This window comes from Notamacropus eugenii, chromosome 1 (genome assembly GCF_028372415.1).
Source record: "Notamacropus eugenii isolate mMacEug1 chromosome 1, mMacEug1.pri_v2, whole genome shotgun sequence".
NCBI lineage: Eukaryota > Metazoa > Chordata > Mammalia > Diprotodontia > Macropodidae > Notamacropus > Notamacropus eugenii.
In genome coordinates, this window is record NC_092872.1 from 671,570,560 (window position 1) to 671,714,738 (window position 144,179).

The window sequence follows — 144,179 nt, forward strand, 5'->3', positions numbered from 1 at the left end:
CTAGGCACAGAGGTAGCTGATGGCATTGTCAGTAGAGTTCAGGGCCTGAAATCAGGTAGACCTGAGTCCAAATCTGACCTCAGACACTTATTAGCTTTGTGACCCTGAGCAAGTCACTCAGATCTCTCTATGCCTCAGTTTCCCTGGCTGTAAAATGGAGATAATAATTGTATCTCTCTTGCAGGTTGTTGTAAGGATTGAATAAGGTAATATTTGTAAAAATTGCCAGGCATATATTAAGTATTTGTTTAATAAATGCACATTCCTTCTCCCCAAACTCCCAGTACTCCCTCTATCTGTCTACAGACATGGCCTACATTCTGTTCTGATCATACCTTAATGTTGGAAAATAAAGAAACAATAGAGCAGCAGCTCTAATCCAAGAGAATAAGGGTTCCGTTTTTTACAATAGAACCCTGCTCTTTTTACTGCATTTGATATATTTATCTGCAGGACTGTGCTTGCTTTCATCCTGTCCCATCACCAGTCTCTTAATTATCCCTCATTACTACCTTCTAATAATAACAGTGCACCTTTACATAGCACCTTTGAGGTTTTCTCACAACAGTCCTCTATAGTCAGTAGTACAGTTATCCCTTCCACATCCAACTTTCCCCATTGTAGTTTCTATGTATCACGGATCAGCAAAAGAAATCAAATGGGAATTTAGGGGGAGTTTTGTGTCATGAGAAGGCCAACAGATGACACAGAAAAAGTTGAGAAACACAGAAATGCCTGTATATGTATAGGATTATATAATATCAAACCAAATTTTGCAATAAGATACTGTAAACACCCCATAAAAGAAAAAGAAGAAGCTCAAGACTTCTCTAATGCTTCTTTTGTGAGGGCCAAAAAATTTTACCTGTATTTTTCAGATCACAGGTGCACCTCCCTCACCCCCACAATGTGGGAGGCATAACTGTATAAACATTAGTACCCCTATGTTAGAGATAAGCAAGCTGAGGCTCACAGAAGTCAAATGATGAACAGGGTGACACTGAGTATCAGGCGAGGGACTTCACAATCGAACCTCTTTTTGTTTCCCTATCCAGCTGACAGTCTAGATGCTCACATGTCATCCCATGCTTAGCCTGATGAGCACACTTTGAAAGATTTCATTTTCCGTTCTTTCTTTGTTATGTTGTGTACAAGTCTTCAGGCATGTAATTATCCAGCACAGAACCAGCTGCTCAATCGTTACTGGTACGAGCTTGACATTTTCTTTGACACCTGCTTTGGTTCTGTAGGCGTTCCACAGACCCACACTGGGGATGATGGTTATTAGTTATATGCAGGATTTTTCAAAAAAAATACCAAAAAAATGTACTAGATGTAAAATGAAAGCTTTGGCCTCCCCCCAGCAGGGTTTTTGGTTTTCTTTAGCAGGAAATAGAAAAAGAGGAACAGACAAAGGGCATTAACTGTTCACTTCCAGGCCATATGGCCTAATCCACTGACCTAGCTCCCCAGGTTAACCCCCTACTTGTCCTGTGCTTCCCTTTTCTTCGTCTATTTTTCTTCCGAAGGATTCTAGTTTCTCTGAGCTTTGTCCCTCTTAATATCCTGACTCTCTCTGGAATGTTCTTTATTTAAAATCTACCTGGTCCATTACATTCATATCACATTAATCACATTATTATCTGCCCTCGATTATCTTTCACAGTTGGATAATTTCAATTCTTTAGTCTTTTTTTATTGGAGTAACCTGTTGGCATGATAGTAATTTACTGGAAGCTTATGGGTAGCATATAAAAAGGTGATTGATATTCCATAAATGTGCTTGCAAGAGCATGAGGGGCTCGCAGGGACAGCCTTGGTCTATAAAGTCCACACACCCTGGCTAAGGAACTAGACAGCTTGGATTACATTCCCTGATAATGGCTCATTTTGTAATCTCAGGTAAATGCTAAATGACCTCAGTTTCCTCACTTTAAAAATAAATTTATCAACTGGCCAAGAACGTGTGGTGTTAGAACAGAAAAAAAAATCCACTGGATTCAAAGTCCCAAAGTCCCATCTCTGACACTGGGTGACCCTAGGCCAGTCATTTGACATCCCTGAGTCTTTGTTTCTCATCTTCAAAATGGAAATATACATATTGGTAATTGGAAGAATATCCAGAACAAGAATTCATAATTATTTTTGTGCCCTTGACCTCACTGGAAGTCTGGTGAAGCCTGTGACTCCTGAGAATAATGTTCTTAAGTGTATAAAACAAAATTCATGGGATTACAAAGGAAACCAGTTATATAATGAGAGAAATGAGTATTTCTCTATTGTACTGAATAACTACTTATTAAATTGGGACCAAGATTTTTCCCTTTTTCTCCTTCCTCATCCAGAAATCTACCAGTGTGGGAAATCTTGCTCGAAGACTTTCCCTGCCAGGAAAGCTATGATCTAATCAAAGACAGGAAAGATATTCTAAGTTTAAGCGAATGGGTGGCTCTTACTCACTGGGTCTACTCAGACGGGTCTGGGGAAATGTGGATTCTTCCTTCGGTCAGACAGGTGATATGGAAATTGACAAATCTCTTTGACCAAGATTTGGGTGCTCAATGTCACATACCTCAAGACCCTCAATGGAATAAGTCCATCTCTCATGATAGTATTCATTCTCTCATCAATTGTTAGCCAATCAGAGTTGACTGCCACCCTTAGGAACATCTGTTCTTCCAAGGGCATATAAACTGTGAGCCCAATACCATGATTCATCTTTGGTCATGTGTTACCGACCCATTTTGTAGTGATATGCTAGCATTATTTATAAAATGATTACCCAGAAACTACGTCTGCTGACCTTTCTAGACATCACAGTAAAAATATAGTTATCAAAATATTTTTGTGAGTATTCATGGGCCCCAGGTTAAGAACCTCTGAAAGGCAACCAGGCTGGTGAAGAGCCTTAAATTTGTGTCTCAAGTATCTGTTAGAGGAACTGTGGGCACAGTATGGAGAAGAGAAGATTTAGGAGGAATATGATAACTGTCTTCAAATAATTGAAGATGTATCACCTGGAAGAAGGGACAGACTTTATCTTTTTTAGCTCCAGGAGGCTGAACTTGAAGTGGGAGGAGAAACTTGTGTCAATCCTGACCAAAGGACCAAAAAGTTACAACAGGCCTGTAACCTCTGTTAACTAAAAAACCAGAGAGCTCACACAGGTTTATCAAAACCACAGTTAACTCTAGCAATAAAATAAAATAAAACCCAAGAGCTCACAGTGATTATAAGCAAAACACTTTCTTTATTCCATTGGAGGAGGTAAACTAGACACCCATGCACTGGCCAGACCCCCTATAGGACATCCAATTTAGTCTGGACAAATCTCAGTGCTTATACCAATGACTACTCTGAGCTGTAGCCCTGATTATAAGAGGTAACAGCAACAGTGAGACACACTGAATTCATAGCAGGACTTCATGACAGGAACACAGGAATTACAGGTGCTTGTCAGGGCTCAGAGATCACCTGATGCTGGTGTGAAACAGTCTTGGGATTTTTCTGTGGCTGAGATCATTCAGAGAGATTGTTGTGATGCCAAGCTCAGGGCACAGCTTGCTTGCTGGGCCTTAGCTCTGGGAAACAAGATGTCTCTTAATAGTAAAAAGAGGAGTAAAAAGGGAGGGGTGATCTTGGCATAGGGATCCTGACACTTGCATAGAGGACTTCCTAATATTTAGAATTGGAAGTAGGCAGCCTCAAGAGGAAGAGAGGCCTCCCTCACCAAAGGTCTTCAAAGCAAGGCTGGGCTGATCAGGTAGAGACAGACAATGAAGGAGGGAAGGGAAATGGGGGAAAGGGAAAGAAAGAAGAAACAGAGCTAGAGAAGAAGACGGGGGGAAAGGGAAAGAAAGAAGAAAACAGAGACAGAGAAGGAAGCAGGAACAGTCACACACACACACACACACACACACACACACACACACACACACACACGGGAAGGCCAAGAGGAAGAGAGAGAGACAGAGACAGAGAGAGAGACAGAGAGAGAGGAATATTGTGCAAATCAAGTTGTATAGGTTGTTAAACATTTGCCAGTACACCACTGCGTGTAGCCCACACTGATAATTTTTTTTTTGATGGGGAGAAGGTCCTCGATTATTTTCTGAAGCATCCAGAGACCAAATACTTTGGGAACTGCTACTCCAAACAAATGAAACTTTCTCAGAGAAAGGGATTCCCTAATCCCAAAGATTATGATTCTGATTTTTCCAGAGACTTGGAAAGTATCCTTTTATTGCTCCAACATCAGATGGCTTTGTTTTATTGTTTATGTCTTATTATTGTGCATTTTGAAAAATGCCTTGCTTTAAAATCACTGCGAATGGAGCGAGTAAAAGGCTGCACAGGTGTTCCAAGTGCTTGATGTATCCCCTAGTCTTGAAGATGCTGAGGAGTCTGGAGGGCTCCCACCCCACCCCAAGGGATGCCCTTCAGAACAGATAAGCCACTTGCAGAGTCACTGCATGTCCATCCAGACTGAAGTTCAAAAGTTCTGAGTTCCTGATCCTGAACTCTAACCACAAGACCTCCTTTTACAACTGTAATTGCAAATTAAGAAAAGTCATCAGGATGAAGCATGCCTCCTGGCTCTGAATGGAGAGATAATAGACCAGACTCTTGTCACTGGAGGCACAGAATGAGACATACATTTTCAGACAAAGTGTTGATTTTTTTCCCCCGCTTCTCCAAACTTATTTCTTACAAGGTCTTCTATTTTTGGGGGGTGAGTAGGGGAAGAAGGGGTGAGCTAGTGGGAAGTGAGAGAGATAAAAAAGAAACCAAAAGAATATACACAGAAAACAAAAAAAGGAGGCACCAACAAGGAAATGTTTTTATTACTTTTTTAATTGAATACTTAAGAGAAGTTTGTAGTTTCATGTGCAATCTTCTTTTTTTCTTTGAATATTAGACTGTTTATACTTATTGATGATGAAGTTCAAAGTAAAAAAAAAGGTTTTTTAAAAAAAAATAAAGAAAAGTAATCTGGAGTACTTTTCTGTGATGCTCAATACAAAACAGAGTAAAGAAGGAAGAAGTCCTATTGAATAATAATCTTTATCTCATCTTAGAAGCTGTATGGCACAGTGGATAGAGCACTGTCCTCAGAGCCCAGAAAATCTAGGTCTGAGTCCTGTCTCTGAGCCATATCGACTATGAGACCCTGGGCAAGTCATTGAATCCCTTATTGTTCTAGGCAGCTCTGCCAGTTTCAGAATTACAAAGGTTGTGCAAAACTGCTTTGATAGAAGGAGATTCCTCATCCAGGAGTTCCCTGTATCAACAAAATCCTAGGTCTATCCATCCTAGTCCTAGTGACTTATTCCTGAGTAAGGAATCTTCTTTGGAAAACCAAAGACCATTTTTAAAATGACTGGCACACCCTTGGGCTATTTTTGAGGTGTTCTTAAAAGTTGGGCGTGCCAACATCTCTTTTTCTAAGTCAAATCCAATCAATTTCAACCTCTCTGGCATCCATCCCTTTCTCAAAAGTCCCACTTTTACCACCCTAGTACAGACCCATATCACCAATCCAACTCTAATATTGCAACAACTCTCTACTAGGTGTTCCAGTCTCTAATCTCTCTCCATCCTTTTAGAATAATCTTCCTCATACGTAGCTTGGGTCATGTCATGACTACTCAAGTCTTCAATGGTCTTTCATAGCCAGTAAATGAATGAGTCCAGATTTGAACTCAGGAAGGTAAGTCTTCCTGACTTCTGGCCCAGCACTCTATGCACTATAGTGCCTAGCTATAGAATCTGTGCCTAGCTATACTCCATCCTAATCCAACCCACATCATTTTATACATTAGGAAACTGTCTTCCTTAAGGTCACACAGGTGATGCTCAATATCAGAGTTGGAATTCAAATGCAGGGTCTCTAACTCCCAATCAAGTAATCTTTCCACTGCACATTACCTGGAGGTGTTCCACCAGAGGTTAGATAATCATGTGGGGTTATTATAAAGACCTGCTCATAGGCTGATTGGCCTAGATGGCATCTGAAATAATTTCTGATTTTAAATTAATGATTCCATATTTTTTTACACCTGCTTGTTACAGTTTTTCCTTTTGCTGTTTTACCATGACAGGATCTTGGCTCATCCAGGGCTTTGGTTTGAAGCGTGAATCGACACTAATAATCCCCCATGGACCAGAGACTCTAACTTTACTAAAGTCTTTGGTTTGACTCAAACATCCTGAGCTTTACCAACTTAAGCAGTGAAAGGAAATTTTATATTTATTAAAGAGCAGGAAATGAGTTTAACTTCTACTAAACACACTAACAAATAATAAAAACAATGCCATCTTTTCTGTAACAAGCCTCCTCCTCAGTATCATCCCCACCCTCTCTTTTGTATCTCAAGTATCACCTATCTAGGTATTGAAAGGCTATTTTATGGAGAATTCACACGGGGCAGGCAATCACATAGTGATCAGAAAAAGTCATACAAAGACACTCTCAAGGTCTCTCTCAAGAACTTTGAATTTGACTGTGTAATATGGGAGACACTGGCACAGGACCACTCAGCATGGCATGCCCACATCAAAAAGGGTGCTGTGCTCTTTGAGCAAAGCAGAATTGAGACAACACAAAGTAAACATAGGATGTGCAGATTTGGAGTATCTGCCCCAAATATTCACATGGACTATCTATGCCCAATCTGTGGTAGAACATTCCAAGCTCATATTAGTCTTATCAGTCACAATTGGACACACTGAAACTTCACTTTATCATGGTGATGTCATTTTGGTCTTCTTTGAAAACGAAGGACAACAACCAAACCATACCATATCATACCATACCATACCATACCATACCATACCATACCATACCATACCATACCAACCAGCTAACTAGGCTTCACACCATCCCAATGTGACAAAGGTAGAAAAGAATTTGTTTTGCCCTTTAGGCAAGTGTTCTGTGGCAGAGGTCTGACTGAGACTGTAGTCTATCATAAACACCTTTCCCAAGGTCTGACACACCGTCATTCAGCCCATAGGGGAACTTTTTGTCAGGGTTAATAAAGATATTGAATCCTCAGACAAACTGGAGTTTCCTTATTGTATAATCTTCACTATTCATGCCTAGAGACCCTATCCTGTGATCTTTCTGCAGCTAAGACTTTGGGTTGGGAAGTATAAGATGATTTTACAAAACCAATTCTGTGCCTACTTCTGGGGAAACTGTGGGTGAGTCACTTCTGTTGCCTAAGCCTCAGCTGCCTCATTTGTAAAATGAGAGAGCTGTACTGGATGACTTCTGAGGGTCCTTCCAGCTACAAATCCTATGATGTTGCGGCTGCTTTCTGAGGTTCCATGTTATTAAATATTTGCACATTAAGCAAAACTCTCCTAGGTCACATGCATGGCCTAAAATTATTGTCTGGGAAATCAGACAAACTGGATCTCAGATTCTGATGTGATTCACTGTATAATCTTAAAGCAAAGACTTGAAGATGGGTTAGCCAGTCAGTTCATCTCTGCCTTGACAATCCATAGGGGAAGTCGATGACCATGCAGATCATCAGGTCGTAATCCATATCTATTGTCCATATCTAATGTCAAAGAGCTTGATGCAAACAGATACTCTATTCAGTGGTCTGTGAATTTCATGTACAAGTTTTCCTAAGAGGGACATCTTGAAGACTCCAGTGAAGGACTTCCAGGAGCTGTGAATTACTGTCATCCCCTATTCCTGTATGTACTGTATGTGCTTGAGGGAAAGCATATACAGAATGCTTCTACCAATTGTTTCTTATTCTACCACCTCAGTAAATACCCTTTCTGAAAACCAATTCAGGCTACCTTTTCTGAGCCTGTTTGCCCCTCATCAAAGTCGGGGCTAATAACAGCACAGAGTAATTAGGAGAATTACTTGAGTTATTGTATGTAAAATCTTTACAGCGTTTAAGATGACATCTATTATGATGATACTGATGAGCTACTACTAAAAGGCATGATTTTGAGTTTCTAATGTAGAATTATCAGAAGGTTTTCAAAAAATGGAATTGGATTTCTGTGATTCCAAGAGACATAAAATGAAAGACAGTATCATAGGGCCCCTCTTAATTCCCCCAACTTTTAGTGCTTAGGGAGACTTCTTAATAGCTTTATTTTTTTAATGTATTTTGTACATATGGTTTATGTAGGGGTTGCCTCAATAGGATGTAAGGGACTGTAGAACGTAAGAGTCAGGGACTCTTTCTTTCTTTGTTTCTTCCTTGCTTTTTTCCTTCCTTCCTTCCTTCCTTCCTTCTCTCTCTCTCTCTCTCTCTCTCTCTCTTTCTCTCTCTCTCTCTCTCTCTCTCTCTCTTTCTCTCTCTCTCTCTCTTCCTTCCTCTCTTTCCTTCTCTCTCTTTCTTTCTCTTTCTTTCTTTCTTTCTTTTTCTCTTTCTTTCTCTCATCTCCAGCATTTAGCAAAGAATCTAGCACATAGAAGATAATCAATATTATTGTTTGCTTGATTCATGAGAAAGACAAAGTTTAACAAAGAAAAGATCTTTTTTTCTACTACCCATACAGTTAACTTTCTTTTACACTTTCATTCTTGACAGATCCTTATAAGTAAAATGTATAGTTAATGTATAGGTATACTTTGAAGTCAGACTTGAGAAGTCTCTGAAATTTGGGTCACAGCATTAAAGACACAGGGTCAAACATCTATATTCCCAGCATATAGTGGAATCAAGCAGTTGCCTTGAGCTCAGACCTTTGTGAATGCAGCAAGGAAGGAAATAACAGGCTACTTCCTTTCAGAGAATAGGGCCCCTGGAGAAACACGTATGCAAAAGGACTTTGCAGGCTTTCTGTTAGCTGAAACAAGTGCCTGCAAGAAAGAGATTTCCAAACCATTACTTTCCCAGTCCTCATCAGAGACCTTAAAAAACACATAAAAGGTAGGGATGCAAATTGTGATGCAGAACCATATGGGGGCTAGCACTGTTTAGGATGGAAAATAAATTTCTCAAGTCTTTAGTTCACAGGGCATTACCAGTTATTTCTGGGTTAATTTGAGTTAATGGTCCTTCTAATTATCCTGATGGGGTCAGCTCACAGCATTAATACCCTCTTTCTATTTAATTTTATCACATAATGGTACCTTCCTGTGTGTTTCAGGGAAATCAGTGCTCTCTATTCTGGGCAGTTCCATTGTCCAGTGGAGTTTAGAAGGTCTCCAGATGTTTCCTTATATTCCCTAGTGGCTTCCTTATGTTTTGTAGGCAATGTAAACAGCAGGGAAGGCTCGTAGAAGAGACCTACGTGGTTAGATGGCAATGAGTGACATAGGATTCCCTCTGCAGAAGAAGGTCTTAACCTTTTTTGTTATAGACCTTTTGGGCAGACTCTAGAGAAGCCAATGGACTCCTTCTCAGAATATGTTTTTGAATGCATAAAATAAATCAATTGTGTTGAAATATAGTAATCAAAATATTTTACAAACAAGTTCACAGCCCCCAGGTTAAGATCTGCTGCTCTACAGCATCTCCAGTGTGATAATCTGACAGGCTGTGCTTGAAGACTTCTAGTAAGGAAACCTACTGCTTCCTAAGGCTGCTCATTTCCCTTATAATACTAATTGTTCAGAAGTTCTTCCTGTTATCAAGCCTGAATTTACCTCCTTCTACATCCCAACAAGTGTTCCTAGGTCTGCCCTGTGGGGTCAAGTAGAACAAGTGCAACTCCCATTCTATCCCCTTACAGGGGGCAACAGGGCAGACCTAGAATCAGGAAGACTCATCTTCCCAAGTTCAAATCTAGCCTCAGATACCTATAGCAGTGTGACCCTGGGCAAGTCACTTAACCTTATTTACTTCATCTGTAAAATAAGCTGGAAGGAGTAGAAATAGGGACCTGCTAGAGCTCTACCCACAAACCTCACAAAAAAACCTGTAAAAATGACTCTAAACAAATTCTAGAGTAGAAGAAGCCACAAAATGACAGACTGAAGCAAATTTCCAACCCAAGATAATCTGGAAGATTGACAGGAAGGGTCTATAAGGCTGGGAGCAGAGCACAATTTAGGGTACGCCATGGACAAAGCTGGAGCAGGCTTAGAGGAACAAATTGCTGGTGGCTTCTGCAGTTTCCAGACTTCTCAACCCGCAAATGTTAAAGACAACTTCAAAGGTCAGTATGAAGGGTCTCTCACCTGACTCAGAGGGGAGCATAGTCTGGCCTCAGCCCCACCCCCAGGGTGGTAGCAGCCACTGCTGAAGCAGAAGCTGCTTCTGGAGTCCTCCAATTATCAAAGTTCAAAAGTCAAATAATTGGCTAGGAAAATGAGCAAATGGGGGAAAAGAAACAGACTATAGATTCTTATTTTCTCAGTGAAAAGGTATTTCCTTACATCACTAATGATGAGGAAGATCAAAACACACAATCAGAAGACAACAAAGCCAAAGTTCCTGCATCCAAAGCCTCTAAAAAAATATGAATTGTTCTCAGGCCATGGAAGAGCTCAAAAGGGATTTAGAAAATCAAGAGAATACAAAGGGAAGAGAGATGAAAGTGATATAAGAAAATCATGAAAAACAAGTTAATAGTTTGCTCAAGGAAACCAAAAAAAAATGCTGAAGCAAATAACACCTTTAAAATTAGACTAACCCAAATGGCAAAAGAGGTCCAAAAAGCCAATGAGGAGAAGAATGCCTTAAAAAGCAGAATGGGCCAAATGGAAAAAGGGGTCCAAAAGCTCAATGAAGAAAATAATTCCTTCAAAATTAGAATGGAACAAATGAAGTTAATGATTTTATGAGAAATCAAGAAATCATAAAACAAAACCAAAAGAATGAAAAAATAAAAGGCAATGTAAAATATCTCATTGGAAAAGCCACTGATGGGGAAATGGACCCAGGAGAGATAATTTTAAAAATTATTGAACTACCTGAAAGCCATGATCAAAAAAAAGAACCTGGACATCATTTTTCAAGAAATTTTCAAGAAAAACTGCCCTGATATTCTAGAATCAGAGGATAAAATAGAAATGCAAAGAATTCACTGATCACCTCCTAAGATCCCAAAAAGAAAATGAGTTGGAGAAAGAAATGGAAAATCATTCCAGTATTTCTGCCAAGAAAACCTCAAACAGGGTCACAAAGAGTAGGGCAGAACTGAAATGAATCAATATCAACCACAAAAAAAGAAGGAAATTAAATAGTTGGGGATAACACAGAGAATCCTGTTTAGGAGTCCTTAACTGCATCCCATCTAGCTTCTTCTTACTGTACTTTGATTAGCCATAGTTGCTGTGCCTCCCTCAAGGATACAGTGTCTTAGATACTCTACATTCCCCTATCCTTGCATTTATTTATGAATGGTAAAGAAATAGAAGGGAGTAGTACTTCCTATGGAGTACTCCCTAAACTTGCATTTATTTATAAATGGTAAAGAAATAAAAGGGAGTAGTACTTCCTATGGAGTATTTTTGGCTGCTGAATAGAAAATGAGATTGACAGCTCTAATCTGTTGTCAGTTTTGACATTGAAAATTGAAAGAAAAAGAAAAACAAGACCCTTGTGCAATTCAGGGAGAAAAAATAAAACGTTGAAGGCGAGAGTGAGAGATGATTCTTGCCAAAAAGTTTTACCCAGAAAATGTTGACTATAATGCTGTGTGATCCTTTTAATCTTCATTCATAATGGAACCAATAACATAAATCTTCCTAAGAGGGATGTAAGTTCTCTCATGTCCTCTTGACCAGCTGTCTGGTTTTGGCATGCATCTGGATCATGTTTCTATGACAGCAGATGGAAAGCAGGTGACCTTGAGGGGATGGCTATTCATTTCACAACTCACTTTGGCTGGGAAAGCTATTATGACTTGGACTTTGCCAGTAATCACTTCAGTTCTGAGTGTATGACCTTGGCATTTGTGTGTGTCTTTCTTAGTGCATGAACCTCTGAACCTTCTGCTCTCTCACTTGCTGAAGGCAGCCATCACAAAGGGCTACCTGACCCTGACTCAAATGACTCCAGAGTTGGACCAAGTTTAAACCAGTTGGAGCCAGTCCTGTGATACCTCTGGAAATTCCCTTTTTCCCCCTGGAACCCCTTCTTCTGACCAGATGTCACTACACTCAGAATTTCCCCAGACATCTCTGTGGATTTTTGATTGCTATGCAAAACTATTTATGTAACAGCTTTGAAAGATTGTTCCTTCCATGAGATTTGCTCCCTGTTGAAGCATACTTAGACCCTACTCCCTCTGCCTCTTCCAGGGCACTCCAGTATTTATGTGATGCGTGGTGTCCCAAACTGTAATTCCCTTGTCTCAATTAAAGGCTCTCATTATTGTATAGTTCTCTTTATTTTAGGTTGGGTTTTTTTTTTTTTTGTCATTACATCCTCAAACTATCTGAACAGTGGGTATCATGTAAACATCAGACATTAGGCAGTATCACAGGGCTTCTTTTTCAACAGATCCTCCAGGATTGCTGTAGGTGATTCAACAATACTCTATGCCATTTTGTACAGCTAACCAAGCCTTGGCAACAAGGTGGCATAATGGTGGGCCTGGAGCTAAGAAGACTTGAGTTCAAATCCATCCTCAAGCTAGTTGTGTGACCCTGGACACTTCACCTCTGCTTGCTTCAACTTCCTCAACTGCGAAGACCTAAGGAAATAATAATTGTAAAGTACTCAGCCCAATGCCTGGCATATATAAATGTCAGCTATAATAATAATAGTTATCATATAGTCCTTTAAGGTTTGCAAAGTACTTTACAAATATTATATCATTTGATCCTCACAACAATCCTAGGAGGTAGGTGCTGTTATCACCCCTGTTTTACAGAGGCAGACAGAGACTTGTCCAAGATCATACAGCTAGGAGGTATCTAAGGCAACATTTGAACTCTGGTCTTCCTGACTCCAGAGCCAATGCTCTACCCATTGCATCACCAAGCTGCAAAGAAGCAGAATAAGGAACTGTCCTTGGATTGAGGGAGGTCTGAATTCAAATCCTTCCTCTGACACACATACTAGCTATGGACAGATCATCTAGATTTTCAGAACTCTGGGCAACTCTCCTAAGACTGTGAGTTGCAGGAAGAGTGTTCTTCTTCATTGATAAGAGGAATTTACTCACCCTAAAGTTTCCCAATTAAATCCAAGATCCAGTCCCTATCCTAGTTCCTGCTCCTAAAAGGGTATTATATATAAGCGCAGAGTGTTGGACTTAAAAGAGTCAGGGAGACTCAAATTCAAATCCAGCCGCAAACACTAGCTGAGTGATCATGGGACAGTCTCTTAACCTCACTTTCCCTATCAGTCAAATGGGGATAAAAATATCTGCATTACCTACCTCATGGAGTTATTGCTATGTGTAAATCCTATGTACAATATGTCTAAATCATATTGAAAATTTTAAAGCACCATGTAAACATTAATAATAAATAATTATTATGTCCTGCAAATTTCAAGAGTCCTTTCCCCTGAGAGGTTTGGTTCTGTTGTTGTTTTGAGAGAGAAGATATAGTAAGGATCAGCTACCATAGTAGAAAGAACACTGGAGGTAGAATTAAAGTTGGAGGACCTGGCTAGAGAGCCTGGGCTTCTGGACTGTTTGGGGAACAATTTGGATGGGTTTGGTGGCTTGGTGTTTATTTGTAATAGAAGACATATGTGTAATTTTTAAAAGGGTAAATGGGAAGTATGACTGCTGTCAGTAACTGGCATGAAGTTTTCTGTGAAGGATGTACATGATTATCCTATTTTAATTAAACAACCTTGACTATGCCCGTTAAAATGAAGCTTGTGAAGGTTTTGCTGATACATCTACATTTGTATCCATTATATAGTTGGGATGCTGTATCACACTATATATAGGAGGCTATCTATAGAAAAATACACACAGACTAACAAGAGGGGAGTCATTTAATACTGAAATCCAGTTAACATAAAGAGACTGAAATTGCATGGCAAGACATGACTTCAAACAATACTGCATAGAGTCACTTACTATCTCTTACATCGTCAATTTTTTTTTTCATACATCATTTTGGGTCCAGTAAAAAGACATAGAAGGGACTTCAATAAAAGCCAACCGAGCAAGAATCTTCCCTAGACAAAGAATATCCACAAAGAATACATAGATATTTGGTGATGACACAAGACACCATCAGGACAGTCAGCTTTGATTTCGGGAGATGCTGCATTAAAACTTAGCAAGCATACAGTAAATGATTGCAAAGCAGGTTTGCTTTGCTAAGAATCATTTTCAAATAGAAATCACTCCCTTGGGCAATGGCTATGTACAAACTTTCTGAAACAAACGCAAATCATTCGCTTTTTCTCCCCCCAAGAGGTTTTCCCCCCTTTATTGGCCCAAGGAATGTTCCACGGGTGCTGTCCCCATGAGACACATCCAAATGTTACAGAAAACTGCATACATGATTCTTTAAAGCACTTGATTCCACAGTATTCATGTCCTTAGAATAACTGTGGGCTTTCTCTTTGATGCCAGTCACCCAGGCAGGCCAGTAGCATCTCTCTCTTGCCTCCCTCTTGGCTGGCAGAAGACATGCTGGAATGTAAAGGATCCTTTGTGCTTGGATTCCATACTTGAGCTTCAACTTAACTCCCTTCAGAAGTCCTCCGAGCCAAAAACAGGCTGGTGACCGTGGAATTTGCATGGAAACAGTCAGACCGTGGAGTCCCTGGAAGACTTTAGGTGTGCAATCTTGGTCCGGCTAACAAATGGGTAGGCAGTGCAAAGACCTCCAGCTGCCACAATAAAGCCCAAACTGCACCAAGCACAAAACATAGACCAGCTATAGCCATGGTCCACATCATCAGGCAAGCTATAAATTAATTTCGGGAGCCGGTTCAAATCATAGGAGATACTGGCAGCATAAGTACACAGAGAAATAGTGCAAAATATCCCTAAAAAAAACCCAAACAGAACACAGAGTTAAAGTCTCATCTGCTGGCAGGTCAATCTGGATTTGGTTGCATTCATGTCAACCATGACTCACGTGGTTTGGGGAAAATCACAACTGGCCAGGCCTCATCTCTAAAGATAAGAGACTAGATTGTCACAGTGGAAAGAGAGCTAGATTTGGAGTCCAGAAGATTTGGGGTCCCAGTCCTCTCTCTGACACTAGTTGTGTGATGTTGGGCACTTCATTTCAACTCACTTTGCCTCAGTTTCCTCATCTGTAAAATGGAGATGCAAGTGCTACTTATGGTACTTACCTCCTCCCAAAATTGTTGTGACTTATATGAGATAATGTATATAAAATCCTTGACCAAGTCTAAACCGATACATAAACTCCAGTTCTTATTATTACTAGTAATAATTAGATAAAATTTAAGGTGGCTTCTTGCTCCAGAGTTTTAGGATTTTGTGATAACAGGGTAACAATTGTAACTTTAGTGGAAGAGACATGATATCTTTCTTAGGAGGCAACAGGAGTGAGCCTTCAAATCCTGCTTTAGATACTTATAAGTTGTGTGACCTTGAACAAAAACACTTACCACTCTTGACTTCAGTTGCTTCACTGAGATAATACTAACACCCATTTCCCAGGGTTGTTAGAAGATCAAATGAAACAATACATGCAAAGCGCTTTCCATACCTTAAAGTGACATATAAACACTAATAATTGCTACTGTATTATTTTTAAGTAGCATTCAAACTATATTATGGGTACCCTTAATGGTTCTTACTTATCTAGATAACATTCTGCTTCCTGTAGCTCAAGTTTCAAAAGAATTTCCATAGCTATTTGCATCATTGAATAATTATTTTAATCCGTTCATTTTTCCCAGGGACTTGGAGGAGTTGAAAGATGGCTGCAATAAGAGATTATATTTTTGAACCCATTCAGAATGCCAACAAATTAAGAGGCATAATCAGAATGGCCACAGTCCAAATTAAACCCATTGGCTTTTAGCATCCATTTTCTACCAACACATACATTTGTAATTATCTCAAACAGCCTGGCCATTAAAAATCAGGTCTGGGATAAAATGGTGAGCCCCAATGCTCAGAGGCTAAACAACTAGCTGAGAGCTAAAGATTTGAGCAACTGTAACTATGCCCCAGTGACGTGAATGTTTCCATTACATAGCAATGACCTTCTGAGGATTCTCACTTTTGATTGGCATAGGATGACAATGAGGCCCAGGTGCTTAACTAAAAAAGAAAGTGCCAGAGGGAGGAAGGAGGTCAAGGAAACCCAACATGGCCCATTAGACTGCACATCAGAATTCCCGGATTCCATTCCTTGTTTTTCCACTGACTATAGGACTCTCAGAAAGCCAGGCCTCCTCACGATTGCATTTTGTTGGTTTGTTGTTGTTTTGTTTAATGCAGGTGTGTGATAAAGGTGTCATCCCTTGGAGAATTGCTTTGGGCTCCTTAAGGATATACCATTACTAAAAAAGATAGCGAGAAGGACTTGGAAACTGGGAGGAGAAGGTGTAAGGTGAAGGAGTCTCATTATTTGAGAGGGTCAGGGATCAGAGCAATCTTCAGAAGAGCTCAGAGAAGCTAGCAATTTTAAGGGAATTTTCAAAAAAATCATTAAAGATGATCTGTTAAGTGCTGACTCATATTCCCCATCAAACTAAGTTATCACACATTCCTAGGGCACCTTTTCCCCCAACGCACATGTAGAAAAATATAAGATCTAAAATGTTTAAAAGCAGTGCTGAGATCCTTTGATATTTTCTGTCCTTTTTGGGGGTGGAAGGCAGAGGAAGACAGTTACCAAAGCATTAGTTTCCTCCTTCTTATCCTAGACTATAAAAATAAACATGTTACTTTGAGCAACTCAGGGAAGGGAAAAATCAGGATTGAAATATTTTTCTTAAGGAAATATCTTCAAAAAGGAATTTTCCTTTTCTTTCTTTTAAACACTGTGAAAAGCATTCTTATTCCTATATGACCATTTAAACTAAGCCAAAACACAGCACTGTATGTTTACAAGGACCTTTTAATGAATGCTGGTAATGGAACAATACAGTAGTTTGAAAAATTGATCTCCAGGGTATTAACAAGTAGGATACAATAAAGCTATGACCTGTTCAAGGAAAAGAACTGTTCTTTGTAGTCAATTATATGCAGAAGAATAAACAAAAACATTTCACAATCACAAAAATATAATATTTTCAAAGCTTATATTAGACCTTTAAGCTTCTTCTGGAAACCGAGGCTTGGGAAAGGACATTTCTCAAAATTTAGCATGTGTTTTTTCAGCTAAATTAGAAATGTTATATTGTATTTCAGAGACAATGGAACACTGTGGTTCCATTTCTTTAAAATATAATAATAGTTAGCATTTAAATAACGCTTTAAGATTTGCAAAATCATTTACATGCATTTTCTCACTTGGATGTCATAGAACTACTTTATATAAATTGTTTTGGAGGCAAGTAGGTGGCTCAGTAAATAGAGTGCTGGGCCTGGAGTCAGGAAGATCTGAGTCCAAATCTGATCTGACACTTATTAGCTGCATGACCTTGGGCAAGTCACTTTATATCTATTTGCTTTAATCCACAGAAGTAAATGACAAACCCCTCCTGTATCTTTGCCAAGAAAAGACCAGACAGGGTTACAAAAAGTCAGACATGACTAAACAACAAACTGTTTTAGAGTTCAATCACGTCATTTATCTATTTATATGTCTTGCCTCCTAGATGCCTTTTCCTTCCTTATTCCTCCCATTAAAATGTAAGCTCTTGAGGGCAGGGACTGACTTTCCTTCTGCTTGGATTTGTATTTTTAAAGCTTAGCACAGTGTCTGGAACACAAAAAACACTTAATAAATGCTTGTTGATTTGGTTTGCCATCAAGTAGAGGCCAACAGCGCCCATCTACAAACAGAGCCCTTCCCCTGCATCCCCTTCCTTCTAACAATACAAATTCTACTCATATTTTGTGATCCAGCTCAAATTCATCCTCATTAAAGGAGGAAGAAAAAGAGGTAGCATTTACATGATGATTTAGGTTTTGCAAAACACATTACAAATATTATCTCACTTTATCCTCACAACATCTCTGAGGTAGGTGCTATTATTATCCCCATCTTACAGAAGAGGAAACTGACATTAACAGAGGTTTATGTATTGCCCAAGGTCGTATAAGAGGGAACTGAGGTCAGATTTGAACTCTGTTCATCCTGATGTAGGTCCTCTTCATTACACCGTGTAGCTTGGTACATTGCAAAGGAAATCCTGTATCTGGTATGTGCTGGCCACCAGGGTCTCTTTCAACTTCTAAATTCAATGATTCTGTGAAATGTTCAGTATTTAGTATAGCTATCATATTAATTTCAGATGGGTCTAATTTATGATACAGTCACATTTACATTTTTGCATTGTACTTTTATGAACACTTTATAACACTCTCAGGGGCCCCAGAATAATTCACTGTTTACAGTAAATTTCTGACTATTTTATAAGACCTAAATTTATTTTATTATTTAACTACTATAAAATCTGTGCTGTTTCTTTCTTTTATGATATACTGTGGGTTATAGCTTTGATTTCACAGAATCACTGCATCATTTATTTGACACTGAGTCACAGGTCAGAAACATAACCCTCAGTAATAACATTTTGTGTATGGGGAAGGATGACCCACTCCTAGAAATACCTTATGGCAAAGAGGGAGGACTGCCTGTCCTCACCTGTGTCCCCATACAGTTCCTTGCCTAATCTTTCTTCTTTTGCTCCAGTCTCTGACAAGCAGATAGCCTTTCTCTTTGTCAACATGAATCTCTCTAGTTGTGCCCTTTCTTCTGTATTATTCACCAATTTACCCTCCCTTGCTCACTTCCCCCCACCCCTTTGTTGCTCATCTTCAGTCTTTCCCTATCCAGAGGCTCCTTTCCTGCTGCCTATAAACATGTCCAGGTTTTCCCTGTCCTTAAAAAAAACACCCTTCATCTGACCATAGTTTGACCTCAAGTTACCATCCTCTATCTCTCCTCTGTTTCACAGCCAAATCCTTGGAAAAAGCCAGCCATTTATGCTTATGGTCTCCATTTCCTTTCTTCTCATTGTTTTCAACCTGCTCTAATGTGCCATGAACCCCATCACTCAACTGCAACTGCTCTCTCCAAGGTTACTAATGATCTCTTAATTGCTCCATCTGATGGTCTTTTCTCAGACTTCATCCTTCTTGACCTCTCTACAGCTCTGGACACAACTGACCACCTCCCTCCTCTGGATGCCCTTTCCTCCCTGGGTCTTTGTGACACCACTCCCTCCTGGCTGTTCTCCTATCTGTCTGACTGCTCTTTTGCTGGAAATTTGTCTGTAGGACAAATTTTTCTCTAGAATTTACATTGCTTCCCTTTTTTTGTTTTGATTTCTTGCACCCAGCATGGTGCCTGACAGATAGCAGATACTTAATAAAAGCTTGTTGATTGATTGATGGGTATATCCCAAGGTTCTGCACAGGGTCGCCTTTTCTTCTCTCTCTGAATTCCCCTGGAGTGATCTCAATAGAGCCCATGGGTTCAAAGATCATTTTGATACATGACTCCCAACTCTACATATTCAGAGTTCATCTCTGTCCTGAGCATTTGTCCCACATCACCAGCTTCTTAATTGGATAGCTTCATCTAGCTATCTTAGAGGTATCCCAAGTGCGACCATATCCAACACAGAAATAATGATCTTCCCCTCCAGATCTACGTGTCTTCCTTCCTTCCCTCTTTCCATCAAGGACACCACCCTCTTGCAACCTGAATCATCACAGCTCTTCCACCTCATTCAGTGGCCAAGTCCTATTGATTCAAGCCACATTACCTCTTATATCCTTTCCCTCTCCACTCAAATTGCCCCCAGCCTAATTTAGGATCTTCTCACCTCTCACCTGGTCTTTTGCCATGACCTCCTAACATTCTCCTTACATTCTACCTCTCCCACCTTGATTGTGTCCTTCCCACAGCTGCCAGTGTAAATATTGCAAGGGCAGTGACCAGCTCACTCTTCTGCCCAAGAAAATTCAGTAAAACTGCAAAAAATGCAAATTCTTATTGTTGACATTTAAAACCATTCACAGTCAAACCCCAGTCTTTTTTTCAGACTGATTTCTAGTCTTCCTCCCCCTCTAGGTTATGATCAAACTGGCATGTTTGCTCTTCCTGGTGTACTACATTTCATCTTCTGCCTCTGAGGTTCTGTAGAGGAAGTACCCCCCAGGCCTGAATGGCCCTGCCCTCCCTTCTCCCACTTCATGGAATCTCTAAAGCCCTTTTAACCTGAGCTGGCATCTGCTGCCAGAGACCTTTTCTGATGTTGCTAATGGCTAATGCCCTTCTGGCACAATGAATAGAATGCCAGGTCATGAGTCAGAAAAACTCGAGTTCAAATGTGGCCCCAGACACTTCCTAGCTATGTGACTCTGGGCAAATCACATAATCACTGCCTGCCTCAGTTTCCTCAACTGCAAAATGAGGATAATAATAGAACCTATCTCCTAGGGTGGTTGTGAGGATCAAATGAGATGATATTTGTAAGGCATTTTATATAGTGTCTAGCAGAAGGAAGGAAGGAAGGAAGGAAGGAAGGAAGGAAGGAAGGAAGGAAGGAAGGAAGGGAGGGAGGGAGGATGGAAGAAAAATTTAAATTGCTTCTCTATTCTCTTCACCCCCCAAAAAAATTGTGTATATTTGTTATAATTTATATGTGTATGTGTTATTTTCCCCAGTAAGTTCCTTGTGAGTAGGGATGAAATTTCCTTTGTACCTCTGGAATCTATCACAGTAACATGCATTAGGAGCTAAATAAGCACTTGGTTAATGTATGCATGCATACATGAACGAATGCATTAGACTAGGGCATGTTTTTATACTAATGACTTACTGTCATAATAATTTCCTAGCAAGATGTTACAGGTGATATTTTTAAATACTATAGATTCTGCTACCTGCAGATAGATGGGAGAGAGGAATTCTATCAGATATTAATTAGTTTCCCTCCCTTTCCCCTCTCTTGGTCTCTCTGACCATTACTGGCCAGGGTCTTAGTAGCCCAGCTGAGTTTCCTCACTGTACCCCTCCAAAGTGGCCACGAAAGTTTGGACATCCTGCTAGGAAGGGAAAAGGAATCTAAGTCTGGTCAATGGGAATCCTCACTGGGTGTGAAATGGGCAGGAAGAGGACAGCCTGGGGAATGTTCCCAAGTGTACACAGACACTCTGCAGACTCCACATGTGAATAATTAAGAGCTGTCTGTAAAAAATAAGATAGAAGAATAAAAATCTGACACATAAAAAAAACCTTTCCATTTTAACATAGCATACTGACAGAACACTGATGTTCTTCCACTGAAGACTCTGCTAATAAACAGATACAGGATGAAAATCGAGACCCTCTATCTAAAAGCAGCTAAGTTTAGCATTCATGATTTGTGGGTGTCAGGCTGACTTGGGCTGCTGGTGACATTCCTTTACTTAACTTTTCTGCTTGAGGCAAGTGGATCTCCCTATCCCCTCCCCCCACTTCTCTCATATTTTCCATTACTAAATGTGTATAGAAAACATTAAATACATACCCTAAATGTATTGGATGTATATATTATTTTCTCCCATGGGAGGAATTATCTCAGTAAGTCAAGTTTTGAAAGTGGGTCTTAGGGATCAGATTCTGAGAAGGAAAGGATCCAGCCAGGCAGTAGAAAATCTCACCTGGGGTAAAGTGGGTGACCACAGAAGAGGAGGGCTCAACATGTGGAAGAACAATAACCCATATCTATTGGGTTTGTCAAACTATGTATGGAAATGAATGAATGAATGAACATTTTATTAAGTTCTTGCTGTATGCCAGGCACTGTTCTAAATGCCTAGAATACAAACACAAGCAAGCTAGACATTCCCTGCCTTCAAGGCATTTACATATTTTGGTGGGGAGGAGGGTAGAGAAAACTATAAAGGGGTACCAGAAGAAGGGGTACCATTTGGGTAATGTATTGCATCATGACTCGAAAATGCCTGGGAGGGAGTGTGCTAGCCTGGGTTCAAATATAATAAATTCAGAGCCTAGGGTCCATGGGGGGCAAACTGAGATCCAATGGGAGGGGGTTGAGGAAGATGTATAGAGTGCAGGAGGATTAATTTGCAAATGAGCAGCAAGTTTGAAAAGGACTGGAAAACCGTAGTGGGCTGGTTCCTGGGAAAATAAAACGAAAACTCACCAATCAGAGCCCAAGGACCCCAAGTGCAAAGTCTAAGTTCTGATGAGAGGGAAAGAGAATTGTCAAAATGAAAATTACATCCTCTCAAAAAAAAAGGGTTCCTGGACCTCTTTTGCTGCTAGTCGCAATCTTAAGAAATTAGAATTAAAAGCAGAGGAGGAAAGTGAAGGATACTGACCTGGCCCATCCTAACACTCAACTACACATCTGGTTTCTGAGTTTTGCTGTTTCCAACCAACTTTTATTTAAAACTAAATCAATATGCCCTACTTTCTCCTGAGATACTCAGAACTCCTGGTTTCTATGGTGTTTTAGATGATTTTACTGTTGCCAAAGGTTTTAGATTATCCATTCATTAGCCACATTAAAAGATATATTTTAAATGTACTATCGTGGGTGGTGATTGCCAGCACCCTAATTTCTCTGATTCTTGTCTGTCCACTTCCTGACAAACATATGTAGTGGCTTCATCCAGTAAGATTTCAGATTCTCTCTCTCTTTTTTGAGTTAACGTAGAGAGGATGGTCCATGAAATAGGGAAAAGGACTAGCTTTAGTTAGAAGTCCTGGGTTCAAAATCTTGCCCCTGAAATGGCTTCTGTGATTTTTCTTCAAGTCACATCTTCCTAGGAAGTCGGTTTTCTCATCTTTAAAATAAGAGGACTTGGTTAGATGAGTTAAATAATCCTTTCTAGATCTATATCTATAATCCTACCTAAGAGGAAAATTGGATATAATAATAGCTAGTATTTATACAGTACTTTAAGATGTGCAAAGCATTCACATAAGCTATCTAAATTGCTCCTCACAACAACCCGAGATGTAGGTACTATTATAATTCCCATTTTACAGATGCGAAAATTGATGCTTTCCTTTTTCATTGCATTTAAGAACAACAGGAGCACAGAATTCCTTTGGATCTGGGTTACTGAAGTTTCCAATTCCTCCTAAACAATGGATTTGAAGTGAATATCCTGAGAAGTAGCCTGCTTGACAGATTCCATATTCTCCCCCCCAGCCCAACCCTGGAAGCTAGAACGCTAGCTTCCTTATACTTCCCCCTTTGTTATCAATGTATTTCAGCACCGATCTGGGGAACAAAACAAAGCTGGAACCCCCTATTTTGAGCTCATGATACCATTAGGTTTAGCTTTCTTCCTTATTCTTCATTCCAACTTACCTGCTCTGCATTCCAACCCCATTATCTGGCAATTTAGAAAATACTTTCATTTTACTGGTCCTGTAGATAACAGACAATCTCCCATTGGTATCATATTGGCTCTTTGTTTCAAATGGCATATAAAGTTGAAGCCCTGAGGGTCTAGGGGGTCTTTTGATGAGATGGTAGGTATTGTCCCTTCACCCTGAGTGCTACCTATTGTAGCTACTCACCGAAACTATCCCTATTAACAGCTGTTTTCCTCCTTTCCTTGTGAAGTTGGTTCAAGCTATTTCTGCGTTGGGTGACACTTTTCATGTGAACTCCCTGGTGCTTCAGAGAGCCTGCCTACTGTAGTACCATTCTAGATGGTTATGAAGGTTTACTAAATACTACTTTGGATGCAGCACCAGTCCAATGACAGAAGAGCCACTTCTGTGTTAGCCATGGCTACTGTCAGACCTCAAGATCTGAAACAGCGCAGGGACAGATTAGCTCCTGGCCTGGGGCAGCCAAGGGTGACCAAGCAGCTTGTAGCTAGGAAAGCATCTGGGTTACTCCTTAACTAAAGGCTTGTTATTAAATATCCTAGGGGTTCTATAGCACACTACAAACCACGTGAGAAATTCCATTCCCTGGTTTTGTTTGGTGGAAAATATGCACACATGTACACACACTCATATACACACACAGACACACACGAACTCTCTCACACACACACGTGCACATACACTATAGTAGGAGCAGCTTAAATAATGGAACTCTAGAGAAGTTGAAATAAGCTTATTCTAAATGATTACATGTCTGTGGCAAATGTAATTAAGTTCTGATGTTGGGTATATTTTATGGAACTATTAATTGACCTAACTACTAAAAGTGCTTCATTAATGAATCAATAATTACATAAAAGGCTGTAAAGGAAAGCGTAATATCCCTCACTAACGTCAGGCCAGAACATTTTGGTCACCTAGCAAAGGTAGGAGCCGACGCAGATGACAATGATTTTTATTTTCATGTGGCCTGTACAAGTGGGGAGGAGTCTGGAGTAGAGAAGCAGTTGAGCTAGCCAAAGCCTTCTCCTTTCATGCCAAACTGCCTTCCTTACATTTGCCAAAGAAGATGAATTTCTCCTCCCTGTAATATAAGACAAGGAACTAGAAAGAGGTCGTCTAAAATCCAGAGGGATCCAGATAGATGTGAGAATTCCCTGGATTCTACAGCAATTAACTCCATGTTCTCTGCCTTTATGACAATCTGATTTAATCTCAAAACTCATATACTGCTGTATCAGTGGGGAAAACATGCCCAAGGAGAATCTGTCGTTTGATATTATTCATTCTAATGCCTCTGTACAAAATGCAGATAACTGAGGGTTAATTCTACATCTCAATAGTATTCTCTGTATTCAAGTATAAGAATAATTGTGTCCTATGATAAAAGACAGTAAACATAAAGGGTACTATGGACAGAGCTTAAAATTGGAAGAACTGGGTTCAAGCTCAGACTTGGCCAATTACTAAGTAAGTCATTTAAGATTAATTAATTAAGATTCATTTAATCTTGTCAAGTTTTTGTTCCCTCCCCTAAGGATGAAACCTTCCTTATCTAATGCATAGAACTATGGTAAGGATCAGGTTGAATAAATTATGTGAAATCCCTTAAATTACTGAAAAGTGTCAGACAAAAGTAAAATATTAGTAAGTATTTTAACTCCAAAATGCATTATTGTGTATACAGAATGATGATGATAATAACTCACACACAGTAGGACATGGACTTTGAATGCATTTTCCACCAATGAGTGTGACCTGTGCAGCTCTGGCTAGTCTCTGCCTTAGTGACCCTTTATGACCAAAGGCACATATTTGTAAAAGTTCAGGATAGGGCTAGGGTATCATCTGTGGGAATGGATCAGAACAATCCAAACACCTTACATTCACAGCTTGATTAGCAGCATCTTTTAACCATCCAGTCAAACTAAGCACTCTGGTCATAAAGAAAAAGAATAGGGTTTATTTTTCTGGTCTTTTGTTTTTCTTTGCTTGATGGCAGACATCTCTTACTAATTTTTAATTCAACAGCCATATTTGGAAAACCCCAAAACAAAGTTGTTACTTAGACAGTGACTGCTGGAGGAGTCAAGAGGAATCTATGGTTTACCTTTCACAGGTTGGGGAGAGAGGACATTTTCACCATACCTGTCATAAGGAAGAGCAGTCCTGCAACATGCTGGGTAAGACTTTCCTCCCAAAAGAAACTGACAGTGGCCACGATGCAGCCACAGAGGAGCACAGCTGCAGCCATTCCCAGGAAACCTGCTGTGATCCTTCGTAAGTCTGGTGCCAGAAGCGAAAGAGAACAGAGTTGTTAATGCAACTGTGGAACTACAGGAACAAAATAAGAAAGAGCTTAATATGAATATTGAAGGTGGTTATATCACTGACTCCCTAGGGAATGATTTTGGGATTTGTAGGCCCTGGGGCAAGGGAAAGTTGGGAAGCCCCTGTTCTGAGTACTTCAAAAGAATGGAAGAAGGGAAATAGACCAGCATACAGATGAGAGTAGATGGTGGAGGTGTGCCCACCAGCTCTCCTGACTACACACACCATTTTGATGTCATTTTTCATCCTTCCTTCTCGAAGAGGACCAATGACTTCGGGGAAGGTGATGTCTTGACTTGCAAGTGAATTGTATTTAAGTAAGCCAAGGGTGTGCAAAGTTACCACCTTTGTTCTCTCTTATGGAGCCATATCGGTTTAGTGGCAAGACAGAGATCCAGACAACTAGAGATGGCTCTGGATGCATAGGTCAAGACAGAAAAGGACTCATCCCAAGGAAAGCTGGGCTTGTAGGAAGAGTGGGTTAATCTGCAAAGTTCTTCAATCCAAACTTGTGATTTATTGGAACAGGAACTCCCAGTGAGTAAATTCTAGCAACGTAGACTGGCAAGTATTTTGCACTTTATAACCTTAGAGAGTTGCCTACCAGAATAGCAAATATAGACAGAGTGAATGCATTTCAGCAATTTTCTACACTAAAAGGTTAACTGACTTACCCAAAGCCACAAAGTCAATAGAAATCAGAGGGAGGTGTCTTGAACCCAGGTCCTTCAGACTCAAGGGTTGACTCCTCTATCTATACTAGGCCATGCTACCTCTCACATCAGGGCTACTAATACAAAAACAGCAATTTATGCTGTAAAGTTGGTCAGCCCTTTCCCAGGTAGCATCCTTTAAGAAGAGAGATTCATTCTTTAAGGAAAGAGCTTTTCTAAAACCTTTTTTCAATAGGAAAAATGTTCTCAATTTACGTGGTTACAGGAAAATACTCTAAGAATGTATACAGCTAAGTGGTCTGATGGATAGAGCTCTGGGCTCTGCACCTGGAGTCAGGATGACCTACCAGGAAGTCAAATCACACACTAGCTGTCTGACCCTGGGCAAATCATGTAAACCTGTTTGCCTCAGTTTCCTCACTTGTAAAATGAGCTGGAAAAAGAAATGGCAAACCACTCCAGTGTCTTTGCCAAGGAAACCCGCCTGTAGGGTCAGATATGACCAAAGAACTGACCAAAAACAGCAACTCCAAGAATGTCACACTGGGCTAAAGGGAAAGATCTCTGAATTAGTAGGTAACTTCCTCATCAGGACCCTGTCTCAGTCTAGCTCTTGCAGAATCATACTTGGTGTCTGCATGATTCAGTGGTAAAATTATCAAGGTAATTCATAAATCTACTCCTAAAGAATTAAGACATGAGAACAACTTAGATAAGTATTCACTTTGGATTTGCTGAGAAAAAATGATTCAAAGTCAGCCATCACAAGGAATTTTCAAGAAGTCTTACTATTAAGAAATAGACCACATTTTATTCTTATTCTGATGACTCCAAATTCTTAATGACTATAGCTTTTAGATACAATATGCATGAATGTAATATTCTGATTTAATCAATTTAACTTAATTTAATCAATATTCTGATTCAAGCTTTGGTTCAGCCCACTGGAGTGGGATGGAAAGAAAACACAAAGCTATTCCTTAGCGCTGTTCTGATGCAGGATTTCCATTTGATTTTTTTTTTATGCAATAACTTTTTCTTTTTTGTATCCTCAGGGTTTAGCACGGTGCATGGCATATAGAGTTTAATAAATGTTTACTAACAAAAACACCAAACCAGACTTGTCCCTGTAGTTGTGTTCATTAGTAAACTGTGGAAGTCTTGTGTTTACTTTAAATATTTTCTTAAAAAGTCATCTAATCTGCTACTGCTACCTGATAGCTGTCATCATGGAGGATTTTCTACCTCATTCAGCTAACTAAGTGTGATGGGATTATTTCTGGTGTTCTAATGTGTTTTCCTGATGAGGAAAAAAGATAATTGCTGCCTTAGAGACATGCAGGTACCTATGCCTCCTCCCCAGAAAATTACTGACATACATTCACAGGGACATTTGAGCAGATGTACAAAGACCTGAGAGAGAGCAGAGATGGGAGGAAAATTGTATAAGCAAAATAAAGAGCATGAGTAACTACTAGGTTAGACTTGGATGACTATTTCTTTTCACTCAATGCCTAAACTTTGGTTTATAGAAACAAAACACCAGCAATGGAATTAGACAGTACCTTATTCTTGGGGACAAGAGTGTTGCTTGCGCTCTCTCTCTCTCTCAACTATTTCCTCTGTCTCCCCTTTCTCTCTCACTCCATTTCTCCCCCCTTACTCACTTTCCTCTCTGTCTCTGTCTCTCTCCTTCTCTCTGTCTATCTATCTATACATATACGTATACATATACATATACATATATATATATATATATATATATATATATATATATATATATACACACACACACACACACACACACACACACACACACACACACACACACACACACATATGCACAGGCTCAACTGGTAAACACTGAATTAGCTTCATCAGCTCCTTACTAGGTGTGATTGAGTCCCAATGACAGACACACTGTACACTATCTCTTAATGCCAACACCTCCTCTGGTGTTGTTTCTAGATGAAATCCAGCTTAGGCTCTGGTAAGAACAAAATCTCACGTAGGAAGTGTCTGCTTCCTCTTGGACACATTCCTTGCTGTAGATACTTACGGAGCAGGTGCCATTCATCTTGTTGGATGGTCTTAGTTAAATTAAAGGGAATGTTTCGCAAACGGATTGGCTGAGAAAAGTGATACTTGATAGCTGTGCATCTCTGGGCAATACCTTGAAGAGAATAAAGTTTATTTTAATAGGCAATTTACTAAAGAAGTAGTGTGAGAAGGAATGACAGATTCAAAAAAGCTGCTGAAGGGAAAAAAAGATTCATTAGTCATCTGTTGGCTATCCTCATTAACAGAGGGATCCCTTTGCTCAGATAATTGAAATAGCAAATAATTTTCTTTAAATCACCATCTACTTCCCTCCCTTCTCCATGTTTCTGTACATAGATATTAAACTGAATTTCCATCAATATCTGAGTACTACATGGAGGAAATGGGCCAAGAGAATACTGTATGGCTGTATAAAGTCAACCCGAAATTTAAAATTTTCCTCAAGCAATCTACAAGAGTATAATTGAGAATAGACTAGCTAAGGCTAGCAATAAAGAATCCAATGCCAATGTGAAATAAATATAAATAAATTTGCATCTGACTTGGAATATCTTGTTTTTAGATAGCATATTTTCAATTTCTAATTTCATTAAATCCTCATAATTTTGGAAGGTAGACTGGACCCATTTCATGAAGAAGGAAATTGAGACTCCCAAAGAGATAAGTGATTTCACCACAGCTAAATCACAAATTACCTCAGTGAAGAAAATTAGGAACAACTTATGTCCAACCCTACTTGAGAGAGATCCATGTGAACCAAGGAACTTGGATCCTAGTTTTCCTAAAGGTTTTCTATAGGGATATACATTCCACACTGAGTTGTGACATTCTGTACTCTAACTCCTTTAATTATTTCCATTTTAAGTTTCCTCATCACTTTAGAGAATTTTTAAATGAATTTTATATGACCATTCTGTTGAAAGGACCATAATAATTTCTAAAAAGAGATAGAACTGGAGATATATCCACTGGATTTAAGACTGGGGCAGGAAAACTGCCTGAGTTCACATCCTGTTTTATTTTAATCCATTTCAACAAGCCATTATTAAGCACCAACTAAATACCAGGTACTGTTGTACTAGGCACTGGGGATACAGAGAGAGAAAGGAAACAGCCCTGCCCTCAGATGATTAAGTTCTACTGAAATAGAGGAGGACTACTTGTAAATACAAAATATGGACAAAGTAATAAGGCTGGGGGGAGGTAGAATGATTGGGAAAATCAGAAAAGGACTGGTAAATCAGAGGCAGCCTGAGCTGAGCCTAGAAATCAGTTCCAAGTTTCAAGAGGTAAAGATAATTAAAGCATTCCAGGCATAGGGAACAACCTGGGCAAAGGCATGGAGGTCAGAGAATTTTCTTTCTTTCTCCCTTTCTTCCTTTTTCTTTTTTTCTTTCTCCTTCCCTCCCTCCCTTTCTCTCTCTCTCTTTCTTCCTTCCTTCCTTTCTCTCTCTCTCTCCCTCCCTCCATTCTTTTTCCTTTCTCACTTTCTTTCTCTCCCTATCTTGCCCAGGCTGGAAATGCAGTGACTACTCATGGATCTACTCCCACTTCTGATTGCCAGAGGAGCTTTTCTCTATTCCATTTCCCACCTGGGCCAGTTTGCCTCTTATTCAACAACCCCCTCTTCCCTCATTCACCCACTTCTGGGGGCTTTCCCTATTAGTGGCAGACTTAGTCTAGACACCAAATTAGCTTTAGCCTCCCACAGCTCAGAATTCCCAAACTCAAGCTCTCTGCTCGTCTCAGCCTCTCTGGTAGCTGGGATTACAGGCGTGCGCCACCATTGCTGGCAGTGGATGCTCTTTCACATCATCCTGCCTCTTTCAATCCTTTCATTACCGCTGGTACAGAAAGAAGACAGACATCTTCTCCAAGGGCCTGGGACTTCATCCGTGTGAGGACTCCACAGACAAAGGTCCGGAGGCACCTTAAATGTGCCCAAAGATTTGATTGCTGGTGTTGCTGTACTATGTCTTCATACACAGAGATTACTCCTTTGACATTAACAGAGCATAGCAGTTCAGTGTAGATGTTGCATATAACCATTTGTAAGAGGAGGAAAGAAGAGAGAGAAAGGGAGACAAGGGGAGGATCAGGACTGTGCCTTTACTTAAAGGTACTTTCTCTGCATCATTTAGAACAATAAATGCTTCTTACTTTGAATTTGGACACACTGCACAGTTGACTGAGCCATGTTACTCTCCTGTTCAAAAATTATTAATGTTTTTTTATTGCCTCTAGGATCAATCAATTTGCAAGAATTTATTAGGCATATATCATATGCCAGACACTGTGTTAAGTGCTGGGAATATCAATACAATAAATGAACCAATCCCTGCTGGCAAGGGGCTTATTCTCTAATGGCAGTTATAACAAGTACATATATGTGTAAGGGTGGGGATTGATAGAGCTATCCTCACTCATTTTAAGGTCAAGATGTAAAGCCCTGATAGCTTAACATGGTGAGAATACTTCTCTATGGAATAAATCAATCACAGGCTTTAGACTACGCAATGTTAATGTAAGGCTAATGGGGGGGGGGGAGGGCGGGGAGCAGAGTTAAAGATCTTCCCCGCTCATTAATAGGCCTCAGACACCTTTTGTTAATTTCTAATGAGGTCCTGGGTCTCTAGGGTCGCGTTCTCTGGCCCTGAAAAGATTATATATACTCCGAGATGAGGTTTTGCTTTGGGGTTTATTTTTTGGAAGAAGATTCGTGTGCCAGATGAGATTCTGGGTAGCTGCTAAGGAGCCCCCCGGCTTTGAAAACTCAGAATTTGCTGCTTCTCTCTCTGGTAATGATGTATGTATTGTCTATGGTCAGACAGTCAGAAGCCCTGTCTGTTGGTCTTTCTGTTTGTAATTTCTTCTTGTACTGTCTGTAGTTTCTATGAAGCTCAGGGTGCTGACATTTTCCCCTGAACTAAGTGAATGATATATGTGCTTGATTAAAGTAGATTGATGACCCCTCAAAAGTTGCTTTCCTTTTAGAAAAGCAGATCTAAGAACATGTACAGCAGGGCCTCCTGTGTATGCCAGGGTCCTTACTGTTACACACTAACAATACAAAAAGTCCCTGATCAACTGGAATTGATCAACTGAATAAACAAGGAGTGTATTCAGATTGACTGAGGAGATTGGTCACCTCCTAAGGGTCTATAGAATATCAAGGAAGTTTTGGGTTCAGAGATTCAAGTCAATGGTGAGGAAAGAACATTCTAGCTAAACTCCTGAGAAAGAAGGGCCCCAGATCTCCTCCCCTACAACCACCTTGACAAGAGGAATTCTTTGAACTTCCACAAATAAACCATCAGAAAAGTTATGCCACATCTATGGAGATCATCCTGAGGGCTCCAACAAAAGAATTCCCAAGCACTGTAAGTGACCTTTGTGATACATGTGTTTTCTAAGCTTGAGCACAATTTTTCTCTGAACTTTATATGTACCTATGGGAGACTGTCACAAATTTTTTTTTTGGTGGGGTAGGGGGAATTGGGGGCATGTTTTATGCTAACTACTCTTCATTAGTATTTGAAATTTGAAAATTCCCTTTTCTAAAACCCATTTGAGTTGAGCTGGCTAGATGATATCAACTGATAATTATAATAGGCAGCACATCTATGGGAGGCTCATGAGCTATAGCATTGGAAACCCACTCCTGCAACTCCTTACTAATATTCTTAAAGCCCTGAGGTGACTCCTGAATCTGACCGATCTGTGTGAATAGGATTTGGAACAGTCCATGCTTGGAATATATACTCCCTTCTCATCTCTTCCTCTCAGAAGCCTTCTTTTCTTTCACAACTCATCTAAGGTACAATGTCTTCTGTGAATCTTTTACTTCTACTCTTAGTTGTTAGTGTTCTCTTCCTACTGATATTTCCTTGTTTGTTAAAATACACACACACACACACACACACACACACACACACACACATATGTAATCCCCAAATAGAATGTGCAGTCCTTGACAGGAAGGACCAGTCCATTCTGTCTTTGTATCCCCAAAGTTAAGCACAATGCTTTATAAATGTAATGCAGCTTTCTATAGCTACCATATATATACATTAAAGGTAATAATAAGAAAAGGACTTATCTCTTGAGTTTATTTTTGTTTGGTGTATTTTCTCCCTCTCATCCATTTGTGTGAAATAACAAGAAATGGGATTTAAAAACTGAGTAGCAAAAAGTCAATCTTTTAAGTTTGTTGCAAGGGTAGCTTCCAAACTGGTATTGCTTGGGTATAGTTTAGGAACTAGAAATTAAACATAAATCCAGAAAGAATGTCTAACCCTAAGTCAAAATGAGCAGAGCTGTGCCTGAAAGAACCCTGATTCTAATGTAACAATATTAAACGGCAGCCACCCAAGAGCAATAGAGAGTAGCATCCAGCAGAGACTACTTATCCCAGCCATATGCCAAGCAGATACCAAGAATTATGCAGAGATTGTTCACCAGACAAGATCAGTGCAATATACTGACAATTATTGGTGAGTATGCAGTATTGGGGACAGCTAGGTGTCACATTAGATAGAATGCCAGACCAGAGGTCAAGAAGATTCATCTTCCTGAGTTCAAATCTGGCCTCAGATACTTTGTAAAAGTAAATGCATCAGTGGAATTCCTATAAGCTATGGTTTTGAGCAGATATGGTTCTACAGAGCATGATGAACCTTGGGTAGCCTTGTCTGGGGAAGACACATATAAGTTATACGGTACCTTGGGAACTCTCTGCAAAGTTGTCACTTAATAAATAATTGTTGAGTTCTAGAGTAGAGATGATAAACATAACTACAACAGCTAAAATGAGGAATAATTTTCTCTGTCTAGGAAATTATGGTCACTTTCATATAATCTTAATCATCCTCTGTTCCTCTCTCATTTCCCTCCCTCACCTCTCCCTTCTACAGAATGGTGTCATCGTGACAAGCAAGGGAAAGAGCAGGGGATAGTTAGGCAGGTAGTGAGCTTTCCTGTGAATACTTCCTGAATCCACAGGGGAGAATGATGTGTGCCAGTGATGAGGTAGGCAATAGGCAGATAACCGAATTGCCTTCCCTTTCTTATCAGGCTGATGATCTAAGTGTCAACAGCTAAGAATACGAAAATAAGAGAGTCATATATTTAGAAAAAGACACCCAGAAGTGCCACACACTTCATCTGGCAATATTCATTTCCTTACCCTACGATGCTCAAGGATTGCAGGGATCTGAGATCCAATGGAGATCTGGCTGCCCATAGGGAGATATCTCACTGAAATGCCTCCAGGCACCAATGTGTTCTGCTCCCACAGAAGATTAGGGTCTCAAGACTGAATTAGTTGGTGAGATAGGAGGGGAGGCAAGAGAAATGCTAGAGTCAGAGCATTACCTTTGGCTCTTTTATTTCCTTATTCTTGAACAGTTGTTTTAGTACCATAACATAATTTCAACAGGAATGAGAGAGGAAAGACTATTAAGTTTGAGTTTCCTACAGTCTATCAATAGGACTGAGAAAAGCAAACGAGACAAAAATATAGACAGGAAAAGAACCAGCTGTTGGTAGAGGTTTACTTAGATCCCTTTACTTGGGGGGAAAGAGAATTTTTAAAAAAGAGAAAAACTAAGAGGTCAATTGAGGAAAGAAATGGCATATCAGGCTGTAGTTATGCTGAAACAATCCACAAGGAGGCATTAGATTCAAATCTTTTCTTAGTCCCAGAAGCTATGGAATTACACAACATTCTTGATTTAGAATGCATTGAATCTGGCTCTTTGAAAGGGAACACAGAGGCTGAGTTTACTGCACCAGATGGCATCACACAGTGGGGTGGGGGTGAGAGAGAAGATCTTTGCAGGGGTTGCAAAGAGCAACTTATGGACTATATTTAGTGATTAATTAGACTCTTAAAGGGCCAAATGAAGACTGTTGTGAGATGACACAAGATAGTCTAAGATACTGAGAGGTGTGGTAGGACTTAGGAGGGATGGTAAAGAACATATTTGATGAAGAACATATTTGATGATGATACATTTGTTGTTTCAAGGGCGGAGACAGGTACCACAGGTCCCTGAGTTAAAGCATGAAAAGCACTGGTCATGTCCTCACAAAGTGTTATGTCCACTTTATGTCCATATTATGTCCACTTTATGTCCATATTACGTCCACTTTAAAATGAGCAAGAGCAATTCATACAAAACAGATGTCAGGTTCTAAAATAAATCAGTCAGGAATTGAGGAATAAAGTGTCTTCAATTGACATAACAGGGTAGCAAACTTACCAGCCTGGGGGATGTCTCAAGTGCAGAGCACAATGGATACCACTACCCAGAGACCCATAGTTTTTATACTTTTAGGGAGAGAGGAAAAGGAGGAATATGAGGGAGCAAGGCCTGATCATGAGATGCCAGCCATCATCAATAATCCAAGCAAAGAAAAGCACTTCATTCTGAACATTTTGTCCTTCATGCCATCAATCCCAATGGAAAGAGTAAGGACATCAGGGGCTGCTGTCCAACTCAAGCTGACTTTGCTTACAAGGAAAGGTTCTGGGGTTTGAACTTAAGGTGTGACTCAGCTCAACCTCATTGACACTATCTTAATGCAAGGATATTACTGGAATTCTGACATTGCTAGGACAATTAGGAAACAGAGGCAGTTAATATTAGATTTGGTATTGTGACATCTGTCACAAATAGGGACAAATGGACATATCAACATCTGGAGACATGCCTTTTCTCTCAATTCTGTCCGTTCATCTGCCACCACCAACCAGTGTGGTTCAGGCTCTCACCCCCTCACTTCTGAATTACTGAAAATAGCATCCTAAGGGGTCACAGGATCACAGGTTTGGAACTAGAAGGGACCTGTGGGGTCATCTGGTCCAGATCACTCATTTTACAGCTAAAGAAACAGGCCCAGAGAGATTGACTGACTAGGTATCCATGTAGACATTATATTCCATCTTCAGTCCTTCCTTCATAATACTACTGTGATAATCCCAAAATATCAATTTTCTAGATGATCTTAAGGAACTATAACTACCTTATCTACAAAATGCAGGTGATATATTATCTTACTTGAGGCAACAGAATACGCCAGATTATCTCTTCTTACTCCTTTCTACTCTAAGTTTTATGATTCTGACCTATTATTCAATGTTATACTCTCCTATTCATGAAACTATAATGGTTCTCTACTGCCTACCTGTTGAGTCCAGACTCTTCAGCCTGGCATCTGTCCTTGCCTAAATTAAATGAACTTATCCACACTCTAGTCAGGCAGATCACCTAACTCTAACATAAACATCAAGCTGTTTCCTACCTCCTGGATATTCACCATGTTGTTTTCTCTACTTAGAATATCCTCCCCACTTCTTTCTTACAGTCCAGAACCAATTCATCCTTCAAAACCAAACACAAATCTAATCTTCCAAGAAACCTACCCTAACCACTCAGGCCAAATTGATCATTCCCTGCTTAAATTAGTGTTGACATTTATATTATGTAATTCAAAGTTTAATTATATGATTTTCTTCCTTCTTTCTCTCTGGCTCCCTCCCTTCCTTTCTCTCTTTCTCTTTCTTCTTTCCTTTCTTTTTTCTTCTATCTCTTTCTTTCTAGCTTTTCTTCCTTTCTTTAGTCTCTCCTTCCTTTCCTTTCTTTCTTCATTTTTCCTTTCTTCCTTCCATCTCATTCTCTCTTCTTTCTCTTTCTTCCTTCCTTTCTTCCTTCCCTCTATTTCTTCCATCTCTTTCTTTCTATATTTTCTTCCTTCCTTTTTTCTCTCCCTCTCTCCCTTTTTCTTTCCCTTTTTCTTTCTTCCTATCCTTCCTTCTTTCCTTCTTTCTGCCTCTCATTATTCCTTCTCTTTCTTTCTACCTTTTCCTTCCTTCCTTCTTTTTTCTCCCTTTCTTTCTTCCTTTTTTATTCCTTCCATCTCTTTTTTTCTATCTTTTCTTCCTTCCTTTCTAGTAGTTATAAAGTACAGGAAATCTCCAATATCTTTTCTATCCCCATGTCACCTAGCACCATGCTGGGTATATAGCATGAGCTCAGTAAACACCCCTTGACTTGTGGTAAGTGAGCATGCCTATCAGAGTCAGAAAGTAAGTCTGGAAAAACTGAGCAGAATGAATATAGGGGAAAGGTCTGGTTGAGGCAGCTTTCATATTTGGGTTCCCGCTGCACCTGAGCACATACTCAACATGTATCAGATTAGGAAAAGTAAGTGATAATGAAAGCTGTCATCATATCCAGACTGGAGCAGACAAGTTGAACTCAAGCTCTAGAGAAGAGGTCCCTGGCAGTGTTTGTCAAGCAGGTGATAGTTATTCTTACACATCTGGGTTTAAAATCATGCTGGATGGGAGGGTAGAATCCCAAAACAGCTGCTAAAGAACCCTAGAAAACCAAGCTTCCCACTTCTTCTAGTAAGAAATGGTTTTCCTTTCATGTAAATACTAGTGAATGTAATGAAACTGTATTTATGTTTGTGAAGGCCCAAGGGAGCCTTTTGATGAAACATCACTTTCAGCCTTTTATTCAAAATATCCCCTTGACTCAACACCATACCTCGGGCTGCCTTTTTACCCTGAAATTTCCCTTAGCTCCTGGGACTTTCTCAAGCTGGATATCCCTCCACTCATGCCTTCTGTCAGTCAACAAACATTCATTAAGCCCCTACTATGTGCCTGGGACATTGCTAAGCACTGGGGAACACAAAGAAAATCAAAAAGACAAGTTCTGCCCTCAAAAAGCTTGTATTCTAACAGGGAAGATAATACACCAAAGGAAGCTGAAAAGAAGGGGTGGAGGAAGTTCCTAGAAAGGAATTATGAGGACAAAGTCCAGAGGAGTACAGCTGGATGGGAAATAAAGAGATGGTTTTCCTGGGTGCCCTCCTTAAATGAAGGGGCTTGGAGGAGCTCTCCAACATCCAATGAGAGGATTGGTCCCAGGGGCATCTGGAACTGATGAAGTATGAGTTCTACCTTCTAAGAGGCAGAGGTTCCTGGGGTATGATGGAGAAATCCAGAGGAGCACAACTTGGTGGGAAATGAAATGAGTTCTTGGGGGAAGTATCAGCCCCCCAGCATAACCTTCCTAACTGTGCTTCAGATTCAGTCAGCTCTTTTTGATAAGCTCCTGGAGGGCAGGGGCTGTCTTTCTCTTTTGGTTGCATTTAGACCCTTATCATTTAACAAAATGGGAGGCACATAATAGTTATTTGATAAGCTCTTATTACCTACCTACAGACCTGTAATATTCTTGGTCATCTCTTCCATAATATAGAAGACAACTTAGAACATCCTGCATGGCTATATTATATGTACCTATATAAACATATGCATTCATGTGAACATATGTATGAATGAATTTATGTAAGTTTCTGACATGATCTCTATGGGTTAAGCCTCTTTAAATTTCACCTTTTTCTCACAGAAAAACATTGCGCAATAACTACAGTGCTGGATTTGGAGTAAGGAAAATCTGTTTGAATCCTGCCTCAAACAGTTACTAGTTGTGTTTCCCTGTGTAAGTCACTTAACCTCTGTTTGCTTCTGTTTTCTCATCTATAAAATGGGGATAACAACAGCACACCTACCTCTCAGGGTTGTAAGGATATAATACAGGATCTTTTAATTTTTTATATGCTTCCTTAACAGTGTGAAGCTCATGGACCCCTGCTCAGTATGACACTTTTAGATGCATAAAATAAGGGACAAAGCATTAGAAAAGAAACCAATTATCTTAAAACAGTTTTTAAAATTAAGATTAATAAGTCACTGATTCCAACTGAAGAATCCTTGATCCAACAAGATGATACACATAAAGAACAAAATTAAAAGCACTATGTGTTTGCCATTATTAATTATTATTAACACAAAATAAATGGCCAAGTGCCACTGCCGTTTATTTGAGGGAAGAGAAAGCCTTGCCATTTTATTGCATCGAATGATAGTGTCCATCAAATCAAATCAACTCACCTTGCTTCCTAGATCCAGACACTAAATCTCAAGCAATAACTATAAGAGAAACTAAACTATACATCAAAAACTAACAGAACAATGTTTCACTGAGCACCTCCCACTGTATAAATGTTCTATAAATATTGTTTTGGTAAATTCTTAATTATTCATGGAAATGCGCCTTATTGGGAAAAATAGGCTACATGTTTTTGACTGAGTTGGCTGTGTTCCTAACATGCTTTAAAAATACTTTATTGGCTGTCCCTCCTAGGCCTTTTGGTATATTCCTCTTAATTGAAACAACTGCTTCAGAGGTTTATTTCTTGATGGAAATGAAGACTACATCACACTGAATTGGCTAACTACTGTATATGGCGATTAGGAAAAGAAAGCTCGCTACTGCTCATTTACAAAAAATAAAGGCATGGGAAAGAACCTTAGGCTCTAAAATGTTCTTTTTTTTTCTTCCTCTACTTGACATCATTGGTTGTCTTTTCCCACATCCTTCACTAGAAGCATTTCTCAGACAAATGTAAACCTGCATTCAGTTTAAAGCAGCCTTTAGGTCTCAAAGGCTACACAGTACACCTACTTGTGTAGAATAAGGCTAAAGAGATAAGACAAAGAACCTAAAATTTGGTTATATATTTTTTAAAGATTCATTTTTCTCTTAACCTACTTTTTTGAGTAAACTTTCATCAGCAGTAAAATGAATTGGTTCAAATCTCATTTCCCTTAACCACTCCTGCCCATCTTCAGATATTCAAGACCCCAGTTTCTCTAGTCAGATAAATAAAAGGTTATTTAAGAAGATGAAGGTGGAAAAGCAGGTTGCCAAGTAGCAGAGATGATGGTAGAAGTTTGTTTTTTTTTTCCATTCTTTAGGAATTTCCTTTTCTTTCACACTCCTCCCAATTACTTTCTATCTATTTGTAGATGTACCTATATACTTGCTTAGTATAGTCTGATAAATGTGTATATGTTGTCTTTCCAAACAGAATTCAATCTCTCTGAAGGCAGGGACTGTTTTCTTTTTGTCTTTGTGTCTGGGGATACAAACTCACAAGCTCCAACCCTTCTGACACCCATTTTCACAAGCAAACTTCAGGTCTTTTTGAAGACAAAATGTTACATTTGTTGTCTGTCTTTTGGTACAGTAGGAGCTGTGGGTGGAAGAGTCCTGGTCCACATCCACACACTGAACTCACACTCCCCTTCTGCCATGGCCAGGGTCCTCAATTCATACCCAGGTCTGTGACTCACAGAGGCCTCCCTTTTGTAACCCCACAGGCCTGTGGGAGCTAAGTCACAGGTCGAACAGCAGTCTGAGGCTGAGGATGCCTCCTCTATTTATTGTAGTAGTTATGCATTTCTTAAACATTTAACGTGGAGAAAACTGTGCTACCACTTTTAATAGGTTACTTGTGTTATGTCACCGAGGAAGTTTTTGAGCATTACACCCCAACCTCATTTTCCCCTTAAACCCTGTGATTTTTATTTGCATAGCATGATGATTTTGCAGAATGCATATGTTGGGCTTCAGCAGTGCATTACAAAATTAACGAATAAACAACCAAATGAATAAATGAGTTGATAGATGGATGGATAGATAGAAAGATAGACAGACAGACAGACAGGCAGACGGACAGACAGACGGACGGACGGACAGACAGACAGACAGACAGACAGACAGACAGACAGACAGACAGACAGATAGATAGATAGATAGATAGATAGATAGATAGATAGATAGATAGATAGATAGATAGATAGATAGATGGATAGATAGATAAATGAAAAAGGTGTTTGAGAAGACATCAGCAGAAGGGAAGGCCAAGAAGTTATATGATGGACCAATTTAGAAACTTCTATTTAAAACTGGAAACTATTTCAGAGGCCCTCTAGTCTACCGGTCTCATTTCATAGATGTGGAAACAGAAGTTTAGTCACTTGTCAAGGGTCCACACAGCTAATGCTTGAATGAAGCAGACTTTGAACCCGTCTTCCTGGTTCCAAATCTGGCGTTCTATCTGTTAAATCTTCATTATCAGACTCACAATCTGATTGCAGTTTTCCTTAAAGTTGGGAATGATCTGTTCCTCAGTGGCTAGCATCTTACTGTAGAAAGAAGTCTGTATTTCAGTAAGTCTATGTTTTTAAGGCTGCTGGTGGAAGCACCAGCAAGGAATCAGTGCCACTTATATGTTTTTCTACCCTGTTAGAGGTCTGCTTTGTAGTCATACCCCTGCTCTCCTACTCTACCCTACTCAGACTCAAGATTGCAGGCATTTCTAGGATAAGAAAGCAAAATGGTTCTAGGATAGCAAGCAATACAAAAATACTACTACCTGAGTTTGAATTCATCCTCAGACACTGTGTGACCCTGGGCAAGTCACTTAACCTTTGTTTGCCTCAGTTTCCTCATCTGTACAAATAGGATAATAATACCATCCCCCCCCCCCCATTTTATAGATGAGGGAACTGAGGTCCAGGGAAGTTAAGAGATTTGCTCAAGGTCAAACAAATAATAAATATCAGAGGAAGGATTTGAAGGCAGGTCCACTGTGCCACACAGTTGGGTTAAATGTAACTTCTACAGGTATGTCAGCTGTTGGAAAACACAATGGTCAGGAATTTAGGATTAGATCAGAACCCAGGAGGATCATGGTAATAAGAGGCAGCCACTGCTCTCCAAATCAGTAAGAAGATTCTTCTTACAGTATACACACCCTAACTTTGGTGCACTTGGAATCCTATAAATCATCTTTTTTTTCCTATCCTACTATGTTATGGAAATGCTGTTTTATTCCTTAAGTTAAGAACAAAATAAAATAAATAAAAAAGTCATTCCATCTGAACACATTCAATTATATTTCTCCATCTCAGCCACCAATGACAAGCCAATGCTGCATGCATTAACACTCTTAATACTTCTCTTTGGAAACTGGGGTGGGGATAGGGGAGGAAAGGGAAGAGGTGAGAATTCTAGCTGCCTTGTATTTAACTAACACTGTAGAACCATGAGCCTGGGCCTAGTTGTAACTGATAAGGGACATCGTGATAAAGAAATGGGACTACTCCATACTCCAGACTTCTAAAGGGTAACTAGACAATTAAAAGAAAAGCCTAATTTAAGAGAATTCTGAAAAGCCTTCTGGCAGCATCCTTTTTATGGATTATATTTGTTTACCAGAAAGCTTACATTCTGCTTCTGGGTTTGTTTCCAAGGGCAGAAGAATATAAAACAACGGACACCTGAACAACTCTTAGGATTGCCTCCTAGGATTAAAAAATGGCACCACAGACCCTGGGGGTGTTTATGAGAAGCTTTCTCCTGTTTTCACACATAATGCTCATTTGTGTCTCGATGCTGAATATCCAAACTATCCACCAAACTGACCACTTATAGAAGCCAACATACTTGAGATTTCAGTGGCTAGAACTACACAAAAACTGGCACCCAGAGAACCCTCTAAGATGGTCCAGTCATCAAATCTCAGAGCTAAGGAGCCTTAGAAATCATCTAAGCCAGAGAAGGGAGAATGAGAAACAATGGAATTCAATTAACCAGTGCTCTATAAACCAGAAAATGTAAATAGGAAAGAGTTCGTTGGATTTAAAAAAAACTTCTTGGCAAACTTGAACACAGTCTGGCTTAGAGTAGCGGTGAGAAACCTGCATGTGGCCTCTTGGGTCCTTGGGTGCAGGTTTTTGACTGAGTCTAAGTTTTACGGAACAAATCCTTTTATTATGGGGATTTGTTCTGTGAAGTTTGGATTCAGTCAAAGGACAGCACTTGAGGACGCAGAGGGCCACCCTTGGCTTAGAATGACCTTAAGTCATATGCCACAATACATTCTAAAATTATGCAAGACTTTAATATTAAAGATCACACTATTAAAAAAATGAGAAGAGAAGCAGATCCTATACCTCTCACAGTATGAGTAGGGGATGTATTTTAACCAAATGAGACATAGAGGCAATTACAAAAGACAAAATACAAATTAATACAAAAAAAAAAAACCCTTTCATTACAAGAAACTAAAAATCTGCACAAACAAAATTAATGCACCTTAAAAGGGAAATGGTTGAATGAGAAAAAAAAATTTGTATGAAATTTCTCTGAGAAGGGTTTGGTATTCAAGCTATATAAATAATTAACACACACAGACATATATATATATGTTTATATACCTATCAGATATGTATGTATACATACATATGAACAAAAGTCATTCTCTGTAGTCAAAGAATATAAAAACAAAGTTCTCAAAAGAACTGTTATTGATAACCATATGAAAGTATTTTCTAAATCACTAATAATAAAAGCAATGCAAATCTATCTCCCCAAATTCATCTTGATTATGTACAGAAACATTCGAATGATTGAGTACAAGTATTTAAATGAGTACAAGTATTTAAATAAGTCATTAACATTTGGAGATATTAGCTTACAATCTCCATTCTCCTGCAGCAGAGCTATAAGAAGTATCCCAGGCTCTGAACAAAGTTGGTGCATGGACCAGAGAATTATTAAAGCAAATTAAAGAAGTAATTTCTCAGGATTTGAAATAATTATGCAATCTGAATTCAACACAAAGAATGTGTATATTAAGTGCAATCAAAATAGAAACCATGAACTCAAAAGACTGCCAAGAGGTCGGCTCTTGGCCAGGACAGCCAGATAAAACCATCTGGCTTCTAGTATACGAGAGAGAGAGAGAGAGAGAGAGAGAGAGAGAGAGAGAGAGAGAGAGAGAGAGAGAGAGAGAGAGAGAGAGAAAGAGAGAGAGAGAGATCTCAAAGTAGTCTTGGAAGGACAAAATATCATACTGACCTCAACCTCAACCGCACCAAACCAACTCATTCCATTCTTGGAAAGATAATAGGTCATATGAAGGAACAGGGTTTAAGGCAGGAAATCACTGGACTTTTGATATATTTCAGATGGAAAGTTTCCCCCCCCTCCAAAAAAAAAAAAGCCAGGCAAGAATTTGATTGATTTCCATGCAGTGGGAAATGAAGTGAACAGATATTCCCTCTGCCCCTATCCACAAACATGAAAGAAATAAGGACTAAAATAAAATTAGAGAGTTTGAGATCTTATACTTTGGTTGACGTCTCAATACATACATTAGAAGAGCATTTTCTAAAAAAAATTATTTTAGCTAGATTAGAAATAGCAAGAAATTCATTAGTATAGAGGTTTTTCTCATTCTCTGAACTCAAAGTTGAATCTTAATAGTCAAACACCCAAAGTCTCTTCATCCTCCTTTTTTTTTCAACACTGTCAACCAAGCTCCCCAACTTCAGGGATCCTAAAATCCCTTGACCACATTGCTGCTCCAGTAGCTTTCTGCTTCTAGCTGAGGGACTTGGCTTCCTCCTAAATCAAAGCAACCCTAATCCCATCTCAAAAAAAAAAAAAAATCAGCCTTTCACCTTAGAAGACCTGGGTCCTCCAAGTCTCTGTGCCTTCCTCCAAGAAGGCACCAATAGCCCTGGCTCCTTTTCCCGACTTCCCATACCCCTTTGTTTTCACTCAACTTTGGTGCTATGGTTAATAATTCATTATTTTCAAGTCTTGGGAAATTTTCTTCAAAACTTTTAGAGTCTGAATTTTCAGCATCCAAGAAAGTTGCTCATATTTGTGACATTTTTTTCCCTTTGAGATTAACTCCTCCACCTCCCACCCCAATTCTGTTCTTTTTTGCCTAACATAGAATTTTTGTGGAAACAAGTTACGATAAGCAATGTATGCCAGAATACTCTCCAGTGTTTGAAAAGAACTGGAATCTCAGGTCCAAGGTATCATCTTCAGTTTCTCTGAAGGAATCTCTCTCTCTCTCTCTCTCTCTCTCTCTCTCTCAAAAAAAAAAAAAAGTGGTATCCAAAGTATACAGACAAAAGTGATGGAATATTTTATCTTGAAAGGAAAGGTTAATCTGCTGATCCTAAATTATACTTTATAAAGGAGCTTTGCCCCAGGCCCTATGAGGACCACAAATTTCCATCTGGAGCTAAACTAACCTTAATTAGGGAAACCTCCCCAGGATTGGCTTAAAAGGGCTCATGGGAGGCTAGAGTTTGATAGCAAATAAATTAAAATGGAATTAAAGATAAGGCAAATTCAAGGGCTTTGGGCTACAGAAAAATAATTTAAGGCAAGACCTATATGGGTTTTTAACAAAATCTTTGAATTTCCATGTGTTTAAATTTAGGTTAAATATATTTCCACGTTTAAATTTCACAAGTTCTTTATTTTCCTAACAAGGAAGGATCCAGATTCTGACTTGCTTTCTGGATGCTTATAATAGCAAATGTAATAACACATAATAAATATATAAATAATATAAGTAAATACACAATAGATATATAATAACACTTAATAAATATAATAACACATGATAAAAGCGAAAAATTTCACATCAACTAACAAATGATTATCCTTCAGCACAGAGGGATCAAAAGAACTGTGATTCACGGACATGCTAACTGTTTCCTGATGTAGAGAGAGTTTCAAAGCTGCTCCCTTAAGCAGAACCTAGTGACAGATGAGAGAAGTATTTGGATGTTTAAGAGGCCAAAGAAACATCTCAAACTTGTTACCAGAAGATTTTACCTTCTTCTAATTGTTGCTACATGGGAGCTATTTTATTTGGTATATAAATGCTTCCATTGGAAGACCAATTTAATTAACACATGTAATTCTTTGTCTAGCCATTTTATAACCGCATTTTACACGCCGCAGGGAGTAGGTTCAGATAATCTAAGCATGATTTGGGCATGTTCAACATCTCAGCATAGGACCTCCAGCCTCAGTCTGTGTGTGAGCAAATTGACGAATGTGCAGAGAGATAGTTTCTATAAAAGAATTTCACCTCAGGCAACTCTGTAAGGCTATAAAAAATAACTCTCAGTTAAAAGTTATAAATCAATTATAACCTGCCACATTGGAAGAAATCTGACCCAATTCCACTACCCTCTTCCCCTTTTATGATTCTTTAAGAATGAGGAACAAATATTGACCATCATATCCCTTTCCCTACAAAAAATAAAGGGCCTAGCCTTACATTTATTATTTATTACCTGACTACTATTTGCAGTACATTGTAGGCAATAGGCAGTGAGATGGCAAGATGAATAAATCTGAGTTAGACTTGGAGTCAGAAAGACTTAAATTCCAATACTGTCTTGGACACTTAGAGCTATGTGACTCAGGTCCCTTCGCTGTTCCTTACCAAAGCTAAGCCCATTCTATGCCAGGTCCTCCAACAGAGTTCTCCTCTCTCATTTATTTTCAATCTCTCCTTCCCTACTGCCTACACACATGTTCCTGTTCCCCTTATCCTGAAAAAACCTTCCCTTGATTTTTCCATCCCTGCTAACTATTGGCATATATTTCTTCTGTCCTTTGTGGCCAAACTCCTCAAAAAGGTCATCTACAATAGATGCCTCCGCTTTTTTCACTTATTCTCCTAACTTCTTACAATTTAGCCTTGAACTTTATCATTCCATCAAAATTGTTCTCTCCAAAGTTACTACTGATCTCTTAATTGCTAAATCCAGTGGCCTTTTTTCAATCCTCATTCACCTTGACCTCTCTGCAACTTTTGACACAATTGATCATGCTTTCCTCTGTTCTAATCTCTTCTCTCTAGGTTTTTAGGCTATGACTCTCTTCTGGTTTCCTCCTACTTCTCTGACCCTTTTTTCTCTGTCTCTTTTGCTGGATCCTTTTCCAAATCGTGCTCTCTAACTATAGATGTCCAAGGTTTTGCCCTGGGCCTTCTTTTCTTCTCCCTTTCACTTGGGATGTGGGGTGATAAATGGAGTGTTCAGGAGGACTAGCATGTCTAGTGTGAGGGTGAGTCTTTCTCAAGGTTACTCATCCACCTTTGGTGTTCAGCTAGTCATTCAAGTCTCACCTATGGCTCCTAGAAGCTGTAGCATGCATAGCAACCATACCCTGGTAAAGAAACTGCCTCTGCAGACAGGCTAAACAAAGTGTAACCAACAGGTCTCAGATCCATTGAGACTTGAGATAGCATGGAGGTTTGTCTACCCCAAGCATGTGAAGACTTCTCCAGTAGAATAGATGAATAAGAACAATTTGTTTCAATAGCCATGAAGGCAGCTGAAGCGGCACTATGAAGCACTTAGAGCTTTTCAGAAATGGAAGATGTCAAGGTCACCCACTGCATCCTGGGTGGTCGCCTGTCATCCTAACTTCTGTCTTGATGCTGGACTTCAATGACTCTGGATGAGCGTGAGGCTGACTACTTTGTGCAACTCTGCCTCACTTAAATCCAATTCACACACAAGTCAAGACATCACTCCAAGATGTCATTGGTTCTCTTATAAAACAAAGGACAAACAACAGCTTCACTTGGTAATCTCATCAGCTCCCATGGATTTAATTACCATCTCTACACCAATGATTCTCAAATCTAAACCTCCAATCACAACTCCAATTGCCTTTCAGGCATCTTAAACTCAATATGTCCAAAAAAGAACTTACTATCTTTCCCCCTAAATCCTCCCCCAATCCTACCTTCCCTATTACTACAGAGGGCAACACCATCTTCCTAGTCCCTCAGGTTCATAACTAGAAGCGAGCCTGGTTTCTTCACTATCTCTCATCCCCATATCCCAGCTGTTGCCAAGACCTGTTGATTTTACCTTTACCACATCTCCACAATATGCCCCCATCTCTCCTCTGACACTACCACCACTCTCCTGCATCCCTCATCACCTCACACCTGGATTATTGAAACAGACTGCTGATGGGTCTGCTTGCCTCAAGATTCTCCCCACTGTGATGCATCTTCCATTCAGCTACTAAAGTGATTTTACTAAAACACAGATCCAATCATGTTACCCCACTCCACTCAATAAACTTCAAGTGGTTCCCTATTGTCTCCAGGATCAAATATAAGATGCTCTGCTTGGCATTCAAAGTCCTTTATTTCTTTCCCTTTTCCTACATTTCCATTCTTCTTACACCTTACACCCAATATGTACACGTCTGATCCAATGACACTGGTGTCCTGGCTATTTTCTCTAGCTGCTCACCATGCCTGGAACACTCTTCCCCTCCATCCAACTGCTGACCTCTCTGGCTTCCCACCTTCTATAGGAAGCCTTCCCCAACCTCTCTTACTTTCAGTACCTTCCCTCTTTTAATTGTTTCTCCTGTAAATAGTTTGCTTTGTATACATTTGTTTGCACATTGTTTTCTTCATTAGACTGTCAGCTCTTTGAGGCAGAGACTATCTTTTGCCTCTTTGTGTATCTCCAGCACTTAGCACAGTGCCTAGAACATAGCAGGCAGATAATAAATGTTTCTTGATTGACTAATAATAGCATCTCTCTCACAGGGCTGTTTTGGGATAAAATGAAATAACCTATATATCTTCTTTGAAAACCATAAAATGCTATATAAATACCCACCATTGCTGTGCCAAGTACTGAGGAAAGACAGATAAATAAACACTGTCCTTGCCTTCAAGGAGCTTAAAATTTAGTAGATTGCAACATGAAGCAAGCCTATGTGGTTCTGATAAATGGATATAACCATTTGTTTTTGTTTGATGAACCTAAATGGCTTTTGAAATTAATCTAAAAAGCAAATATAGATATCATCATTTACTCAAACATGAAAATGAAATATACCAAAGCAAAATATTTCATTTTGCATGATGCAAAGAACCAGGAGTAAATACAGAAAAAAAAGAAAGAAACTATACAGATGAGCTCTGAGATTGGTTCAGATCCTTGTTTGTTTTATTTTTTGAAGTCAGAAAGGCCAATTGCTAAGAAACTGTTAGCGCTAAACTGGCTCCATGTGTCCAATCATTAAGACAATGAAAATAACATGGAGCAACCCAGCTGATTACGTGATCAGCCCAAATCAATGCAAAAACCACCAATGCAAAATCACAGCTAGGCAACAGCTCTCCGTGAATCTCCATGACTCAGAAGGTACTCATCTTCAACTAGTCCACAGCATTCAGAACAATCATCGAAGAGCTGAGGAGAAAAAAGTGTTACTGAAAGGACTGGGGGGGGGGGGGGGTGGGGGGAGGAAAGTTGTCTTTATATTAGACCTTCGCACAACCACACAGAACCTCTTGGTTCCATTGAAAGAGACAAGAAGCAGGCTGAGGCACCAAAACTGTATCCAGCTCTACTTTTTCTGGAGCCAAGGGCTTCAGTCTCATACAATGTCTGCAACAAGAGTCTTCAATCCCTCATTCCTAACCAACTTTGGCATAACTCATACACCCCCCCATAGTTATGAAATCAGACTTTTTTTTCTTTAATTTTTCTTTGAAAGGAAATTAATTTTTCATTATCAGAGAAAAATTCTTCATTATCAGAGAAAATCTTCATTATAACCATCGGTCACCTCTGTTCATGATTCAGGTCACTCTCTAATACGTTTTGAAGGTATATGTCTCACACATCCCATTCTTCAAATGAGTATTCCAAGCCTGGTTACATTTTTCAGGTTAGTCTATTTTCTTCCCAGTATGCCAAGAAAATTTAGCAAAGTGAGGTCCACTGTGAGACTTGGGTAGCTATTTTAATGAATGATATTTATTTTAAATTGCCTTATTCATTAAAATATAATAATTAGCACTTCTAAAAAAAAAATCTTGTACAAAACCTGACTGCAACCTATAATCAGACCTCTAGCCTCCTTCAGGAGAAAATTGGCTCAAGTGTGGCATTTGTAGTTGGTGACTCCCCACCCCACCCCTCCTTCCTCTTCTTTTCTCCCCTCTGTCTGTGAATTTGCCAAGGATACTTTTTTGTTGCTGCTATCACCCTTTCAAGTCCTGGAGTTACAACTCTCAATCTACCTATGGTAATTCTGGAAAAGAAGAACAGGTATCTATCCTATTTGTCAACCCATCACTCATTCAACCATCACAGTAAATATTTTTTATTTGATAATTTTATGTAAATAGGTTTCTAGCATATACCCCTTTCCTTTTTTTCATTCCTGAGTTTTCATTTTTTGTTCATGTGTTTTAATATTTGCAAAATTCTTTACAAATATTATCTAATCCTGAAAACCACCCCAGGAGGTAGGCCCTATTATCCCTATTTTACAGATGAAGAAATTGAAGCAAAGGTGAAGTGACTTACCCAGGATGACACAGCTAGTAAGTGTCTAAGAAAGGATTTGAACTCAGGCCTTCTTCACTTTGGGTCCAGTGCTCTGTCTACAATGTCATCTATCTATCTTTCTATATGATAGAGTTTGGCCCAGGATTGAATTCTCAAGGCCACGGGCTCCACAGCTCTGGTTTGGCCTATATTAGAGTATGAACTACATTGAGCCAAATAATTTATTTTTGAAATTTTAGAAAAAATACTCAGTTAATCAATAAGTTTTGCAATGTACCTAGTACTGGAGTTCACATTCTATTAGGGCAAATAAACATGTTCATGTATAGACAAAATAGGCTCGAGGTAATGGGAAACTAGTAGCTGGGGAAAGAAATAAAGGCTTTATGTGGTTGCTTGAGCTGAAGCCTAGGAAAAGTCAGGATTCTAAGCTATAGAAGGGAAGAAATACATTACAGGTAAGAAAAACAGGAATTTTTTTAACACTGCCTCCATTTCGTGAAACAGTATTTTCAGCTCTACTGAGAAAGTAAGGTGGAGCTGTAAGGAAAGAAAAATTTCTAAAAATTGCCATGTTTGCTGATTTCCCAAACATAATTAGTGGAGATCAATAGTCAGTGTCCCAATTTGTGCTGAAATAGACTAGAATTATCTTGGTAGCTAATGAAGTGATATTATTTCCTTGTAAATACAGAGAATGAGTATCTCATTTACCTTTTCTTAATCAATTGAAGGAAGCCATGAGGATCAATGCAATGTTGATCATCTGTAAGCTCAGACTTCCCTACTATGCTTTATTCATCTTATGGGAATGAGATGAGAACCAGTTTTTGTGAAAAATATCCCGTAAAGGAAAGACTACATAGGATGACTATGTCGGATGCCTCACAAATGAATTATTCTCTTTTCTTCTGACCAACTTCTATATAATTTAATAACCTATATAATGTACATACTATAACATACATATATATGATACATATGATTCACAAACACATATATACACCCTTTAGTATAAGATCTAAATCCCTGAATCCTCTATATGGTCTTTATGAAATCTCTCATTCCATGTTCTTTTGTCCTATTTTATTTTTGGAGGGAGGAAGGCGAGGCGATTGGGGTTAAGGGACTTGCCCAAGGTCACACAGTTAGTAAGTTTCAAGTATCTGAGGCCAGGTTTGAACTCAGGTCCTCCTAACTCCAGGGTGGGTTTTCTCTTCTAGGTGCCACCTAGCTGCCCCTGTCCTATTTTTTTTAAGGAAGATTGATCACTATCTTTAGCATACTCTGAAAATAATAAAATCATAATAGCCGGCATTTAGATATCATTTTAAAGCTTGTGGAGCACTTTCCACATTTTATTTCATTTAATACAACAGCTCTGGTGAGGTGAATATTATTAATATCATCCCCATTTTACAGATGAGGAAATTAAAGCTGAGGAAAATTAAGTGACTTTTCCAGGGACACACAGCTAGCACTAAAGGCAAGATCTGAACTCAGGTCTTCTTGACTCCAAGTTCAATACTCTGTCTACCTAGCTGCTTCAGAAATTAAAAAATGAAAGATGTTAATACTGGATCAAAAAATACCAATGTTGCTAAATCTTACATAGAAGCAACATGACAGTGCAGAAATATCAAACAAAAGTACTCTAAGGTCTCAGCGCTCTTGAGTGTGACTTGAATCAGATTAAAATGCAATTGGGAAATATTTAACAAAATGAATAAAACATAGAACATAGATAATGGTAATATGTGGTTTTCTAAGCCAACATATGGCCATCAGAGATTCTTATGCAGGGTTTATTGGCCCCTATTTCTATATGACTTTGCTACCATCTGCTTAGGAGATAGGGTGCTGGGTGTGGAGTCAGGAATGTCTGAGATCAAAATCTTCATCTCACATTAACTAGCTATGCGCACTTTGACAAATAATTTAGTTTCTCTGGATCTCAGTTTCCACATCTGTAAAGTGGAAATAATAAAACCCTTCATACCTGTCTCACCAGGTATGCTAACTCACATGAGATAATGAATATAAAGGGCTTTGTAAATTTTAGAACACTGTAACTATCAATCATGCATATCTCCTGGTCCTTTTATCTCCATTCTCCCATTGGTGAGTTCCATCTGGAATCCCCATTTTGAGGAAGTACATCCATCTTTCATTTCTCTCTCAGCTCTGCCTTGGATTCTCTGGATTGTGTGCCATGCCCTCCCCCACTTTTCAGCTTCCTTTTTACATGTTGTTTTCCCCCATATATACCCCCCATAGGGATATATGTGAAGCTACTTGTGGCAACTTCATCTGTCTAGAAGAGGGGATTCCTAATCTGTGGTCCACTAACGTTTTCCTTTTTCATAATTTGACAACTATTTTTTCCATATAATTGATGTCTTTTGTAATGCTATATATTTATTGAGGAGAACTCTGTAGATTTCACTGAACTGCCAAGAGAGTCTGTTATACAAAAAAATGTTCAGAACCCCTGATCTGGAACATAGCCCCAAAGCTAGAAATAAACAAAGCAAAATAAACAAAATAATATATATATGCACACACATATGTATATATGTATATGTGTATGTATATGTGTGGTCAATATAATTTACTCATAAGAGAGCTCCTCTGGCCCTTAAAGTTTTCACTGCAATTTTAGTCAGTTTCATTATCATTGTCCAATCCACAGCAGTAGAAGTAAGAGAAGAGTTGGGAATATACAGGTAGACCAGCACAATGAACTCAGTAACAAGTGACATGTGACAGCCTTATTCATAGTGAAGGGAGTTGGAGGAGAGGTGCTGGGAGGAGTGGGGGCTGGGGGAGAAATATTTTTAGAATACCAACAATTTAGGAATTCAAAAGAAATAAAAGTCTGGAGTCATTTAGTGTAGGAGCAAACACCTGTACATCCATTTGTAGCCTCTGAAGATACTACAGAAGGCATAATATTCACAATGATGTAAATTGGAGTCATCAAAAAACATTAAAATTGGCTGTGTTCTGTTAAACAAGACCTGGAAGTAGAAAATGCATTTAAAAATCTTTCCATGTACAATGGCTAATTTTTTTTAAAGAATAGTCAATAAGAATTCATTAAACACTTCAATGTATTAAAAACTGTAGTAAACACTGGGAATATAAATATAAGCAAAAAAGAAAAAGTCACTGTCCTCAAGGAGCTTACATTATAATGGGGGAAAGCAACACATAAAAAGGGAGCTGAAAAGTGGGGGTGGTAAGCCCCATACTGGGACATGGCATAAAGTTCAGAGAGTCAGAAGTGGAGCTGAGAAAGAAAGGATGGCTGTTCTGAGCCTTTCCTCAAAATAGACAATTCTAGGAAAAAACCCATCAATGGGAGAAGGGAGCTGAAAGTGCCAAGGGATCTTCCAGGGTTAGAAGGCAATTTTGACACATGGTGGCAAAATTTGGAAAGTCAGAAACTTGAGCACTTAAAGAGTTAAGCTTCAGTAATCTGGAAAACTCACTTATGGGAAACCCTGATAATGAATGAAATACTGCTATGATCATTATTCTCCTGATAAAAGTAAAAAATGATCACCATCAGTTCCCGTATACTTATTCCTCCTCACTTGTTGTATATGCTTAACATCTATTTATTATTCTTTTCTTCCCCAAATTTCTATGATCTCCTTTGGAAAAGAGTTGCAATATAACTTCAAGGTGGAGCCATGAGTGGCTGCACCCCCCTGGGCTATGTGGGAGCTTTATTTCTCACCATATGGAGTACGAGTCCAGCCTACTATTTCTATTCCTAGCAAGGGGAAAAAAAAACCCCTGGATGATTAAAATCTTTTCATTAAGAAATTCTTTTCTAAGAAACATGTTTCCAAATCAAGTGACTTAAGTTGAGAGTTCATGCGCCTCATTATCTGATAACATCTTCTACTTTTTCTCCTTTGTCCTGTCTTTTTCCTTCACTCATCTGTTCCATTCTAGTTCAGTGAAGTAGCTGAGTATTTCACAAGCAGGTTTCCTTTCCTTCTCTTGGGCTTATCCTTTGAAGAAAATCTTATTTTTCAAACAACCAAAGAGCTGACATTAAGGACAAAGTTGGGAGTCTGGGTTGGGGGTAGGTGGTGGATGGGTAGAATTCATTTTGTTAATCCAAGTTATTCTGACACTTCCTTGATGAGAGAATATAAACTCTGAAATTTATACCCTGACTATGGCAACATGAACCCAAACACTGAGAGGAATGAATCCTGTCTTGGTGTCCCCAGATGTAATCACTGTTCGAGTGAGTGGATTTGAGTCAAGGCATCTATTTCCATCCTTCACAGGAGGCTGATCGACAGATCTACATAATCATTGGGGTGTGTGACTTAGAAGGTTACCTTCTGGAGGCCCTTTCATATGCATAAAGGAGTAAATGAAGGGTCAAGAAAATTCCTATCTTGTCCAGAGTCTTTGAATAAGGCTTTCAGCAAAATAAGCTATTGTGCTGGTTACAGTATGTGGCAAGCCAAGTAGAAATATAGTGGAATAAAAAGAAGAGGCTGAAATGAATAATCGGAATTCATCATGTGAGTTAAACATGAATGAACAAATAAAAGTGCTAGGTATTTAACACAGTTGCTCATTAAATTCAGAAAGCACCTTTTTATTTACCAGGACAAAAGGTTCCAGGAATGGAGGTTGTGGATTTCATTGTGCGTGGGCATGGATTATGTATATAAGTGTTTCTCCTGATGCATAAAGAGAATAAATCTATCGTGTTTTGTTTTGTTTTGTGTTTTTTAGAGCACTCTCCATATAAACATAGAAGGCGCTTTTTTCTCATCAAGGTCTTTTCAAGGTATGGGACAGAAAGTTGAAAATAAGAAAGGAAAAACTGCAAACCAGGGGAATAGAGGAGACATATTCCAAAGCACAATGGTTTTGTTGTGGTGGGAGGAAGACATGGGTCCAAATTTTGGCTGTGCTATTTACTACCCTTGTGACCTTAGAAAAATCAACTCTCAGAGCCTCAGCTTCCCCATCCACAAAATGAAAGGGTGGAGCTAGATAACCTCAGAGGTCTCTTTTAGCTCCAAATCTATGATTTAGGCAAAATCTAATCTTTAGTATATGCCATCCTGAAAGAGTATTCTTTTTACAAGCCACGTTTTAGAAGGTGGCAGAGAAAACTCAATGTTGCAAGACAAAATCAGGATCTCAACAGGCTACAACAGTCCAAATGGAAAAGGATGAAATTGATTTAGTTTAATTGTTTGATGGATCAATGGTGTCACTGGGCCACTCTCCAGCTGTGCAAATGACAACTCATCCACACCATTGCATGCTGGGTGATCCTTGTACAGCATATCCCAAAAGTCTTAACATAGTTTTAAGCTATTCAAGCTTTTGTTGTTATTGTTGTTCAGTCAAATCCAAGTCATTGTGATCCCTTTTGGGATTTTCTTGGCAAAGTTACTGGAGTGGTTTGCCACTGCCTTCTCCAACTCATTTTACAGATGAGGAAACTGAGACAAATACGGTTAAATGACTTCTCCAGCATCACACAGCTAGTGTCTGTGGCCAGAATATACATAATAATAATTGTCACTGAGTTAGTATTTAGTACTGCTTTAAGGATTTGCTTTACAAATATTATCTCACCTGCTACTCAGAATAACCCTGGGAAGTAGGTGCTAGCTCTATTTTACCGATGAGGAAACTGAGGCAAGCAGAGGTTAAATATTTTTAAGCATATTTTCATGTAATTTTTTTGATTTTCAGAGTTAGAAGGGACCTATAAGAACAGCTAGTCAAACTGTCCCTAAACAAGAAATCCTTCTAAAATAATATGTACTGATGGGTGAAGTCAAGAGGCTGTACACCCACTATACGTCATAAATCATACAATATGCCACCTTCATCCATTTGAATGTTTTTTATCAATGTGTGGATTGTTGAATAACCAAAGATCTCCCTGAGGAAGCTCTGTAATATTCTGCTGTTAGATGCAATCAATACAATGTCACCTGCAAACAGGAGCATCTTGAAGATCTCACCATCTCTAGGGGATATATCTATCATCTGGATGGTGCCCAAGACATATTCCATAAGACTGGCAAATATTTTTGCTGACCATGTCTCCCTGTTTTGTGCTTTGCTTTATTTTAATAATCAGAGGACAGATCAACAGTTGTCTCTGTGATTGTGTCTATGAAACAATCTGGTATGTTTTGGATGGAAAGTATCTGGTTGGAAAAGTCACAGAGTCTTTAGCTCTACTGAGTCAACATCTTTGTAACAAACAACAACAAAGAAAGCATTCAGTAGTGAGGATCTATTTTATTTTCGCTTGTCAATTGATTGTGGGATTATGGTGTATTCTATTGAAGAAAATCATCTGTTAAAAAAAATTGACTATCCCCTTCTCAGATTTTGATCCAAGATTCTTTTACTCCATACATAGACCATTGTTAGAAAGATTCTGTAAAAGGAGAGAAAGCAAGTGGCATTGAGTGGCAGAATTCTCTCTCCCTGCTTGACTCATGGAGGAAAATAAAGTATCTGCCCCAAAGCCTGTGGGATGGGTGGGCCTGACAACTGACCTAGACTGAAAAAGAGGTAGACTTGCAGTAGGAATGACAGTGACAAGTGTATAGAGAAGAAGGATGGGGATTCTGTGACTGAGGATTTTGTCTTCATCTTGCTCACAAAGATGGCACAGGAGGATGAGTCTTGTCCTTGACCCAAAGACTGGTAGATGAGTTGGCAGGGCTACAGAGCGGGAAGCATCATGAGGAATGGCTACAAGTGAGAGAATGAGAATAAACCCATCACCCTGCCACCACCACTACCATAATTACCAATTCAATAATATTTATTGAATATGCCTACCATGTGGAGGCCCCGTGCTTGGAGCTGGAAAGACAAAGACAGAACTAGATGAAAAGGACATCGCTGCTGCCTTTCAGTCTTCAGAGGGAAACAAACCAAGACAGGCATCTTGATAAGAGCTGAGCACATGCTGGATTGGGAATCTGAGAACTGGGATCTGAAGCCTGACTTGGCTGTCTATGTGACCTTAGGCTACTATGTCACTTCTCTGAGTTCACATCTGGCCTCAGACACTAACTAGCTGGGAATAATTTATTGATGAATCTTGACGGCACACACCAAGTAGATCCTAGGATTATAGAATTTAGAACTAGAAGGTACCTTAGAACATGAAGACTTCCTTTTACTGATGAAGAAATTGTTTCCATATTTCTATAGGATTTCCATAGACTTCTTTTCCCCCTTCCCTGTTTTTACTATTTTGTGAGGTACTATTGTTTATAACCTTGTATCATCCTTCTCCAGGTTTTGCAAGTGAATGTTCAATTGCAGTGCTCATTTGGTTGTTATGTCTCTGCCTGGTAGGGACGGACATAAAGTGTCTGCTGGCTTAGACTCTTTCGTCCTCCTTGTGGAAACTGCTTCACATCAATTAAACTTCTCTAAGAAATAGGGATAATGAGAGTCAGTGATATGACAATTATCCACTTCCTGCTTTTCAGAATCAATAACTTATTTAGATATAATTGTAAGCAATGTCTTATTGTAGTCACTAGTCTTTATGTTGACTGATGGTCCTTTCTTCCAACAAGTCGATGATCTAGTTGCAGAGGTTCCGGAGTAATTCTCCTATCAGCAACAATTTACAGTTCTTGAGATTGCCAGTTTCATTTTTTGAGATGCTATTCTGTACCCACCATGTATAGTGCCTTCTGACTCTCCGCTTTATCAAAGAATCCATCACATACAAACCTGAGGCTTCTGGGCAAACTACAAGCCTTTGGCCATTTTAATACCAAATAGGACTTTCCAACATTTGTGCCCACTTTCACATAAAGGAATTGACTGTATAGCATTAAAGTGTGTGTTGATATGTATAACCTAAAGTCTCAGGGAGGGAGGATAGGAGAGAGGAAGGGATAGAACTTGAAACTCAAAACTTATAAAAAATGAATGTTAAAAATTGTTTTTCACATGCAATTGAGAAAAAATAAAATATTTTTAAATGTATGTATCAACTTGGATTGTAGGATCTTGTCAAGTTCTTTGTACAATTTCTCTATTTCATCTCCTGGAATAGATCTTGGTCCTCAAGTAGCAACTATCTTCCTGATGGTGTTTTGACTTGGACCCATCATGAACATTATAACTACAGATGACTGTACCATGACAGTCTTTGCTGCCTTTGACACATGAGGAAATTATGTTCATCAGCTCCATTATTTGCCTCTCTGAGAAGAACCTATTAGCTATCCTTCCATTTAATTCTGACTTCTTGGTCTTCTGTTTTAGGTTATCATGAAAATGTTGAGATGGATGCAGTTCCTATTATTCAAGTTGTGGATGGACTTGTAAGCTATTGGATAAGGATCTCACATTTAGGATAGTTATATTTAAGTAATGATTGTAAATGTAAAAGTCGTGTGGCTCTTAGCTCCATCTATCTCCTTTTCTGCCACACTTCCACCTTTACTGCAGGAGCAAAGAGACTTCAAAGGGCTAAGGGTCATTTCATATTTTTATCCACAGGAGTCTTACTTTAGTGTCTGAACATTGCTGCTGCTTCTGCTGTTGCTGATAACTAACATTTATATGGCACTTTAAAGTTTGCAAAGTACTTCACAAATATCTCATTTGATCCCCATAATAATCCTGGGAGGTAAGTGCCATTATTACCTCATTTTACAGATGAGGAAACAAAAGCAGACAGAGGTTAAATGGCTTGCTCAGGTCTGCACAACTAGTAAAGGTCTCAGGCAAGATCGGGGTGGGGAACCTATGTCTTCCAGGCTACATGTGACCCTTTAGGTCCTCAAGTATGGCCCTTAGACTGAATCCAAACTTCACAGAACAAATCCCCTTAATAAAAGGATTTGTTCTGTAAAACTTGAACTCATTCAAAAGGCCATACCCAAGGACCTAGAAGATGACATGTGTCCTGAAGGTACAGGATTCCCACCCTTGGGATAGATCCTGCATCCTCAAAGGCTTTAACACAAAAGCATAAGCTTAGGCAGATTCTGCCGCCATGGAAAAGTCTTCCATTAGGGTCTCAGTGACAAATTACTATCTGAAGATGAGTCCAGCTCAGTACAGAGAGGACCATCACCAGCAGCTTGGTCAGCAGATAATGAATTCTTTGGCTGGCACCACCCTGGTAATAGCTATTTTTTAATGAGTAAATTTAACAGGGAAAAAGATAAAGTCATACCCTTAGGTTTAAAATTCAAGTGCACATGCACAGCATGGGAAAGCCAAGGCTAGACAATAATTCAGTGGAAGCTTAATAATATATGGGACAACAGCATGACATGACAGCTAAAATGAAAAAAGTTATTTTATCCTAGCCTTCATTAATAGAGGCACAGTGTCAGCTGTGGGCTGTTGTTGTTGTTGATTAGTTGTGGGCTCCTTATTTTAGGAAGTGTATTAAGTAACTGGATGTTTGCCCAGAGAAGGGCAGCCAGAATGGTAAATGACCCTGAGATGGCACCAGATGAGGATCAGTTGAAAGAACTTGGCTACTTGGCCTAGAGAAGAGAAGAGGGACATGAAACCTGCTCCTTTCCTCTGAACCTGTTAAATTTGCTCTCTAAAAATGTAGGGTGCATATCAGACCATGCTTGCCTTTTCTATCATCTGTAACAAACTAAGATATAAGGGCCACTTCATGCCAAATTTCCCATTGTTTCTATCTCTGCAACCATTCCCTCCCTGTAGCAGCAAAGCACTCTGAGTGAGAGACGCAAGGAAGCTTGTGCCAAGAGAATCAAACCACTATCACCACCTTAACCACCATCTCCCTGCAGTCTGGAGGGAGACAACTCTGGTCCCTGAAGCCAAGAGCCTAGACAGGGGTGAGGAACCTGTGAAGTCCAAGTTTTACAGAACAAATCCCTTTATTAAGGGGGTTTGTTCTGTGAAGTTTGGATTCAGTCTAAGGGCCACCCTTCAGGACCTAGAAGACCACATGTGGCCTTGAGGCCACAAGCTCCCTACCCCTACTAAGGAATGGCAATGTTATCCAGAACACTGGTCCTGATTTGCTTTTAGCCCAAATTCTGCAGATATAATTTGGGAAAATAACTCCTACAGAAAAGGGGCCAGAAATCCTCACCAACTACCAAACAACTGCCACTTATGGGGCAGACAAGACAATCTAACTGAAGCAGAGAGGAACTTTGAAGGAGAGACAGGAGACAGCTTGTGTCAGGTGAGTCAGTCTGCCATCATCCCCCTGATTACCACTAGACCCTGATGGAGACAGCTCAAGATCCTGAACCAAGGGGTCTGGGAATACCAGTGCCTTCTAAATCACTAGTTCTGTTTCCAGCCCAGGCCCCGTGGCCATCACCATGGAAAATGGACCCACCTTTCTCACTGCACTGAGCACTAACTGCTAATCAGCTAACAGCAATGGATTGGTAAGCTGAAGAACCCTGGGAGTGGTGGCATCCCCTAAACCATTGGTCCTCCTTCTAGACAAGTCTTCACAGCCATCATCCTGAGAAGCAATCCCCATGGTGATGTGGCCTAGCAACAATCTGTGAGTCCTGAAGTCATAGCTACTAAAGACCCAGACAAGAAAGTCCTTGCCATCAAAGCCCTTGCTGTGAAATGGCAAGGAAACAAAATGGCTCAAAATCAGAAACTGACTTGTATTTATCAGTGAAAATTTATCGAAGTTAATGTATTTGTTGTTATCATTAAGTCATTTTTAAGTCATGTCCAACTCTCCAAAATCCTATTTGGTATTTTTTTGGCAAAGATACTAGAGTAATTTGCCATTTCCTTCTCCGGTTCTTTTTACAGATGAGGAAGTTGAGTCAAACAGGGTTAAGTGACTTGTCTAGGGTTATATAGCTAATAAATGTCTGAGATCAAACTTGAACTCAAGTCTTCTTGACCCCAGGCCTGGCATTCTATCCATTGTGTTTGTCTTCGTCCTTCGTTGCCAAAGAAGACCATGTCATCAGAGAAATAATGACATGACTTGCACTTGACTTTGTTTTGAGTGAGTGAGGCCTGTGCAGGTCACCAGCCTCACTTCTCCAGAGCCATCTGAATCCAATAGCCAGATATTCATGAGGATGACTGGAGATGACCCAGGATGAGGCAACTGGGGTTAAGTGACTTGCCTAAGGTCACACAGTTAGTGAGTGTCCAGTGTCTGAGGTGAGATTTGAATTCAGATCCTCCTGCACTGGTGCTCTATCCATTGTACCATGGAGCTACATACCTATAAAGATAACATATTATTACCATTGGTTTTTCCACTGCACCCTAAAGACCATGAAACTTTTGATCTAAAATCTTCTCTGTATATTGTCCCCTCTTTTAGAATGTGAGTTCTTTGGAGAGCAGGGACTATCTTATTTTTTTCTATTATCTCAGTTTCTTATTCCGGTACTTATCAGGCAGTAAGTGTTTAATAAATGCTTTTCATTCATTCTCTATTAGTAAGAAACAGACAAAATAGCATTCCCTTGCATTGATTCTTCCACATTTTTAAGGATGAAATTGTTAAGGAAAGTCAAGAAATGATTAGCTCTTCTTTTTTGGGCAGAGAGAAAGTTCTAGCAGATGTCTGGAAAACTGAAGTCCTCTATCTCTAACATATAACATCTTCCTGTCAGGATTAAGATTCTGTGAGTTCTGGTGCCTTTTCCTATAAAGGTATATATGACCTATCATCAATTATTCTCTTAACTCATCTAAAAAGAAAAGATTGTCAAAGCCCAGAACAGAATCCATCAATGTAAATAAGAATCGCTGTCCCTGCTGAACAGATTTCCTCCAACCACGTCTAAAGTACTTACTTCTTCATTGATAACCTCAGGAAACTTGTGTACTAAAAAGGGAATAAGAAATAAGAAAGCATGCCACAGTCAAAAAAGCAAAGCAAAACAAGTCAATGTATTACTTAAATACGGAAAAAAAATGCCCTCTAACTGTGCTTGCTCTGAACTTTTACTGCTCCTAGGGAAAATTGACTTTTATTGCATATTTACATTTTGCTGAGTTAATTAAGCTGATATTCTCTTGGCATTCTTTATATTATCCCCAACAACCATGAATTACTCCCTAAAATAAATTAACATTTTAGCATGCCAGAAAAGCTTTCATCTACCTAGATAGTTGGCTCCAAAGAGCCAGGGAAAACTAGATTTCCTCCCCAACTTCCAGGTTTTTCCAGTAATAATTATAAAAATAACTGACATTTCCATTGTGCTTGAGGGTTTACAAAGTACTTTGTAACGCATTATTTTGTTAATATGAAGGGAGGAAGGGTAAAGAAGAGAATAAGTATTTATTAAGCTCCTACTATGTGCCAGGCATTGTGCTAAATGCTTCAAAACATTATCTCATTTGATAATAGCCATTAGACTGCCCAGGGACAACTCTGGAACCAAATGCTGTCTCTTTATTGCCATGGAGACTATTCTTGGATTTCTCATCATAATTAATTCTTTCTTATCTATTCTGCTTTCCCTCTAGAAGAAAGTATGCAATTTCATTTGCTACATTTTATTAAAATATGAATATTTTGTTTCAGGGAGAAACTTGAGGTCATTAAAATAACTTTGCAGTTGACTAGAAGAAATCCAATCTTTTTATTTTAGGGAACAGAAATTATAAAAAGGAATATCTGCATGGAATTTAGTCAACCAACAAATATTCTTTGATCACCTACTTCATGCTTGGTGTTAAAAATACAAAGAAGGGTAAAACATAGTTCGTGCTCTCAACAAGCTAATAAACTTGATGGGGAAACAAGGCATGAAAACATGAAAAAATGTATAACAAAGAATGTGAGACTGTGCAAAGACAACCAAGTGACAGAGCTAAGGGATGGAAAAATAAATGCCCTGCATATAGATATACATTAGAGGTAGTCTGATATGGACTTGTGATTTCATTGTCATAGAACTTTACCAGATAAAGCAACCCATCCACCAGCAAACGCTGGCACCTTCTCTTCAACTTGTGTTATTATCGTTCAGACATTTTTTAGCTGTGTCCAATTTTTGTGACCCCATTTGAGGTTTTCTTGGCAAAGACACTGGAGTGGTTTGCCATTTCCTTCTCCAGCTCATTTTACAGATGAGGAAACTATGGCAAACAGCATGAAGTGACTTGCCCAGGATCACAAAGTTGGTGTCTGAGGCAGGATTTGGACTCATACTTTCCTGACTTGAGGGTTGGCTTTCTATTCACTGTACCTCCTAGCTGCCCCAATAATATATTTATTTCATGCAATTCAATGTCAGAGGAAAACATCAAGGGAGAGATGGAGAGAGGGGAGAGCAGGTAAAAGTATAATGTACCTCCTAACTTGTTAAGGATACAAACTCCTATAGAAATTGTAACATCCTCTGCTCCTCATATACCAAATAATTGTAATTTTAAAAATATTTTAACCTGCCAGTTAGAAGATAATGTTGCATGCCAATAAGTGCATATACAACCTAGCTTAATCTTCTAAGGAATCCATGATAAAATTATACTGACCTTGTCTAGTTCCTGTGCATTTATGTAGTACGAATCTTTGTTAAGTCCTTAAATGGAGTCTGTGCTCCACAAATGTAGGGAACATGACTCATGTAAACTTTGCATCCCTTCTAGCATCTAACAGGGTTCTCTGAGTCTAGTTAGAGGCACTTAATAGCTACTTGTTGAATGAATGAATGAATGAATTTCCTATAACCTCATTGAGACAGCTATGTGGGGCAGTGGATTAATACAGGGCCTGGAGTCAGGAAGATTTATCTTCATTATCTTCATAAGTTCAAATCTGGCCTCAAAAACTTACTAGCCATGTGACCTTGGTCAAGTCACTTAACCTTATTTGCCTCAGTTTCCTCATCTGTAAAAAGAGCTGGAGAAGGAAATGTCAAGTCAGTTTAGTATCTTTGCCCATAAAACCCCAAATGGGTTCACAAAGAGTTGGGCCCAACTGAATGACAACTTATCACTTTTGGGTAAGCAGAGAACCTTACTCTGAATCTATGGTGACCTCATCAAATTACTGACATCTGAAGAATCTCAGACCAAATAATCATCCAACCAATCTCTTTATAAACGCAGTCTATCAGTTGCAATAATCATCTTCATAACAGCAGCTTCAGAAGAGTAGTATTTTATTATTTATTTGCTTTTTTCTTTTTTATTTCATGTTTCATAAAGGGTAGAATCCAATATGTTCACGGACAAAGGAGAAGGAGCTGGTAAAGAGGAGGAAGATGATGTAAATGCATAGTAGGGCTGAAAGTGGGGGCATAATTGCTGAAGCAAAATCCCAAAGGACAAATGATAAAAAGTCTATGGAACCTGGGATGATATGGGAAGACTGCCTTTCACCTAGCCTTTGTGTCTGCTGTCCTACTGAGTTTCAGCTCTAGACAACAAGAACCCCATCCTAAGAAAAGCTCATCTCTTCTTACTCAAGCCTTGATTGATTCCCTGTCACTCAGCCTCCTGTCCCCTCTGGAGGGTTGTAGAGTGAAGTCCCAAACTCCTCCCAATGCCTTGCTTTATAAAGGGCAGAACCTGGACTCTTAGATCATGCTACTTTGCATCTGCTGCTCTATCTGGTTTTCCATTCCACAGAACGAGATGCCACCATACCAGGTATCCTCCTGGTGTCCCTTCCTACCCACTCCACACACCCAGGTTTCTTGTGTGCTATCTTTTCCTTCAGACTGTAAGCTACTGAGGGTAGGGACTATTCTTTTATTTGTTGTATCCCCAGCCCTTAACAGAGTTCTTGGTACTTTCCGTTATGTGTTTAATAAATGTTTATTGGCTAGTTTTGGATGAATGGAACTCAGTTAAGTGATTAAAAGAAATAGAAGGGTATATAGAGAGGGATTAGACTTGGAGAAAAAGTAACCACATCTCTTTAAAACTAAAGACAAGGATGAAAGGGTGCATCATTGAATCCATCCCCATTTCCTCTGTCCCAGAATAGCATGCAAAGAGAAAATGCAACATATTAATAAGAATTGGAAACTAGAACCCTCTATCCTATTCCTGGGGCTGTCACACAAACTATACAATTGCCTTAGTTAGATGCCTGCTTACTCACTCTTCTGATGAATATTTCACCAACGAGCCATAGTACAGTAACTATGAATAGCTGTCAAGTGTTTTATTAATTAAATTTATGAAAATTGTACCTACTGACTGAGCCCTAAAGGCACTCATAGAAAATTATAAAATTACACAAAATATAAAAATCCTATTACCTGTTGGAGAAATCAAGGATTCCAGCAGAGTGCTACATTTTGAGGGTTACTGGGTCAAGATAAAAGAAGCCTTTACTTTGTGTGGCAGCCAGACAATAAAAATTTATTTATCAATAAATTAACATTTATTAAGCACCTACTGTGGGCATTGGGGATACAAAAAAGGAAAAAGACAGTCCTAGCTTTCGAGGAATTCATAGTCTTAGCAGAGGGGATAGCATGCAAATAACTATGTATGTGCAAGCTATAGACAGGATAAATTAGAGATATAACCAACAATGGGAAGGTCCTAGAATTAAGGGTAAATCAGGAAGGCTTCCTTTAGAAGGTGAGTTTTTAGCTGGTACTTGAAGGATGCCAGTGAAACCAGAAGAGGGGGAAGAGGAAGGAGAACATTCCAGGCATAAGGTATAGTCAGTGAAAATGCCCAAGGTTGGGAGATGGAGTGTCTTGTTTGAGGAACAGCTAGGAAGCCAGTGTCCATGGTTAAAAGAGTATATGCAGTGGTGGAATTGGGGAAGGTGTAAGAAGACTGAAAGGAGCATGAGACAGAGAGTGAGTTTAAAGGACTTTGAATGCCAAAGTGAGTATTCTATTTTTGAATCTGGAGGTAATAGGGAATCTCTGAAGTTTATTGAATGATATGCACATGCACACGCATGTACCTTTGTGCCTTGATCAGATTTGTACTTAAGGAAGATGAATTTAAAGGATGGACTGTAGCATAGAGAGACTTATGTCAGTGAGACCAAGTCAGGCTATTGCAATAGTACATGTATAAGATGATAAGGGTCTACATCAGGGTAGTGGTAGTGTTTGAAGAGAAAAAGGAGCATACATAGGAGTTTGGACATGGGGGATGAGAAAGAGTGAGGAGCTGAGGATGACACTTTAGTTGTGATCATAGATGAGTGGGAGGATTGTGGTAACCTCAATAATAATTGAAAAGTTAGAAAGAGGGGAAGAGTTGAGGGAAGAGATAATGAGTTTTGTTTTGGACATGTTGAGTTTAAGATATCTATGGAACATCTAGTTCAGTAAAGAGATGATAAGTGAACCCAAGGGAGCTGATGAGATGAATGAAATATATAGTGAAAAGAAGACCCAGGACAGAACCTTGGGGGATATCTGTAATTACAGGGTAGGATATGAATGAGGATCCAATAAAGAAGCCTGAGGAGTGGTCAGATAGGTAGAAGAACCAAGAGAAAATACTGTCATGAAAGCCTAAAAAGAAGAAGATATCAAGGAGAAAAGGATGGTCCAGAGTGTCAATTGCTCCAAAGAGGTCAAGAAGGATAAGGACTAAGAAAAGACCCTTAGATTTGGAAATTAAGAGATCAGTAACTTTGGATAGAGCCATTTGGGAGGAATGGTGAAATCAAAATTCAGACTATAAAAAATTAAAGAATGAGAGGAAAGGAAATATTGGCAGCCTTCTCAGCGGAGTTTAATCAAATTCTCAAAGAGTTTAGTGATAAAAGAGAGTAGAGATATGGAACTATTGCTAGTGGGGATGAATGGATATGTGACAGTTTTTTGAGACTAGGGAAAACATGAGTGTGTTTAGGCAGTACAGAAGAGCTAGGTTGAAGTTAAATGAAAGAGTAGGGATGATAGAGGGGATAATCTGCTGGAAAAAATAGGATAAGTGGGAGAAGGATTATTTGTGTGTACAGAAAGAAAGAGAATATGCTTACTTGTATATACAGAGTGACCTTGGCAAGAAGAGCTACCTCATGATGTGAGACAGGGGTGAAGGTGGAGATAATGGCAGAAATCACCTGGGAGAAGTGAGGTAAGGAAGAAAGGAGAAAAGGAAGCTCTCAATGAAAGGCATCAATTTTTCTATAAAATATTGCTTACTATCTCAGGGAACAGGGAGAGAAGGAAGGGAGGGAGAAAATTTGGAACTCAGAATTTTTAAAACTTAATGTTAAAAATTGTTTTTACATGCAATTGGGAAAAAAATATTATTCAAAAATATAAGGAAGTTTCTCAGCTTCAAGGATAGAGGGAGGAGGAACTATAGGATGTGTAAGGAGGAATGAAAAGGTGTAGGAAAACCTCTGGTGGTGAGAAGGCTAGTGAACCAATTAGAGGAGTAGAAAGGATTGCTTTGGGCAGAGTCAAGATGGGAGTGTGAAAGCAGGGACTTGCCTGATATCTACCCTAAAACCCTCCAAATACCTGTAAAAAATGACTCTAAACAAATTTTAGAGATGCAAAACCCACAAGATGATGGAGTGAAATAAATCTCCAGCCCAGGACAGCTGGAAGGTCAACCAGGAAGAGTCTAGAGTGCTGGGCTGGGAGCAGAGTACGGGGGCAGAGTAGGTCTCAGGGGACTGAATAACTGGCAGCTGCAGCAGTTTCTGGGCTTCTCAACCCACAAATGCCAAAAACAACTTCGAAGGTCAATGAGAGGTCTTTGTCGGACCTGGAGGAGAAAAGAGCATGATCTTGCCCCAGCCCTAGGATGGAAAGAGGAGCTGGGGCAGGCCTCAGCCCCAGAGCAGCAGTAGTGGCAGCAGCTGCTTCCAGAGCTCTCAGACCATAGACAGTAGGGAGGTCCAGAGGGGAGTTGCAGGGATCTCTTTGCTGGCACCAAGGCAGGATTCTCTTGCTTTGCTTTGCCTGGATCTGAGTCGTAGTCTTGGGTGACCAAGAAGGAGTGCTGGCTTAAGGAGCTTGAGGCAACAGTGGAAAAGGAATCCTGCTCACAGTTCGAAGACAGAAAACAGTGCTTGTGATCACTCACAGATCACAGCACAGGTCAGGAGAGGAATGAACACCTCTCTTTTGATCATACAACCTTGCAAGAACTAAAAATTTATAGGTTCTCTAGAAATATCTCTGAAAACAGCTGCCCAAAACCCCTGAAGCTTGGGTCAGTGCTCTCTCCAATCTGGAAGCAGAATTCTACCATAACAAAGAGCTCAAAGTCAAGTAATTGGCTGGGAAAATGAGTAAGCAGAGAAGGAAAAAAAACAGACTCTAGAATCTTACTTTGGTGAGAAGGAAGATCCAAACATACAACCAGAAGAAAACAACAAAGTCAAAGTTCCAAGAAAAATATGAATTTGTCTCTGGCCATAGAAGATCTCAGAAAGAATTCTGAAAATCAAGGGAGGGATGTATAGGGAAAATTGGAAAGAGAAATGAGAGTGATGCAAGAAAATCATGAAAAAAAAGTCAACAGCTTACTAAAGGAGACTCCCCAAAAATACTGAAGAAAATAACATCTCAAAAAAATAGACTAACCCAAATGGCAAAAGAGGTCTAAAAAGCCATTGAGGAAAAGAATGTCTTAAAAAGCAGAATTAGCCAAATGGAAAAGAAGATCTAAAAGTTCACTGAAGAAAATAATTCCTTAAAAATTAGAATGGAGCAAATAGAAGTTAACGACTCTGTGAGAACTCAAGAAATTATAAAACAGAACCAAAAGAATGAAAAAAAATAGAAAGGATTGCTTTGTGCTTGTATTATAGCTTAATGTGTAGCTGTTTTATCTCTCTTGGAATGTAAACTCCAGGAGGGTAGGACCTATATCATTCTTTTTTGTTTCCTCGAGGGTGTCTGGCACAGGGCCTTGTATATAGTAAGCTCCCATTGAACATTTACAAAATCAATCAAAATTAAGATCAGAAGAGAGAAACAACTGCTACTTGGTTAGATTGGCCAGTGACCACAGATAATAAACAGAAGGCAGGCTGTATACGTCTTCATTTGCTTCAGTTTTCTTCACCAAAAATAATTTTCAGAATGAGTGAGACTTAAAGAAACAGCAACAATCAATAGGGAATTAAAACCCTATTGATACTAAGATGATAAAACAGCAGCTATTAGCTTCTCTCAAGGTGTTGAAGTCACCAAATCCTAATGAATTACAATCTTAGGTACTGGGGGAAAAAAATTTCACATAATTAAGAAGCCATTGTCAGTGATGGAGATGGTGATGCATAGTGGAATGGGTTCTGGTTTTGCAGTAACAGGACCTGAATTCAAATCTCTATTATGTCACTTATGAGTTAGGTGACCTTGGGCAAGTCACAGCCTCACTGGGCATCACATTCCTTAGTTGCATATTGAGAGGAATTTACTAGGTGGCTTCCAATGTCTCTTACAATACTATACCTATAAATCTATCATCTTTGAATAATTAGGAAGACTGGAAGATGTGCTGCAGGACTGGAGACTGAAAAAGATTATTCCAATTTTTAAAAAAATTAAGAAGGGAGAGGAAGTATGTTTCAAACAGTAAGCTACTGAGCTTGACTTTGGTACCCATCAAAATTGTAGAACATATTACTAATGGTGTGATTTGTGAACATTTGGGAAGGAAAAGTGTTGACTATTGAATGCCAGCATGGATTCTTTAAGTCATGCCAGACTAATCTCATTTCCTTTTTTGTCAGGGTAATTAATCTGATAGATCAGGCAAATGTTGTAGATAAAGTATATCTAGGTTTCAGGGAAGCATTTGATAGAGTATCTCACGATGTCGCTGTAGACAATATGAAAAGAGGTGGGCTAGTTAGGTGGATTCAGAGCTGATTAGGGGACTGAAACTGTACGTGCCCTTGTTGATCAGTAATTTTTTGGTCATGTTCAACTCTTTGTGATCCAATTTGGGATTTTCTTGGCAAAGATAGTGGAGTGGTCTGCCATTTTCTTCTCCTGCTCATTTTACAGAAGAGGAACAGAGACAAACATGGTAAAGTGACTTGTCTAGGGTCACACAGCTAGTAAGTGTTTAAGGCTAGATTTGAACTCATGAAGATGAGTCTTCCTGATTTCAAGTTCAGTGCTCTATCCACTGTGCCCCCTAATTGTCCTTGGTCCTGTGTTTATCAACCTGTTTATCATTGACTTGAATAAAGACAAAGATAGGGTGCTTATCAAATGTGTGAATGACCCAAAGCTGAGAAGGATTGCTTAATGTGTTGGGTGTCAGAATCAGAATCCGAAAGCTCTCAATAAACTAGAGCAATAAGCAAATTGAACAAGCTGAAATTAAATAAAAATAGAATAGAAATAAATATAAAGTCTTACACGGGTTCAAAAAATCAACTTTAGAATTATGGGATGGAGTAGACAGAGCTAGATAAATGTATATGTGGAAAAATCTGGGAATTCAGTGGTCAATAAAATTAAAGGATCATAGCCATCTTAGCCTACCTTCATAGAGGCTGTTGTTTTCATCCTTCATTTTCAAAAAGGACCAATGACTCATGGGGTGATGTCTTGACTTGGGTGTGAATTGGATTTAAGTGAAGTCTCACTCTCTTCCAGAGTCATCGAAGTCCATCGACAAGACAAAAGTCAATGCTCTGCCTATTCAAAAGTGTTTTGCTCAGTACTGGAACTACTTCCTACATTTTAGGATGGCCACTGAGAAACTGAGAAGCATCCAAATCAGAGACATCAAGTTGATGAGAGGACTTGAGACAATGCCACAGTATATTAGTTAAAGTAACTAGAGATGTTTCACCTAGAAAATAAAAGAATTTCCCTGCAAGATATATAAAGACTGCTGTATAGAAGGAGAAAACATGTTCTTTTTGACCCAAGAGACAGACCTAAGAGCAAATAATTTGTTATAAAAAACACATTCCAGAATGATATAAGGAAAAACTTACTATTAACTGTTGGAAATCTTTAAGCAAAAGATGGATGATCACTTATTAGTGATATTGTCGGGGGATTTCCTATTAAGGTACAGCTTCTACTTTTTGAATGACCATTGACACCCCTTCCCAATCTCAGGTCTTATGACAACAGATCTTGACAAGCCTACTGTACTGAATAGTAGCTTTATTTCTGATTCCCTACTTCTATTTTTTCCTAGATCAAAGAAGGGAGGTAGATAAGATAGCAACCATCTAGATTGATTCTTATTCAGGTATATGCCTAGACCTAAGTCCTCATCTCACTTTCCAGCCATCTTCAGAGGTTACCACCTCCACCCTGACCTTAAATCCCACCTCCTCCCCATTGAGAATGTGGACTCCAACCCTAGAACTGCCCTAGTTCTAAGAGACAGGTTTTCATCTCAACTCGCCTCAATCCAAGCATTCACTTCACTTCCAAGCTATCTCCAGGCCATGTCCAGAGTCCACTCACAGTCTCCCCTGATTTCTAGCATCCCTTCATAGGTTGTCTTCTCCCATTAGACCATAAGCTCATTGAAGGCAGAAATTGTCTTACTTTCTTGTATGTTTTCCCAGCACTTAGACAAGTGTGTGGCATATAGTAACTACTTATTACATGTCCTCCCTCCCTCCTCCATACTTCCCATCCTTCTCTCCCTCCCTCCTTTCTTTCCTCCTCTCCTCCTATCATCTATCTATCTCTCTATCCATCTATCCTCTGTCTATTTATCTATCTATCCATGCTGAATTAAATGATGTGCAATGTCCCTTCCAAATCTAAAGTCCTGTGATTCTAGGACCTTAATATGTCTACTATCCTGAACAATTGCCTGATTTGTCAGTTCCCCACATTGTCTTGACCTAGAGCCAATGAAGATTGAATCCTATTATAATATATGGCTCTCTCACATAGTAATGAGGTCCCTTCCATCCCTGAGATTTCATGATATGGTAAATAAATAAAAGTATATATAATGAGGGTCAGGAATGTGTGTAAACTCTATCAATGTTGCTAAGATGGTTTTGTATACATGGAAGATATTGAGGACCTATTTCCAGGAAACTAGAGGACTGAAACAGGTATGGACATTTTACATTGACCTATTATGTTGTTCATGGTAGGGAGCAGGTAGGTGGCACAATGGACAGAGTGCCAGGCCTGGAGTCAAGGAAAACTCAGTTCAAATACATCCTCAGACACCGAGGTTTTTGCTGCATTCATATGCAAGGATGAAAGGGCTTTATTCACAGCTTGTGAGATGTATGTTAAGGGTAAGGATGAACTCTTTCCCCTCTGCCTCTGGCCATGTGGTTCTAAGAAATGGGCCTAGGTCTTTGACATTTTATGTGTTCTTCCCATTCTAGGTGTAAAGAGTAGGGCCTCCAATATGTCCTGAGAACACAACCCATGAGTGTCTGAAAGTTCAGGAATTCAGGATTGGCATTGCATCCAACCTTGCAACAATACCCTGAGGAGCACAGGCTGAGAATACAAGTACAGCAGAGGCTGACATTGTCACCCTTAAATCTCAACCTAGGGGGACTAATGTTATAGAGGAATTGATCTAAGCTGTGACCCTGATCCTTTCCCCTCCCTGCACCACTGGAGTAGGTATAGGAGTGGTGGTCATGTCCCCAATGTTTAGGGGTGAGACAGAAATGTTTGTATGGTTGTTCTTGCTTCATCTTTGAAGCAAATATCCCTTTGTGAAAGCTAATCAATGTTAAGTGACTAAATGGGATTGGTGCTCTAGTCACTGGGCCCCTAAAATGGTGGATCACCTGGTAGGGGCTAGAGCTGATGGTAGAGGAAACCCACTCCCCTCCCCAACCCCTTCAGGATATCAGAGACTGGGGAAGAGTGGTTAAGATACTAACTGCCCGGGCCTTGAGAGAGTGGGGCCAGAGAAATTTTCAGGAGGCCCAATGCTGAGTCAATGCTAAGTGGTAGGAAAGTTTTGGATGGGAATCAATCTCCAAATATATCTTGAGAGTCTAGACCACTGGGTCAGATCTGCTAAGATGAAATATAATAGGGATAAATGTAAACTCTTATACTAGATTTTAAAAAAAAAGACTTCACAAGCACAAGATGGGAGAGACAATTAGCATTTAGGGTTTGTCTGGTTAGCAGTTTGTCTGAAAAAAAGATCTGAGTGGTGAGGCAAAAATGCAAATGCCATCTTAGGCATCCTTAAGAGAAGAACAGTGTCCAAAACCAGGAAAGTAATGGTTCTACGCTATTCTGCCCTTATCAGCCAACAATTGGAGGACTGTACTGGGCACCACATTTTAGGATGAACATTAAGAAACTGGGGAGCTCCCAGAGGAAGACAGTTAGCATGGGGAAGAACCTCAAGGTCATGCCACATGAAAATCATATTGGGAAACTGGGTACATGTAAGTTGATGAGGAGAAGGCTTGATGGGAATATGAGGACAGGGAGGGAGATGTGATGACTGTTTTCAGCAGTTGACCATTCTTTGAACAAATGACTTGAGAACTCCCTTTTCCAAGCAATAGGTGCTCCATGAATGAAACCATCTCTGAAGAATACCAAATCCATAACACAGATTTCTCAAAACTTGAACCGAGGATCATGAGTAGGAAACACTTGGTCTTCCTCAAAACCAATTTCTAAATTTATTGCTAGATCATAGTAATCATAGGTTTAGAACCAGAAGAGACTTGAGAGATCTTCTGCTGTTGCTTAGCCATTTTCAGTCATGTATGACACTTCCTGATCCCTTCTAGGGTTTTCTTGGCAAAGATACTGGAGTAATTCACCATTTCCTCTCATTTTACAGATAAGAAAACTGAGGGAAATAGGGTTAAGTGACTTTCCCAAGGTCACACAACTAGTAAGTATCTGAGGCCAGATTTTAACTCAGTTCTTTCTGACTCCATGCCTGGCACTCTATGAGCTACCTAGTCACCCTCGAGAGGTCTATACCCCCCTCATTTTCCAATAAGGAAACCAAGATCTAGAAAATTCAAGTGACCTACCTAAGGTCACACAGGTAGTTGTAGCACATCCAAGATTTAGACTCAAGTTCCTGATTCTAACTCCTATCAAATCCTGACCACCAATAACTAATGTCAGTGCATGAATATCATCTAGGCTTTTTTTTTTTTATTTCTAGCCTCCATCCTAAAACCAAGAAACAATCCAAGATCACTTAATTTCCCACACTTCCCTACTTTTTATTGCTGTTGAGAACACATTACACACTATTACAGTTAATTCCTTCTGGTAGCTCGTTTATGCTTATTCTATTAAATTCTGCTCCCCCGTTCTTACTTTGGAAACTATGTATAGCCCCTAGCCTCATCCCTCTTATCATTCTCTTCTCCTTGGACAATCTTCACCACCCTTGTTTTTTCTTCTCTTCCCATTTCCCATTTTCTCATAATTTAGAAAATTTCTCCATTCTCACATCATGATTCCCTACTCCATTTTTTCTAAAAACTCACTTTAAAAAAAAAAATCATTTCTTATCCTTCTCTTTACCTTTTGTATTTTCTTTCAGAAAGGGAGTTAGCTCCTAGCAGGAGAGAAGAAAAAAATGTTTGACTTAAACCCTCCTGGAGCTGACATCTCTGTTGGAATTTTTGTATCTGTTTTTCCACAATGTCAGGAACACTATCAAAACTCCCAACATCACAATAATAGCTACTGATAAATAGCCAAAAGGTTTTTCTTTTCCTGTTTGTTTGCCTGATCATCTTTTTTTTCCCCAGTTTTCTTCCTCCAGAGTAGAAAAGCCAATATGTTCCCAGAAGCTTCACTTTAGTCCTTACCACTTTTATTCACCTTTCCTTGGCTCAATTTTTCATTTTAGCTTTTCAACATACATTAGTTTATCTGCTTTCAAATCTTCTCCCTTTGTCTGGCAGTCAAGTTGAGTGTAGGCACAACACAGTGCCAGTCAGTAGGCACTGACACCAGGAGAAAAGGAGGGATAAACCACTTGAAATGAGCCATTCTCAGGTACCAGACCTGAGGCTCCGGGTGCACAAACCACCTTCCAATTTCACTCACAATCTATTACCACAGGACTCACAATCGTGTTTTTACTCCCATTTGTCTTCTGCAAGATACAACTTCACTGGGAAAGCTTTTTCACACTTTGAAAACTACGTGACACTTGATCGATTCTCTTGTTTTAACAGTGCGGAGAACATTCAGTGAGTGTTGTAATGGGCACAGTTTAGAGGGAGCATTTTCTGGAATTGTAAAGCCTACAACAGAAATTTCACTCAACCCACAAAATGGATTTTGGTATTATCCATATTTACTAATAAAATTCCCTTGTTCAGCTTCTCATACTTACAAGTTTTCTGGCCAAAATATCACTAAATTAAAAAGAATTCATACTTGGAGTATATACCTTTGTGCTTGTCAGTCAGTCAGTATTTATTAAGCACCTACTATATGCCCTCACACTGTGCTAAGCACTAGGGGTATAAAGAAAGGCCACAAAAGGTAATCATCCAAAAATATTTTGGTACTGAGTATTTATTGAGGCAAACACTCATATTCATTCACAAATATAAAATCCTTAAAAATTAAAGAAAAGGGGAATAGAAAGGAGAATAGGAAAAAATAGAACTAGGGCTGGTTTTCCTGATACTTTTGCCTCATATGTGCTCTTATTTTCGTGACCAGTTTGTAGCTCCATTGTTGTCTTGTAGCAAAGTCATCAATGGGAAGCTAGGTGGTGCAGTGGTTAGAGCATTGGACTTGGAATCAGGAATATTTATCTTCATGAGTTCAAATCCAGCCTCAGACACTTACTTGCTGTGTGACAGTGGGCAAGTCACTTAACCCCATTTGCATCGGTTTCCTCATCTGTAAAATGAGCTAGGAAATGGCAAACTACTCCAATATCTCTGTCAAGACAACCCCAAATGAGGTCATGAAGAATTGGACTTGACTGAACAACAAAAATAGTATAGTCACCTAATATTAGATATAAAAACAATGACAAATTCTATATGCAAAGTTTCCCAGTTATGTTACTAGAATTTCTTCCTATACCCTTCCCCTCCTTTTTTTTCTTTTAGGAGTGGCACAGACCTATAATTTTATTGATGAGGGGAACTCCCAGTGTAGAAACTCCCTCTGTAATTTGTGGTCTTAAAAAGATACCTGAGATGACTATACATATATACCCTGTATGGAATCAGTTGCCTTCTCAATGAGGGATTTGGGGGTTGGGGAGTGAGAATGGAAGAGAATTTGGAACTTAAAAGTTTTAAAAACAAATGTTGGAAATTGCTGTTTACATGTACCTGAGTGAAAATAAAATATTAAATAAATTTTTAAAAAGCCAGTAAGCATCAGAAATAGAACTCAAATGTGGTTCTTCATGACTCCAAGACTGACCTCTCTGCTGCCTCTCAAATGGGACATGGAAGGGAGTTGGAAGAGCAGGTCATACTCTTTTTGTACTCAGGAGATATTAATAGTGTCCCTTTGCGTCTCAAGGGAATAATTTGAACTGACTGGTAGTTTCCACAGGCAAAATATAAAGAACTCTCAGTAATATTGGGAAATATTCAATACATTTAGACAGATAAATTCAATCTGTTCTGAGTAATTCCAGATAACTGACCCTAAAATGCAGTTTGTGCTTTCTCCTTTTTTTCATAATACTATTATTTAATCTGCAATTAGCTCATCTGGCTAGATTACAAGAAAGATGGAGCACAATGAGTAGATTCCTGCTATTCAGCAGGAAACAAAGCCTGTCAGCGTTAGACAGCCTCAGCCTCTCATGCTCCAAGAAGTTCAGTTAAATCTCGCATTAGAGCAGATTAATCACCGCACTCATTTTCAAGCATGGGAATTCACGGGGTGAAAACAAAGCAGAGCTGAACTCATGAGTTACTATTTGGGGAAGATAATCAATTTCTCAATACAAATGCCTTTATTATGATAAGAATCATTACAACCAGGAGAGTAAAGCATTAGAGAGTAGTGATGGCGGGTTCCTTCAGCTAATGGAAGAGAAAGAGATAGGAAAGTAAACCTAGTTTATCCAGCCACAGTTACGTTCCCGGAATTACTGGAATAACCGAGAAATGGAAAAAAAAAAGTTTGGGTCCAGATGAGTCAGACTTGACATACACGTTGCTTCGCTTGACAATTTCACTGCCAGTCTTCTATTTCACTCTTGATAATGGAGATCTGCCTTTTTATTTTGTGTATTTGGATGATTCTGTTCATCTCTCTCTGTTACAGGTTATCAACTTAAATAATAACAGTCATAATAATGGCATTTAGGTAGTGCTTACTATATGCCAGGGAGAGTGCTAAGTGCTTTAAAATTATTAACCTATTTGATCCTTACTTTCTTAGGTAGTTGCTTGGGACACTGAGAGATTAGTCACACAACTGATTCATCATCAATAATAATTATAATTGCTAGAATTTAAAGAGTCTTAAAGTTTACAAAGTACTTTGTATATGTTAACTCTTAGGATCCTCACAAACCCATGAAATCGTCGCTTTATTTATTTATTTATTTTTCCTTATTTTATGACTAAAAAACTGAAGCTTAGAGAGATTAAATGACATTGCTACCCAGCTAGTAACTGGATGAGGCTGGACTTGAATTCAAGTCTTTCTGACTCAAAGTCCAGCGCTCTGGCCACCCTTCCACTTACTTGCCTCAAGCCCAAGTCTTCTTGATTTAAAGAAGTCCCTCCTATCCACAACTCAGTGCCTCCTCTCTCTATATCTGTTCATTTGAATAGGAGCCTATGGTAATTTGGAAAGTTTCTGCCCCTCCAAAGTTTGTCTCCTATTACAATAAAGAGTACCTGAAATTATAGTCTGTCTTAGGGGATTTAAGATATTTTGAGCTGTGAGATCTTATGGGTTTAAGATATTTTAAGCTGTGAAAAAGACAAAATCAGTGGCTAAGAAAAACTATATGAACCAAATCAATCTGTGATGCAGGAAACACTTCTTTCCCCTCAAAGCTAAATGCTATCCACAAAGTAAAAAGAACGAAATGTCGGCGATTCTGGCGACTATGATTACACAATCACTTAAAGCAATTTCTATTTTTCGTGTGTGTGTTTAAAGCCTAATTTGAAATTTCAATTTCTCTGTGAAAATAAGAACTGAAGAAATGTTTGAATTGTGCTTCTTTCATGCGCAGTGACCAATGCTTAGAACAGTGCTTGGTACACAATGGGTACTTCATAAATATTGACTGATTGGCAATGTTCAAGATAATTTGAATCTGGTGATGTTCAAGCTAATTTAGTAAATAAGAAATTCCTTACTTTATTAACTGTTGTTCAAGCTAATTTAGTAAATAAGAAATTCCTTACTTTGTTAACTTCACAAATGTATTAAAATACCCAATTGTGTGTATTTTTAGCCTCTACTAAAAGCAGTTCAGGTGAAACTACATACCTGGATATGGTATGTTTTAGTCAAAAGAATCTATGTCATACAAATTGTCAGATGTTCAGTGAAAAAAGCTTACTTTAAAACTTCAGTAATGTCAGAAATGGACAAATTAGGGTGACTGAGTCTTACTAAGTCATAGAATCTGAGAGACATAATGTACTACGCACACCAGCTAGTCTAAGCCATACCTGAGTGAGAACCTCCTCTATAATATACCTAACAAGTAATCATCAAATTTTTGCTTGAAGACCTCCAATGAAAGACAATCCATTATTTGCCAAGGCAACCCATTCCACTCTTAAATAGGTCTAATTGTGTGGCAATGTTTCCTTACATCCAACCTAAATATGTAGGGAAACGAAAATAGACTACATCCAATAGCCCTGGAAAGAGGAAATGAGGGCCTGAATTAAAGTAGGAGCTCTGTGAACAGAAAAAAAAGGGGACAGAGGTAACAGATGAAAAAGTAGCAAGTTCAACAAGATATGGTAGGCTTATCAGTCTCTTTCCTAAAATGTGGCACTCAAAACCAAGCACAATAATCCAGAGAGAAGATGATCAAGGCAGAAGACAGCAAAACAATTACTACCTTCCTAGACCTGGATACTGTACTTTTCTTAAAGGACCTTAAGATCACACTAGTTTTTAGGAGTATCATCTTGCTGTGCTGAATTGTATTGAGCCTGCAGTCCAAAAAAACCCCAAGATGTTTTTTGGATGACTTGTTACCTAGCTATGCCTCTACTATCTTTCCCTGGTGAAGGTAATTTTTTGAGACCAAGTGTTAGACTTTACATATATCCCTACTATATTTTAACTTACTAATAACTGAATGTACAATGTAAATTGTGCTATTTTCCTCTTTTTCACTCTCTAATACATTTTCTGTTAGGTATATCCTTGACATATTGATTAGTCTTTAATCAGTTCATCTGGTTGGGTTACAAGGATTAATTCTAGCTTTTTCCCTAGCTAAGATATGTTGGATGTGACTCTGGCATTATGGGACAGCAATAGTGTCTACCTTGTCATCTGCAAAATCAGTACTGGGATACTCCAATGGATCTGTGGTCTTGTCGATATGGATAGTCTCACCAACAATGCACAGTATAACCTATACAGGACTCAATTCTGAGCAACTCTTGTCCATATCCACTCAGAAATCTGTCCTCACAAGATATCCACATAGTGTGACGGGCTTTTCCTCGCATTACCTTGACATTATCTAGATACCATACAAGGTTATCTACTAGTTATCTCTAGTTCTTGCAACCTGTATAGCCCATCTTTTTTGTTTTTTCTGGCCTTACATTCCTCTAATGACTTTCTTTACCCTATTTTTTCTCTTCATTTAGAATGTGTGAAAGTTGTCAAAGAGAGAGGAAAACAGTTCAGAGAGAGAAGAAAAGGACCCATTTTTATGAAAATATTTATAACAGCTCTTTTTGTGGTGGCAAAGAATTGAGGGATACCCATCAACTGGAGAATGACTGACTGAATAAGTTATGATAAATGAATGAGATGCAATATGACTGTGCTGTAAGAAACAAAGATGGTTTCAGAGAAACTTGGGAAAATTCATATGAACTGGGTACAAAGTGAAGTGAGCAGAACCAGAGAACAATTTACATAATAATAGCAAAACTGTAAAGATAATCAAAGTTAAAAGATTTAATGACTCCAATTAACACAATGACCAACCACAATTATAAAGGATTCATGATGAAACACATTGCCCACTTCCAAATAGAGGACTGATAGAGTGCAGATTGAAGTTTCTTTTCTTTTCTTCCTTTTTCTTCCTTTTTTTGGGTAAAATGGATAATTCAGAAATTTGTTTTGCATATCTATACATATTTGCAACGGTCATTGGATTTGGGGCCTTCTAAATGGGTGAGAACAAGGAAGGGAAAAGAAAGGGAATTCAGAACTGAAAATAAAATTGAATAAAAAGACAGACTCTATAATAGCCTACTCACATCCTTCATGTGCCTCTTCAATGCCCTTAAATGATCATCATCTTCATTTCTTTGTACATTGTTGCATTTCTTGGCCTACAGCTCCATAAAACCATAGAAAGAATGATTCTTTATGGGTCTTTCATGGCTTTCAATGAAGCATTATTTCCCTCTCAATAGAGAGTTAGTTGGTCATAGGTATGAAATGAGATATGTGTTGTGAGACGTGGTCAATATACTGGTTTGTTTTACTTATTATACTTCTTTGATCTAAAGGATAATTAAAATGGTAGGGGGGGGGTATCATTAGAAGCGTCAACTATGTTTAAATGTAGAAGTGCATTGATTACTTGGGGATTTTAGGCCCCAAGGGAAGTAGGGAAATATTAACCTTTTGGATATGAACTATAGGTCCATAGAATGAGGTTTGCCTGATTCCCCCAAATAATCACCTCCTCCTTTACATTATGTGCTTGCTTTTTAAAAAAAAAAAATCAGTAAAATATTGATTGAATGAGAGCTTTTGCATCAGGAAAAAACTCATTAAAAGTCCTGTTACATTTCCCAAAAACAAATGCTCTCCTCTTCCTGTTCAATTCTGGACCCAGCTCATTGTTCAATTTCTCTGTATATCCAAGATATATATACGCCTAGACAAGCTTTCAGGTCTGTCCATCCAATTGCATATTAAAGTCTCTACAACAAGCATTCTCATGCACTCGATTTTTCCTTTGATGATAATCAAGCCAAATTCATTTGAGTGATTATAGATCTAATTTAGGAGGTTCTGCAATGTTCCAGGGCTTGATGCCAGCAGCACAATGTCATCAGCAGACAGAAGCATCTGAAGGATTTCACCATCTATAGGGAATCCCTCTTTGATTTGGGCTCCATTCTGGGCTTCCATGACAGTGGTGAACACCTTAGGTCATCATCTGTCTCCCTATTTTATGCCTCACTTCACAGAATAATCAATGTGTCATCGAACAAAGTTCTCTCTGTTGTTACATCTTTCAAGGACTCTTGTATGAGTTTTGACATTTATTTATGTGTCAAGACTAAGTATGGCTGTCCTGCACAGACTATTAATTTCATAGGGAATAAACAGCAAGGGAAACAAATAAATCATTAGCAGAATGAAGAGAAAATCTTGTGAACTCTTACAAATCTCTCTCCCTCCACCTCCTTATATGAAAATAACAGAGCTTTTAAAGGTTTGTGTATATTATCTTTTATAGGATATATATGTATCCTATATATCCTTTTATAGGCTATATATATATATATATATATATATAAATCTTTTATAGATTTATCTCATAATTACAAAATAGTTGTGAAACCACTAGTACTGTAAGTATCTGAGTAAAACATTCAAATACAAATAATTTACACAGTTGTAGATTTATCTATTCAGTATTTCAAGCTTTAATTTCTGATATTACATATACATCAGCAGGGCAAAAAACAGAACTCTGATTTTCCTTTAGCTTACCAGGAATGCTAAATGGCATCACATTTTGGTTTGCATAAATAAGATAGAGAGAGAGAGAGAGAGAGAGAGTGATTGTATGTAGATATATATATACTTATATACATATATGTAGCCTACATATATGTAGCCTACATATATGTATATATGTATATATATCTACATACAATCACTCTCTCTCTATATAAGTATGTCTACATATATGTATATAAGTATTGATAGTCTATACTTTTTATTCTAAATTAAATCTTAGAAAAGTTAAGAAAAATTAATTTCAACATTATTTCAATGATTCAATTTCCTCTCCAGATTTTTCCTTTTAAAATTCTTTAACCTTTTGTTCTTTGTAATATAGTAAAACATGCTATCACTGTTGTTTTGCCAAACATACATAATACATTCAGCAACCGAAAGAAGCATTATCGACATGGTATTTTCTTAACTGAATTTATCTCTAATTTTTCACCTGTCTGTACATTCATTTGATTGAAATTAAGGGGTTATTGGACTATGAACTGCCCAACAAGGACCAGTATTTTAACACTTCATAATTCATCTTCACCATTCATCTTTATTATTAAAAATTCCACTCCTGAAAGAAAGCCTTAATCAGCAACTTGCCCAGTATCCCCACACTTACTTTGGCCATATGACAATCTCCCTGAAAGAATGTAACCTGTATTCCCCAAACTCCTTTGCTATCTCATCTTACAAACTTTAAGTAAGATCCCCATTAAAGGCATTGCAATCTCAACAACAGACTCAAATCACAGAAGTGTTTGGAGACTCTGAGCTGCCAGTTTTACTCTAAGTCTTAGCAATTCAGGTTCAAATCATGAGCTACCTTCAAATTCACCACCAACCTATGCAAGGAGACTAGGAATAGGTACTGGAGAAACAATTCCTGGCTTTGGCTAATAAAAACCCAGTACTTAGTCAGTGCCTACAGCACCTGGAACCCTGAACAAAATCCACCAGCTATTGCTATAAAAAAGCAAATGCTTTTTTTTTTTCAAGAATTTGAACTGAATTACTAGAAATGATAATCCATTGCTCTCCAGGCTTTCGTTCAGTTTTGGGCAGGACATTTTAAAAGAGACACTGATAAGCTAAAATGTGTCCAGAGGGCGGCTGCTTGGATGGTAAGAGCTTTAGAAACCATACATCTTTGTTACTTCAATGATCTCATCAGTAGATATTGCAAGTCACCCATGCCTTCTCATCCTGTGTGGTTTGTCCACATTCTCACTACTAGAAGGAGAGTACAGACCAATCAGAAACCCTATCATATGGAAAATCATTAAAGAAACTGGGATTCTTTAGCCTGAGGGAGACCAAGGGGAAAGATATTTTCAAGTATTTGGAAGTATGTCACAAAGAAGAGAAAATAGATGTAGTCTACATTGCTCTAGATCAGGGGCTCTTACACACATTGTGTCATGGACCTCTGACAGTCTGAGGAAAACTCTGAAACTCTTCTCAAAAGAATTTTTTAAGGCATAAAATGAAATGTAGAAGATTACAAAGGAAATCAATTCTATTGGAATAAAAATGTCATTTTGTTCCCATCCAAATTTATAGACTCCCTGAAATCTATTCATGGACTCCTATCTCAGATTAAGGAGCTTTGTTTTCAAAAGCAAAATTAAAAATGACAAGGGATTAGATTCTAACTGTCCCCAACTGTTGCAGCTACTTTGGGAATTAGAGGCTCCCCAAAAGCAAATTTACCTGCTGAAAGCAAGAGATCTTTAGTGCAGGTATATCTGAACTGACATGAGTCTCCCTTGAAAGGAGAGCAATTAGGATAAATAATCAGGGATAGCCCTGGAAGAAGGGAAAGGAATGGAGAAGGCAGGTAAGGATGAGACCAAGAAGGGCACTGGGTCTGAGATGTTGTGATCTTCAGACCATGACAGATGGTACTATGGAAGCTGTCATTCTGACCTGGTACATCGAGGTCATGAAAACCTCGTGTGATTCTTCCTAGTTCTATGGGCAAGATGCCTCAGTACTTCAACCTCTATACCAGGGTATCACAGTAAGGTAGGCTGACATGACACCCTGGGACAATTTCACTTACAACTCGTGACCCACCTACCAGGGCAGTAATGAAACAGGTTCCCATGGCTTTTATAGGGAAGGTAAGGGTCTCACTTAGGCATGTCTATTTGTTTCCTATCATGGATGTCAAAGGCAGAGAGATGCTAAGGACTGATTGGTGAGGTCTGCTTTGAGCACAGCACAGGTCATGGAAATTTCCAGAATTGAGGTTTCCAGATAGAGATGTTTCCAGTGAAAGTCTTCTGGATCATAAGGAGGCAAAACCAAAAATGAATGAAAACAAGTAAAAAAATAACAATAGTGGTTTGTTTAGACTATCATATCAGCTCCATATAACAAAGAACTTTCAGACATCAAGAGTTGTCCAAAATCAAAACAGGTTGTCTTGTGAAATAGCGATTTTCTCATTACTGGAGTTATGAGAAGAGACTATATGCACCATCTGCTAGAGATGTTGGAAAAGGCATTTCTTCATCACTGAGTAGTGAATTGAACTAGAAGCCCCAAATTCTATCTAACTCTAAGATTCTACACATCTAGAAAGGAAGGAAACAAGCATTTATTAAAAGCCTCCTGAAAAAAATCAAATTGATATTGTCTGCATTTTTGTAATTGATTCTATTTTGTTATGAATTTTATTCTGTGTCACTGCCCACATTTTTGTAACTGTCTAAGTCATGTTTCATTTGTCTCAGAGTTAAGTTTGTTAATTCAGCTTTCTTGTAAATCATTCATTGTCTCTGAGTTAAGTATAGAAGTTTACTCATCACTATTCTATTCTTGCCTTAAGGAAATTTGTTGTTCTTGAAGGATGCAGGTGGGTGCCAGTGAGTCTGGTCTATTATCCAAGGTAGTCTGGTTCACGGTCACTAAACTGTCCTTATAGATGGACTCAAATAGTGAGCATTTCTTAGCAACAGGATGGTAGGAGGGGTTGTTCCTAGCCCCTCATTCCCAATTTCCAGCCAATCATATTGTTCCTCACACCTATGTTGCTACAAGCTTTGTAACAAATTATATTGTTTTCTCCATCCTGCTGACTTCTTTTTTTCTTTCTTTCTTGGATTCTCCTCCTATTGTCTGTAAAAATGATTTGCCTGCCCTTATTCTGGGTCTATTGGTTTGCTAGGGAGCTGAGAGACCCATTTGATTGGTAATATCTACCAATAAATTGAATGTTTTTGGAACTTTGTATCTCAGTTTACCTTAATTTCAGTCATAAATTCTCTGTGCCAAGCATTGTGCTAAACACTTTACAAATTTTTCTCATTTGATCTTCACAACAACCCTGGGAGGTAGGTGTCATTTTCATCCCTATTTTATAGATGAGGATAATGAGGCAAATAGAAGCTAAATGACTTGCCCAGAGTCACAAAGCTAGTAAGTGTTTGAGACTGGATTTGAACTCAGGTCTTCCTGACTCCAGATCCAGTGCTCCAACTGTAGCACTGCCTGGCTGTTTTTTCATTTCTGCTAATAAAAGTTCAGTACTTTCAGTAATTTACTGTTTTGGTCTATATAGTATATAAATATATAATGTATATTTTACTAATATGTATAGAGTATCTATATCATAGATAATATATAAATATAGAATATGAATATGTGTGTATATATACATGTATATAAATATATATACATATATGTTTAGAGAACATAGAAGACAACATATAATAAGCCTCTGGAAAGAGACCCAGGAATTACTAAATTCCACTTTCTTTTTTTAAAAAATTACATAAACTCTTTAGAATTTTGAGAAACTTGTTACTGCTTTCTTTCTGTATACTAGAAAGAATATATTTGCAAAGGTGTTCATATCCATTGCTTTCTTCTCATTAGCTTCCTGAGACTAATGTTCAACACAACGTCCCTTTGAAAGAGCTATCTGCTGAAGGCCTAGCTCATTTTCTGCATAGCTGTTTTGGAATGGGCCCAGGACTTCTTGCTTCACACAGAATCATCATTGACCCCAATATTTCTCCTGTCATGGATTGAAGATCATCACATGGGAGACTCTAACTATATTCTTTATTCTAATTCATTCCAAAACACAGGACATCTGAGATGTTTGAATTAATATCTACAATTTACTTGGAAGTCCAGTACTCTAATGCCAGTCTAGTATACTCTGCTAATCTTTGTCTTTAGAATGAGTCCAGATTCCCAGAAATTACCAAGACACATTCATATTGAGAGTTCATCATCGGAGTAGAATTTCAGCTCCTGAATAGACTTTCTAGCATTATTCTATGTTAGATTTCCCCAGATAAGTACTTTGGGATCTTTCTGTATGTGTGAAGTAGATGCATATCACCACCCACATTTAACCCAGCAAAATGGAAGGGGGATCTTAAGCTACTTGTCAATTTTCAAGAAATGTTAGGAGTAAAGGCAAGGAAAGAGTCTAAGAGTGCAGGTAACTAAACTAGTTCTTTAGCCATTATAGCAGTTTTTTTAAAAAAATATGACTCATTAAGGCATAGAAGATGAAAGTCTTATATATGATGAAGGCATATAAGGGGAATAGCAGATAGAAGGAAAGCAGTGGAGTTAGGAAGTCTTGCTTCTGGTGCATACTGTGTGTATAACCATAGTCAAGTCTTTTAATCTGTCATCTCAGGAAACAAATTAACACTGTATTTTACAAATAAGTTGCTAACCTATATGAGTAGAGGAAGTAGTTACAGGTGTGAGCTCCACACGCCACTGAAGTGACACGTCTACATTTTTCTCTCATGATTGATTTAAAAAAGGAAGGAAGGAATGAGGGAAGGAAAGAAGGAAGGAAAGGAAGGAAGGAAGGAAGGAAGGAAGGAAGGAAGGAAGGAAGGAAGGAAGGAAGGAAGGAAAGAAGGAAGGAAGGAAGAAAAAGAGAGAGAGAACTACATAGCATCCATTAATGTCAAATAGCAAAAATTAAAAGTGAAAATTTTTACCTCATATTAGTACAAAAGGCCTCTGCCTGAACAAAATACATTGAATCTACCATTATCATCATTGAATTTTAAAGCTAAAAGGTATTTTATCCATTATCTAGTTTAACCCCCTTTTCTAGAAGATGTAGCTAATCAAGGCCAGAGAGTTGAGTTGACTTATTCAAGGTCACACACTTGATGTACAGCAGAACTGAGCTGAGAAGATCATACCAGATTCTTTTCTTGCCCCCAAAGTTTCCATTCCTTTATCTTTGGTGGGGGTAAGGTGAAGGCAATTGGGGTTAAGTGACTTATCTAGGGTTACATGGCTAGTAAGTGCCTGAGACTGAATTTGGAGTCCGGAGGAACTGAGTTCATTCCTTTTTTGAATGCAGCTCAGGTCTGACAATATTATTCCACCAGTGACTCCCTCCCTATTATTTCTAGAATAAAATATAAATTCCTTGGATATATATTTATACACTCCATAATCAAATTCCAAACTACCTGTAAAGCTTTGTTGCATCGTCTTTATTCCCTTTTGCATGCTCTGTGTTCCAGGCAAACTAGACTAGTAGTTATCACTTGAACTCAATATTTTTCCTGCACATTTTACATGCTGCCCCAGTGTCTTGAATACAGTCCATCCTTGTCTCTGCCTCCCAGAATTATCTTGCTCTGAAGCTGTTGTCACTTTTTTTAAGGCTCTCCTTATCCTACCAGGTGTTAACGATCTCTTCCTCCTCAAATTGCCTTGAATTTATTTATCCGTATACATGCTGAACACCCCAACCCATGTAGTACATAACCTCCTTGGGGCCCAGAACTGTCTCAGTTTGGGCTTTGGCTCTCCAGCACTCAGCATAGACTTGTTACTTAGTGGGTACCACAAACCCCTTGGCATCCTCCTCTTCTACCACAATGGCTTCCATTGGAAGCTATCACAAAAATACAGTTATACAAGGCATCAAATGTTACTCCAGCAAGGGACCTTAGATTTGATCTAGTACAATTATCTCACTTTGCAGATAAAGAAGTTGAGACCCAGAGAGATTAAGTGATTTGACCACACTCACAGTAAGTTGGTGCCAGAGCCAAGACAATCCCTCCCATCTCTTTACCCCCCTCCCCATAGCACACAGAATTATTTAGATACCATCAATATAATAGAGCCTACATAATTTTGACTCAGAAAAACAGTCTAAATGTATCCAGCCATATCAAATGGATTCATATCTGAAAAACTCTGGGTGCTTTTGCTAGCATAAATGAACTGCTTCGTAAGACCATTGAGCTCTCCACCAGCAGAAGATGGATGACCAGCTGTCAGTGATATTAGTAGATGGAATTCCTGCTGGAAGTTGGATTAAATGAGCTGAGTTCCCTTCTAAAATTCTATGATCTATGTGCTAATCTAATTCAATTCTGCAAGGATCTATTCAGTACCTACTATGTGCAAACCTGGAGACATCAAAGGTGAAAACAACTCCCTCCCCCTGAAGAAGTTCACATTCTGCTGGTTGAATACAATATTCATACAAATAAGTCAATAGAAGACAATATGAAAGGAGAGAATGGCCAATAAGTGCCAACTGGCTTTGTGTCTGAATGAAGCACAATACTTTTTAAAGTCTATTGGTGGGGGGGAAGGGTATAACGATCCTGGAGATGTTCTATTTGGATCTGAACACTGGCCTGCCATTATTCAGATATTAATAAGGATATAACTTGGACACACGCACACACACACAGAGTCTGGAGCAGGATGGAGGGAGGGGAAGTATAAAGAAATGCAGCACTGTCATCTCTAGAGAAAGACTACACTGCTTAGCTTTTACAACTGCTTTGTCTCAATGATCTTCTACAGCTGAGTGGACAAATACTTCAAACTACCTTTTTTCATGTTCTCTGCTCTGATCAGAATGAATTATGCAGCCTCTTCATGAGATGAAATCATATCTGGATGCTAGTGAGAAGGGTAAAAAAAAGGTATACTTCCCAAAGGAGGTTATTGTCTCAGACCTTCATGAAAAGAGTTGGAGTCTTTCCATGCACCAGCAGATTTTGATGGCAGTATCCAGCTGAGTTAGCTCTGGGAAAGGGGAAGTTGACATGTTTGAGAAATGAGAAATGTGGCAACTTGCATCACTCTGAAGGCCAACACATTATTAACTTCTCCTTTCTCTCCAATTTCATTTCAAGCAATAACTGGATATAAATCTGTTCAGTTGTTTATAAGTTAGAGAAGGGGGCTGGAACATTAAAACCAACTGATTTCTGAGTGTTTTTATTCCCTTAATAGTGTACCAACAAGAAACAGGCTTTTTTATTTCTAAAAGCTCAAGAAAATGTTTCAATATTAAATGTGAGATTCTAAAAATACAGGGAACACACACCTACTGAAACAAACCGTTTACAGGAATGTGATTGCTGTGAAAACTTTTAAAGTACACTGACAGCTTCAGGCATCAAAGTAGGTGTTTCGAAGATTTTTAAATGAGTTTACTGCTACTATTTAAGTGAGTGGCCTCTACAAAAACAAAACAAAATTTAATACATCGGTGACATGTGATCAAAAGAGAAGCATGTTCTGAAGAGAGAGAATGTTTTACTATTCAAAGTACTGAAGTTCTACCTTGAAAGGGTTATGGCTGCTTCTCTATCTTTAGCTCACCCTGGTGTGCCTAGGCACTGCAGTTGGCGTGGTGATTCATCAGAAAGCCTTTGAAAAGTAGGTGTTAGTATCTGCCATATGGGCTGCTATAGCTTGCCTGCAACCAATAAATTACGGGCACTTTGGGTCTAAGCTGCAAATTCCTTGCATCTTGTACATTGGCAGCCCTAACCTCTGTTTCTTTTGTATTATAGCTCCCCATTAGCTTCTGCTGGCTGCAGTGAGTGCATCAGTTCGGTCAGAACCCAATACAGCACGCAGATCAAGAAAATGCCGGTTTGTCCCCTCCGGGGTTTGATCCACTTTTCATCCAAGAGAAAAGCTGTACTCTAAAAGCATTCGGAAGCAGAGTATAAGTTGTGGAAGAAGCCTAGTTGGAAGGGGCTGTTTGATGGTCACTAATGGAGCAGAGAGGTAGACAGACAAGGCGTACACATGCATACCAAGACAGACATGCACACAAAGACGGATAGGAAAGAGGAGGATGAAAAAGAAGGGACAGGCAGCAAAAGCAGAAACGAAAAAAAGACGATTTGGGAGGCAAAAGAAGAGAGGGATATGAGGGAAGAAAAAAGAGGGAAACAGGGAAGAAAGAAAAGGAGCGGAAGAGTGCAGAAGGGGAGGGAAAGAAACGAGAAAGGGGAGGACAGGTGGAAAGAATTCGAGGGAGGAAAGAGTGGGAGAAAGGGATGGTGAGGATGATCATGACTTAATGCCAAGCCAAGGCGAGCTGGGGCCGCATCCCGCCTGCCCACGCTTTGCCCCTGTCCAGACCCAGAGGTCCGACGCCGAGTGTGCGCGCGGTCGGGGGAGCTGTCCAAAGGGCCAGCAGCGAGCCTCGGGCTTCCCTCCTGCCCCTGGGGGGCAGAGAGAGCCCGGGCAGCCCCCTCCCCTTCGGCACTGCCCCCTCACCTTTGAGGATCAGGTTGTCGATGTCCCTATCGATGCCCAAGAAATAGCACTTCCTCCAGAGGCCAGAGTAGGTGGCGAAGAGCGGGCGGCCGCACTCGGACTCCAGCACGCCGAGCCCCAGCAGGGACCTCCAGTGCTCCAGCAGCAGCAGCTCGTCCTCGGGCCGCCCGGCTCCGCGGCTGCTGCCGCCGCTCTCCGCGCCACCGGGGCCGCCGGGGCCGCCTGCGCCTCCTCCTTCAGGGGCCGCAGGGCTGCGCCAGCCCGGGAGCAGCTTGCGGCCGTGCGGGGACGAGTCCCGCAGCGGCAGGTGGGACAGGGGCATGAGCCGGTTCTTCTGGTCCGGGGGGTCGGCGCCCGCGCGGCTCCGCTCGCAGCTCTCCTTGTGCCGCCGGGGGTCGGTCTCGTACCAGTGGTCGGTGAAGATGGCCGTGACAAGCAGCCCCAGAGAGCAGAGGCTCAGGCAGAGGCTGAGCGCCGTGATGAGCGCCCGCGGCTCCATCGCTCGCCTCGCCAGCCTGCCTGCCTCCCGTGCCTCGCCTCCACTCGCGTCCGCGGCGGGGCCGGGCCGGGGCCGACGGGCTGGGCTCCGGCGCCGCCGCTGCAGTTAGACACAATGCACTTTGCTTCCCTCTCGCCTCTCTCTCTCTCTCTCTCTCTCTCTCTCTCTCTCTCTCTCTCTCTCTCTCTCTCTCTCTCTCTCTCTCTCTCTCTCTCTCTCTCTCTCTCTCTGTCTCTCTCCCTCCCTCTTCTTCTCTCCCTCGTTCCCCACCCGCCCCCAATCTCGCTCCCACGGTCTCCCCTCCCTTCTCTTCGCTCCTCTCTCCCTCCCTCTCCCCTTTTCCTTATCTCTCTTCCCAACCTCACTCCCCACCCCCCTCGTTTCCCCAAATCCAATCTTCCCTCCTCTTCTCTCCCACTTTCTCCTCCCTTTTCTTATCCCATTTTCCCCATTTCTTCTCCTTCAGTTAGCCTGCCTTTTAATTCCTAATCTCCTCACTTTTCTTTCTCCTTCAAGTCTTTTCTCCCCAAGTCCTACCCCTCGTGCTTATCTTCCACTCTCCCTTTCTCCCCTGCTATTCTTTCTCCCTCTCCTTTTCTTGTGACCTCTCCGTTTACTGCCTCCTTGTCGCCTTTCTCCCTTTCCTTAGTCTGTCATTAAGTTCCCATCTTTCCCTTGTGACCTCTAGTCCTCACCTCAGAAAACTACCTCAGAACAAATCCACCAACATCAGACTCAGTCTTGTCACTTGTCCAAATCGATTTTGATCACTGCCCCCAGTGGCTTCCAGGATGCATCCAGTATTAAAGCCCCATCAAACTGGGTCTGCATAATATTTAATGCTTCAGTGCACTATGTGCCATGTGGCGAGGTTCTTGTGTCTCCAGCTTCTATCTGTTGCCTAGTGAGCATTTTGAGTGCTCGCTCTGTCATGATATCTCTTTCCCTCTTGAGAGAAAGAGCACTTGTCCAGCTAAACCCTCCCTCATTCTGTTTCAGCTACTCTTCTGAAAGAAAAGTCACTAAGATCATTAAGAGTGTCTCTGGAGGCTTACAAAGGCTTTGGTCAGAGAGATCTCTTTGTTCCTCATTCAAGACAATTTGAGGCAGTCTTCCCACCCGCCCCCCAACACTGGTCAGTCACCTCCTTCTCTTGCTTGAGTGAGCTTTCTCCAGGAATTTATAGATGAGTCCATAGGCTCAGTGAACACATGCAATGGGGCATCTGCTCTGCAAAGTGATTATTACCAGAGAATGAAGAAAGCTTTTAGTAATAAATTCAAGTAATAATTTTCTTCAGAGTGAGTTTCCATATGTACCCTTTACATGAAGCAGTCCAGAGTAGCAACATACACCATTGTCAATGACTATAGCTAGGCTTAAGTCTTTATACTTGAGTCACACAGGTTTAAGTGGGTAATGGTGTATGTATGCTCAGGTCAGGGCTTGAGATACTATAGCATTGGAGAAGCTCCCAGTATGGAAACTCCCTTCACCAATTACCAGTCACAATTGATCTATAACTTACAATCTTAGAGGGTTGCCTGGGATCCTGAGAAGTTAAGTGACTTGCCTAAGGTCACACAGTATGTATCAAAGGCAAATCTTGAACCTAGGTTTTCTTACTTCTAAGACCTGCCTTTCATCCCACTATGCCAGGGTCCCTCCCTCATGTAGTTATAAACATTAACTTTGTTTAGGAGGCAGCCAGGTGGCATAGCGGATAGAGCACTGGGCCAGTAATCAGGAATGTATTGTGTTCAACTCTTCTTGACCCTGTGGACCATTCAGTGCATTGGGTTTTCTTGGCAAAGATATCAGAGTGGTTTGTCATTTTTTCCTCCAGTGGATTAAGGTAAACAGAAGTTAAGGGACTTGCCCAAAATCACACAGCTGGCAGATATCTGAGGACAGATTTGAACTCAGGCCTTGTTGACTCCAGTACTGGTGCTCTATCCACTGAGCCACTTAGTTGGCTCCTGAAGGTAGGAGTATCTGAATTCAAATCCAGCTTTAGATGAAAAATCTAGACAAGTTGCTCAGCCACAGTTTTCTCATCTGTAAAATGAGGTGATAATAGCCACTACCTCTCATGGTTATTTTAAGGATTAAATGTGACATAAATGTTAGCTGTTTTATCATTATTATTTTTATTTATTATTGTGACTGAAGCACAACTGGATGTTTTTCAGAGTTAAGAAGTGTCTGTGCCCAGTATTTCTAAAGAGTTAGTTGATTAAACTGAGTAGTCTTTGAAAAAGTAATTTAGTGCCCTTGACACTGGTGACAAAAGGTGAATATAACATTAGAGATACCAACATGGCATTTCTTAGGTCCTTAGTTTATGAAATATTCAATGATCAAAAGGTTATGAGGCATTCATTAAATGCTAGATGTCATTAGTGCATTGTTTAATGGCACTTATTAATTGATGCCTCACATAAAAATTAATGTGAATTAAATTTTATTCTGAAATGACATACATAAAGACAGTATCAAAATCAAATTTCAAAAGTGATTGCATTCTGCATCTATAGGTGATATTTTTCCATCTGAAGAACATAGACTTCTCATGGGCTGCTCTGTTCATCGATAGATCACTTAGGCAAATCCATCAGTCTCCTCAGACCCCATACCCATTTTCTGGGGACCTGATAACATGAATTATCACTCAAATTTTCTCACAGCTTTAGCTTGATCTACAGTGAGCTCAAGTCTAATTAAGGAAGATAAAGAATTGTAATTTTAGATTGTTCCTCTCACCAGTAAGCTTTCTAGCAAGAAATGCTAAGCTTGTCATGAGAGTCTTCGCTGTCCTTACACAGAGATGATAAGACTGGGGAGCTTTCTTTTATTAATATACTATAGTATAATCTTCAATTTTTACTGATTCCTACCTTTAGCTGTAAGCAAACAATTGCTATCTAAAATTCATTCAGGTTGGCATATGCCCTTTTATGTCTTTTAAGATGAAATTACTCAAGATCTTGCATGTCCCAAGAGCCTCTAACATCTCCACCAGTCTTAACCCTTTCTCAAACACTATGCACTACCCATAATTAATACTCAGCCACATTACCTGGCTATGTGAGTAGCCTTCAGACAAAAGCCACTCCCCCTAACCAGAACCAGAATGAAGCCAAAACATTCTATTTTCCAGACACTTCTGTCACATTTAAAAGAACATAATAGTCTCCGTCATATCCCAAGCCAGAACACTTTGATCATACCCTTCTTAGAAAATAGCATTACCCCTGAGTTTCATTTATGTCTGTGTTTTAAACCAGTCTCAGTATATAATCTGAAGGATCACCTTTGACAATATTTCACAAAAATATCACCCATTACAAGTACAATATAATATACAAATTTAATATAATTAAAGGACTAGCCCTGCCAACACATTATTAATGCTTTATTAAAAGCATCAATGGGATCACAATGTAAGTTGTTTTGCCACAGGAAAAGAACAATGCTCTGCACATTTTTTAAAATAGATCTATTTGGATATTTCCAAATAGGAAATCACATCCATCATTAATCAAATATACCAAACTTCTATTTGCTACTGATTGCTACATTGAGAAAATAGAAGCTGCAGTTCTGAGCTATTGACAGCAAGGTATTTGTTTCATAATTTTTGAATCACAAAGACAGCACATTTCAAGGTTCAGCTACAAGCTGAGCATTTACTAAATCTGAGAGACAACATGGGACAAATGAAGCAGATTGGGGGGCTGGGTCAGAAGATAGAAGACTGTCACAGCACATTGTCAGACAGAAAGTTGAGTCTATGATACATCAAATTAAACTGCATCACTGTCCCTTATCTCACTTATCCCTTATCTCACAGTGCTGTGCCCTTACTTCTTAGACACTTTGAGAGTTTTTAACCTTTGTTAATCTTCCCTCTCCCATTCCAGTTTCAATAGAACATCTTTTAGATACCAGTGGAACTCCAGTGCCTATACAAATGATAATGAGATAGATGGGGAATTTCTACATTACTGTCTTACAGTCCGGTCAAACTGAACATGATAAAAACCAAATTCACAATCTGCTCCTATAAACCAGACCCCATTCTCAATTTCCCTGGCTCTAAGAAGGATTCTCATCTTAATCACTGAGGTTTGAAATTTCGGACCATCACATACGCAAAATCACAAGCAACGACAAAAACAGCAACAACAACAATGTTGAAGACTTTGAGCCTGAAACTGGAATTCAAATTGAATCAACAGATCAAGGCACCACATACAAATAATGTGGTCTCTTCCAAACAAAATATAGAGTATAAAGATATCAAGTATAAAGCCATCAGAGAGGAAGCTGTGAATGAATATGTTAAGAGACTAACTGGCTGTCCGAAATCAAAGCTTCATGAGAATTGTAGAATAGACCAGAACAGATTAGGGAAGTATCATCTCAAAATTTTGTATTATATTAGTAAAAAAAAAAAATTGGATCCAAAAGGGAAGAAAAAGATTGATAGGAATTCCTATAGCACATAAAAAAGTTTTAAAAAATTAGATACTTATAGAATAAAAATACATTGTCTGACCAAGCAATAGTAAAAACCAATGACATGTACAGGCTATCATATTTGCCAAAAGTAACTAGTTCAAATGACCCCATGAACTTAATGTGCATATGTCAACAAAGAAGTATAAAATGAGTGACAGTCAAGTGGATTTATTTATGAAAATGGAGGAGTATATAATGGCAATTAACACTCTGGTCATTGTCATTAGAAATTATAGAAGGGTTTTTCTTAAGGACCTAAGACTCTATGATCATTATAGATTATCCAATAATATGCTAGAAACTGTGCAACACATCACTACAGATGTAAAAATTCAATACCTTCCAAATATCTAGGAAAATATAACATGGTAGCTAGAATAGTCAACAGATGACCTTAAGATACCCTGTAGAACTCCAACCAATAAAACCATACTGCAACCTGACCATCCTCATAGACTAAATTGTGCCTGCAATCACTAAGACATGACAGCAATTTATAGGAAGAAGAAGATGAAGAAGACAGGAAGGAAGGAGGAAAGGAAGGAAGGAGGGAAGGAGGGAAGGAAGGAAGGAAGGAAGGAAGGAAGGAAGGAAGGAAGGAAGGAAGGAAGGAAGGAAGGAAGGAAGGGAGGGAGGGAGGAAGGAAGGAAAGAAGGAAGGAAGGAAGGAAGGAAGAAAAAAGAAAGGAAAGGGAAGGGAAGGAATGGGAAGGAAGGAAGGAAGGAAAGAAAGAAAGAAGGAAAGAAAGAAAGAAAGAAAGAAAGAAAGAAAGAAAGAAAGAAAGAAAGAAAGAAAGGAAGGAAGGAAGGAAGAAAGGAAGAAGAGGAGAATTTGTTTCAGGGCTATTTCAGTCTTGATCCATAGGATAAGAAGAATGAGATGTGGGTGTGATGATGATGACAATAGTGATGAACATGTATTTAGTACTTCAACTTTGTAAAATGTTTTAATACAATTATCTTGTTTATTTTCACAACCCCTGGAGGTAGGTGGTATTATTATTCCTATTTTATAGAAGAAAATTCATCATCTTTCATATCCATTCAATCAACAAATCCTGGTGATTTTTCCTTCAAAATGCCTCATATACGTATTTTTTTCCATTCTTATTGTCACCCACTAAACTCTTAGATTACAGCAGTGGTTTCCTAACTGTGAGTCTGTGTCATTGTCTGTCTTCTGCATCCACATCCTATATAGCTCTATCAGACTAATGTTCATGGCCTTCATTATGTCACTTAATTACTCAAAAATCTTCATTGACTCATATCCTTTCAACCATTTTTCAGAGTCCATCATATGTCCTCTTCTAACTTGATCAAACGTATTTCCTGCTACAAAGGGGTCTCTTCGTGGTGCCAAAGATAAAGTGACCTAATAGTTCTTCCGTTTATATGGTATCCCATTTTCCTCTAGGTAGTGTCATATATTACACACTGGGTCTAGAGTCAGGAAGAGTTGAGTTCAGATCCTGACTTGGAAACTTATTAGACATGGCCATGGACAAGACATGTGACTTCTCTCTGCCTCAGTTTTCTTATCTAAAAATGGGAGAAATAATAACATCACTTATTTCCAAGGGTTATTGTGAGGACAAAACAGAAAAACTTTTCAAAGTGTTTTGTAAATCCTAAAGCATTACGTAAATGCTATTATATTCCTATGCATAGACTGTCTCCAGCATCTGGAATGTAATCCCTCTTTAGCTTTTAGCTTCATTCAAATCACAACTCATGAAATCTTTCCTGAAACTCTACCCCTCCGCACTGGCACTCTCTCCCCTTTGAAGTCACTTTGTATTATTTTGCATATTTTGCAAGTACTAACTTATTTACATGTTGAATCCTTCCAGTAGAATGTTAGTTATTAGAGGTTGTGACCTCCAGGTATGTCTGGCCATCCCTAGATCCCAGTGTAATGTGGAACTGGCCAATGGTAGCTCAGTCTTTTGACCTTATGCAGTGTATACTACCTGTTGCCAATCCAAGTGGTAGTTTGATGATCCCACCACCCTTCATACATATGTGGGTAGCAAGCACGGCATGCTGCTCACATCTTAAGGACTGGATCCCTATTGACCCAGTTATTCGACAATAGTGCCTTGAGTAGAAAAGAGGCTCAACAAATATTGAATTGAATACTTGCAGGACAAATGAATTCATGATAAAGCATTTATTAATTGATTAATGTATATGAATGCTATTTCAATGTATTATTAGGGCATGAAGGTGAACTAAGATTATTGAAGGCAATGCACAAGCTTTGGCTGACTTTATTAAACTACCGTTATTATGATTTGAGTCCTGGCAACAAACTGTGTGTCCTGTTCAAGACAGCCTAGGTGAAGACAGAGTCAACATCTAATAGCAGATTAGCTAGTAGACCATGAATTCTTTGGTCATGAAAACGATTGACATGGATAAAAAACACAAAATTGCTTTATCTTCTGTAGCTTTTCTCTTCTTTGGCAGCAGTAATTATAAGGAGTGAGAAAAAAAGGGGCAGAAATCATCTCCAAACATTCATTTAAATGTTGGAATTCTAAATATGAGATCTTTGCCCAGTGACTATGTTGATATACTTCCAGAAGAAATGAAATACATTCATACCAATAACTTCCTATAAATGATATCATAAGACATAAAGAAGTTGCAGTGAAATGAAAGGATTACCCAGAAGATGCCTTTGAACAGCTAAATAAAGTTGATGAAATTAGTTTCATGATGTTCCCAAGAGCAATAAGCCTCATTTTATGAGACCTTTGGTCATCTCACTTAGAATGCTTAGAAGTAGCATGGGGAAGGATACTATCTCATGTTGATAATGGCCAGTTGTGTCAATATTTGTTGTAAAGGACTAAAACTTAGAGAAATTCTGTCTAGAACAGGAAAAGAGCCTCCAAAACAAGTCAATGAGTTCAGTGCAAAACTGGGCACAAAAGAAGAGAATGAGAAATGTGCTAGAAAAGGTAAATCAAGATTTAGAAATTAAACAAGCTAACAACTTTTAGATTATTCAGAAGCCTCAGTCTTGCATATCATTAATACCTTTTTCAAGAAGAGATTCAGAAGGACCTGAACCCAAGCAATATTACGCCATCAAAAAATGAAATTGACTATCTTGACAAGCACTGCTTAAGAATAATGGGATCATTTTAGAATTAGCTGCCTAATGAAGTGAGAATGAGTGGCTACAAGTCAAAATTGGGATCAAATTAGAAAAAAAGGATAAAGAACCAATACCATGAGCAGTGACAATAGCTACAACTTGACCTATTTAAATGAAATGTTGACCCTGACAAGTAGGAAATTGATTTTTTTTCCAAAGCAATTGGGAATTCCCTCCCCCTGCCAATCCCAACAAGATTCACAAAGTACAGGCATTGATTCTATCATCATTTCTTAAAGACATTTAACAGATATAAAAAAAAATTTCCATAATCAGGAGGCTAAAAGTGTCCTGAAACTGTCTCAGACAGCAAATACTTGTCATGCTTTGCAAGCAAAGATACATAGCAGCCAAGGGCAATACTGGTTTTGCATATTTTATCATTTATAAAATATTTTGGAGAAAGATTGGAAATTACAATCAGTATTATCTCTCAAAACAGAAAAAAGCAAAAAAGAGGGTGATAAGTATGAAGAAAACATTTTGTGAGACCCAACTAAGCTATGTAATCATTAGAGCATTTATAGATAAAACTGGAAGGATAAATAAATATGACAAATACGAAATGGAACAGAACTTTCAGAGTTGCATTGTAACCCATTTTCCTCATTGATAACCACAGAACCACCACATTTGAGTTCTTAATGCCTCGGTACCTAATGTGCTATACGAGGAAGTGGGAAGACACTCAAGAAAATGACAGAAGAAAAAGAAGCTGAACAGAAGCAAATAGATATGAGAGGAAATCCATGCTGGCAGCAGCACAATTTTTCAAGTATTGAGGGATCAATTTCCAACATACTTTAAAGGGGAAGATTCCAAAAGAATGGAAAAGATGACAGAGTGTTAGTGCTAAAAAGCAGTGATAAAGAAGGCATAAGTGATTACCGACTTATATTTGTACTTGCTAATCTCTTTAAAAGGTATCATAGAAGAAAATATAAGAAAGGAATAGCAAGGCTGTTGGAGATAATTCTCCACCACAAACCACATCTTGATAGTAACAAAATTCAGAAATAGCTATAGAGAATATAAGAACTCATTGTTTATGGTTTATTGATTTAATTGCGGCTTTTTTCTATCAAGAGAAACACCTCTCAAAGACTTTTCTTTAATAAAATATTTTGTATGAATATTCATCTCCTGGCTACTCCAGAACTTCCTCTACCATTCCTGGGAAGCCTCTTCATCCTGAAGCTCACTTTTGCCCTGGAATTTCATACATTCAGGGGAAAGAACTAACTTTCAGTCTGCTTGTGATTGGATTTTTAGCACTTAGCACAAATGCCTGGTACATAGTAGGTGTTTAATCAATATTTGTTAACTGATTGAGTGTATTAAGATTATACAAGATCCATTGAAAGACACAACTGCCAAGATAATTTTCTTCAATGATCATCTGACAGTTGATATTAACTGAGGAATAAAACATAGAGTCCAGTACAATAGACCTTACTTACTGTCTCATCACAACATTGAGATGGCCTTTGGTCATCACAGGTTATGTCAGTTGAAAACCGAGGTTAAAAAAAAACCTTCAAACACAGGTTTGGTGATGAGCTCTGTGCTTATTGTCCAATAAGGAACATAGCTAAGTCTGTGTTGACCACAAAGTGATGATTTGGGGGTCATACTGATGTCTACTAAGTCATAGAGTAATGGGATTTGCATTGGCGAAGGAAACATCCCCAACAACCACATTCACAGACCCTCAAAGCACTGATGTAACAAAGAAACATAGATACAACCAAAGTATCTACCACTGTCATGAGGATGTCATGAAGAAGGAGAAGGATTGAGTACAGATGTGAGAATCACCAGATGAATTTATTTGCAAATGACATTGTGCATCAAGTCATAGAACAGGACAGAGTGTTTTCAATAACGGCCATGGCCACTTAAAAGTGATTGATCCAGTAATCCATTTAGGGAGAAGCAAGTAAAAGAAAATTGCAAATTGCTCATGACACAGAGTTGAATGGGCTGTCCATTGATTAATTCATTAGTGTGTGTGTGTGTGTGTGTGTGTGTGTGTGTGTGTGTGTGTGTGTGTGTTACCAGCACCGCAGGTGGACAATGGGCTGAGATCAGAATCTAAAAGGAGAAGAAAAGCAGGGTAACTGACATTTGGAAAATTGTGCAATAGTGTTTTCAATGATTCTAACACGGAGTGCGGAACCTGCAGCCTCAAGGCCACATGTGGCCTCTAGGTCCTTGGGTGTGGCCTTTTGACTGAGTCCAACTTTTACAGAACAAATTATTTTATTAATGGGATTTATTCTGTGAAATTTGGATTCGGTCAAAAGGCTGTGCTTGAGGACCTAGAGGGCCACATGTGACCTTGAGGCCACAGGTTCTCCACCCCATACCCTACTGTATACATATCTAACTTTAATTGGTCTAAACTTTTTTATCCCATCCACCTTATTGCTATTAGGGTACCAGGCAAACACCTGTCTATAACCCCTCCACATACCCACATACATGTCAGAATGAACTAAGTCTTTGGAAAGTTGTAACCATTAATACAAGGGATGTTCTGCCATGCCCCATCTCCTAACTCTGATTCCAAAGAATCAATTAGAACCTCAAGCAGTTCTCCCATTCCTACATTCCTAATGCCCTCCCTCCAAAATGAAATAAGCCTCTGGGAAACTGCATCCTTCCCTTTAGAAGATGTTCTTCTGCTCCTTCCCCCTCCCCTATTCTGATTCAGAGATTTCCTCTTTAAGAGACAGACTACCTTCTCCCTCCTGGGTAGAGTGATTACAGACAACTAATGCTCATGCTTGAAAAGATGTTCTCATGAGTAGGGTAATAACTTGACTGACTGAGAACCTAATTTTTATTTGATCCTGGCTTCCAACATTGACTTTGGAATATCCAAGATCTACCTCTAGCTTATCTGCTCACTCCATTTCTGCTGATTCCTGTCCCATCTTCATTCACATCCAGACTTCCCCATCTTAGAGCTCGCCTACTATAACTAAAGTTCTTGTTAAGTTCCTTCTCTGCTGCATCCTCAGTCCAGCTCTTGTTTCTGTCCCACCCTGCTTTAGCTTGAACCCTTCAATACAGAATCCTTTTCTCACTGGCAAACTCTTCTCGCATTTGGCTATCCTTCTCATCTGCCGTAGTCTCTGTTAGCTTAGCTCTCAAACACCTGTGGCTAAAAGCCAGTATAGGTTAGCCATGGGTCCACCTCACTGGATGATCTAACTTTGCCCACCCCTTATATCTCCTGGGAACTCCCCAGCAATTCCAGCCATCTCTGACCAAACAGAACAATTATTTCGGTCAAGGATAACATTGTTGAATTTTGAGATATTTTGACCTTATAGATTGCCAAAGCCCACAAGGTGGATGTTTCTATATACTTTCAAGAAGAGTGTATCATTTGCCCTAAAACTACCAAACAATGTGCTACTTTCTACACAAACATGGTAGGTTTTTTTTAAAAAAATAATAATATTTCTTCCATTATCTGACATTTTTGCAAATAATTACAGTACCTTTGCTGAAGCCCTCACATTTCAGACTCTTCCCTACCTTCCACCGCAAAGTTGATTTAGGACAAGCCTAGAAATAGATCTCACAAATAGAATTCACCACTGTGACCTACAGTGCCCACTCCTATGTTAAGTCATCTTGGTGATACTGACTTGAAACGTGACTTTACTCAAATATCACAGGCCCAAAAAATAGCTGGTCTCTTTTTGATTCCAATTTCATCAACATTCCACAAAATGCCTTGTCTTTTTCACATGTTGGATGAAGCTACTTCCTTTTGGGAACCTTCATGCACATATGGTGAAGAAAACCATTCAAAGTAACCCACAGCCATATTGATCCCCTTCAATGTGTGATGTTGCAACAGATGATGGCAAATTAATCTCCACACGTTTCCCAGATGATCTATATTATACAGGACTGGGATCTCATTCAGCTTTGCACTAGAACATCAGCTCAGGAGTCCATAGCTGAAAATAAATCATGATTTGGGTCCTCTCCATGTATTTTGATGAAGTCATGATCTCATCAGTGTGGTACTTGTTTCAACCCTGCACATCCTTACCCCTTCTCTTCACTCTTTCTCATCCTGGGTTGTTCTTGCCTATGTCTTCTTATAAACCTACCACAGAAGAGGTACTCAAAGCACTAGAGATCATCCTGTCTTTCTTTTAATGTCTCAGCATCCAGTTGTCCATCAGCTGTCCTAAGCTTATGCTACATGACTGAGCCACCTCCTTTACCAATCACATGTGTACTAGATGATGACATCTACTTCACTTTTCACTCATCATTTCTTCGTTGGTGATGCCCTGTAGCTGACGTACCCACTAGGTATATGGGTCATTTACAGTTTTACCATCATAATATGACTGTCAAAATATCAATATTAAAAAGAGACTTTTGCAGCCATGATCAGCATGGGAGCCTTTGAATGGTTGCACGATTTCACAAATATCATTCAAGACAACTCAGAGGCTCATATGTTCAGAGTTGGAAGGGACTTCTGGGACCATCCAATGCAACCCCCTCATTTAACGGAAGAGGCAAATGAGATCCAACAAATTAAAGTGATTTGTCCATGGTCACACAGTGGATAAGTATCAGAGGTAGGATTTGAATCCAGATCCCCTCACTGAAGAATCAGTGTTCTTTCCAGTGAAATATACTACCTCTAGACTCTTCCAATTCAGTTATAGGGTTAGCTTATTCTCTATCTGTAGCAGCTGTTCAATATGGACGGATGGGTGGATTAATTCAATGGATTCTTTGGACAACTAACTACATGTCATAATGGAGGTGATACATGCTTTTAATCCATTTTTTCTTCTCTGGTAGATAGGAGCTTAAGCTAGTCTTTTCAGATGACTGTGACTCTCAATGAAATGGTCTTATAGTGTTTCAGGATTTGGTGCAATCAGCAAAATGTTATTCACAAGTAGGGACATATGGAGAAACTCATGATAAATGAGGACTCCCTCTTCCATTTGGACACCATACAGGACGCCTGCTATAACACTAGGAAACAGCTTGGGTGGGCATATTGCTCCCTGTTTTATCCTGTTTCATGTTGATATTCAGTGCATAAGAGGTAGTGTTGCACAAAAAAACAGAAGATTGACCTCAAAGCCAAGAAGACCTGGATTCAAGTCTGCTTCTGACGTATACCTGCTGCGTCACTCTGGGCATTTCACATAACTTTCCAGTACCCTGGGCAGAAAGTTGCAGAAAGGATACCAGCCTACATGGGGAGGGAGTTTTCTTCTCCTTATGTTGTTGTTGTTCAGTCATTTTGGTTGTGTCTGATGCTTAGTGACCTCATTTGGCATTTTCTTGGCAAAGATCCTGGAGTAGTCTGCCATTTCCTCCTCCACTTTGTTTTACAGATGAGGAAACTGAGGCAAACAGGGTGAAGTGACTTGGCCAGGGGAACTCAGGAAGATGAGTCTTCCTGACTCCAGGCCCAGTGCTCTATGCACTATGGGTTCACCTACCTCTCTCACCTTCAGAGCTGTCTATACCAATGAAACAAGTCCAGCCCCTATCCCAATTCAGCGTAGCAGTGAATAAAACTATTTCTGTCATCAGTTCAATCATAAATTTTGATTATTTTAACATGAGGCTTGGGAGGCACCTTGTTTGAGGAGAACATTTAAGTAGGATATTATTCTACAAAGTCAAATATCTTTTTCTTAACAAACAAGATTCTTTATATTTCTCAGAAAGGGACAGCAAGGGGGCATAGTGGATAGAGCCCTGGGTCTGAAGCCAGAAAGACTCACTTTCCTGAGTTCAAATCCAGTCTCAACACTTACTAGTTATGTGACCCTAGAAATCATTTAACCCTCTATGCTTCAGTTTCTTCATTTGTCAAATGATCTGGAGATGGAAATGGCAAACCATTTCAGTACCTTTGCCAAGAAATCCCCAAAGGGCATCACCAAGAGTTGGACACCACTGAAACAAGTGAACAACAAAAGTTTCTTAGCAGCAGCATGTTTGCACATAGTTGCCGGCCTATTGTCTCTCCCATCAGACTGTGAGCTCCTTGAAATCAGGGGTTGTCTTCCACATTTTTTTTGCATCCCCCCATACTTAGTATAGTGTCTGACACACAGTAGGTGGTTAATAAATGTTTATTGACTAATCAATAGTAAAGGTGATGTCTGCTAGAGAAAACCGTATGTGAAATCAGCCTATTGCCCTCTCATTTTCCACAAGCATACCCTCAATTTATACAAAGAGCATTCTCAGGAACATTTTATAGAGGCAAGAAAGTAATCATATAGGTCAGAAGTTACTGATATCTGCATGGTGTCTTTTGGGCAATTCTGTCTATTATCTTTTCAATTCTTTTGGAATATTCCCTCTTTAAGATATTTTGAAAATCAATCCCTGAGTGCCTCTAAAATTATATTGCTTCCAGCATGGATTTCCTCCAGATATAGTTGTTTGGTCAGAGCCATATGCTATTTCCTACTTCATCTTCCATATAATTGGCATTTCCTCATATAGGACGTTGGGCACTGACGTGATTGAGTACACAATATTGCAGCACACTCTCACTGCTGATGAAAATGTTCCTCTACAGAAATACAGGTCTAACACTGTGACTAACTGGGTACCCCCCAAAGTCACAGAGGCTGAACACCTATACCAATTCATGTTCTTTTCTTACCTAGGGTTCCTCTCTGGAAGAAGCCTGACTTCTCAGTAGGGAAAGTGGGCTCCCCAATTCTTACTTTCATTAGTTCATCACCCCAATATCAGCTTCTTGAGAAAAATTGCTAATTGTAGTAATGTCACTTTGGGTTGTAGTCTAGGGTTCCCCCTCAAAAAAAATTTAAATGGGGAAAGTTGTTCAATCAAAAAGCATGTCTTAAGTACCTACTATGTGCCAGGCACTGTTGAAAGTGCTAGGGATACAAAAGGAAAAGTAAACAATCCCTGATATCAAAGGGCTCATAGTCTAGTGGGGGGGGAGGGAGATGACATGCAAACAACTATGTACAAAGAACATAGATACAAGATGAATTGGGTATATTCTTAGAAGAAAGGAAAAACTATGTGTAAACAAGATAAGTACAGGCTAAATTGGGAGTAGTCTCAGAGGAAAGGCACAGAGATTAAAGAGGACTGGAATAACTTTCTTGCAAAAGGTAGGACTTTAAATGAAATTGGAAGGAGGCCAGAGAAGTCAGGAAATGGAGATGAGTAAGAAGAGTATTCTAGGAAAGTAAAAGTGGTACTCAATATAAAAATATGTATCAGGTTTTGAGCAGGTTATTCCTACACAGAAAAGAGTTCTCTGAGCATAAAAGAATCCTCTTTCAAGGTTCTACCCGTCACTCCTAATTCTGCCCTGCAGGATGAAGAACAAGTGAAGTCAACAAGCATATGTGAAGTGCCTATGTGTGTCCCACCAGGCTAAGTGCTGAAGATGCAAAAAAAGGCAAAAGACAATCCCTGCTTTCAAGGAGTTCACAGTCTAATGGAAGAGAGACAGCATGCAAACAGCTCTGCACAGACAAAATATAGACATAATAAATTGAGGATAATCAATAGAAGAAAGTTTCTAAGATTAAGGAGGACCAAAATAACTCCTTGCAGAAGGTGGGATCTTAGTGGAGACTTGAAAGAAGTCAGGAAATAGAAATGAAGAGGAAGAGAGTGGCAGGCATGGGAGATCATGGTGAAAATTCCTGGAATCAGGAGGTAGAGGGTCATGTGGTTGTTCTCTCTTCCTTCTCAAAGAGGACCATGATGTCATAACTTATAAGTGAATTGGATTTAAGTGAGGCAGGGCTTTGCAAAGCCACCAGCCTCACTTTCTCCCCCGGAACCATCTGGGTACAGTAGGAAGACACAGATCAGGACAACTGGAGATGGTCCCCTGTCTTCCTTGAAGACATATCTCAAAAACCACTTTTTATATATAGCCTTTCCTTATCACCTAAATTGCAGATGCTCTCTCTCTCTCTCACAAAACCATCTTGTATTTCATCTTTTTGCACTTATTTTGTAAGTATTCTCTTTATATTCATTCGGCATGTAGATGAATATATGTTCTTGTCTTCCCCTTAGAATGTAAGTTTTTTTTGTTGTTGTTGATAAGAAATGTTCCATTCATTGTATTTTTATCTCCAGCACCTAGCACAGTGTCTACCTAGCACATAGTAGAAGCTTAATTTATGATGATTAGCGACTTCAATATATTTTAAAGAGTTGTGGGAGTATGAGGAATAAATAGTAGATCAATATCACTGTATCACAGAGCACATAGTAGGGAGTAAGGTATAAGAAGACTGGAAAGATAGAAAGAGGTCATCAGGTTATGAAAGGTTTTAAAAGCCAAACATAGGGTTTTATATTTGATCTTGGAGGTATTGAGGACTGATTGGAGTTTACTGAGTGTGTGTGTGTGTGTGTGTGTGTGTGTGTGTGTGTGTGTGTGTGTGTGTGTATGAGATATGGTCAGCCCTGCATTTGGAAGATCAGTTTGACAGCATGAACTGAAGTCCAGAGAGACTTAAGACAGGGAGATCAGCCAACAAACTGGTGCAGTTAACAGGTTACTGAAATAATTCAAGTGTGAGGTGATAATGGGCTGCCCCAGAGTGGTGACAGTACTGAAGTCTAATCCCTTTTCCATGTGACTGCCTTTCATATACTTAGAGATAACTATCTTCATTGCCTTTCCCCACCTTCACCAATCTCTTCATTTTATTTATGGAAATGATGCCAACATTGAAGTGTTCAGTGCCTTACAGACATATAATATGCTACGTGTACATTTTAATGTGATATATTTGGTATATTCAGTCTTACCATGAATTTATAAATGTCCCTGCAATCTTGGTTAAATTGGATGTAACTGATTCAGTCAGTCCAATTTACTGTGACTTAGTAATATAGACCAATGAATAGTGGAAAGAGTATTTCTAGGTGTTTCCCTTCCCCCATCCAAACTGTGCAGCATGCAGCAAAGAATTGGATTGACTTAATCTCACAGTGAATTTGAATGTGCTAAAGCCATATAAACCTGGATTTAAGCAAGTAATTTTTTCATTGAGAATATGACCCTCAACCATAGTACTATTTGAATATCCCAAATAAACATGCATAACCAGACAATTTTTTAGTAATTCTGTGACTACTGGAAAATATGCCAGGGAATATGAAAAGCACAGAGAATTTTTGCAGTCACTTGCATAGAGTATGAGATGTTAATATTTCTGCTTTCGTCAAGGGATGGTTATCTATACTTAAATTACAAACTGGTCTCCCACCCAGGAGAAAAGCAAAGGGTTTGAAGACTGCATCTCCATTCTCCAGATTATTAGAAAGAATAAAATATTCCTGGGGGGAGGGAAATGGAGGGGGAAGCAGAAGAATTTAAGAAGAAAAAAGATCTGAAGAGACAGAAAAGAAAAGATGTGTTGGGAGATTGGAAGGATGTCAGTCACCTAGAGGAAAAAGGGAAGAAGGAACACTGATACTTGAAGCTAATCAACAGATAAGAGACTTTTCCTCAAGAGTATGGGTCCTTAAGGAGGAAGCAGCTACTATCCTCCAACAAATCAAGTCAACAAGGATTTATTCAACAACTACTATTTGATAGAAACTGTGTTAAACACTGGAAATCCAAAGAAGGGGGGAAAAGTCTCTGCCCTCAAAGAGTTTACCATCTAATGGAGGAGAACATATAGACAGCTATGTATAAACTATATAGATATAGATACATACACATACATATACATATATACACACACAGGATAAATTGGACATTACTGCAGAAGGAAGGCACTAGCATTAAAGGGGATTAGGAAGGCTTCTTGTGTCATATTTGTTAGGATCTGAAGGAAACAAGAGAAGCCAGAAGGTGAACTAACATTCTCCAAGGAATAGTAATGGAGATCCCCAGGTCATATCAAGGGAGAGATCATCCAATAAATACAGAAGAGATGAGGAATGGTCATTGGTGATTCCCTGTTAAAGAATTCACCTCAAAACAATAGTAGAAAGATATACTTCCTTGCCAAGTCATATACCCCAGAATATGAAAAACAGCCTCCCAAGACTTGACAAATCTGATGATATGAATATACCCAAGTGCTTGAGTGGTGCTGAACTTGGGGTCTGGCACTGCCTCAGACACCTATTACCTGTGTGACCCAGAGCAAGTCACTTAACTATTTTTAGCCTTGGCTTTTTCATATTTAAAATGGTAAAATTATAATGCTTGCATTAAAGGGTTGTGATGAGGATCAAATAAGATAACATATAAAAAGTGTTTCACCAATATTAAAGGTCAATCTTATAAATGTCATTTCTTCATCATCATCATCATCATCATCAAGGGGTGGGAGGCTTCCAAAAATAAAATTCTAAAGACAAAAAGGAGATATAATTCTGAGGCAGAGGATATAATCAATTAATGAATCATCAAGCATCTTATTAAAAGTATTTGCTAAGTGTCAAGCAGTCTGCTAAGGTGCTGATCCTATTGAAAGGGGGATTTGTCTAAAGAGTCCAATGTGGAAAAACAAGGAATTCATCAATGAATGGAGAGCTTGGAACAGTGGAAAAATATTGTATTTGAAGTTCGAGCATCTGGGTTCAAATGTTAGTTTGGCCATTTATTCCCTAGACAATGAGGTAAAGCTGTGGCTGGAGCACCAAACCTGGAGTCAGGAAAGCCTGAGTTTGGATCTAGCCTAAGAAGTTTATTAGCTGTATGATACTAGACATGTAACTTCTCAGCCTCTGTTGCCTCATCTGTAAAATGAAGATATTGATAGCATCTACTTTCCAGGGTTATTATGAAGATAAAATGAGATAATATTTGTAAATTTTTTTCAAGTGCACTATATCAATGCTAGCTATTATTATGTGACCTTGGGAAAAGTCAGTTAATTTCCTTAAGCCTCATTTTTTTTTCTAATCTATAAAATAATGAGGCTGAAGTAGTTGACTTTCTGTGGCAGCATGCGGTCTGACACATCCAGGGTGGCCTGCTAGCACAGGCTCTTAGATCTGCTTTTCTAAAGAATGCAATTTAAAAGCAGGTCAACAATCTTCTTTAATTACATTCACCAACAGAGAAAATAGAAGCGGAAAAATAAGGACCAACAGACAGGGCTTCTAACTCTCTGATCATAAGCATACATATATCACAGATCAATAGACAGATGCAACTAGTTGACCATGGCATACATACATAGTTACCAGAGAGAGAAGCACCAATATCTGGGTTTTCAAAGTATATACATATATATATCTATATATATATATATATCAAAGTGTATATATATATATATCTCAAAGTGTATATATATCTGTATATATCCTTTTCAGAGCCAGAGGGCATCAAGACCCTTGTGACCTAGTGCCTCATTAGCAATTAACAAAATATGTAGGCCTTCCTACAAAACTAGCCTCCCCTAATCAAGTTTCCTTTAATGGGCTCCGCCTGAGACCTATTAATGGACAGGGACTATTAACTTCTATTAATATAAAAGCCCAAAGTTCTTTCAAGTCCATTACATAGGCAACTTATATCTGAATAGATATTAACATTTCTTAAGTAAATACAACATAATTCCCACAAAATAAACACATCGTGAACTTCACATTTGCAGAATACACAACATAACAACTCATTACCATGGTGGCTACATGGCCTTAAACAAACTCAAAGGTGTATATATAACAGAATGTATCATTCTTTGAGGGTCAGTCTTTGGGGAGTGAGCAACCAGCTCCTCCTTCCTCAATCCAAAACAAAAAATGTCCAAATAAAGTCCTCTTGAGGGTGTGTCCTTCTCCTCATACTAAGTTGCAGACTTCCTTCTCCCATTCTCAGGTGCAGGTTTTAACAAGCCAAATTCCAGTCTTAACAACTGCTCCAGGCCCTGCTTCCAAGTCCTGAGGGGCAGCTAGGAAATAAAGCCAACAGGGGGCAGTTCCTTGGGGGTCCATAGCACTTCTCAGCACCCACCCTAGGCAACTCCACCCCCACCCCCATCCCAAACCTTCCCAGGGGAATTCAAAGGAAAAGCACACTCAGCACTCCAGTCTTGCTGTATTTTGCTCCAGGGTTTTTCCTCTTGCAAGAGCCCACCACCCCCTGCTCCTATGTAATGTTAATGGATGTTTAAAAATCTTCCCCACCCCACCCATTAGTAGACCTCAAGTGGAGTCCATTAAGGGAAGCTTAATTAGGGGAGGTTTGTTTCATAGGAAGACTCACAGCTTTTGTTAATTGCTAATGAGGCACTGGGTCATGAGGGTTGTGATTGTAACAGTGAGCACCCCAATATACAAAGAGGGGCCTGCTATCACAGATTCTCAGATCTGCATTCATAAAAGGAAAGGCAACTTTTGAGGGTTTAATAATCACTTTAATTAAGCACATTCCTTTAACCAACCATATCATCCACCTAGTTCAGGGAGTCATCTCCCCGAACTTCAGAGAAATCAAAAAGTCAACACATGTGACTTTCTCTGCCTGAATTCAACAGACAGTTCCAACTGTCTGACCATCATTACCAGAGAGGGAATCATAATATCTGGGTTCTCAAAGCAGAGGGTGGAGGAAAGGGCTCCTGAGCAACTTCCCAGAGTCCTCATGTGGCACTCAAATCTTCTTGTGAAAACTAAGCCCCAAAGTAAAACTTTACCCTCAGAGTATTTATACACTTTTTAGAGCCAGAGGGCACAACTCTCTGAACCAGTGCCTCAATAGAAAATTTTTAAAAAAGGCTCTTGGACCCTGCCACAAAACAACTCCCCTAATCAAGCTTCTCACAATGGGCAGGTCCATCAATAGGTGGGAAAGATCTTCTTTAAAAACATTATTCAATCAGAGGCACTTTTAGTAAAACAAAAACAACAAACGATCCTAATTTAATTGCCATCACAGTGATGCCTGCTGGCTCTGAAAAGAGTATGTATACTCTAAGATGAAATTTTGCTTTGGGGTTTACTCTTTGGAAGAAGGTTCATGTGCCAAATGAGACTCTGGGTAGCTGTTAAGGAGCTCTCTGGCCTTGAAAACCCAGACATTGGTGCTTCCCTTAGGTAACTATGTATGTGCATAATGGTCAGACAGTCGCATCTGTCTGTTGATCTGTGATGTATGTATGCTTATGGTCAGACAGTTTGAAGCCCTGCCTGTTGGTCTTCATTTCTCTGCTTGTATTTTCTGTATTGGTGAATGTAATTAAAGAAGATTGTGGACTTCCTTTTAAGTTCCTTTCCTCAGAAAAGCAGATCTAAGCACCTGTACTAGCAGGTCATCCTGGATGTGTCAGCAGGCTTGCTGTTATACCTTTAGGGCTCCTTCTAGCTCTAAATCCTATTATCTTTTTTTAAAATAAAATATGCAGAAAATGGAAGCAAAGACAAATAAGTGGGTATGAATGCATAAGAATATACATTGTGAATGCTAAGCTCAGGATGAGCTGAGGCTAGCAGGAAAGTGGAAGACAATCCAAAGAGTGTATTTCAAGGTATATTGGGAAAAAGAGAAATAGGCCAGACACTGATTGCTCAATCCCAGACACCAGGGTAGATGACAAAGAAAGGACTGAGCTACTTGGTTCCCATTTTGCTTCTGTTTTCTCTGCCAAAGAAAATGATCTTTGGCTTCAGAGAGATAGACCAAAAATGGCGAGTATCAGAGCCCAATATAAGTAGAGAGTGGAAACAGGGCAGCTAGCTGCATTTGATAAGTTTGAATCACCACCCCATGAGCACCTGAGATAGTTGAGCCAAAGTGAGTTATATTCAAAAGACTATGGAGAATAGGAAAGGTCCCAAAGGAATGGAGGTCAAATATTGTCCCTATCTTCAATAATGGGGAAAGGATGAAGTCTGGAAATGATATGCCATTAAACTTGATTGAGTCCTGGCAAAATTCCAGAACATGGAAGGAATCAGTATTTGAAAAGAAAAAGCATGGCATCATTAAGAATAAATCATGCCAGACTTACCCAATTTCCTTTCTTGACAGGATCACTCAACTGATGGATCAAAGGAACATTGTCGATATAGTTTACCTCGATTTTACCAAAGCTTTTGACAAAGTTTCTCCAGTTATTCTTGTGGAAAAGATAGAGATGTGAACTAGTCAATAGCACAGTGAGACAGATTTCCAAATGATTAGATAACCAGGCCTTAAAAATTATCATTAAGAGTTGAGTGATATCTTGGAAGAAGGTTAACAATGGAAAGTCCCCAGCAACCTGTGCTTGCCCTGATACCAATTAACATTTTTATCAGCACTTTGGATAAAGGGACAGATGGCAGACACAAAGCTAGCAGGAATAGCTGTCACAGAGGATGGAGATGGATTTCCAAAAGACCCTAGAATGCTGGGTTGAAGCTAATAATAACAAATTTAATAGGAATAAATGTAAAGTTTTCTACTTGGGTACAAAAAACCAGCCTCACCGTTGTAAGATAGGGAGTCATGGCTAGATAGCCATTCATTTGAATATGATCCACAAGGTTTTGTGGGCTGTAAGCTCAATATCAATAATCAGAGGGATATGGAAACGAAAGCAAACTTATGCGCTCTTGAGCCTTGGTAACCCACATCAAAGGAGATGATCATCTGGACTGTCCAGGTCAGAACACCTCGGAAGCATGGCACTCAATTCTAGGCTCCATATCTTAGAAAGGCTATTAATAAGTTGAAGAGTGTCCAATGGAAAGTAACTAGGAAAGGGAAGAATCTCAAAATTGTGTCATATGAAAAATGATGATTAGCTTAAAGAAGAAAAGACTTGAGGAAAGCCAAGACACCACTCTTCAAAAAGCTGAAGGATTGTCAGGTGAAATAGAGGTTCAATTTGTTCTCTTTGGCCCCACAAGGCAATAGTAAGAGCAAGGGGGTAGAGATTGCAAAGGGGCAAAATTTTCCTAATAATTAGGTGTCCAAAAGTGGAATCAGCTGCCTCAGAAGGCAGAGAAAGAACAGCTTACTAGATATCTTCAAGTAAAGGCTGGATGACCATTCATCAGGTATGTTTGAAATGAGCTTTCTATTTATGCCTGGGTGGGACTCCATCATCATCATCACCATGGCTAACATTTATATAGCACCTACTATGTGCCAGGCATTGTATTAAGCACTTTACAAATATTATCTCATTTGATCCTCATCACAATCCTGGGAAGTAAGTACTTTTATTTAACAGATGAGGAAACTGAGACAGAGGATAAGCAATTTGCTCAGGGTTACACAGCTAGTAAGTACCTCAAACTGGATGTGAACTGAGGTCTTCTTGACTCCAGGCCTCATGCTCAACCTAGCTGCTCCATAAGGGCATCTAAATTTCTTTTCACCTCTGAGATCTTATGGTTCTCTGATCTGCTCTTTTGTCAGAGTTTACCATATTTCACTTATGCCCTGAAACTTGCCCCATCACTCCTCCATTTTCACAGATTTCCATCAGGTTCTCCAAAATATTATCGCTATTAATTAATGAGGGTACAGTGTCCAGAGTAGTCTGTTACTATCTGAATCCTATATAGAACATGAAACATAATGTTCGCCCAGGCATTATATTCTAAAAGAAAGAATGCAAAGAACATATTCTAGCAAAGAGATTTAAAAGCAGAAACAGAGCATAATGAATCCCAGTGTGGAAATGCAGTATCTTCAAAAGCAGGAGAAACTGCAACTCTTTCCCAAGTTGCTTCTACTTTGTAACAAACAAAGGGTAAATGCTGATTTGAAAACAGCATAAATGAGCTGCCTAAGAGCAAAAATGGATCTTCATTTCATGAAATATCTTCCAAATATGGCTGATGGGTGTGTCCATCTAAGGCAGTTTACTTCCTGCCTGATGATAAGACTAGACAACTTCCCAAGATTCCCTTCCAACCCTACAATTTTATGGCATCCTCAAAGAGGGATTACTTCTATGTCTACTATTTGCATAGATTTAAAACCTGTTTGCAGGGAAATAACTAGGTTTCCAAGCAAGAAGATGGCTAAAACCAAATGTGGATCCCTCACTGGAGCTAATACACAAAGGATTAAAGTCAGCTGTGCCCAGATATGAAAGAGAGAAGAATGGTAGTGATGGCCTAGAATAAGAGTCTTAACCTTTTTTGTGCCATGGGCTACTTTAACAATGTGGTAAAATCTATTGACCTCTTCTCAAAATCATGTATGTTGTCAATTTCATAACTGAAGGAAATGATCATTTTTGGTTAGAAGTCAGTGAAAATGAAGATGTCATTTTTCCCATCCAAATTCACAAATCTAAGAATCTTTGACCTCAAAGCAAATCATAGTTGAATTCTTCTTCCAATTAGACAGTGGGGAAAGAAGTCTTAGAGTGGAAAAGCTCAAAGATTGTAAGAACCATATCCAAAGCATGGGGGCTAGAGGCCATAAGGCAAACTGATGATAAGGAAGACAAAACTTATCCATCTAAAGTTTTTCCATTACTTCACAACAGAGATAACTCTCCATGACTTACGAAGTCTAGCGAAGAAATATATATCTGGGGCTATCCTGGCAGGCAAGGTCATCATCATGTACAATGTGACATGATGGATAGAGTGTTAGACTTGGAATTATGGGTTCAAATTTTGCCTCATACTCTTACTAAACTACCCATTTCCCTCAGTAAATCACTTAAAATCTCTGAGCCTCAGTTTCCTTATTTATAATATATAAATTATATAATGATAGCACCTAACTCACAATATTGTTGTGAAGATGAGATAATATATTGAAAGATTTAACGAACTTTAAAGCATCGCATATAAGTCAGTTAAAAAACCCATAATGTTTCATTAAATCTATAATTTGAGCAGTATTTCAACACTTTAAAAGATTCATGATTTCTCCAATCTGGGTATTCCTGCCACTGATAGAGATCATAACTCTTCCATACCTTCATAAACAGACATGGTGAGATTCTGTGGCTGAAAATATTCATCATCTTGTAGTCAATTATTCAGTCAATAAATACTTATTAAATGCCAGGTGTTATGCTAAATGTTGTTGGTACAAAGAAAGGCCTCAGGTTGCTCACAATCTAATGGGCATTAAAGCAGATGGGTACAAACAAGCTACCTACAGGATAAATGGGAAATAATTCAAGGAAGACTTAGAATGAACAGGGTTTGAGAAAGGCTTCCTGTAGAAAGTACAATCTTAGCTGGAACTTGGGGGAAGTCAGGAGGCAGAAAGGAGGATGGAGATCATTCTAGGCATGGGGAACAGGGAGAAAAAATGCCAAGAGCCAAGAGATGATACTTAGTCACTCAAGACATTTCTTTTTTGCAGGGCAGTAAGGAAGCCAATGTCACCAGTTCAAAGAATGTGAGAGGGGAAGAGGTATAAGGTAAAAGAATATTGGAAAGGTAGGGAGTGGTTTAGGTTATGAAGGGCTTTGAATATAAAATAGAGGATATTGTATTTGATTCTGAAGGCAACAGGAAGCCATTTGAGTTCATTGAGTATGGGGGTGACATGGTCAGACCAGCATTTTAGGAAAATCATGGTCAACCTTCTGTGTATGAATTAGCCAGGCCCATCCTTGGACAACGGAAACTCAGGCTATCACTAGGCATAGATTTAAATCCTTTCCTTCTTGGGACAATGTCTCAGAAAAGTTGGCATAGCCTTCAAGTCAATCAGCATTTATTAAGCACCTACTGTGTGCTGACACTGTGTTAAATACTGGAGTCATAAAGAAAGGTAAAAGACAGCCTCTGCCCTCAAAAAGCTCAGTCTAATGAGGGAGACAATATGAAAAAAAAAAAAGAAAGAAAGAGAGCAACAACTCTGTACAAATAAGCTACACATATGATAAATTAGAGATAACCAATAGAGAGAAAGCATTAGCATCAAGGAGGATCAGAAAAGACATTTCATGGAAGATGGGGTTTTATCTTGAAGGAAACCTGGGAAGCCAGGAGGCAGAAATGAGGAGGGAGAATATTCCAGGTTTAGGGAATAGCCAGCCAGGATCACCTCCATATCATAATCAGGCACTGGAATAGGACGTTAGTAGAGCAACTTGAATAAACATCACAAAAAATTTCATTGATTCTATGTAACCATTAACCAGTGTTTCACAGCTATTCTGAACTAGCTATCAGAAGAATGCATGAAAATGGGTTGCATTCTTTTACTGATCTCAGTATGCCAGGATCCATCAGATACTGCTGAGTACAATCATCTGATGTGCACAGTGCTTGGAAAACCATTCTGTTCTTTTTGGAAGGGATAACTAATTTGACAGGATTCTCAGCACACCTCCATAGAGCTGCACCTGGACCCCTTTGATGGATGGGTGCCACATGACTGTGACAGGCCATTCAAGTGAGGAAGCAAATGAAAGCCATAGGAAAAAAATTACCATTTCACCTCTGGCTATTAGTATGAAAAGGTAAGACTTTGTCAGGGTCAGATTTGTGGGGCTTCTTTGAGAGATAGAAAGAAAGAGAGAGAGAATAGAGAGAGATACACAGAGATACAGAGATAGAGTAAGACAGAAACAGAAACAGAGAGAGATAGACTAAGGGAGAGACAGACAAGGAGACTGAGACAGAAACAGAAAGAGACAGAATAAACAAAAAGCCCAAAAGAAAGATCTAACCAGCTTTGATGTATGACTTTCATTTCCTTGCTTTATACAGTATATTCAATCTGGATGTGATCTTCATTATGACAGAGATGGTATGAATGTCTGGAGAGGGTGGAAAGAAAGAAGATTCCCCCTATCTTTTAATGACACAGCATATACTGGCTACTGTGTGGTCACATAGACTTGCTACTCCTCCTATTACCAAAAATTACCAAAGTTTCTCTCTCAGGGATTCCCATCCATGGCCTGAAATTTCAAGCATTCTTAGCCCTGACCTTTAATCCTAACTCCAGTAGTGACTTTCTGGGCAGCCTAAGGCAAATGATTTGATTTCTCTGTTCCTTCATCTGTAAAATGTCTGGTTCTTTCAGTGCTGAATTCAGAGGGATTGTATTCCACTGCTTTAAAAAAATAATTCTTATTTTCCAGCTTATCTTTCTCCATATCAGTCCTTCCTGCCAAGAAGCCTAGAAGCTTTTTTTCTACAAAAAGAACGATGTTGAAATGGATCACTCCCTGTAATATTAACCAGCTTTGTAAAAAGGCCTATTTATTTTGTTATCTCTGGCAGTGGCTGCTTACTGGATCCTTACTCTTGAAAATGGAAGGTGCTGGAATGTTGACAGTGAGACCCCCAGAATCTGGCCAAGGTATTTCTGGGTAGGATCTAAAGTATTTTGGAAGAACCCTGAGATCTTGTTGGAAAGATGGAGGAAAGGGAAAGGAGGAATCCTAAATCAGACTATAAAACAAAAAGAGGTTTTGATGTACCACCCCCAGCTCAGTAATAAGCAAAAGCTTTAATCAATGTATGCACAGAGAGGTTGAGTTGGCCTATGGGGACATCTCATGGAGCATGCTCAGACTTGCCATGCCTGGTTCCAATCGATTGCTTCTGGGCTTACTTCCCAACATGTTTGACTCAATGCTAAAGATGGAGGGGGGAGGGGAAGAGAAAGGAATAAGCATTTATACAGTACCTACTATGTGCAAGCATGGTGCTAAATGCTTTTGCAAATATTATCTCAGTTGATCCTTACAAAAACCCTATAAAATAAGTGCTATTATTATTCCCATTTTTTTCAGTTGAGGAAACTGAGTCAAACAGAGGTTAAGTAACTTGCTTAGGGTCACACAACCGGAGTCTGAGGCAAGAATTGAACTCAGGTCTTCCTGACTCCAGGCCCACCAATCTATCCACTGCAACACCAGATGCCTCTAAAGGGTTTATACTATGAGATAACAAAATGCCCACTTATTCAGCCCTGGAGCTAGAAGAACTGGTGTTTTAGTGGAAGTAAAAAAGGAAGCAACTGCTCCCTTAGCCTCTGTTTTCCTTTCTGACCTTAAATTGTACCATTTCAAGTTGTTGGCTGAGAAAAGGTAGGGGAAGGTGACTTTCCTTAATCGGCAAACCAACCTCCATACAGCCAGGAACACATAGCACCTAAAGTACAAATTCTGTCTGTGTTTGGGTGTGCACCCTTTTGCATTTGCTCTTTCTTGACCTTAAGTGAAAGAGTATCTATCAAAAAATAGGTACGTCGAAGTTTGAGGCAACTATTGCTCAGATCCAATTGGACTTTGACCCAATTGAGCTTGGGACCTCCAGACTTCTTAAGTTCGTAAAATCAGGAACTCACCTTAGATGAGAAAAGAATAAAATCCAAAGAAGTGGCCAAAATCCAGATTCAGGCTTTCCTAGGCAGGGCCAATGTTTTAGTTGTCATGTGCTCACAGCCTCATGGAAGCCAGAATGAGAGTGAGCTCCTTTTGCTCCTCTCTTGTCCAAAAACCAAACCAAAACAAAAAAACCTGAAGCATTTCTGGCATGTGGGAGTGAAGTCATTAGCTCTTTCAATGCAGTAGTCAATAAATAAAGAGATTCTTCATTCATTCCAAACTACAAACCTTTTAGCCTAAGTCATACATGGCCAAAACTAGGTCTCATATGGTTGATCAAAGGCAGATATGGCAATTCCAACCATGTTCCATGGGATAGCCCCTTTAGTCAACCGCCACCTCACTTTCTGTACTTTTAAGAGCCATCTAAAGAAACAGGGAAGGAAGCAGGGAGTTCTAGGGGAATGATGGAAATGACTGGTGCCCTTGCCTTGCCTTTCCACAGTAAATACCCAAATCCAAGCCTCCCTTTCTAGGATGTGTGTATGTGTGTGTATGAGGTTTGCTATTTGGCATGTTTTGCATTTCCTAGGTTCCTTATACTGGGGCAGTTAGGTGGTGAAGTACACCTGAAGTCAGGAAGTCTCATTTTCTTGAGTTCCATTGTGGTCTCAGATACTGACAAGCCATCCAATGTGTGCCTCAGTTCCCTCATCTGTTAAAAAACAAAAGAGGTTGGATTCTATGGCATCTAAGATTCCATTTGCCTCTAAATCTCTGATCCTCTTATGTCTTTACACTGACTATCCCTCCTCATCTCTACCTACTTGAATTCATAGTTTCATAAAGACTCTTTCATAACAATAATAATACCTAACCATTATATAATGCTTTAAGGTTTTCAAAGAATTCTACACATATTATTGCATTTTATCCTCACAACAACCTTGGGAAGCAGATACCATTACTATTTTTGTTTTTCCCATTTTACAAGAAGAGGAAATAGGTAGACAATGTAAGTGACTTGCTCAGGACCAAACAGCTAATAAGTAACTGAGGCTGGATCTGGACTGAGATCTTCCTTCCTCCGGGTTCATCACTCCATCCATCATGTCTCCCAGCTGCCTACCTATTTTTGTATCCCCCATCCAAAATTGCTGGTGTCTTCTCATTCAAAGTTATTTCATGACTACATTTTATGTCTCAAATCTACCGACACATATACATGCTAGCTGGTACAGTGGATAGAATGTTGGGCCTCAAGCCAGGAAGACCAGAGTTCAAATTTGACTTCAAATACTTAACTAGCTATGTGACCCTGGGCAAGTCACTTAACCTTGTTTGCCTCAGTTTCCTCATCTGTTAAACGAATAGGAGAAGGAAGTGGCAAACTACTCCAGTATCTTTGCTGGGAAAACTCCCAAAAAGTGTCACAAAGAGTCTGAAACAACTAGAAAACACCTCAGCAAAAATAACTTGCACCTTATCTCCCCTTTTCAAATGTAAATTGCTTTAGGACAGGGACTTCTGCTTTTTTCCTTGTATCACTAGTGTTTAGCACAGTTTTGTACATAATATAATCTGAGCTCAAGCCATTTGCATGAACTCCTTTCACTGGAGGAGACTGATTACTTAGCTCTCCCTGTGTACCTGAGGGGTGGAGTTGGTGAGGGGATGGGAGAGGAGAGGTCTTTATTTTCTGTCTTTCACCTTCAAGAAAGACAACAGTGGTTCCAGATTCTCTTTAAGAAGTCCTGGGAGTGAGAGAACTCTGGGAAGAAGCCAAAATGTAGAGAAGGCAGCACCATGATCATGTCCCTGTCTCCAGCTTTCCACAATAGAGATTTCAGGGAATTTCCCCTTGGGTGAGATCTGGAATTCTCTCTTGGTTAAGCTGAGATGTCTTACTTCCAATAGGAGACCTCATTCTCATTCTGGCATATCCTCATCTATATAACGTCTCAGATTTCTGTTTATTATTGGCTTGGATAAATGCATTTATTTGAAATTCATCATATGGAGTCTTTGTATAGCTGGGATTTGGTGGGGAGAGAGTCAAAACTTAGACAGACAGCTTATGGCACTCTTTCCCAGTTAATCAGGAGTGCAACTCGAACCTAAAAATTTTTTCCCCTAGTCTATAATATTTAGATGGCTGATAGGTATAATTCTAACCCAGCACTCCTTCTCTGAAGAAAGCAGAGTAATCAGCTTTGTGGCATCAATCTCCAACCCCCTGCCTGGCAGGAATTTGGGTCTCCCTTGGAGTAGAGTGGGCAGAGGAGACTAGAGATATTTATTCATGCCTTCAAGTATGCCTCATGTAGACAGACAAATGTGGGTACACAGAACCCACATAGATAATACACACATGCACACTCATCTACACCCTGCAGTATTAAGAGCTTAGTAAATGCTTGGTGACTGAATGACTTTTTAAAGCTTAAGGTCATTAAAAGAACTTTGAAATTTCTGAAAAACAATCCAGCCTGCTCTCCTGCTTTAATCTAGGTCTGACTTATTGTCCATTTGCAGCATCTGTGGAAAATATATATTGATGGACAAGCTCTACATGCTATCTGCATCTATCTGTATATTCTAGTCTAGACAACAGATACCATTCTTCATCTTTGATTTTTCCTCTCTAGATAGTTAGGCCAAGCTCTTTGGAGTAATTATATATGTCATCCAGTAGACTCTGCTGTCTTAGGGTTTAAAAGAACCAGCCCAGTGTTCTGAAAATGAGAGCATACAGAGGATGTCACCATCTTAGAGAAGCACTGTTTGACTTGGATTTGGATCTTCTCCGTGACTGTGATGAATACCTTTGGCAAACATCTGACTAACTGTTCTGTGCCTCACCCAGTATTAATGATCAGAAGCTGAGCAAGTCAAACAAGTTTTTCTTTTATGTATATTTCAAGGAATCTTGCATAATTTTGACACAGACATGGAAGATGCTTTGTTGGAGGAGAGTTTTAAAGGCGGCACTTTGCTTTATGAAATGAAAAAACATATATGACAAATAATAAGCTGAAGGAGAAAGGGGAAGGGAAGAAGCATTTACATAACATCTATTATGTGGAAGGCACTGAGTTATACACATTTATAAATGTTATTCTGTAGTTGGATATTATACTCTACAATTTATGGCTAATTGTTGCATGGGAACAATGTGGTCTACTATGGAATTTTGCTTGTGAAAGCTCATTTAGCATAGTGTTCCACACGTAGTTGTTTGTCCTTCATTTTCAAAAAACATAATGGCACCATGGAGGGATCTCTTGACTTGTACATGAACTGGACTTAAGTGAGGCAGAGATACATAAAGTCATCAGTTTCATTCTCTCTTCCAGAGCCATCAAAGTCTAGTGGCAAGACAAGCAAGATGACTCGTGATGCCCTGGGATGCAGTGGATGACCTTGGCACCTTCAATATCTGGCTAAGCTCTGAGCACTATATAGCACTTGCTTCAACCACCTACATGGCAGTTGGAACAAATTGTTCTCATCTGCCCCTTCTGCCAAAGGAGATCTTCATAGCTTGGGGTAGACACCCCCCTAACTCACCAATAGGCCTGTCTGTTACCCTTAACTTGATTAAGCCCATCTGCAGAAATGGTTTAGTGGGGTGTGGCTGCTACACATGCTACAGCTTCTAGGAGCCCCAGGTGAGAGTTGAGTGACAAATGGATGCCAAAAGTGGATGAGCAACCCTGAAAAGTGCTTGGCAGCCCTCACACCAGAGGTGCTAGTCCTCCTAAACATCCCATACACTCCTCCACATAGTAAGTACTTAATAAATGCTTATTTCTTGCCTCCCTGTCCTGTAATACCATCATTAAGGATGTCTTCAATGTGTGTGTGTAGATTATTCTCATAAAATTTTTCTGTATGTAAAATAGTAGGCAAATAGGTCGGTGGCTGTTAGTCAACTTTTCTTGGTATTAATAAAGCACATCTAGCCCTGAGATGCTAGAGTCCAAGGATAAGGTGATCAACTATCCCCCAAGTCTACTGTGGGTGCTTGAAGGTAATGCCAATGGAACACAAGCTCCCTCAGGTTCTATCAAGCTGTGGTTCCCAGTATCTGAGGGGGTCTGCTTTTCCAATGACATGTCTAGCTAAATGCAGAGGTGCTCTTCCTTAGCAGGTCAGCTACTTGGTTATGAATCCATTGGCCATGAAAAACTACAGGACAAACAAAAATACCAAATGGACTTCGGTCTTTGCTTCTTCAAGACATGGTATCAAAAGGATAGAAAAGAAGGCAAAGGCTTCTAGTGTCACACAAGTTTTAGACTATCTGCTGTAATGATAAGGGAATCTGAAGATCTTCTCTCCCCCTTAATAGGTCCTTGTGACCTGCTTTGAGCTTTGGAGCAGCCCATAGCCTGAGTGACATGAAGCTGATGGTGGGAGGAGCTTATTGAATGAGTGGAGCAGGAAGGGAGCAGCAGAAAGAGAGAGTGAGGCAGAGTTGGGAGAGAAAGCAGGCAGAGCAGAGCAGAGCAGCTAGTGTGGGTGAGAGAGGGAGTGATTTTGCCAAAGGGAGCTTGTTTGTGGGGAGGCCTGACAGAGGGAAGGCTCAGGAATGGTGGCGCTCCCTGCATTGATATTATGGACAAACTTTATTGTTACCATGGCAGAATTGGCTTTCTGGTATCTGAATAAATACCTTGGTTTTCTCTTTGAGGAAGAAAGTTTATATTCTGGGAATTTATCTTGGAAATATGCATGCATATCCATAGAGGCTGCTGTGGGTATCTCATTGGGGTCACATCAGCACAGTTCAATTTACTGTGCATATTTTTTGCATTTACTTATCTGTGTGTGCCTGTCTCCCAGTAGAATGTAAATTCTCTGAAAGCAAGAATAATTTCATTTTTAAAATTGTTGAGGCAGCTGGGTAGCTCAGTGCACTGAGCCTTGCAGTCAGAAAGACCTGAGTCCAAACCCTGTCTGAAACATTTACTCTCTGTGTGACCCTAGATAAGTCACTTAACCCCTCTCAGCCTCAATTTCCTTATCTGTAAAATGGGGATAATAATAGTGTCTACCTTACAGGATTGTTGTGATAATCAAATGAGATAAGATGTAAAAGTATTTCAATAAATGTTAACTATTGTATAAATATTAGCTATTATTATTATTTTTATCATCATAGTACCTGATGCATAGTAAGTACAACACTCCCTTCCTGCTTGCTCCCTTCCTTCTTCTTTCTTCCTTTCTTTCCTTCCTTTCTCCTTCTTTTCTCCTTTCCTTCTTTTATTTCTCCCTTCCTTCCTGTCTCCTTCCCTTGTTTCCTTCTCTTCCTTTTTTTTCCCTTCCCGCCTTCTCCCTGCCTCAGTGTCTCAGGCACCTGAATCTCAGGTACATCAGTGCTCATTACATGCTTATTGAATTTAAGAGAATTGCCAGAAAGGTGATTGTGGTGAACCTATCATTCTGAACTTTGGGATTTGATTCTTATCTTTTCTCCACCCAAGTCCCACTCCAATGTTTCATCATGGTGAAGACATAATGAGTTATTGAAGGCTATGTCTGTGGATCATAAGCCCCAGCAGATCCTAGTAAACTAGGAGAGCTTCAGACATGGACCTAATGATGGACTGTTATGTCTATTCCCCAAGGAGCTGCCTAAGCTTATGGAGACTCATCACAAGAAGACCAGCTGCAGGCAGATTTATTTTTTTATCATCAAGTGAGGTTACTAAGTCATAGAGGACATGGAGCTCTGTCAGCAGAGGAAATACCCACTTGCACAAAGTTATAGATCTCAGAAATGTTGAAGCATTATTTTTAACCTTATTTACAGACCAATTTCTGCAAATGAATAAATTGGTCTGATTATTTTTGTTACCCACTTGTATTTAAGGTCAATAGCCTAATCATATTACAAATTACTAATTAGTGATTGAGGAACCTACTACATGCAAAGCATTATGCTAGGTGTGAGGGAGAGGGGCAAATATAAAGTATAGTGTAGTATCTATGGCATCCAGGATCTTACAGCTTAGTTGTGAGAAGAAGACATGTATGTGTGTACGTGTAGTAGGTATGCCTATGAGCTGCTCCCAACTTGTTCACAAAGGACTCTGTGGATACATAAACAAGAGAGGATCTTTTTTCTTGTCTATATATAACATGAACACAGGAAAAAAAGAGAGATAGAGGCCCCTTTTGGGAAACCACTTGAACTGAGGTCCTGGTACCAGACAAAGATGCTGAAATGGAGAGAGAACCCCAATGGATTCTGCTCCTGTTAGTACTAGAAGGATCGATATAATAGGAAGCCATGTGCACCAAGTAACCAACTGAATGTATTGTTCAGTCATTTTAGTCATATCTGACTCTTTGTGACATCACTTGGGGCTTTCTTGGCAAAGATACTGGAGTGGTTTGCCATTTCCTTCTCCAGTTTATTTTACAATTGAGGAAACTGAGGCAAACAGGGTTAAGTGACCTGCCCAGGGTCACACAGCTAGGAAGTATCTGAGGTTGGATTTGAATTCAGGTCTTCCTGATTCCAGGTTCAGAGCTCTATCTATTGTACCACCTAGTTGCCCTAAAACTGAATGTATACCTTCTTGGTACTGTGAGTTATGTGGATTGTATAGTCCCTAAGGGACAATAGGATTTCCCTGAAAAGAAAAATTGCTAGATGCCTCCTGGAAAAGGGAAGGAAAGTTTTCCTAATAATCAAAGGACTTGAATATGAATCTATCCTGAATTGTTTGTTGGACTGAATGTCTTGTCATGTCTAATGTCCTGTTAGTCAGTACTGACAATGGAGCTAAATACCCTTTTGGTGAGAGTAAAATGAGTCAGGCAGAAATGTTCCCAGCGTTTCCCACAGTGTGAACATGATCTAATAAGATATTGTTGTTGTTCGGCCTTTATTTTCAAAAGGGATCAGTGACATCACAGGTGATGTCTTGATTTGCATGTGATTTGCATGTGAATTAAAAGAGGCATAGTTGCACAAAGTTATCAGCCTCGCTTCCTCTTCCAGACTCATCAAAATCTAGTGGCAAGACAAAAAGTCAAGATGACTGACGATGGCTCAGGATGCAGTGGATCACTTTGGTGTCTTCCATGCCTGACCAAGCTTTAAGCACTTCACAGAACTTGCTTCATCTACCTTCATGGCTGTTGGAACAAATTATTCTCATTGTCCCATTCCCCAAGGGGAAGTCTTAACATGCTTGGGGTGGACTTTCTAACTCTCCAACAGCTTTGAGGCTGATTGGTTTACTCTTAACCTGATCCAACCTGTCCACCAAGATGGTTTTACCTGGATGTGTCTGCTGCATATGCTGCAGCTTCTTAGAGCCACAGGTGACAGTTAGGAGATAGATGGGTATTAAAGATGGATGAGCAGGTCTGAAAAGGGCTTAGTAAGCCTCACAGCAGAAGTGCTAGTCCTCCATGAACTTCCCATACACCCAGAGAGATATTTCATGAGATAACCTTCCTATACCCAAAATTATATCTGTCTTTTGTATATTGAAACATATATTCAGAGAAAGAGAGGGAGAGAGTTCCATTATATTGAATTATAAATTATACATTCACATATATGCATGTATGTGCCTCCTAGAAATGTAGGCAGGGGCCAGGCTATGAATGACTTCGGATGCCAACAAGAGTTTTGACAGAAAGCCACTGGACTTTATTGGATGGGGTGGGGGGAGGGCAGGAAGAATTTCACTATCCGAACTGTGCTTTAGGAAAACAAAGAGTGGACTATAATGGGAAGAGGCTTGAGGCAGGGAGATCAGCTAAAAGGCTATTGCAATAGTCTGGGAGAAAGGTGATGAGGGCCTGCACCAGGATTAGGGTAGTGGCAGAAAAGAGAAAGCCCAGGTAAAAAAGTGAATTACACCCCCCTGCCCCCCAAAGAGGGGGGGGACTAAAAAGAGAAGCATACCTCTGGGTTTCCAATAACAAAAACTAGAACAACAAAATAACTACAAAGAGATCACTAAAAGAATTATTTTTGAAAGTACACAATGAGACAAGGGTGAAAACAGAAGTCATTCAGTGGAGAAACAGGCCTGAAACATGATGGTCTAAACCTCATAAGATCTGCTCCCCTCACTGCACACACACACACACACACACATACACACACACACATGAATTGATGGTTTTGTTTTTGTTTTTATTTTGAAAAATTTGTGTGAGACTAAACTGCAGGAAAAGATGATGCATAGAAGGAGAGAAGGGAAGTTAGAGGATAAGATGTGATGCATTCTACCAAGTGAAAGGGGAAGGGGAAAATACTCCTGCAGGCTCTCAGGAAGGAGGTAGTCTGCAGGAGAAAGAGTAAGGAGGCAAAGGGACAGGCTGAGATGGAGAAGGGGGAAGGAAATCTTGTTTCAGTGGCAGGAGGGGATCCCCCTGAAGAATGCTTCCATGGGGGAAGAGAGATAGTCTACAAATGGAGATGGGGAATTTATAGTGGATATAATAAGCAGAGATTTGGTCTTTAGAAAGACTACTCATCCTGCCCCAAGAAAAGGAAATCAGACTTTCTGGACAAAACTTGATGATCAGACGAGTAAGAGGGTATGCACTCAGAAGGAAGATTTCATGGCAAATGGGAACGGGGAGAGAGAGAGAGACAGAGACAGTGAGACAGACAGAGAGAGACAGAGAGAGATCATTGGTAATTTAAGAGAGAACAGTTTGAGTGAGAGGAAAGAGAGACAGAGGGAGAGAGAGAGATAGAGTAAGTTTGGGGAAGAGATGCAAACACAGTTAAGCTTTAATTCCTGAGAAATAATAATACCTAAACTGCTATCAGTAAGCAGCTGTCTTGATTTGCTTTTGAAGCTGAAATTAGAAGAGGCCACCATCTGTGGGTTCCAAACCAACTATGAATATAGATTTTTGGGGACCTCAGTGGTCATCCAGGCAGGAGTCTTCATTTCACAAGTGAAATCGAGAGGGATTGAGTGATTTGGCCAGTGTTATACAGGTAATGAGAGGCAAAGCCAGGTTTGAACCCAAATGTTCTTGTCTCCAAAATCTAAATCCCTGCCACAAGAGGGAGAACACCTTTCCCCAAGAGTACTGACTGAAACATTCTCATATTAGGATATTCTGGCCAGGCATGGTGGAGAAAGTCCTGAGTGCTTAGAAGAAGAAAGTTGTTGTTCAGTCATATCTGACTCTTCATGGCCCCATGTGGGGTTTTCTTGGCAAAGATACTGGAGTGATTCACCATTTTCTTCTCCAGGTCATTTTACAAATGAGAAAACTGAAGCAAATAGGGTTGAGTGACTAGTCCAGGGTCAAACAACTAGCAAGTGTCTGAGGCCAGTTTTGAACTCAGGTCTTTGTGACTTCCTGACTCCAGGCCCAATTCTCTATCTACTGCACCACTTACCTGTCTCTAGAAACTCCAGAATAATATTAATAAAAATAGGATAGGGATAAAGAGAGACCTGTGATTTCACTGGTACAGAGAACTCCTAGGTAAGGGAACTCCTTCCACCAACAAAGGTCAGAACCTTCTCTGCAACTTAGAATCTTAGAGAGTTGCCTAGAAAGTGTCAGCAGATTACAGCAGGAGGGCCAAAACTAAGCTCATGGACCATACCAAAGCAGGTGGCATGTGGGCCATAATTTGCAGACCCCTAGCTAGAGCACTGAGAAATTGTATTAGATTGTAAGGTCTTTGAGATCAAGGACTTTTGCCTCTCTTTGTATCCCCAGTCTTAGCACAGTGCCTGGAACATAGTAGTCACTTGATAAATCTTTATTGATTGATTAAATGACTTGACCAGGGTCACATAGCTAGTAAGTGTCAAAAGCCAAACCTGAACCCAGATATTCCTGACCTTCTATTCACCGCATCCCATTGCCCCTCTCATTTATGCAAATATGGCCCCTAAATCTCTTGGTGGATGAAGTCACTGATGATCAATTAATTATTTATTGTATATTTGTTCTCTGGAGGTTTTGAGAATAGAACGGCAATGAGGGGAAGGTACCAGAGGTCTTTCATAGGAAGTGATTGTGCTTGCTCCCCAGACTCACAGAGCTCCCTACTCCTAAAACATTCATCTTTGCTAAGTACTTCCAGAGCTGCCATACTGCCTGCCCTGGGGAAATGGAAGCCCCACTGGGAAGAAAATTAGAGATTGTGAAGAAACCTGGGCTTCAACATGACTTAAGTCTCCATTTTATCTACTCTGAATGGACCAGAAAGTAACCAAAAAGCCCAAGAACAAATCATTTGCTTCTAGTATAGACACAGCACCAAAATGTCCCTGATGAGCTACTTGAAGTGGTTAAGAAGCCTGTACGGCCATTTTGTACCTTGCAGAAAGCATCTGCTAGAAATTATTAGGGGGGAGAGAGAAGAACTTCAATAGGAAAATTGCCCTGATTAAATTCAATTGTCCATTTGACAGAATGTAGGCACTAACGCAATTACCTTACCCCACAGTGCCGATACCTGGATGCTCCACCATATCTCCTGCAGAATTGCAAACACTTTCTTCTCCAGCAATGTCAGGAGACAGAGATAAAATGATCTCAACTTGGGATACTTCTGCATTTGTCTCCCCCTTTCATCCCAAGCCCCTTATATTGGGTTAACAGGTCTAAATACAGCAAATAACAAAGCCACATAAGCCCTGCCATTTACAAGTGTCATAGAAAAAATCCATAGGATGTCAGTATATAGAATGGGCATGAATATGTACTTTTAATACTTAATGCTTAAAGCCTTTAGAAACTATTTTCCCCAGATACTTGTTTGAAATCTTTCAGTGTTCAAAGATGCTGGGTAACAAGTATTCCCAGGAAGAAACTTTAAAAATATTAGGGGAAAACTCTTCTCAGAAGGCTAGAGGATTAGAAGGAAGCTATGGAAGAAAATGCCAGAAAGAGAGAATGGAGAAGAAAATAGGAACTGTGTCTAGGTTGAGCCTGTGGGACATTTAGGAGGCATTTGCTTTCAGAGGCATTTAGCTCAGGCTGGAGTTCACATTTGTCACACAGTCCTCAGCAGGGAGCATGCTTGTGGCTAGAAACTGTACCCTCCACACTTTAGCGTTCATCCAATAGACAAATTCCTAGTGTGCCCATAGCCTACCATAAGAACAGTATGGGAAGAAGAGATCAATGGATTCACAGCTTTCAGTTCCTACAGGTTTTGGAAGTTATTTGGGATAATGGAGATTGTGAACATTTGCGTTTGATTTAAGCCTTTAAAATTTATCTTGTATATCATTTTAAGGAGACTGTGTAGGATAGTGGAATAACTGCTTGATTCAGAGTCAGAGGAAGTGGGTTTGAATCCATGTAGCATTGAGTAAAACATTTAATTTCTCTGGGTCTCAGTTTCTTCATCAGTTAAAATGAGAGGGTTATAATAAATCATTCTCTAGGGTCCCTTCTAACACTAAATCTATGATCCTATGACCCTGTAAATAAATATATTTTGTCTCACTATAATGTCACATGTTTCATTCTGATTTGGTCAGGAGACATTCCATAGAAATGAGGACTTGTGATATAGGGATTGAAATATATAATTACCCCTTATATATTATGAACCTGAGAAGAGCTAAAAGGGAGTTATGATGGGAAGGAAGGGGACTTGAGAATGCTACATTTATGGGGACATGTCCAGGTTTAAAGACATTTTTAATATGGCTGCTTAATTATTGCATCTAGTATTAGAGCCATTTGCTCTATCATGTTGAGATAGTATTGAAGACAGTTTTCTACTAAATTTTAAAAATATTTTATTGATGTCTTTTGACATAACATTGAATTGTTTCTGGACATCTACCCAACTCCTACCCTTATAATAAAGATAATAATAATATATATAATATATATTACATATATTATATATATAATATTATATATATTATGAATATAATATATTATATATATTATTATATTAACATAATAAATATAACCTTCCCTTATAATAAAGAAAAATAGGTAAAAAAAACCAGTCAACAGCATATGCAATTTTCTGTACCAATAACCCCCCACCTCTCCTAAAACAGGAGAAGTGGCTGTATTCTGGTGATCTTGTCATTAACATTATTATAATCACCATGCATATTATTCTTCTGTCTTCATTTTGCATCAGTTCATTTATCTTCTCTTGTTAATCAGAATTCCTCATATTTGTCATTTTTATGGTATAACATTCTATAACTCTCATCTAGCACAATTTGTCCAGCTGTTCTCTCCCAATCAATGGGTACTGTGTTCCCGATGTCTCTGCTGCTAGCAAAGGTGCTACATTAAACACTTGGATGTCTATGGGATCTTTCGTTCTGTCTTTGACCTCCGTCAAGGTATATGCCCAGCAATGATCTCTAAGTCAAAGAATAGGAATAGTTTTGTGACTTTTCTCACCTAATTTCAAAATGCTTTCCCAGAACATTGGACTATCTCAGTCCAACCAACAGTATTTGTCTTCTCTCAGTCCCTCCAATATTATTTCTGTCTTTTCTCATTCTTAATTTGTTGAGTATAAGATGAAAACTCATTTTCATTTCACTTGTTATTAGCCATTTGAAGCAATCAGTCATATGATGAGTGATCTGCTGGTATTAACAACAACAGCAAAGATAGGTACACCATTTACACAGTGGCTTAAGGGTGCAAAGTACTTTACATGTTATCTTATTTTATCCTCAACATATTCAAGGGAGGTAGGTGTTACTATAATCCCTGTTTTACAGATGGGGAAACTGAAGCAGACAAAGATTAAGTGACTTGCTCAAGGTCATACATCTAGCATATGTCTAAGGCTGGATTCAAACTCAGAATTTCCTGACTCCATGTCCAAGTCCAATGCTCCGACCATTGCACCACTTGGCCACTTCTCTTTTTATAGATCAGACAAATGGTTTTTCTAAAGCCATCATACCGTGCATGGTGTGTCATATGTTCTGAAAGTTTACTGTTGAATGACCTTGTGAAAATAGTCATTATGCCCTGCATAATGTTACTAGGGGATGGGTGCTCCATGGCAGGAGCATAAATCTCATCAAAGACCATTGACTTGAGGCCTTACCTAGTGCTTGTGATAATGACGTACAGCCTCTAGGACATGGAGTGAATAACTTGATTAAATGTAAAGTACAGACTAAGAATGAAGAGGAGACATTAACTACATTATGAGAACTGCCTGAGACTAATTAGGAGCTAGTGATTAAACCCCCTGCCTCTGCCTAGGAGTTAAAGAAAAAATTTAAAACCTTTCAGCAAGAAGAGAAGACAGAGGAGATTTGTAAGAGGCCTGCTTGCATGGACAACATCCTCAGCAGTGTGTCATTATCATGAAGTGACAATTTTACCCAACTGTTTTATAATAATTAGAGCACTTCTCAACTGTGAGTGACCGGGAATCCATACCTAACTCAGTGACCAATGGTCCTATGGTAGGGATTATTCAGAGGGGCAGATCGTCAGCCCCCAACAGCCTAGAGGAGACAATAGTGTGTATGGGATGGAAGACAGTGTGAAAAGCTGCAGTCCTTTTCAGGGTGCAATCCCTGTCCTTCAAATAAAGATTCGAGCATAGTGGAACATATCACCAATGTGATAGGCAGCTAGGGAATGCAGTAGAATCTGGAAGACTTCATTTTAAATCCTACCACAGACCCTTATTAGTTATGTGATCCTGGTCAGGTGACTTAACTTCTATCTGCCTCAGTTTTCTCAACTGTAAAATGGAGATAACAGTAGCATCCCCCTTAAAAGAGTTGTAAGGATGATAATATTTGTAAAGGGTCTAGTTCAGTGCTTGCCACACAGTAGGCACTTAATAAATGTTTGTACTCCTCTCTTTCTATTTCACGTAAGTACAGCATAAATAAGGTGTGGTTGGACTTGAAATGTTCTCCATTAAGTCTTTCCCCAGTGCCTGATTGTGTCATGGAAATGACACTGAGTCTTTGACAGCTAGTTCAGTGAAGCAAAAGCTCTATAAAGTCCTGCCCAACTGGAAAGGCTTCCAGTTCCAGCCCTGTGCCATTATAGGGGAGGCTGGAGAGCTAGCTCAATATGCCAGCCAAAAACCAAGTGTGATCTTTGGCTGCAGTAAGAGGAGCATGGTATCCGGAGTGAGGGAAGCAATGGTTTCCCTATATTCTGCCCATTATCAGAACTTGTCTGGAGCATATTGTTTAGTTCTGGGCACCACATTTTAGGAAGAAAGGTAATAAAATGGAGAAGATCCAGGACAGGGTGTCCAGTGTGATGAAGAGCCTTGAGATCATGCCATATGGTAACTGGTTGAAAAAACTAGGAATGCTTAGCCTGGAGAAGAGAGAATTAATTGCAGCTGGATCACTTTCTTCAAGTATTCAAAAGTCTATAATATGGAAGGGGGATCAGACTAATTCTGCATGAACATATTTCCACATTAGTCATAATGTGAAAGAAGGATCCAAACAGAAGGGAAAAATCATGAGAAAATAGTATGCTTCAATCCACATTTAGACCCCATGATTCTTTTTTTGGATGTGGATAGCATTTTCCATCATGATTTTGGAATTGTCTTAGACCATCGCATTACTGAGAAGAGTTAAGTCTATCAAAGTTGATCATCACACAATGTTGCGGCTACTATGTACAATGTTTTCCTGGTTCTGCTCACTTCATTCAACATCAGTTTATATAAGTCTTCCCAGGTTTTTCTGAAGTCCACCTGCTCACCATTTTTTAATGCAACAATAGTATTCCATTGCATTCATATACTATAGCTTGGTCAGCCATGCCCCAGTTGATGGGCATCTCCTCAATTTCCAATGCTTTGCCACCACAAAAAGAACTGCTATAAATATTTTTGCACATGTGGGTCCTTTTCCCTTTTTTATACTCTCTTTGGGATACAGACCTAGTAGTAGCATTTCTGGATCAAAGGATATATACAGTTTTATAACCCTTTGGGCATAGTTCCAAATTTGGCCATCACTTCTTGCAAAGAGGACCAAGCTGGGCTAGGTGGCATCTGAAGTCCTTTTCCTTGAGATTCTATGATTTAGTGAAATAAGAAGAGTCAGCACACATATATAACATAAAACTCACTATAGAATCTAGTTGCCTAAGTCATGGATAGACAAGTTGGCTTGCTTTAAGGGAGTGAGTAAGCTCCTGAAATGTTCTGCAGTTACTCTGTCAAACTTTTATGTTTCTCACTAACAAGCAACATTCTTGTATGCCATGGAATTTTTGACACCAGCTCAGTGTTGTTCTTAATATACCACAAAGGTCATGTCACAGTTGACTGAACATTCATAAATAACTTTTTAATGAATAAAAAAGAGCCCAGAATGCTACTCCAGGAAAGGTCAGAATCATAACTAAACTCATTCTGAGTCTCCTTTTTGGAGACAGCAAGTACTGATCTTTCACTGGCCAAGGAAGGCTCTTATGTAGCCTGAGGCATGCTTCTACTGGTAGACTTCTCACATCTCCAACACATTCCAGCTCCCACACTCCCACCCTATGCATCTGAACTTCAACTCTTGGAAAAGTGTTGGAACGAATCCAAAGCATCTGAGTTTTCCTTCAGAATAGCTAACATATTTGCAATGGCCCAGCTGTATTTACTGTACATTGATGAAACTATTCCTAATGCATCCAATTTTCTAACCCAACCGTAATTCAACTCCATTATGGTCAGATTTTTCCTCTGCTGTAGTTTCCCTAAATTGAAACATTTCTTATGCTTAAAGATCTCCCTGGTGCTCAAAAGCAAAATTGGTTTCCTATAAAAACTTGGCATAGATACCATTAATTAACAGAAAACAGAATGCCTCTGTGTGCTTTCCCTCACAAAGTCTACTCATGCAACACATTTCTTTCCCAGAGGCATAGTTCATTCCTATTGGCCAGAAATTAAGAATGTATTTTTAAAAATAAGTGTATATCTTTTACCAGCAGGGACATTTGGAGAGATGGAATGCTTTATTTAAAAGAGGACATTAGGTAGAAGGAGAATGAAAATGGACATCACTAGAAAAAGATAAGCCATGTCAAATGGTTCTGCTGGCTTTCAAGCTATTTCAATATGGCTTCCCAATAGGGACTACACCAGTCAATTCACCTGATCACCAAGTAATTCATTGGATTGGCCCATGGTTGCTTTCATTTCGCTAGATTACAGCTCCCGAAAGACCCAAACTAACAATTTTATTATTTATCAGGTATGTGGCCATCTGATTAATAATCAAGATTAAAATAAAAGTTGGATATTTAAAAGAGGGAAGCTTAATAGAATGGAAAGCCAAAATTCTAAACCAAACCATAATCCTGAGATTTTTCAGCGAATCAAAATATCCTAAATGTTTCTGCTGGTCAAATTTATAAGAAGTAGCCATATTCTAGCTATGGTGCCCCTTCCCTAACTACAAAGCTAGGCTACAATTCAAGTAAATTTAGTTCAGTTCAATTCAAAAAGTATTTATTAAGTGTTTACTATACACAAAGCACTGAACCAAATGTTGGACACTGAACACCCGTAATTTAGGGTTTGAGATCTATTGAAAATAAAGGTTATGTTAGTCAGAATTATTTATTAAGTGCTCAAGCACTTAAGACAAAAAACGATCCCTGCCCTTGAGGAGTTCACAGTCTACTGGGGAAGACACACAAACAACTAAGTACAAAGATGACACACATATACAGAATACATTGGAGATAATCGCAGAATACAGGCACTAACACTAAGGGAGACTGGGGAAGGTTTCTTGTAGGTGAGATTCCAAATGGGACTTGAAGCAACCCAAGAATGCTTGAGATGAGGAGGGAGAGCATTCCATCCTGGGGAACAACCAGATAAATGCCCAGAGTTGGGAGATGGAACATCTTGGACAAAGAACATTAAAGAGCCCCAGCATCATTGGATTGCAGAGTAAGTGGGTAGAGATGCTTTCTTGCCTTCTCCAATGTCTTCTATGTCTTTTATATCTTCGTTTGGTGCCTAGTGCAGCTGTGGTAATATTGATGTTTATGAAAGGCTTAAAATTGCTAGGCAGATATAAGAATTATGCAAAAATGTGGGGATCAGTATTCCTAGAGCAGGTAGGTGTGTGCCATGCTGACTTGGTTATGCCTGTCCATATTAAACTACATTGAACCATGGTTCCAACTGCCCTTTGCCCTCTAAAATACATCGTCATGTTCCTGCCTTCAGCTTTTGCTCACTTTACCTCAATTCATGTTGAAAGGGGAGTGTGTATGGATGGTAGAGGGAAGAAAAAACTACCCAAAGTAAGCTCCAGTGATTATTTTGGGGGATAGAGACAGAGACAGAGAGAGTGTTTTTCTTTCTCCACTAAAAGAAGTCTATTCTGGAGAGCCTTTATGGAGGAGAAAAAAAAAAAAACTAAGGAAATATTTTGCATTTGGCATTCCTAAACTAAACAGGAAATGCTGATGTGTTTCTTAATGAACTCTTTCAAGGACTGATAACACTCCCCCCTACCCCCACTCCACTCATGTGACAGGAAGTGGTGTTCATTTATAGTAGGCATGAATCTTGCTTACAGAAGAAAAAAAAATGAAAGCTTTCATTTGGGGAACTCAAGCCCAGGTTATCAGCTAAATCTCTGTAAAAAGCATGCATTGTAAAGGAAATAGACTCGGAAGACAGAAGACGATCTCCTAGCTAAGGGTAGCATTTGAAGCCTGCACACTACAGATCGAAAGGTGCCCACCCAAGGGTATTTGTCAGGAATTGAATTCTCCTCACTGTGTAATCTGATTTGCCATTGTAAATCTGTAGAATAATCACAGCAGTGAAGCACTTAAATATATGCCCCCAAACTGGATAATTGCCCAGAAGCAAAATGTATCCAAATATCCAATATTCTGACATTTAATAAAAGTTTGAATTAGATTTACAATCTGCCATGATTTAATTTTGGAGAGTTCAATGTTAAGTAGAACAATAGGAAAATATTATAGGAGCCTTGCACTATTCTGAAGCAACTGGGGCCTAATCACTCTTTTCCCCCTTTTCTTTTCTTTTCTTTTCTAGCAAATCTTTGCAATAACATCTATAGACTTCCCCAGAGTTAGGGTTTATTTCCAATATTTCTCTGAATAAAATCTTTTCTAAAGAGAGAGAAGCCCACCAATTGCAGAATTCTATGTAAGGAACCTGACCTTATTTGAGCTGAGAATGTGAACTAGGTAAAAATGATGACGAAGAAATCTGAGCTCATAACAACAATGAAAATTAACACAATGCTGAGGATCCTTCCCTTCCCCTACTGACCTAAAGGAAATTGGACCCAGCAAAAAAAAATAGCGCTTGGAAAAATTGGTGCTGTTGGATCCTGTCTGACTCTTTGTGACCCCACTTGAGATTTTCTTGGCACAGATACTGGAATGGTTTGCCATTTCCTTATACAGCTCATTTTACAGATGAGAAAACTGAGGCAAAACAGGGTTAAGTGACTTGCCCAGACACTGCTAGTGTCCATGACCAAATCTGAACTCAGGAAAATAAGTCTTCCTGACTCTACGACCGGCACTCTATCCACTGAGTCACCTAGTTGACCATTTCTAACATAGGAATGATTAAAAGAATCCCCTGATCTACTTGATGAGCTTATAGAGTTGGTAAGACTTTGGAACTCGAACTGTATCTTATAGAAATGTTGATCTGTCCACTGACAACTTACTGAAAGGAGCTTGGAGCATTCACTGGAATGTAATCACTCATACTTCATCAAAATAAGGCTATATCCTTAAATCTCAATGGAGATGAGTTAGTTGGATGGAACTGTTGTGAATTGAAGCTACCCATTTTGTGCCAGGCCTATAAAAAAAAGAGGTCAGTTGCACAACCACCTTTTCCAGGAAAATCATGAATGTTGAGCATAAATCAGAAAGTGAAGAATAAATTTGGGTTCTCAGAGAAAACAAACAAAGACATTGACAACAAAAGTATGTTCTGAATTAAATGTGGATCCACATGATAGTATGTAGTGGGACCTTCACAAATCCTTTACTGGAAAAACACTGTCAGAGATCATGCTCCAGTGATATTGTCCACTAACATGTGAGTAACATAGTGTTTGTGCTTCGTGAACTCCATTCTTATTCTCTCTCTGGTTTGTCTGGGTTGTTTAACTCATTTACTACTAATGGGGTAAAGGTGTCTGGCTAAGTAGCTTTCCAAGGAGAAAAAATTTTGCTCCCTGGTCACATACCACTACTTAACTGGCCAGCCATTTCAGAAATATGTGCCATTGTGCTGAAGTTTCAGCTGCTACTAGAAAATATATTCAAAGTATTTGTCCCACTGACAGTTTGTCAATAATGTGATCTTTGAATAGTAAGGACAATATATTCTATTTTTCTTTCAGTAGAGACCATTTACAAGTGACTCTGCATGTATCCTCAGGTGATTTATCTTGTAATATTACAAAATAAAATGCAGGTCTACATTTGTGCACATACACATGCATACACATACACAAACAGGTGTTCTATTTAATACTGTTTTTAGGGATAATATCCCTTTTTATTTTCAATTCAATTTTACAAATCTTTATTAAGCACCTGGTATATATGACACTGTCCTAGGTTCTGAGGATATAAAGAGGAAAAGATAAATCTCTGACTTCAGGAAGCTCATATTCCATTAGGAGGTATGCAACATATATTAAGGTAAGAAATTAAATGTACATACAGAGTGATGTAAAGTTATTTCAAGAGGCAGAGAATGCTAATTAGAAGGAGTAGGAGGGAGATATTAGGAGAGGCCTGGTTGTACTAGTCCAAGGTGAGGAGGGAATATTTTCCCTACTCTGTGAATTGCCCTTTCTCTTTTAGAGAAAGAAAGCTAATGGGGAAAAAGAGAGAAAGTAACAGTGTGCCTTGTGTATATCCATAATCAGATCTACCATTCACAGATTGATTGCCAAGCAATACATCTGAATGGCAGGCAGTTGATTGGATTCAGTCATTTTAACTGCTTGAGACAGCCTTGCCTGTTCATCGATTCAAGATGACCAGATTTGATGGACCATTTGATGATTGATATATTGTTCAGCAAACTGGTCATTATGACTGCTGGGTGAAAAATAAATTCATGACCAAAACTATAGATTCTGAATGAAACAATAATACTTTCATTTACTTGCAAAGTTATTGGTATCCTTTGAGCTCTTTCCCCAACAGTGGTAATAAATATAAGCTTATGTTCTCATTTGCGGTTCAGGGAGATAAATTGTGGACAAGCAAAGCAAAGCAGTCTGGCCAGGGATCAAACCCATAACCTTGGCCTCACTAGCAGAGGATTCTGAATGGCTGACATTACCAGCAACCTGTCCAAACAAAGTGTCTTCCACAAGAAAGGGAGGAATCCCCAGATTGAAATGTTGGCACTTGTTGTGCCTCAGGTAGAGAGGGATGGTAAATGAAGGAGAAAGGAAAGGCTGAAGGGCAAAGGGACACAGCAAGGCAGCCAACTGGAGGGTGACATCCTCACAAATTGGGTGTCACATCCCAGACCCAGGAGACCTGGGATGTACATGGCTGACAGGAGGTACCATCATGCTGTTCCACACTATTTAAACTCAATTTAATCCCTGAGTGAACAGAAAGAAATGAAATAGGCATCATTTTAGTTCACATGGTTAGAAAAAAAAAGTGCGTTTTGCCTGTGTCTGTCTACAGATTTCCTCCCAATACACATTAGTGGTTATTACATAGATATTTTCTAAAATACATAGACTATTTATGATGATAGTGATTAATTTGGTAGCTGCCCCCCCAAATATGGTAGGACAACTAGCACTTCATTCACTATGATTAACTCAACATTGATATTTTCCTCTTTCTTTAAGTGCAACTCTGCCTGCCATGGATAGGCTTGCTAGAATGAGGGCTACAGGAAGTATGGAATAGTGACTCCCATTATCCCTGTCTATGACCACTCATTTGATTGTGTCACACAAACCATTTAGCCTCTTTTGGGTTCATTGTTCCCATCTATAAAATGAAAAAATCAGTGCACAAGTATATAAAAGACTGTAGAGCCCTGCAAAGGGTAGAATGTGAAAGTGAAGTTCATTTTACATGCAAATCACTAAATTGTGTGGTTATCACATTAGTATTCTATTAAAAAAAACAGACTTATTTTCAATGCTTTGGTCTGTAGGCTATTCTAGAAGAAGAGTGGATCTTCTTTTATCAGAGCATCTCAGGCAATAACCAATAGGTCAGATGCACAACTCTGGGTTCCAGGGTATTTTTAATTCCTTAAAATCAGACAAATGTTTTAATGAGTATTCTTTTTACTGGACATTCAATTAAAAAAAAATCAATTAGTGAGTATTTATTTTCTCCCCAACCCAGGACCCTTAAGTCAACAACCTCACCTTCTTTAAAGTTTATGCCAACTGATTATACAATCATCTCTGGGTTATACCATTCTCTGTCCCTGTTCTTGTCACTTACATACCTTGATCTCCAGAACATTCATTCACCTTCTTCAATGACTTTTTCCCCATCATCCATTCTTCCTCTCTACCCTGACACTATTTTATCCTTTGTGTCCCAATATTTCTATTTTATCCTTCCATAATTCTGAACTTTGGGCATGTTACTCTCCTCTGGATGTTGTCTGCTTACTTAACTGATCAACCAGCATTTATTAAGCACCTCCTACATGTCAGGCACTGTGCTAAGTGTAGGGGATACAAAGAAAGGCAGGAAAAAAAGTCTCCATCTTCAAAGAGTTCCCAGTCTAATAAATAAATATGTACAAAGATATATGCAAGATAAATTGAGAGTAGTCTCAGAGGGAAGGTGCTAAAATTAAGAAGGACTGAGAAAGGCTTCTTATAGAAGGTGACATTTTAACTGAGATGTGAAGGAAGCCAGGAGGTGGAGACAGCATTTCAGGCATCAGGTACATAAAGCCAGTGAAAACACTCAAGAATTGAGAAATGGAGAATCCTGTTTAAGGAACAACAAGGAAGCCAGTGCCACTAAGTCGTAGAATACATAGAAGGGAGTGTAAGAATAGAAGTATAAGAACACTGGAAAGTAAACAAGGTTCAAGTTATGAAGAGCTTTAAAAGCTAAAAGATTTTATATGGATCCTGGAAGCAATAGAGAAACACCAGAATTTATTGAATTGGGGAAAGGGAGTGAATTATGCCTCAAATAATCCTTTGCTTGCTTCTGGCCCTCACTAAAACCCAAGCTATTAGCAATTCAGACTGCTCCACCAAGACTAGTCCATCCTGAGAGCTACATTCCATAAAGGACTCTCATTCACAGCCTGGGATCAGAAATGCCTCTGGCACCACCAGCTATCCTTCTCCATGCTCAACAAGTCATCTTATCTCTTACTCTAGAGACAAAAATCAAGGCCAATCATGCTACACCGTCTCCATTCAAGTTATCATCTCCACCTCCTCCCTATCAGGAGCTTGGACTCTGGCCCTGAAGCCACCTGGGGTCTGATTGTGAGCATTTGTCTTATCTTACTTGGACCCAGCTTCCGTCTCTCTTTCCAGCCATCTCTGCCCCATGCCACCAAGTGCATATTTTTCTATCTACCATTTTCTAATTCCTCTTTATGTCATTTTCTTCCATTAAAAGGTAGGCTTCTTTAGCGTAGGAATTGTCATGCTTGTTTGTATTTGTATCTTCTGAGCTTGCACAGTACCTGATTTTCCTATCTATCTACCTATCTGTCTGTCTGTCTATTAGTCTATTATCTATTGTTTATCTGGCATGAGCTCTGTCAACTACATTCCTCCCTTCCTCTAATCTTCTATTATATCTTCACTCATCCTCTCCTTCTTCCCTCTGATCTTAGAAGATGAGGCAGGCCCTTTCCTTGTCAAGGCTAATCTCTTAATGTATTCCCTTGATCCCATCCTCTCCAGTCTCTTTAGTGACTTTTCTAGACTGGGCCTGATTGAGGCCAGACCTCTGGTAGCTTCAGGTTCAAAATAGAAATAAAAAAAGACACTCACTTTGCAGGATATTCAATGAAAACTTAACAAAAAGAGATTTCTTTAGCTATAGCTGAAGAGCAATATTCCACAAGGATAGGAACAGAGGATACCTTGAGTTGATTCAGTTGGATGAAACTCCCTTTCCTGAGTTACCGTTGTGATCCATCAGTCAAGCATCAGAGCTGGAACTTCTTGTAGCTGTTTTGTATTTATATGGCCAGGAAGTTATTTCAATAGTCTCAAGTCCCCTAAACCAACCAAAATTTGAAAGTAGTCTCAATATCTTTTAAGGAAAAATTAGTCTAATTTGCATGGGAGAGGGGGAGGGGGAGGTTAAGATAGTTCACCCACCACAGTGACTTTACTTCATCATTTGTCTCTCTTAAATAGCCTTAATTTTTCATGTTCTACTGGCTTCTTCATCTTCAACCTACAGATACACTCAGATCACCCCTGTCCTAAAAATCCTTTCCCTTAACCTTGTTAACAGTCTCAAGCTGTGATCCTGTCTCTTCTCTTTGCCCACTAAATTTCAATCTAGCTTTTGTCCCCACTGTTCTATGGAAATCATTCTCAGTAATAATTTCCTTATCAGCAAATTCAAATTTCAGTCTTTCTTGACTTCTTCAAAGCAACTGACATTGTTGAGTACCTCCTCCTTTTTGATAATATCTCCATCCTTGACTTTAAGACACTAGGTCATTTCAGAAAAGCCAAGAATTCCCTGACTGCATTCTCATGGTTTGTTTTCTACCTATAATAATGAACTTCTCTAACCATTCCTTTTTTTGTCACCTTTATTTGTTCTTTTTAGTCCCTAAATGTCCCCTAAAACTCTATCCTTAGACCTTTTCTCTCCCATCTTTACATTGTCTTCCTTAGTGATCTGTTCTGCTCCCACAATTTTAAGGATCACTTCCATGCTCATGGTTCCCAGAACTGTATATCTATACCTGACCTATCCTTAGAACTCTAGTCCTCCTCCTTCAATAGCCTACATTGGATATTGTCAGTGAGATGCCTGCTGGCAAATCAAAATGTCCAAAAATGACTTCACCACTCTCCATTCTCCCATATTCTCCTTCTCCTAATTTTACTATTTCTGTTGCCAGTACAACCATCCTTCCCGTAGCTGAAGGTCAAAACTTAAAATTATTTTTGCTCTTCCTACTACTTTCCTTCAACCCCCACATCCAATCAATTTCCAAGCACCATCAACTCCACCTCTATAATATATATATTTGCCCCATTTTCCTTATTCTCCTTTATTTTCTCTCCTGCCTCTACTCTTTTCCTCTCTGTTCACCTTTCCTTTTCCTTCCTCTCCTGCCCTCCACTTTTCCCCCTTACCTTACCTTCCCTGTCTTTGGCAAAGATGAAGAAGGTGAGGAATAGTCAATATTGGTGAAGTGTGCAAAGAAAGACACACTAATACACTGTTAGTGGAGCTGCGAAATGCCACAACCATTCTGGAAAGCAATTTGGAATTATTCAAAGAAGGCAACAAAAATGTCCATATGCTTTGACCCAGAGTTTTCACTGCTAAACATTATACCCCAAGGTCATTGATTTTAAAAAAAGGATCCATGTACATGAAAATATTTATATAGCAGTATTTTGGTGATAGCAAAGAACCAAAAACAAAGTATATATCCATCAATTGGGGAGTGGCTAAACAAATTGTACATGAATATAATGAATTATTACTATTCTGTAAGAAACAGTGAACATTATGAATATAGAGAAGCATGGAAAGAGTCAATGAACTGATGTGAAGAGAAGTAAGCAGAATGAAGAAAATGTTATATGTGATAACTAAAACAATACTATAATATCCCAATTAGTTCAAATAATATATCTCTTGAAGTGGTCATGTGTATTCTAATTTGTACTATTCAAAGTTATAATTTTGTAAAATATAATCATTGGTTCCAGTTCAATGGAAATATATAGTGTGAATTTGAATAATGAAACCACTTCAGGCAGATTCATTCCCACTAATTGAGATCTAGCTGTAAATTAAAAAATAAATCACCACAAGACCATTAAAAATTAATGTTGTAAAATTATGAAGTCTAAGACTGGCCCCTAAGAATCGCTATAAGAAGACATTTATTACCCCAACTTAATCAATAAACATTAAGAGTCAATAAAAATTTATTAAGTACCTACTATGTGCCAGGCACTGTATTAAAGGCCGGGGATACAAAGAAAGGCAAAAACACAAAAAACCCAGTTCCAGTCCTCAAGAAGATCACAGTCTATTACAGGAGATAACACACAAAAAGAAGCTGAACAGGGGGAGAGAGTGTATGATGAGGTTTTACAGCTGTGGTGGGAAATGATCTGAGGAGGCAAGAGTTTTAGAATAGATTTCGTCTATTCATCAACAGATCAATAAGTCCAGGAAAGCAGCCAGGGGAGAAAGTCCTTTGCAGAGGTGGGAATTCACTGATGTGGGATGCTGCATATTAGATTTTCTCAATATATTAATCAATTTTGCTGATTTTTTTCTTCATTTCCAAAAATAAAATCCTTTGTTATAAGGCATGATTCTTTGGGACAGAGAGAAGGAGAGATATAGGTAAATGTTAATGATAGAAAAACAAAAGATAGGAATAAAAATTAATTTAAAATAATAATATTATATTATTATTAGAAGAGCATAGTATAGGATAGAGGGCTGACCTCAAAGCCAGAAGACCTGAATTCAAGTACTGCCACTAGCACATATAGTCTGTGTGACCTTGGGTAAATCATTTAGCTTCTTGATGTTCGATGTTTGCTGTGGCTCATCCTTGATTCCTAAAGAGTACCAATGACATCACCAGGATGCTCAGGTCTAGGCAACTCTCT

The 144,179-nt window shown here is 39.2% G+C and overlaps 1 protein-coding gene across 1 annotated transcript; it reads right to left on the minus strand.

Annotated features, from left to right (window-relative positions):
• Nucleotides 1-13,871: 13,871 nt before the first annotated feature.
• Nucleotides 13,872-90,496, minus strand: TMEM178A (transmembrane protein 178A). The gene is made up of 4 exons (XM_072635803.1): nt 89,893-90,496; nt 28,436-28,549; nt 25,520-25,657; nt 13,872-14,897 (listed from the first exon to the last, which is right to left on the minus strand). Exons 1-4 carry the CDS (start codon nt 90,389-90,391, stop codon nt 14,656-14,658), a joined length of 993 nt encoding a protein of 330 aa, XP_072491904.1. The 5' UTR covers nt 90,392-90,496; the 3' UTR covers nt 13,872-14,655.
• Between the last annotated feature and the right edge of the window lie 53,683 nt (nt 90,497-144,179).

Coding starts and splice junctions, on each gene's coding strand:
- TMEM178A (XM_072635803.1), bottom strand. CDS start 90,391: ATGGAGCCGCGGGCGCTCATCACGGCGCTCAGCCTCTGCCTGAGCCTC. Junction 25,658..28,435: donor AGATGAATGGCACCTGCTCC/GTAAGTATCTAC, acceptor TTCTGGCACCAG/ACTTACGAAGGATCACAGCA. Junction 14,898..25,519: donor ACTGCTCTTCCTTATGACAG/GTATGGTGAAAA, acceptor GGTTTTTTTTAG/GGATATTTTGCACTATTTCT.